Genomic DNA, 144,179 nt, shown 5'->3' on the forward strand with positions numbered 1-144,179 from the left:
CGGCTGTCCCAGTGCATCGTTCTGCTATTCTGGACTTGTTCACCTGTCCTGGGACTTTGCAGAAGGTTTTTGGCCTTCATTTGCCATCAGAGAGAGCTCAGGGTTTCCTTAGCATATTATACCAGCTCTCTGTGCTTCACCTGGCTTCAGGCTCCTGAGAACAGTGATTACCTGTTCCCTCTGGATCTTCTTCCTCGTATTCTCCAGCTATTTTCACCACGGACAGAAGGTTTTTTTGTGCCTTTGGCTTTTTCCCTTTTCCTAGTTATTTCGGGTCGGGGCCTCTGTTATGTTCACCTGGTATCCATGGGGACGCCACCCAGTCAGTTGGTTGTCGGTGCCCTTCCCAATGATTCCCTGGTCTGGTCTCTGTGTCGATGGGATTCCGCCTGGAAATGAAGACTATATTAAGACTGGGCGACCAAGGTAAGTTTTTCCCCACCTCCCTTGTGTGTCCAGCCCCTCCAGATTCTCTTCTCACCTGGTTGTCGGAATCGGTGGGCTCTCCCTCCTGCTCTCTGGGCAGGGGCGCGTTGTCTTTTGTGGGCGCCGGCGGTCCAGTTACTTCACTTATAGGAGGTTATAAATGTCAAAATTTTAACATAAACACTAGTCAGAAAATGAGGAAGGCCTGAGTAGCAACTCCAACACTGGAGTCTGCAACAGCAGAGTCACCCTCAAATACAAATACACATACAGGCCTTGGCCGTATAGATAGTGTGCAGGGGAAGCGGGTTTCCTACCTAGGAAATCTTTTCTTCCTTGAATGCAGTGTGTGACCAATATACATTTCATGTTATGGGTGTCTGGTTTCTGGTGTGTGACACAATGAATGAGACAGCCTTGCCTGAAACTGGTATGAATGCAGTGTGGTGTGCTGGAAGGCTTGGTACTTGCCCCAGTCCACATGCATTGTTGTGAGTGTCTGGGTGGAAGTGAGTGGCCTGAATGCACTGTGAGCCTGACTGGCTGCCTGCCTGCATGAATGACCTTCTGAATGATTGGCTGCCTAAGCTTGGCTCAGCAGTGTGAATGAGAGACAGAACAGTATATCTGGTGACCTCTCACTTACCAGAATTGTTCAGAAGCTGAAGTTGAAACTTGATGCTTAAACCTTGAAGCCTGGCTGGAAGAAGAAGGTTCTGCTGCTGCTTTCCTTCGATGCAATCCGAAAGCTGTTGTGTCTCCAAGAACTGATCCAAGAGTGGACCTGGCTAGGAGACCTCTTCCCGAGCTACGAGGGAACATCGTGCACCAGATCATCCTCATCAAGGCACCATGGTAGTCAGTCCCAAACAGCTGTCGACCAGAGACAGAGTCCGCTGAGAAACATAGAAGTAAGTGCCACCGTCGACCGAGGCTCGGAGGACCGATGTAACCTCATCGGCCGGACCCGCAAAGCTCCATTGCCTAAGACACTTTGAAATGAAGGACTCCCTTGCCATCATCGTCAACCGCTTTGTCCTGCCGGAGAAAGTCGAGGTCGCTGATGAACCAAGGAGAATCCACCAGTGGATTTCCTGCCACCCAAAGTCCATAAAGATGTTGATGAAGATCCGAAAGCCAGCCATGGTCGAGTCCCGAACGTTGACGCCAAACGCTGATGACCCAGTGCCCTTGCGTGGCCTACTTTCTTCATCCATCTGCTTTGCGACATCGAACTCTCATCATTGAGGTGCACAGCACACTGCATCTTCGCGGGATGTCCACAGCCGATCGTCGACGAGCACCGCAATGGCCGAAGCTGCAGCCTCGACAACATTGTTCACCATTTCTTCAAGGAATCTCGCCGACCTGTAGCTCCTGCTTTAAAGGGAGTCCACTCAAGAGGGTCCCCTCGATGAACTGTGGATGAACTCTGCTAAACTCAGGTACTCGGGAGGATAGCTCAGTGGCAAAAGGTCTCGTGTTGGAAGCAAGACGACATAGAGCAACACAGGTTCGATCCCCGGGTCCGCGCTTGGAAACCTCTGGGTATTAAGCGCTTTATAAATAACCTATCATATCATATCATACATTGAGGTAGTAGAACATTTTAGCAGGAAACAAGACTAAGTTAAACATATATGGACTGGGCTTGTTGATATACTTTATTTACAGGTTGCCCAGGTGGGGGGATCCTCATACAGAACGGTGTCTTTGGTAGGAACAAAATATTCTGCCATTTGTTTAACCCAACTTGTCTTCCTTCCCATGTCTAATGTTGATTCACTTTACTGTTTGATTTGTATGCTATTGAGAATGTCAGCAGTTGGTGCATTTTAAAGGAGTCAAGAGTTAACTGTGGTACCACATAGACATTGTACATATTTACCATATTAGTATTGCCAAAGCACAAAGTGTGTTATTGATTGTGTATATATTCTGAACCTTGTTTAGATAAAGAACTGTGTTACCACTTAACATAGTGTGTGGACATTCCTTTGTGGGGGGGTTTGATGACTACACTGTACTTACGAACCAGCCTACATCACCTCCTGAGAGTTTAAGCCTTGATTGCTCGACCTTCGTTATATAGAGAATCTTCACTGGGGTGCTCTGTGCTTCTTCTCTGCCATATAGATGGCAGGAGTACAGAAACCCCCCTCCAGTCTTTACAGCCACTGTGTTCAAGGATATCAAACTCTTTGTTCGGTCTTGCCCAATATGTTGTCAATGCAAATCCAACACCAGTAAACCGATTGGACTGTTGGAACAGAGCCTGACCCCCAACAGACCTTGGAGTCATATCTCCACTGATTTTGATGTGGATCTTTATCCCCTCAGGGGTGTACCACCATAATGGTGACTGTCCACTCGTTCAGCAAAATGGCTCATTTCATTCCTTTCCCGGGTGTAGCCACTGCTTCTGAAACTGCTGCTGTATTTTTTAGGGAGGTTTTCTGCTTACATGGGATTCCAGAATCTATAACATACAGTATTTTGGAAAACACTATGCAAGCTGGTTGGCATTGAGCTGGCCCTTTCATCGAGATACCATCTCCAGACCAACGGCCAGACCGAACGGTTGAATTACACAATAGAACAGTACCTCTGATGCTTTTATTTACCCACGTCAAGACAACTGGGTGGACCGACTACCAGGGGCAGACTTCTCATACAACAACTATCTACATACAGCCATCGGCATGAGTCCCTTGTACTGCTCCTATGGTCTCCATCCTCAGTCTCTTCCAAGCTCTGTTTTTCCAGCAACCTCTGTTCCCTCTATAGATAGTCTTTTGCAGAAGATCACACAAGCACACAAGGATGCCTACGAACACCTCGAGAAGAGAAGAGGGGAATACAAGAAGCATGCCGATATCCATAGAAGCTCTAAGGCTGATTGAGAAGTGGGTGCCAAGGTCTGGCTATCTACGAAATACCTGCCCATATCCGTCCGACCTTCCAAACTTTCTCCCAGATATATTGGACCCTTTGAGATTCTTTCTACGATTAACCCAGTGGCATTTTGACTGACACTACCTCAATCATTACACAGGCTTCATCCTGTATGTCATTCTTCTTTGCTGGCTCCTTTCTTTCCGGACCCGTATAACCGTAAAAGGAAGAAAGATCTGATACATATGCCCAAGGAACCTGAGAAGTATGATGTCTCCCGGATTTGTGAGTCTCACTACCACAAAGGAAGTCTACAATACCTTTTACAGTGGAAGGGATATCCTTTGTCTGAAAATTCCTGGGAACCTGTGTCACATATCAAGGCACCGTCTCTGCACCCCGGTAAACCTGGTATCACAAGAGATAAGAGGGGGCATACTGTCAACGGTCGCCCTTCCTGGAGACCGTGCCATTTAACGTTCCTTACCAATCTAGTCTATCTCAATATGGCCACCACCGTTGCCTTCACATTCAGACAGCAGAATCTGCTCCACGTGTTGTAGCTCAAGTTTTCTCTTTTTTGTTAAGACGCTGTGATTTATTGCTCGAGTGCCCTTCACTCTTTCCTTTCCAGTTTTTTTTCATTGCCTGTCCCTTGTTTGCTCTTTTTTCAAACTCAAGCCTTCTTCTGTTCGCTGCCTCCCTGGCTTTATCCGCACTTTTCTTTTTTCTCATTACTCCCTGTCTCTATGTTGTCTCTCCGGCTGTCCCAGTGCATCGTTCTGCTATTTTCGACTTGTTCACCTGTCCTGGGACTTTGCAGAAAGTTTTTGGCCTTCATTTGCCATCAGAGAGAGCTCATGGTTTCCTTAGCATATTATACCAGCTCTCTGTGCTTCACCTGGCGTCAGGCTCCTGAGAACAGTGATTACCTGTTCCCTCTGGATCTTCTTCCTCGTATTCTCCAGCTATTTTCACTACGGACAGAAGGTTTTTTTGTGCCTTTTGGCTTTTTCCCTTTTCCTAGTTATTTCGGGTCGGGGCCTCTGTTATGTTCACCTGGTATCCATGCGGACGCCACCCAGTCAGTTGGTTGTTGGTGCCCTTCCCAATGATTCCCTGGTGTGGTCTCTGTGTCGATGGGATTCCGCCTGGAAATGAAGACTATATTAGGACTGGGCGACCAAGGTAAGTTTTTCCCCACCTCCCTTGTGTGTCCAGCCCCTCCAGATTCTCTTCTCACCTGGTTGTCGGAATCAGTGGGCTCTCCCTCCTGCTCTCTGGGCAGGGGCGCGTTGTCTTTTGTGGGCGCCGGCGGTCCAGTTACTTCACTGACTGCTCCCTTGTCGTGTCTTTCAGGTAGGTCTTATTGCGATTGATGGCGTCGTAATTCTTGCATGCCTTTTCTCTGTTCTAAATGTCTCTTTTTTTATCTCCTTAGGAGCGCAGAGTGTCTTCTTGGAGAACTGGATATGCTGGTTCTCTGCCGGGAGATGATGGCGCGCTATAGCGCTACGATGAGGTAAGGAGGTGCTTTGCATAGCACAGCGATGTCTTGTCCTCTCTGACCTGTGCTTTTCTCTTTTCGTAGGTTGTGGTGAGTTCCCAGCGCAGATGGAGCTCCAGAGCTATGCCGGCCGAAAAGCAACCAACCAGGTAAGTCTTTAAGCGCTTTGTGGTTGGAATGTCTCCACTACCTCCTTTAATGATGTCTTCCTCCTTTTTTCAGGTCCTTCGATCCGGGCGGTGAACTCCACCAACAGAGCTGCTCAGGAGCTGCGAGCAGTGAAGGATGATGAATGCAGGTAAGATTCTGCTGCTAACAATGTTCTTGGTTTTCTGCAGGTCCGGAATTCACCAGGCTCGTGAGAAAGCTGGACACGGTGAGCGTCACGTTGCTAGAAGCAAAGTAACGGGAAGCATGTTGTCTTGTTCGGGTGTGGTTTAAATAGCCACTGTAAAGTAGTCCAGGTAAAGTAGTCCCTAGGCCACCACACCCAAAACACTAGACCACATAGCTTGGTTCTAGGAATCAAGCTATGTGGATGCCTCCATGTTGGCAGAAAGCCTAAATAAAGTAGTTCCTCAAGCAGATGTCGTTCCTTACTGATGTTCCTGGCGCCAAAGGCACCAGAACTGGCCCCAAGAGGGCCTGAGAAGTGGATGCAAGGCCTTATTAGTGATCCGAGACCTGATTCCACCTGGCCAATGGGCTTGCCAGTGGGGAGCAGGACTGAGGGTCGTGACAGCCTCTTGCCTTAGCTGTTGCTGCAGCAGGCATGGTGGCTTCTGCCCGAGATCAACCATATCTCTTAAAAGACAGACCATCCCGAAAAAAAGAATCCTCCCCACCTCCAAAAGAGTCATCTAGTTTCTCCTTCGACAAAGACTCGGGTGAGGAAGTGTTTGTTGCCAGTGAGAGCATCACCTGGACCTTGTAGCACCACAGAACATGGTACCCAGACAGATGACCCAAATAAACCCTGCATGGTCCGCATCAAACACAGTTTGCACCCCTTTGGCACTATCACTACACCCTCACCAGATCCTGAGAACTATACTGAACACTGGGTTGATTTGGCTGGGGATGGCGGTGTATATATATGACTTGCAGACCTGAAGAGTATGCCCAATCTGGAGCAAGTTTGTGCAGTGTGAAAAGAGCATGGGTTCCTAAGAAGGGATTGCAACCATATTTCGAAGCAGCACAGTTAGAAAGGGCACAGATACTGGAAGAGACTGATTATTGGGGGATAAACAGCGGCAACAATACGGGGGAATTAATTAATGTGGAATTAACAAAAGGGGGGAATGTTGGGAAGGAGACATGGTCTTCCCACCCCATAAGTGATTCTGAATGAGAAGCAAACTGTAAACCACACACCAAGGGAGCAGGGGGGAGGAGGGTGTAAACACGAGAGTGTATGATTGTGTAGTGTATGCATTAAGATCTATATAATAGGGGCGAGTGTAGACACTATTTTGGTTATTGGCAGCTATTTTTTGTAAATAGGCCCTAGCGCGGCGAAAGGCACCAAACGTGTTAATAAGAGATTTGCATGGCCCACATAGCCATTACCCCCACCACGAGTAAGCTTCAGTGAGTTACAAGCCTACCATTGTCTCAGAGGCTGTAGGCCTTCCCGGAAAGAATGTGCTCTGAAAGGCCACGAGAAGGGGGCAGAGCACATCCTGGCAGTTACCATTCCAGGATACAGATAGCATGACCCTCAGTACCAACACCCCACAGGTTAGAGTTACAGCCCTCCAATGATTTGATTGCAAGACCCCCACATACCATGATGCCAGCCAGGACACCGGCCATAAAGCTATAAGACTCCCAATCGATCAGAAAGCAAGGCTATCTTGCCTTCACAATTGGGTCACTTGGTTTGTGCTGCGAGGTGCCAGGGAGGGATGAAATAAGAGCTCAAAGAGAGGGTACAGAACCTTGAAGGCTGCTGGTGCATCCGGGAGCGAGTGAAATATGAAAGTTGGTATGATATTTGCTCTCCTCCTCGGTCCACCTGTGTCTGCCAGGTGCACCATTACAGTGATAGAGTAGTATTTTTGTTAAAAAATAAGTAATTGCTTGTTAGGCCTGTAGTATCGCGGATGACGAGCCCAGCAGCTCCCACGTGGACGGAGACGGTCAGGAAGGCCGGGACCAATGACCTAGTATCCCCAATGGACTGGGCCATCCATGTATAGAGTCACTCCAACCAGCCTCATGGGTTTTTACTGTATATGATGACGGCAGTGATGATGCCAGATGTCCTTTTAACTTGCTGCACATGCATTTGTATTGTGTAGAAATAAATACTTGTTATCCTTGCAAGCAGTGACTTGGGCCTTTTTCCCTTGCAGGTTGTATTTTTTCTGGAGTGAGCATGCAGGGGCATGCCTTCATTGTGCCTATATGATACTCTGGAGATTTTGTCTATATGACTGTAAAGCCTTTTTCCTGTAGTATTTCAAAACTGGTTATCCTGCCATCATGCTTCTGTACGTCTCACCCCCATACTAAAATGTAATCCTGGAAATAACGTATGCCTGTGATGTTCCCAAATAATTCTTACATGAGGCGCTGAGAAACCGCAGGTGCTGACACCAAAGCATAGGCATACAACAAATATATATATAGGTGCCAATAGGTACGAAAATTCTTAGCAGGTGTGTATGCGGGTGTCAAAACCATGACTCCTTATCCGTGGTAGCCAATAACCCCTTAATATTGGGCTTTGGATGCCTGTCTATCCATATATTAGCATTCCTTTGTTGGAAATCCACACATATTCTAAGACCACCATCATTATTTTGGGCAACGACAACAGGAAACAGCCACTCTGATTAATTCTATTTTCTATATGACACCTTCTCTGAGTTTGTCCAGTTCTGTATTAAGAGCCTTGCGGGCAAACACTGGTACATTCCTGACCTTATGCACCATGGGTATGGCCCCCCTTTTGAGTACAATTGTGTGTGTGTGTGTGTGTGTGTGTGTATCCCTTTACCGTCCCCAATGTATCCAGGAAAACTAAGAGTCTCTCTGCTGACATGCACTCTTTATCATTAGTATTATTATTCCCATTGCTCGCACACAAAAAAGGTACCTCCCTTCAAATTTAAATATCCAAAGCAGCTTGCTCCTCCCATCCTAAAACGCTGGTACCTTGTTAGCTACATACAACTTTCCTTCCGTGAAGCGTTGTTTGTATTGAATCCTCACCCACTCATAACCCAATACCTTGTCTAGAGGAGGTCCCAAGTACAGCCCGCACTCCAACCGTCCATTTTGAAGTACCAGGAATTTTCACGCCAAAATATGTGAAGTATGATGAGCAAATAAACCAACAGAGAGCCGCAGTGGGGCTCTGTCCAGTACCCATCAGAAGAACAACGCCTATTGAAGTACCAATACCAAAGAAACCATGGACAGTGAGGCACCCATTAAGAAAACCATATCAACAAATGAAACGAAATGAAGATCGTGTAAGTGTGGTCCCTGAAGAAGCCAAAAGGTCTTAATGGAAGAAAAATGGTGATGACACAAGAACCCGGACTGACTCACATATAGAAGATATGACGACCAGAGAATGACGTAAAGAGACGAAACGCCATGGACAAGGGGCACCGTGAACCTAAAGTGAAAGGGCGATGTCAAATGTAAGAAGCTTAAGCTGTAAGCATGACGAAGATGTTCAACCACTTCACGCATGTACATATGCTTGGAACCGCAAGAAAGCTAAGAAAATCGTGTGGCTTGCTATGCTTAGTAGAAAGATAGAGTGCGGCAAGCGCCACCTATACATATCTACCTCAAAAGAAGCACATTATATAAGTATACTTCCAATGTGCATAAGAAGCAGAATCAACCCAAAGGTTACTAAAGGCCACACGAGAAGAGCTTTATATTTAGCAAAATCAAGAAGAAAAGGCAGAAGCTAAACTCAGCAGAGGCAAATATTGCCAAAAAGCCAAGGTCATATCAGTTAAAATGGACGAACAGTAGCTACAATTAATTGAAGCAAAGAACAGAATATCCTGCTCAGAAAGGTCAAGATAAGAAACTGAAGGCAGGTGGTGGGTGAAACGAAAATCAAATATATGAATTACATGAAGAAGAGGCAAATTCACGGTGTCTGAATCCCGTGACCAGCTGTCATGCATGCTGGACATTTTACCTCTGGATCTGGAACTCCGCCTGTACGCAGAACGGGTTATGCTCATAGAACTGCTAGACCGTTTTATTCGAGATGGAGGTTGTTTGATGCATTACCAGGAAAATGACGTCTGCATTATTCATGTCGTTGAATTCACGTGATTCAGGATTGTCACGTGTTTTACGGCAGAACGTTTATAAGCAGCGTGGATACGTGGCTCGCTGCTTCTGATTGAACATTTTGGCGTCTTGGTAGCTGAACTTTTCATCTGCGTCCTCGCATCCCGTCAGTTGCTTCTTTGGCCTTCATCGACGTGTTCCTTCACACGCGATCTCCTGTATCTGCCTTCAGCAGATTTTGTGAGCGTGTCTTCTCACACGCCGGTTCCTGCTTCATTTGTATGCTGTTTTCCTGTCCGCGTGTAAGTTTCCGCTTTCAATCCCACGTGGACGCTGGAACTCTTCAAGCGCGGCTGTCCTGGCTGCGTGTACTTGGTTCGCGTGTAAAATCCCACGCGGACGCTGGAACTCTTCAAGCGTGGCTGTCCTGGCTGTGTGTACTTGGTTCGCGTGTAAAATCCCACGCGGACGCTGGAACTCTTCAAGCGCGGCTGTCCTGGCTGTGTGTACTTGGTTCGTGTGTAAAATCCCACGCGGACGCTGGAACTCTTCAAGCGCGGCTGTCCTGGCTGCGTGTATTTGGTTTGCGTGTAAAATCCCACGCGGATGTTGGAACTCTTCAAGCGCGGCTGTCCTGGCTGCATGTATTCGGTTCACGTGTAAAATCACACGCGGACGCTGGAACTCTTCAAGCGCGGCTGTGCTGGCTGCGTGTACTTGATTCGCGTGTAAAATCCCACGTGGACGCTGGAACTCTTCAAGCGCAGCTGTCCTGGCTGCGTGTACTTGGTTCACGTATAAAATCACACACAGACTCTGGAATTCTTCAAGTGCGGCTGTCCTAGCTGCATGTACTTGGTTCGCGTGTAAAATCACACGCAGACGCTGGAACTCTTCAAGCGTGGCTGTCCTGGCTGCGTGTACTTGTTCTGCGTGTATCCAGCATGCGGTTGATTTGAACCTGTGAAGAAATAACAGGTGGACTCATTCCAATTTGTTTTGTTCCTGGTGGGAAAGGAAGGTGTATCTAAAACTTTTATTTGAAGGTGTCTGTGCACAGAACTATGGAAGCTATCCTTTGGTGCACCATCCCGGTATCTAGCGAGAGCCTCGTGCCGTTCGGGATACGTCTCCCTTACTAACCTTCCCTCCTTTGTCGTTGGTTTTCTTTCCTGGATTTCTTCATTTGACTTTGGTGGATACTCCCGTTCTAAGCATACAGGTTAGTGTTGGAATTGCATTATTGTCATTCTATCAGAGAGGTTAGTTGAGATAGTTTCTCATTATGCTTTATTTTTCCTAGGCTGCCTTCCTATTACTCTGCCATGCCCTTTCCAGTGATCCTTCTCTCTGCCTGTTTTACCAGTCAGAGAGCTGTATCATTTGGAAGGTCTAAATTGACATCACTTCTATCAAATCGTGTGAATTCAAGGATCCGGAAGACCCCTATCAATTGTATCCTTTTTGGTTACCGTATCCTTTTCATAAGATACTTTGGGGATTTATGACAGAATCAGAAGCCATGGAGGGTACGGATCCTTTAACGGTTCTGACTCAATTAATCACAGATTTGAGAAATGAAATGATTACGGCACAGGACAAATTGCGTCATCGCATGGATGTTATGCAAGACGCTATTCGGACTGCTCCTCAGGGTACACTGGCTCCAGCTGCCATTGCATCCGGATCCGGTACCCCGGTACCACAACAGAAAAACCTTGAAGTGATTATGCCAACGCAGTTCCCTTTGGCTCCTCCAGAAAGGTTCACAGGAGATCCCAAAACCTATAGAACCTTTGTCAATCAGTGCCGACTCCATTTCCTGTGCCGGCCTATCTCATTTCCTGATTTAAATACAAAGGCGGCCTTCGTGCTTTCCCATTTGGGGGGCGCAGCTGCTGCTTGGGCTAATCCTTTATTGGAGACTAACAGTCCTTTGTTGTACGATTGTGACTAGCTTCTATCTGCCATGAGCAAGGTCTTTGATATGCGTTATTCTACTCAAGCCACAGATCTGGAATTGCTTAACTTACAACAAGGTAATCAAACACTATTAGCCTACATAGCCAGATTTAATCAATTAACCGCTGAGACCCAATGGCCTGAAGATAAGAAAACTGCGGTTTTTTACAAGGGTCTCTCAGAAGAACTAAAAGACGCCTTGTCTACGGTTCCTGTGGTCCCTGCGGGGTTCACAGAATTGCTCGATCTGATTCTACAAATCGATGCTCGAAGAAATGCTCGTAAAGGAGAGAGAAAACCATTCTTGCAAGCATCAGTTAGTTCTGAGGTACCAGCAGCCTCATCTAATGATCCTGAACCAATGCAAATAGGTGCTGTGAGAGGCTGATTATCTAATGCAGAAAGGGAAAACTGTAGAAAAAACAATCTTTGCATGTACTGTGGTTCATCTGAGCATTTACTGGTGGCATGTCCCAAAAAACCAGTTAAGCGTTCGGGAAATGCCAAAACTCGACACTAGAAGGAGTCCCTGTGTCGAGTGTTACATCGGACTCCCGTACCATTCCAGCTTATACACCTATAGCTGTGGAGGTGATGTTACATTTTGCTGATCAAGAGTTAGTTTCCAGGGCCATGGTTGATTCTGGAGCCACAAATAATTATATCGACATTACATATGCAAAAAAATGCTCTATTCCCTTGATAACCAAAAACAAACCTGAAACAGTGAGCACTGTGGATGGGTCAGTCTTGACTTCAGGTATGGTCACTCAGGAGACTGTACTTATTCGAATTACTTTATCAAATGGGCATTCAGAGGAAATGGTTTTTGATGTCATCGCAGCTCCTCATTACAAATTATTGCTTGGTCTTGCCTGGCTGACTCTTCATAATCCAACCATTGACTGGGTATCCTTCTGCCTATTGCAACGAACATTGCTTTACCAGTCAAGGGGTGTCATCCAAATCACATATTCTGGCCTCTATGGAGGGAGGTTTTTCTATCAATGTCGTACATCAGAGCAGTACACATATACCATGTGAATATACTGAATATGCAGATGTCTTTGACAAGGGCCAAGCAGAACAGCTGCCTCCTCATAGACAGTATGACTGTCCGATTGATCTAATTCCTGGGCTAAGATACCTACTGGTTGTGTGTATTCTTTAACTCCCAAAGAAGATGCTGTCTTAAAAGACTACATTGATAAGGCTCTTGATATGGGGTTCATACGGCCATCCCAATCGCCTGCTGCCTCTCCATTATTCTTTGTTCCTAAAAAAGAAGGAGACTTAAGGCCATGCATAGATTACAGGGCTCTTAACGACATCACCATAAAGAACCAATATCCATTACCCTTGATAAATGTTTTGTTAGATCAACTTGGCACTTCTGTGTATTTTTCTAAATTAGATTTACGGGGAGCATACAATCTGGTTCGCATCCGTGAAGACGATGAGTGCAAGACCACTTTCAAGACGCGGTACGGCCTATACGAATATCTGGTAATGCCTTTTGGTCTCTGTAACGCTCCAGCCCCGTTTATGTTCTTCATGAACGACATCTTCAGAGACATGATGGACCAGTACGTGGTGATATATTTGGATGATATATTGATATATTCATCATCCTTTTCAGAACATGTAAAACATGTGTCCGCTGTTCTACAAAGGCTCAGAGAGAACAAACTCTTTGTTAAAGCAGAGAAATGTGTCTTTCATACACAGGAAGTTGAATTTCTGGGTTATGATATCACCAACCACGGTGTCCGAATGAGCCGTTCCAAAGTGAAAGCTATATTGAATTGGCCTATTCCACATAATGTCAAGTCTCTACAGTCATTCCTAGGCTTTGCGAATTTCTATCGCAGATTTATCCGTTCCTTCTCCAAAATAGTGGCCCCATTGACAGCCTTGACTAGTTCTAAAGTACCATTCTGTTGGAATCCGAACGCCCAAAAATAATTTGAGACACTAAAGGAAACGTTTACCACTGCACCTGTACTCCAGCATCCCGACCCTGATTGTCAGTTTATTGTGGAGGCAGATTCTTCCAGTGTCGCTACAGGAGCAGTTCTTTCCCAAATCTGTGCAGAAACCAAAGAGGAGCATCCAGTTGCATTCTTTTCTCGTAAACTAACACCTTATGAACAGAACTATACCGTTACTGAACTGGAATTGCTTGCGATCAAGGATGCGTTTCGAGAATGGCGACATCATCTTCTTGGTGCCAAACATCAGGTGTTGGTGTATTCAGATCATCGGAATCTTCAGGCATTCGAAACTATGAAATGTCTTACTGCTCGCCAGGCTAGATTTCCAAATCACATATCGCCCTGCCAGACAACATGTCAAATCGGATGCTCTATTCCGCATCAGTGAGGAGGTGATGGAAGATCCTCCGGTTCAAAATACGTTGTTGGCAGATCATGTGATATGTAGTTGTTCTGCACAGTCTTCCCTCAAATCTGAATTACAGGAATGGGTGAAACAAAATCCAAGATTGGTTCAGGAGTTGAATCTAGATATCCACAACAATTTACCTTTCACACAAGGGGTGGCTCTTTTTGTTCCCTGTATTGGGTTACCAACAGCTGCGGTGCTGGCTGATTTATTTATCAGGCAAATCTTCCAGTTTTTTGGTCTACCTTCAGTGATAATTACTGACAGAGGCTCACAGTTTGCCTCCCGTTTTTGGAAAGCACTTACCTCGGCATTACTTATTGATGACAGGATGTCTAGTGCTTATCATCCCCAAACAGACGGACAGACTGAGAGGACCAATAGCACTATGGAACAATACCTGTGGTGTTTGTGTCTTCAGTTTCTGTCTGATTGGATCACGGTCCTGCCAGCGGCAGAATTTGCCTACAATAATTCCTACCATAGTGCCATAGGCACTTCACCTTTCTATGCTCCTCATTGGCAACACCCCAAATCCATTCCCTTGGATTCTGGTTTGTCTTTGGACACTCCTGCAGCCGTTCGTAATCTCAGTGATCTAAAGAGTATACAGGGGAAGGTAATTCAGCAGTTGGAGCGGGCTAAAAACGAGATAAGTACTATGCTGATACTCACAGAGAACCCGCACCGGTCTACAAAGCAGGCATGAGAGTATGGCTGTCTACTAAGAACTTGAAGATACGGGGAAAAAGAAACTGTTACCCAAGTACATAGGGCCATATGAGGTGCTCAAGGTGATTAAGCCGGCTGCTGCCTGCCTGGCATTGCCACAACGATGGCGAGTGCATCCAGTATTTCACGTCTCACTCATTAAACCATGCTATGATGCCACTAGATTGCCTATACGGCCTGTTGCTGTTTCTGTGAAAGGATCAGACGAATTTGAGGCACAAGAAATACTGGATATGAGATTACGTTTCGGGCAGACCTTATTATCTGGTGGACTGGAAAGGTTATGGCCCAGAAGACAGATCGTGGGAACCTCTTTCCAATATCCATGCTCCAGCTTTATTGAGAAAATTCCACTTGAAGAGGGGAGATGATGCTCCTTTGCGGGGTGGCACTGTCATGCATGCTGGACATTTTACCTCTGGATCTGGAACTCCGCCTGTACGCAGAACGGGTTATGCTCATAGAACTGCTAGACCGTTTTATTTGAGATCGAGGTTGTTTGATGTATTACCAGGAAAACGACATCTGCATTATTCACGTAGTTGAATTCACGTGATTCAGGATTGTCACGTGTTTTACGGCAGAACGTTTATAAGCAGCGTGGATACGTGGCTCGCTGCTTCTGATTGAACATTTTGGGGTCTTGGTAGCTGAACTTTTCATCTGCGTCCTCGCATCCCGTCAGTTGCTTCTTTGGCCTTCATCGACGTGTTCCTTCACACGCGATCTCCTGTATCTGCCTTCAGCAGATTTTGTGAGCGTGTCTTATCACACGCGGGTTCCTGTTTCACTTGTATGCTGTTTTCCTGTCCGCGTGTAAGTTTCCACTTTCAATCCCACACGGACGCTGGAACTCTTCAAGCGCGCTGTCCTGGCTCCGTGTACTTGATTCGTGTGTAAAATCCCACGCGGACGCTGGAACTCTTCAAGCGCGGCTGTCCTGGCTGCGTGTACTTGGTTTGTGTGTAAAATCCCACGCGGACGCTGGAACTCTTCAAGCGCGGCTGTCCTGGCTGCGTGTATTCGGTTCGCGTGTAAAATCCCACGCGGACGCCGGAACTCTTCAAGCGCGGCTCTCCTGGCTGCGTGTATTCGGTTCGCTTGTAAAATCACACGTGGATGCTGGAACTCTTCAAGCGTGGCTGTCCTGGCTGCGTGTACTTGGTCTGCGTGTATCCAGCACGTGGTTGATTTGAACCTGTGAGGAAATAACAGGTGGACTCATTCCAATTTGTTTTGTTCCTGGTGGCAAAGGAAGGTGTATTTACAACTTTTATTTGAAGGTTTCTGTGCACAGAACTATGGACACTATCCTGTGGTGCACCATCCCGGTATCTAGCGAGAGCCTCGTGCCGTTTGGGATGAGTCTCCCTTACTAACCTTCCCTCCTTTGTCGTTGGTTTTCTTTCCTGGATTTCTTCATTTGACTTTGGTGGATACTCCAGTTCTAAGCATACAGGTTAGTGTTGGAATTGGATTATTGCCATTCTATCAGAGAGGTTAGTTGAGATAGTTTCTCATTATGCTTTATTTTTCCTAGGCTGCCTTCCTATTGCTCTCCCATACCCTTTCCAGTGATCCTTCTCTCTGCCTGTTTTACCAGTCAGAGAGCAGTATCATTTGGAAGGTCTAAATTGACATCACTTCTATCAAATTGTGTGAATTCAAGGATCCGGAAGACCCCTATCAATTGTATCCTTTTTGGTTACCTTTTCATAAGATACTTTGGGTATTTATGACAGCAGCCAAGCGAGAAGAAGTGAGACTTTCACACCTACGCATGGCAGTGGGCCAGGCAAAGATATCAGAACTTTTCCAGACAGGAGATGCAGTCTCGAGGCCAACCACAGTGAAATAATTGACACATGGCCACTAAAGTGATGATTGATTGTAACAATAATTGGAGGAAGGCCGGCAGAGCTAGGGGGCACTCTGCACCTGGCCGACCATTCTGCATGCTGCTAAGCAAAGTGGAAAAGTATGAGTGGGGTTGGTGCCAACCCAATCATAATGGACCAAATAATCTAAGGTCCTATAGTTAGTAGAACCAATGGGACGTCGTACTTTTAGTGACGTCTACAGTAGCCATTTTAAAGGAAGTGTTCAGATGCCCCACATGACAGTGTTTATCCAATCTCCTTACTCCGTTACCATATACAGATATAGTACCTATATTAAAGTTACCTTTCTAGAACCAATAGAATTGCATGCAAACTTTTAAGCGTTAAACATCACTGATGATGAGTTTTCTGTACAAATGTTATGTTTTTATGAAGTTCGTTGGAGTTGTGAAGCGAGATCACGCATCCGATGATATTCATGAAACTCCCCGTTTTTTGTACTTGTCATTAAACTGACTCCCTTTGCCAAACCGTTGAGTTGTCATTATTGATTTGGTGTTGGAGTATTAATCGGCACCCCCATCCATCTCACGGGTGCTGCTATCTTATCTTAAAGTGCTATTGGGCAAACCCCAGCTCTATGGGCCGGTTGGGTGTCCCGGTGTACACTTGCTAGGAACTTGGCCATAAGCACTACTATTTATATCAGAAAACCTAACACATCCTTGCCATAACTTTTTGCATATAGTCGGGTGATATAGCATTACACAGCAACACTGAGTCAACTAACATTTCTAATTCTACTGCATTTATGGTCATGACATCCCACGACTATTCCTCCCACCCTAATTTTGTGACCCCTTCAACATTCTTGCCTTCACCTTCACTTTCTATCATTCTGACTCCAAACCTAGTTTTGGTGCTGTATTTTGTCCACCTTGGCATTTGCTGTCCTGCACATCCTGACAAAAACACTCCTGCCACTGCATCATCTACATTCAATTGCCATGGAAGGACATTGCTTGGCTCCAGCACTGTGAATGGCCCACCCACACTTATTACAGGAATGTTTTGACAAAGGCTGCCAATGTGGGTGTCTCTGACCCTTTCCCTATACGCTCCCTTCCCTTGGTTTCTCTCAGCAAGGTCTTGTTTCCACTTACCCATTTTTTGATGGAAACTATGGCCTGCACCTCATCACCAAATATGCTTGCTTCTCTCAGTTGCTTGCACAAGACTCCTCGATCGCTCTAGCCATTTCTAAAGCCTTATGTGGTGTGCGTTCTTTGTCCATCCATAACCACTCTCTGATCTTGGAATTGCATTTTCGCATCATGATTAGAATTACTGTCCCATTTCACTGCTGGACCCTTTGGGAAACGTCTTCGGTAAGGTGCTTCAACTGTTGTATTGAGCATCAGATAATTGAGCCGCATTACAAGTTGGGCAGTCTGGTAAAAAAGTGGCGGCAATACAGGATACCTCCACTTTTACTGGACCGGCAAACTATGCTTTAGGCAGAGCCCCCCAAAGGTGGGAAATTCACTAATGGCAACAGTCATATGGTAAGTAAGGCGCCAGAGAAACTGGCACCGATGTGCATTGGCCGGGCTCGAAAAAGAATTAGCAGGAACCCCGCCACTACGGCAACACAGCCACATCACAAGCCTCTCCTTTCCGGGAATACCGACCAAAAAAGGGCAGTAGCATAGGCAAACGCTGGGCGGCAAAACCCCCACTTGAAAGCATGCGGTAAATGGCAGGAAATGCATGCAGGTGTGGCGAGTGAGGCCAAATGTGCACCCAATGCATTGAGGTGCACCCAATGCAGCCTGGAAGAGGTGAAAAAGGCCACACCTTTAACACACACTTCCAAACACCACAATGCTGCCCCTGGCTGCAGTCAGCATTGACATACAGCTGCTCCAAGCCAACATAGTGCTGCAGTGGCTGGAGGATCAACAGAGGGCGCAAGAGGCAATGGACAGGAGGATGAGGATGAAGAATCAGAGGAGGAGGAGGCGCCATGCAAGGCATGCACCCATACCCCGTGTACGCCATGGAACCTCAGTGACATGCAAATACAAACCCTGTACCGCCTGGACAGGTAGAACATAGCATATGTCCTCAGTATGATCCAGTGATGCATCGAAAGCATGATTGGCATCCGCACAGCCATTCCACTGCTGGTGAAAGTAATGTTGGTCCTGCATTTTATAGCAATTGGCACCTTCCAGCATACCGTGAGTGCGGATTAGCGCAGCCAACATTTTCAAAAATATTGGTGGAGGTGCTGGACGCACTCCTGCTGCACGTGGGACAGCACATTGCACTCCCAACCAACCTGGCACAGGCGAATGCCACTAAGGCAAGGTTCTAGGCCATGGTTGCACCCATGCCCAGGAGGAAGTCTATAGGAACTGGAAGCAGTACCACTCACTGAACGTCCAGGTCACCTATGATGCTGACCTCACGATCACCCACTGCTGTGCTCGGTTCCCAGGATCAACACACAATGCCATGGTATTGCACAACAGCACTCTGCCAGCGTACACGGAGAGGCACAGAGTACAACGTACCTGGGCATTGGGTGAGTAGGAATCACAGTACACTGAGTCTGGATTTTGGGAGAGGGGTAGACACAATGGCAATGAGTGATACTGGCAACTCTCCCCCCCCCACACTAAACCCACAAGCACCCCCGAACATCAGTGGCTGTTGTCCACCGTCATGTGACATGACAAACAGAGCAGTAGTGAATGGCCAAACTGCTACCCAAGCAGCATAAAGACACACAGGACCACATGTACCACAATGCAACAGTGACAGACACATAAAGAGCATGGTCCATCAATGTGCCCCGGCTGGGTGCATAGGTGAGCCAAGAACATGTGCATGGGCGCCACAAAGTCCTACAATGAGCTCAACACATGCCACAACACACCCCTGTACCAATGGCAACTTACACATACAGTAGGGACACCCATCACATGATGAAACAAGTGAATGGGGGTTAATGCAAGGCACTGTGCGTCAACATGGGATGCTGAGCCACAGGCACACACAGTGCATGCACAACAACGCGTGCAAGCTAGAGCACCACAGCATGGCACAGCAAGCCCATCAAATGGGGCACACACAGTGTCACTCAGTGTTGGACATTTCCATTGAACAGAAGTGCAGCAACGTGGTGACTCCTCAGTAGGCAAAGACATCGCATGTTAGCAGATCAGTCCTGTGGTGTGTGCGCAACAGACAGGACCATTAACTGATGTGTGGATGACCCAATACCCATCCCAACCTCCTCACCTTTCTTTCCATCTTTATGGAACCCCATAACCTTTATAAATCTGATCTGTACTTTCTGCAGTAGGCCTTTGCTCGTATGTTATGGTGAAACTGACATGTCCTTCAGGCTGTCAGTACTGGAAAACATTGTTTCCCTTAGTCGTGTTACTATGTTACTACTTTTGGTTACTTTTGTATCACTTGTGGTTATTTATCATTGTGCACAGCAGCTCACACTGCAGTACAATGGGGTGCATTTTTGTTTTGCCCTAGACTAACACTTAGGATTTTTGGTTACTCTAGATGTGCGAAAAGGATAGGTTGGTGGCAGCAGTGACTTTCCCCCACTTTTTGGGCATTTCTGTTTTAGCTTTACTGCATTTACCGTGTTTGGCTACTGGCTGTGGCACTGGTCAAACATGGCCGTGTCACGAGATTTTCTGCCTGTTCTCTTGCCATCTTGTTCTTTAGCCTTCTTCCTGGCCTCAGAGGCCAGGTAAATCCTTATAAGGACTTCCAGTGCCCGGTAAAGCAGGAGCTTTTTGCAGGCTACTGGTGGGCTGCGTCAGTCTGAATCCAATTCTACAAGCTCGTATCAGTTTGTCCGAGTTGTATGCATGAATGTTCCCGCCAGTGGTTCTGATTGGACCACTGCTGGGGTGTGTATGTGTGGGCTAATCCTGCTATTGGCTAGTGGGAGTTTCAGCACTTACCTGGTTTTTAGGATATGTAGAGGACCCCTGCATCAATTCTTGAGTGATCCTGGCAAAACCTGAAGCAGCCAAGTATCCTATCCAGCTCTGAGACACGCAAAGAGACTTGAGACCCGACTGAAGGAGGCCTGGCAACCAACTTCTGCTGCTGTCCTGGAGGAGCCCTGTCTTGCTCTTGATCTTTAGTGATCCTGAGAAGGAGCTACTACCCTTAGAGTGGAGGGGGCCACCCATTCCCGAAGTCTGCTCTGTGCCCTGCCATAGGAAGCCTTCGGAAGTGTACTGGAACCGTCCTTGGGCTCACCAGCTTTGTTTTTGTGCTACTGTGCTGCCGACTTCACCGTACTGAGTTTCGGTCTGAAACTTGGGGGATCCTCAGCTGGCACTGCAAGTTCTGCGAAATGTCAGCATTCTAGCATCAACGGAACCGAGATAGAAGGGAAAGTCCGACCGTGGCTGCTGAGTCCTTTTGCGTCGCCGTGCACGGTGACCACTGTCCGAAAATTGCTTATCTGACCTGAGTCCAGTCCTGAGAGGGGTGCTGCATCGAGTGTTTCTGCATTCTTCGACCAATAGTCCTTGCAACAGTAAAAGACACCAACCGGAGATTAGCTTGAATAGTTCTGCGGCTTTCAGCAGGAAAAGAAACAACAGACATTCCTTTGTTCTGCAAAGTCTGGGGAAGAATCGGAGTAGGGGGGTAAGTTACAGAGTTTCTAACCTACCCCAATACTCCATTATAAGTAAATGGGCTTATAATAACACTCATTTCTAACACTTTTGGCTTTGCCATAGCTTGCTTGTGCAAGACATCTGACTGTTGGGGCTACTTTCAGGCATTAGTCTAACTTGAACCCTAACCCTAAGAACACTTCACTGGACCCCAGAGACCATCCCTGCATTTTTTCCTGCATCCTAAATTTTGTGGAACTGTATCTTGGACTATTTTAGATAGGGATCATCTCTGTGGACCTTTTTGTGCATAATACGTGTCTAATCTTTCCTTTGCAGGAGTTTCTGATTTGTATTATGCCTTATAACCAAGTGAATGTATATATGTATTTAGTTTGATAGTGCTGTGTGATACATCTACGTGCTTGTAGTCATTTTTCTATAGTGTGTTTTGGCCATAATTAAATAACTGTAGTTGTATACAGTCTCTCTAACTTTAATCTGTGATTCCCATTGTGTGACCTCATTGTGGACCCTTTTCAAGCTCACCCCCTGTGAAGAACTTAGCCTAGACCGCCTGTCACTTCTACCTAAACTGGTTTGGCTACAGCGTCTGAGAGTTTTTCCTGTCACAATATAGGTTGGCCTTCTATACATCGGTCCACCAGGCCAGAGTATAGAAAATCAGTCCTAACAAATTGGTGTAGAGCGGTGGGATGACCCTCTCCACATAACATCTGGGTGTTTTGTGAAAAGGATCTGTATTGGGTACCACAGTATAGATCACTGGTGGTGTGTAATACTTACACAGAACACTATAATTTTTGATTGCCTTGTAGATACAAGGCACCTACTGTACTAAATACAATGAAGACAATCACTTTCACCACTTTGAGTGCCTCAAAAGTGGATCAGTTGAGAAAGTTGTGTGCTGAGAAGGGCATGTCAGTCTCTGGCACAAAAGCTGAGTTAGTTGTCAAAATTCTGGACTTTGAGAGAAGCAAGATACAAGTCACCTACTGTACTAAATACAATGAAGACAATCACTTTCACCACTTTGAGTGCCTCAAAAGTGGATCAGTTGAGAAAGTTCTGGACGTTGAGAGAAGCAAGATACAAGTCACCTACCATACTAAATACAATGAAGACAATCACTTTCACCACTTTGAGTGCCTCAAAAGTGGATCAGTTGAGAAAGTTGTGTGCTGAGAAGGGCATGACAGTCTCTGGCACAAAAGCTGAGTTAGTTGTCAAAATGCTGGACTTTGAGAGAAGCAAGGATGTGCCTAAATGGACAAATGGTCTGGATAGTGGTTCTGGGGCTGTACCCAGCACCAGTCATGTAATTGCTGCCACTACAGTGGCTACTGTTGAGGATGAGAAGGAAGAAAGGGCATCTTCTAGACTTCTGGCTGAGACCTCCTCAAATGCGGAGACATTGTACAATTTGAAAAGAGACAACCTTATGCTCAAAGAGAAAGTTTTATTTTAAAATGTATTTATTGGGCATTAGCCAATATTTTTCTGGGACTTTCACGCATTTTTAACACAAAATAAAAAGAAAAAAAGAAAACAATTTAAAACTATTTACAACATAAGAAGAGAAAAAAATAAACAACACAATTACAACTATTAACAAATCGCAATTCTTAATTGCCATCCAGGTTTAAATCTCTTAATATTCGGACCACTTCTGTGGTCAAGAATATTTCATTACCAGATGATAATCTAAGCCAAAATTCATACATGCCTAACTACCAAACATCATGAACAAATCTTTTAAGACTGGCGACTCTCAAATCCCAGGTGCCTAAGCACCTACATAACAAATGCTTCATTGTTTGCTTTTCTTTAGCATCACATTTATCACAGCAATCATCAGAAAGGTCTTTATCTTTAACAGATTGAATTTCTAAAGTAGGGAGTATGTTCAATCTAAATCTAGGAAAGAGTTCCCTTGATCTCATGTCAAGGTATTTGGTCAGATAGGGAGGTAAAACCACCCTCTTTTTACCCATAGCGGAAAATTATATTGACAATTTAGCCCTCCTCATCTTTTCTCCTGTTTCTAGCCAATCCCAACTTTTCAACCGCTCTTTTACTTTTGTTGGATTTTGTACAAGGAGTTCTAATGTACAATCTGAGTTAATTTTTCAAGGAATCGATTATTATTACAATGCATTAGGAGGGACAAGACCTTGTACAGTACAGTGAGCCCTTTGGAGGAACCAAAAGTGACCTGTACAGGGAATTTTATTTATTTATTTCCATTTGTATAGCGCACTTGCAGCCCAGAGGCATTGAGGCGCTATTCCAGGAGATTCGTAAGAATTTTGATTTAGTGGTGACATGTGACCAAGGTGTTCTCTTAGTTACAGGTACATTGATAGTGGGTGACTTCGTATGGAGTTACAAGGGTTACATAAATCATTAGAGTTTACATAGCAGACTTTGTTTAGAATTATGCATCGCAGTCCTTATTACAATACAGATAGCGGACTCATCCAATTTAAACGTAAAGCTTGGTTTTGATTGCTTTGCGGAATGCTTGGTGGGACTCTATCGTTCGTAGGTGTGTGGGAAATCCTCTTCCACTTCCACTCAGCCACGATCTTAGGGAGGAGAGACCCAACTCATATCTGAGGGACACAATAGGAACACAGTTCAGGAGGGATAATGTTTTTTTCCAAAGCTTTGCCTCTATTATATCCCAATTCAAGTCCATCGAGAGTGAATTTGTATCCATATCGAACAGAATAACAGGAACTACCATTCCTAGATAGAATTTCAACAATGGTAATATTGAAAATGTACAGAACCTTGTTCTTATCCTTATCATCTGTGCCCCCAACTTGATAGTTTTTAAACTAATAATTTCAAGTAGATGGATTTTCGTTCGGTATGACTTAATTGTTGATCCCAAATAGATCAGCTAAGAGACAACATCAATTGGGAGGTGGTCCAGTTCCCATGAATAATTCTTTATTCTTCTGTTCAGATGTTTAAATATCAGAATCCTGGACTTTTTTGGATTTATCGTGAGATTCTTATTTCGGACATAAGCCAAGGCGGATAACAGACATTGGAGTCCGACCTGAGAGTGATCCAGTACCACCACATCGTCAACATATGTCAACCAATTGATTTTAATTGTGCCGATGCGTGGCGATACAAGACCACTCTCCTTTAGATGTTGATCGAGGTCAGCCATAAAGAGGATAAAAAGCAAAGGCGCTATTAAGAAGCCCTGGCAAACCCCTCTATCAGCCCTTATCGGTCCAAAGAGTAAGCCCGCCCTGGATAATCTAACTCTCATCTTGGTATTTTGATGTAATTCAATCATGATAGATAGTAGATTAGACGGAACTCCCCACGCATGCAATTTCCTCCACAAGAGACCCCTGTTAACAGTGTTGAAAGCTTGGGAAAGGTCAATTCAAGCCCCAAACAGAGGCAAGCCACCCTTGTGTCCAGAGTCCACATTCAGACTACTGAGAACCAAACCAAAAGGGAGGTGGATAGTCCTTTCCTGAAACCAGTTTGCTGTTTTGGTATGATTCCATTTAATTTAGCCCATTCCTCCAACTCCCTTAGTATTAGTCCAACAAAGATTTTACTGTCAGCATCTAGAAGCGAAATTGGTTGATAGTTAGATGCCAAGAGTCTGTCCCCTTTTTTATAGATCGGGATCATGATCAAATTTTCCACGATTCTGGGAGTTCTTTTAGCATGATTATTTTATCAAATAGCAGTTTGAGTACCTGAGCCCACAACGCTGAGTTCATTTTCAGGGTCGAGTTACTAAGGCCGTTAGGACTGGCTGCTCTAGAAGTGGAGGAATTCTTTATTGAAAGTTCTATGTCAGTGCTTGTATAGATTAAGGACCACTGAACATTTGCCTTTATTTCTGGGGCTGGAGAACCTATGGACCCATAAACCGGAGAGAAGTAGTCAACCCAGGTCTGTTCTTGTATAATGGCATCTTGATTGCACACCGCTGAATCTTGTTTAGCCCCCACAATAGCCCAGAAATGTCTTGAGTTTCTTTGATTTAGTAACCGGAGCATTCGTTCTCCATCATGTTGCAAGATGGATGACCTAAATAACCGAATCCAATTTCTGTACTGGTTTTTAATAAATCTGAGTGCTGACTCATAGGATTTTATATCAAGTTTTGCTTTTTTTAAAGCTGCTTTTTGATGTCTTATAGTTTTCTTTTGTTCCAGGATCTGGGCATTGAAAACATGTTTATGCAACAACTGGGGTTTCTGGATGTTCGACCTCTGAGTTTCCAGATCTAATAAAAGTAAATGGAAACTAGACGGTTCACAATAATCAGAGATTTGTTCCACAGACAGGTTAGCAACCATGTCTTTAAGTCTGCTAGTCAGTCTTCTACCCCCCCTGTCAAATTTCCTAATACGGTTACCTGCCATGTTAACAGATAATTTACACGAGTAGAGAGAGACAATTGAGGTATGATTGACATCCAGTGATAATTTGATCATTGCATGGTCATCAGCATTCCCTTCTTCCACCTGAAACATCACACAATTTTCAAATATTTTTCTGGAAGCAAAGAAATAGTCAAGTGTTGAAAAGGATGCTCCCCTACGCCAGGTAGGGAGACTCGGGCTATCACCCCTGACATTTCCATTGAACATCCATAAGTCCCAACCCTTCATGAAGTTAATCCAAGCAGATCCATTAGGTGTTTGATGTCGAGTCTTTCCTGAGTCTTGATCTTTTGTCATTAGACATTGTGAATTCAAGTCTCCCGTTACTATTAATTCATCCACAGGAAACTGAAATAATACATCAACTGGCAGATCAGATACATTTTGCAAAAAGACATGTAAAGACAACCACTGACAATTCCATTACAGATTTACGATAATCCAGCTCGAACCAGATTCGAGACCCTTATACTCTGCTCTTACTATCAAGATGCCTTGCATTTCATTTGATATCCTAGAAACATAAAAAGCATCATTTTTGCAGGCAATCATCAGACCCACTGAAGGTCTGCCTCCTTTACACCCAGAAGCCAGTTGCTGGAACGTAGAAAATGCATCTACCCCAATTGCACAGGTAAGCCAAGTTTCCTGAAACAAAATAAAATCAAACGACCCAAAGATATATGTTTTCCTCGGCTCCTGGGAGAAAGAGTTATAGCCTCTAGTGTTCCACGAGAATACCCTGAGATGGTCTTTTACTAGAGGCTCTGCTGTTGGATTCCCATTTTAAGGAGAACTTGAGGAACTATCTCTGGAACCATTTCCCATACGGCTGTTGTCGGGGACCAGTGCCATTTTTGCTAATTGCGCTTTGCTTACACAACTGGTTCCCTTGCAGCTGAGATTGTACATTAACTGAGGTGGGGCATAGATTTGATACCTTAAACCCCCTTTTTCCCCACGCCTCTATCTCCCCCATGATTGATTCCAGTCCGAGGTTTGACCTTAGCACCACTTCTGTTATGTTGGTATCTGCGGGAAAAGGGAATTTAACCACCTCAAGATCAGCTGTAGAGAAATATTTTAGGCCCGGGGCTAGCTTAATTTCGGAAAGAATCCTAGAGCGATTCAGGGGAACTCCAGTTTGAGTAGTGGGAAATGTTCTTGACACGTATACTTTTAGCTCTTTGGATTGTTTCATAATATTAGGTTTTTTGTTGAGAGTCTCAAAGTTTTGACATGGCGATGGTTGCACCGGAAAACAGTCTTTTGCACCTATCCCTTCCCTCAATCGTGGCGGGATTTGTGGGCTCGATAGTGCCAAGCCTTCTGGCTGGGTAGAAACCTCTGCTGCTGGCAACCCCACTCCTATAGCTGGGGTAGGTCTATTTCCCCCTTGACCTACCTCTGAGTCTTGTTTAGCTTTTAAAAAGGTAGGGGCTATTTTTATTGCAGGTTTCAGGGGTTTCGTTTTTTGCTTTGCTAGCATAAAAAATGGGGCAATTCTCTTTGGTGGTTCAGTTATGTTTGTTTGGCTACGCACTGTGGTTTTCCTTATTTCAGCCGCTGGAATCTCATTTATTGTCTTCATATCCTTTGCCTTAGGGATCTTCTTTCCTTTTGGCCCTTTTCCCTTTTTGGGGGCCTTTTCTTTATCTTCTCTTTCCTCCTCTCCTACCTTTGCTTTTACATTCTTCACAAAACAATTTGTATTAGTTGTCAAATGTTTTCTCTTACCTTTGGTCTGACAGCTCACCAGAGCTTTTGAATTTTTGGAACCTTCCTTTACCATTTTTTTCTTTTTCTTTTTAGCTTTACCTGACAATTTCTTTTTGACTTCCCCTTCCAAATCCTCAGCATTTGTGGGGACATTTCCTGGGAGCTCATGGTCAATATCCTTACAGGTGGCATCCAAGTCTATGACATGAGCCATCCACAAGAATTCCTCCATCACTGAAGCTGATAAAGGGGAGTCATCAAATGGTGGCTTCCCTCATTACCATTGGGAATGGGATTTAATCTCTCCACCAGAGCCCCTAGTTCAATTTTCAAATTTCCACACTGATCTGTAACTAGATCCAATTGGGCTGCTTGTTCATTGGAGGTGTTCCGGGATTCCTTTTGAATTTCTCCCAAACCTTCGTTAACTGCTGATTTCATTGCTGTCATCATGATATCATTCAGCTCAAGTTCCTTCGTTATTTCTAGCAATATGCCTCTGTGTTGCTGTACCTCTAGTTTAATGGTTTCAAAAAGCTTCACCAATGTGCTTAATACAAAATTCAGGGTGGTAATTGTTGGAGGGATCAATGTTGTATTTGATTCAGCCTGCACTTGTGGCTGCTTACATGGAGAAAGTTCAACCACCTTGGCGGACTCTAAAGGAGACTTCTCACACCCCAAGTCTTGATTCTGTTCTTCTGATATTTTATTCAATTCGTATGATGAATTCGGGGGTATTAACATTTCTATCTCCAGCAGATCTTCATCACGTGGTTTTATCATAATTGTAGGCATTTGAGGGTCTCTATTCTCGACTCGTTATTCGAAGGTCATACTAGGGAGCAATCAGAGGCAGTTGCTGTACCTAAAGAGAAATTAGTAAAAATAGCATTTTTCATCGTAGTCGTCCTTAATGTGTAGTCCAGATTAGAATGAAGTGAGTCTCGAATAAGATGGTTCACAGGAGTCGAGATTCCCACTTCCTGCCCTAAGAGGGCTTGCGGGTCCACAATAGAGTCCAAAAAGCCAGAGGTTGTTGGAATTTGATTATCAAAAGAAGACACTGGGCGGGGGGGCGAAATACTCCTCCCCCTTTTATATCGTTTTGAGAAATGTTTTACCTTCTGAGCTTATGTTCCGTTCTTTAAATGGACATTCATCAGTCTCTTTGGAGCATGTTTCATTTGCATTCAATGTACTCCGCAAATTGTACATTTTCAAGGTAGCTTCAAGAACCTAATAGACAGTCCGCAATCGGGTCAAAGTCTAAATAGCACACAGCCCCCGAAGTTTAGGATCAGTGGGAAAGAAATTTTAGTAGAGCAGAGATTTTTCCTTTGATCTTTCACATCGTTTAGCATTCAGGTCAAAGGCTTAATTGCCCGCTGTCCCCGAAGATTGACGTTGCTAATATGCTATATTTAAGAAACACCCAAGGTCTTTTCTTTTGTCACCAGCCAATAGAAACAAAAGTTTATAGTCCAAATTCTTAGTACTTCAGCTTTGCTAAACGTCGCAAGTCACACACTGCTACGGAGAAAGAAATGGAAGTCCGACCCGCCGTAAGTAAATAGAGTATTAAATAACTTTTTTCTTAACTGGAATAACAGTGGCGGAATATCGGCGCCCGGCCATGCACGGATTGCACAAACTGCAAAGACTGCCAACACTCGCCTCCACTCCGCTCCACTCCGTGGGTTGAAACAAGGTTTTTATGAGGTAGCTCCGCCTTGCTGGTGAAAGGGTGGAAAGACTGCTGGGAAAACACCATCCAGGAAAACAAAAAGGCAGACTGCGAAGCCTGCCTACACTCGCCTCCGCTCTGCGATGAAACACGGTTTTTATGAGGTAGCTCAGCCTTGGTGGTAAAAAGGTAGAAAGACTACTGGGAAAACACTGTCCAGGAAAACAAAAAGGCAGACTGCAAAGACTGCCTACACTCGCCTCCACTCCAAGAAAGAGCTTGAAATGGTCAAATTGGAAATTGAGAGGGTTGAAAGGCAGAAAGACAGGGATCACCAGCTGGAGCCTGCCAAGATTCAGGCTTCACAAGGTTCTTCCAGATGATCTGGAGATAGTTCTGGGTCCTCTTCACATCCTAGGTTTCCTAAAGTTTTCTTGAGTATGTATGAAGAGAAGAATGATATTGACTGGCTTGTAACTTTTGAGTATGCAGGTGAGGTACAAGGAGTGAGTGATGCTGACAGGATTGGATGGTTGATCAGCAGAGTGGTTGCTGTGCCATTATGAAAGTGTCAAAGGCTGATAAATTACACTTTTCAAAATTTAAACAATGTTTTATCCTCAAATTTGGGAAGACTCCTGCCCAATACTTGAGGAGGTTTAGAGAATACAAAAGAAAAGAATGTATGACATATGTAAGGTTTGTTGCTGATTCTTTGATGAACTTATGTGGCTGGATAGAAGGCTATCAAGTAACCACCTTTGAGGGCATGATCAATTTGGTCATGCTTGTGCATATTTTTTGCCTCTTATTCCCCAGAGCTTAAGCAGCATTTGGCTGACTCAAAGGAGTTAAATCCTAAGAGGCTAGCCATTGCTGCCGACTTATGGGTATCACATAGAGTGTCCCATAAGTACAAGCCTGCTTCAGGTAAACAGGAGGAGGGAAAGAAGCAGAAAGAGAAAGAGGGCAGGGTACTGATAAAACTATGTCCAAGAAGGCCCACAAAAGGTTTAATGAGGGTAAGTCATCAGAATCAGGTCAGGGTAGTTGGACTAGCCCTCCCAGGGATGTGAGTGGCTACTCTAAGCCTCCCTATGTGTCAAGTGCCAGTGGGACTTGTTACACTTGTGGAGCAAGTGACCTCATGAAGGGGGACCCTAAATGTAAGGGTGAAACCTTGGGGCCCACTCTGCCAGGCCTGCCTTCTTTCAGTATGAGGAATAAGAGATGGCAGATCTTGAGGTGGCCATCTCTTATTCCTTTTAGATTGCTTTGACTCAGAAGAAGAGTCTGAAGTTAGTCTAGATTCCTTGGAAACTAGTAGTGCTGGAGCATTGGCTCCTATTCCAATCCTCTTGCATAGTAATAATTCTTATGAGGATAGGGTTCAGCTAGGAGGTGTAACTACCTCTACTGTTAGGAACATTGGGCCCAGTCCTACTGAAATAGCTTCCTTCATGGTAAGACACCCACAGGGTCTTGCCAGAGTTCTGTGGGGGATAGTCAGTTGGCTGGTAGGCCCTCTCCTAATGTTCCAGTAGAACCTGTCATTCAAGCTGTGAATAGAGAAATGGTCAGTGCATCTGTCAATGTGAAGGGAGTGGTTCCTAGAAGAGTGCTGGGTGAGTTCAGCCTTCAAGACATAGGCCCTGATAGGCCCTCACCAGTCCCTTCAAGCACTAGGTCTCAAAATCAGGCTGTCTTAGCCGAGCCTAAGAGAAAGCCTAGGCCTAAAGGGAAACCCATGGCCAGTAGAGTCAGAAACAGAGGCAGAACGAAGGAGAATATTCCCCCTGCCTTAACTACAACTGATGTTGAGGTAGTTGGAAGTGTCCCCATTCCTAGTTTGGAAGAGGGACCCACGGAAAACCTTGAATCCAATGGGCCTCTTGAGCTGCCTAGTATACAGGCAGAGGAGAGTTCTAGGAGACCAAGAAGTATGGGCCAACAGAAAAGGAAATCATCATGGTTAGGCCTATGGAGAAAGGCCTGCTTCCAATAGGAGGCTTTCACCTCCAGTGAAGCAAAGAATTCAACAGGAAGGTGGGTTACTGTAATGTAAGCCCACAGAGCCCACCAGAGCACACCTTGAGAGGTCAGAGGTTACTCAGGTTGTGAGGCCCTTCCTCCTACAGTTGGTGTGTGACATTCCCCTGGTGATGCATCCTAGTGTCAGGATATATCACCTGTGTGGTATAACAGACATTTCTGCTGGCCCACGATGGGGTCTCAGAGGAAGACCAATGTAGGAGTCTCATTCTCTATCACCAGGTTGACAGGCGTGAGACAAGAATTCAGCAACTCCAGAGTTCACTTTTAGGAGTGAACTCCTTGCTATCCGAAACCAGGCCTTATTTTATTAGCCCTTTGACTTTGGAGACATCAGACAATAGGTTGCGAGTGGTGATTGCTGATCACAATCCCATATGCCGTTGTGCCAACCCACATGGAATGACTGCTAAGTCATTCATTGACACCCTACTGAATGACAGCTACAGGGGTAGCTACTCTGCTGTGCTCAGTAGTGGTCAGACCCAGTGGAAGGATGGTGAAGTGACCTGTCAAGTGTCAATGAGCTGTCACGCACAGGATGGTCTGAGAGAGAGATCTGTCAGATCTCTCAGGAGTTTGATTTGAGCTCTCAGTGAGCCCCATAGATGGAGGTGGGACCTTCTCCTGTCAAACTTGTTCAGTAAATCCCAGACCACCTGTCAGTGGTCTGGGCCTTGTCATGTTTCACAGCTTGGCAAGGTAAACTATTCTCAAGGCTTTGGTGAACCGGACAGGTTGCCATACAGTTTCCTGGGAATACTATGGACACTCTTCCTTTGTTCTGCCTTGTCTTGGTAAGAATCGGAGTACGGGGGTAAGTTACAGAATTTCTAACCTACCCCTATACTCCCATTATAAGTCAATGGGCTTATAATAAACCTTATTTCTAACACGTTTGGCTTTGCCATAACTTGCTTGTGCAAGACATCTGACTGTTGTGGCTACTTTTGGGCATTAGTCTAACTTGAACCCTAACCCTAAGAACCATTCACTGGACTCCAGAGACGCTACCTGCATTCCTTCCTGCATCGCATGTTCTGTGAAACTGTATCCTGAACTATTGAGCACAAGGCCCCAGGCAACTTGGGGCTGGACAATTTTATCACTCACCCTCCCCTGACAATCACCCCTCTGCCGCTGACGCAAGTGGCCTTTGGCCACATGGCACTCACAGGGCACCATGCCCCTGCCTACTCTACACCACCACCCCTTCGAATCTATATCCCAGCATTCACCATACGGTGCATGTGCATACCACACTTGTGTCCACCCCTGTCTAACACCCAGCCAGTGTCCCCCACTGTGGCACACATCAGCAACCAATCCTGTGCCCACATAAGCACTTGCACATCCCATCTGCCCTCCTCCCCTGTCACATGCACGTACCATTGCAACAACTGGAGGTCAGAATGCCACAAGGCCAAGTGGACCCACAAATGTACATGAACTCAACCATGGTGTGAGTACTGTGCACCTCCTGTCCATTCCCCATATGTTCGTGTTGGGCCTGCAAACACCATTCTGTTGTATCGGAGCGACATGGAAGCAACGTAGTACCGAGATAGCATGCCTGAAAGGAATGTACACCACTCATTCAATGACCCACATGCATACAGGTGTAACGTTACCGCTTATAGGCACTCTACTTACCATGACCATTGTCACAGTGCTTGAAAGGTACACTAATCCACTGTATCCACTGACATACCCTATGTCTGTCCCCTTTGCAGGTGACTCCGGATTTCCGCAGCTCCAATGGTTGATGACCCCCCTGAGGAATCCACAACCACCACAGGAGGTGGCATACAATTGTGCAGACGTTGGGACCAGGGTGGTAATTGAGCACAGATTTGGCATTTAGAATGCATGCTTCCGATGTCTACATCGTACTTGGGGAGCCCTCATGTACAAGCCAGACAATGTGGGCAAGATTGTGTTGGCATGCGGCATGTTGTACAACACATTTTTAAATTTCTTTTTTTATTGAATGTTCATTTAAAATCAGTTTTACATTTCCTTTCTTTGTTTTGTAAATTTCACTTCAGTGCCAGTTCAATTTAGTTCATTATTGAATTCCAGAATTGAATGACTCTGAAGATTAACGAATTGTCATTTCCTGCCAGTATTAAAGCCCAGCGTTGGTTAGGATGGTATTGGATTTCTGCATGATGATATGATATTTGGGGCCCAATTCATAGAATCCAGCGCAGAAGCAGCGCAAGTGCAAGTGCCATGCGCCGAGAAGGAGCGTGCGCCACACGTGCACCTGCTGTGGCGCAAACCAGCAATTGCGCAGCATGCGTATTTAGGGATTTCCCGAGGCATCAGTAGCCGTGGCGCAATGAGCAGCAAGCAACGCAAGTAATGCCCCCAACACGGCCCCTTGTTCAGGAAAAAGCCAGTGAAATGCCCAATACGGTGCAAGGCCCCGCACCATCCACGTGCCAGCACACAGCCCCCCCCTCATAATCGCGTGAAAAATCGGAGTGTACCCCGCTCTCACCAGCCAAATTGCGCAGAAAGGCTGAGCGTAGCCCAGTGAAATCGCGTACCCCGCTCGCAACAGCCAAATCGCGTGAAAAGGCCAGCGCGTACCCCAGCGAAATCGCGTACCCTGCTCGCACCAGCCAAATCACGTGGAAATGTCTGCGCGTACCCCAGCAAAATCGTGTACCCCGCTCACACCAGCCAAATCACGTGGAAAGGCGTGCGCGTACCCCAGCAAAATCACGTACCCCACTCGCACCTGTGAAATCGCGTGGAAAGGGCTGCACGTACCCCACGATACATGCACAACTCCCCTGGAAGCAGACACCTCCCCATGGGACAGCCAGATTTCAGCAGTGGACCATAGCCCGCAGCTAGCCCACACCACATGGGACCCCCATCACCTGTGACCATGCCCCGCAGGCAGCCCACACCACATGGGACCCCCATCACCTGTGACCATAACCCGCAGACAGCCCACATCACATGGGACTGCCCATCACCTGTGGCCATACCCCGCAGGCAGCCCACACCACATGGGACCCCCCATCACCTGTGACCATGCTTCGCAGGCAGCCCACATGGGACCATAGCCCGCAGGCAGCCCACACCACATGGGACTCCCCCATCACCAGTAACCATACCCACAGGCAGCCCACATGGGACCATAGCCCGCAGACAGCCCACACTACATGGGACCCCCCATCACCGGTGACCATACCCCGCAGGCAGCCCACATGGGACCATAGCCCGCAGGCAGGCCCGACTCGTCCCCTCACCCCCACCAGTGACGGCAACCTGCAGGCAGGTCCCGACTCATATACCCCCACCCCCACCAGTGACAGCAACCTGCAGGCAGGCCCCGACTCATGTCCCCCCACCAGTGACGGCAACATGCAGGCAGGCCCCGACTCATGTCCCCCCAACAGTGACGGCAACCTGCAGGCAGGCCCCCACTCATGTCCCCCCACCGGTGACAGCAACCTGCAGGCAGGCCCGACTCGTGTCCCCCCACCAGTGATGGCAACCTGCAAGCAGGCCCTGACTCATGTCCCCCACCAGTGACGGCAACCTGCAGGCAGGCCCCGAATCATGCCCCTCCCACACATTTGTCTACCATGCAATCATGTAGCATGTGTCTCATATGTGCACCTCAACATCCATTGGTCCTGCTCCCCCCATTACATGCCCCATGGCATGGGAATCACAAACTCACACATGCATGCATGTTTGCACACACATGAACAACATTGCTCATTAGCAGGGACACGTAATATAGTCATGGAAGATTGAAACATGCACCAACTCATTGAGAGCAGACACCACTTGGATTCAAACGTATATAAATGTATTAAATGAACATGTATTGAAATGACACACATAAAAAAAACAGTCAAATCATCATTATTAAAAATGAAAATAAAAGTACATTGCAGATAAAAAAAATGCGAGTGAAAAAATGAAAAACTCAAAAATCTGGTGCATATCCATTGTTGTATCTGAAATTCTAAACCCAAGTCATAATAAAACCATTGCTCCATGGTGAAAAAAAAATGATCCCGGGTCCATGATCCCAAAAAATGCCAGAACATCCTAAAAGTACTATAGAAAAATAACTATATACAAAATGCGGAGCAAAGTCCAGGAACTCCAAATAAAAATAAAATGAAACCTACTCTTAAAGAACTATATAAAAAAGGCAGCGGGCTAGTGCTACGACTCACCATTTCCCAGAAGAGTTTCAGCCAGGGCATCATTGAACTATGCGTCAATTTCCTTGAGACAGGCCTGTGCTCTCCCCTCGAGGGCCTGCAGGGACTCCATCATGCTCCTCTGAAACTCCCTGCGAGACTCCTCGAGGAACTCGGCCTGCCTCTCCGCCCGATGCAGAGTATTCTCCGCCCAGGCGATGGTGAGTTGTGCCCCCTGTGCCCGCTGGCTCATTCGCTCCAACACGGCATGCCAGACATAAGAGCAGGGTGCACACACCAACCACATGTCAACATGCGCATGCACTATGGTGGACAAGAACACATTAACACTTACCAGTCGACTCCAGACGGAGCACCAACTCCAAGATCTGGGGGTACAGCGCTGGGTAGAAACTCTCCAGGACCCTCCTCTCGTCGGTGGTCAAATGGCCGCGGTGCCTCGCTCGATCATCAACAGCCTTGAGGAGGCACTGGGCCTTGTTGTGGGTGCTGGACTTGAAGTCTTCCCAACGCTTGAGGACATGTTGGTAGTCGCTGGGTGCCACCCCCTCCGCGTTAATGGCACCCACTATGTCCTTCCAGATCTTCTTCCGTCCTTCATTGCCGACTTGCGATGGGCCGTGGAAGAGGGCATCATGATGCCCCAGGACTCCCTCCACCAGGATGCCAACTTCCCTGGCTGAGAAGCTGACAGCCCTCTGCCTCTCTCCCGGGGGGATGCCACTTGCCTCTGATGGTGTGGTGTCAGACATGGCAACCCCGAGGCAGGTGTGGGTGGGCAAGGAGGTCCTGGGGCTGGGCTGTGGAGCAGTGGTATGGCAGTCAGGAGTCTTCAGGATCAGCAGAGGTGGTCACAGCAACAGGATCACTGGCAATGGCTGATGAGCAGGCACCAAAATGCAGGGCACGTGGGCAGCAGGCACACAGAGTGGGCTGGCAGCAGCAGATGGCTCCTAGGAGGCAGCTCGGGGCAGTTGGAGGCAGGTAAATGGCCTTGTAGGCAGGAGCGTGGGTCTTCCGTGTTCTTTCACGTGGGCAGCCGGAAACACAGTGACTCAGCATGTGCGAAAACAGCGCGTTAGCATGTAATCAGAGGAAAGGCCCTAAGCGCCCAAGTTACGTGACGCGCACTGGACGTTGGCCGTTGCCGTTCAGTATGGGATAAAGGTGTGTGTAGGATTATAGTGCAATGTACGTGCTTTTCGTGGGGATGGATGCGTGAATTTAATATTTTTGTGGGTTCACACGCGATTACTTCACTACTTTGCCAGTGCGTACTTCTTGTTTCTTTTGGCGGGGCAGTTGCCTACGCGCACACGCGTGTGTGATTCTTTTCATACTACGAGGCAGACAGTGAGTCATGCATGCATGTGGTTGCCCCTGTGTGTCACGTACCACATTTTCGAGGTCATAGTACGTGTTCCTCGCGTATGCATTTTTGTGTTGCTGGGTCCCACAGCGTACTGCGGGATGTTTTTTACCCGCACGTCGGCTACTGAGAGGTCGCGCACACATTGATTTTTGTTTTTGGGGTGCCTGAGGGTTGCGCGACCCATTAGTTTTTCCCCAGGGGTCACAGAGAGCCTTGCTGGAGCACAGTGGTACGGTTTCTGTCACGTACCCTGCCCCCTCACTCCAATTGCCAAGGACAATTGTTGGCTGCACCTCCCATTGTGCTAGTCCATCAGTGCCATGACTGGGAGGGCAACTAGAGGGAAGGGAGGCAAAGTTGGGCAACCTGCCAGGATGGCCAAGGTGGGCGACGTGGCCAAGGTGGGTGACGTGGCCAGCGTGGCCAAGCTGGCCAAGGTGGTCCACGTGGGCAAGTTGTCCAGGCCCATGCAGGGATAGCTCTGCCCCCCGCCCAACCGGGGCAGGGAGATGCAGCTGCTGCCGACATCCCCAGCACCCTTGGTCCCAGACAAGCAGTGCCATCGGCTGTCCAGAGCAGCCAGGGTGTGGAAGCTGTAGGGGCAGCTGCAGCTACCACGACCCAGGCTCAGGGTCAGCCAGCCCGGACTGTAGTGGTCCCAGCCCAGGCACAGGGTGACTCAATGGCTGATTTTCCATGTCCCGAAGGCAAGGTCACGTGTGGTGAAGGGCCCTGGCAACAGCACCCAGCTACAGATACATGCAAGCCGATCTTCTGTACTAACATCAGTGGCTGATTCCATAGGCCAGTCCACCTGTACTCCAGCCCCTACTGATCAGGGCGATACAAGTCACTCAAGGTCTGCACCACCTCGCAAGAGGCAGAAGCGTGCTCCAGTGGTATAGGCTGGGACCCCAGACATGGCACAGCAATCCCACATGTCGAGAAAGATGAGTTTCTGTAATGAGGAACTGGACACGCTCGTGGACTACATGTTGGATCACGGCCGTGACATGCTGGTGCAGGCAGGGAGCACACATACGCCTGCTCAGCATATGGCCCACTGGCAGTGACTCTCGGACGGTATTAGCGCCTTGGGCTATGAGAGGCGCACAGCTGGTGATGTCGTGAAGCGCTGGAATGACCTCCGGCGCCGAGCAAAAGACTAGCTGGCTGCCAAGTTTGCGTCTACTCTGGTAACTGGTGGTGGGTCAGCACCAGGGGACGATGAACTCAATGGACATGAGGAGATCGCTAGTGATTTCATTGCAGTGGTGCAGGTGTAAGGTGTGGGAGACCTGCCAATGTATGAGGCAATGTCCGGTGAGTGGTGATGCGTGTGTGCCCAGGCCATGTGTATGTTGCTTGGGTGATGTGTTATGATTGTCTGCCAGTTCAGGCTACATTGACATGACTGCCATGTGTGACCCATCTGATGTTCGACTGATACTTGCCTGTTGTCATGCAGACTGCATACAAACAATGTGCTACATACAGAGGACATCCTCATCACCACACCTGCTCCCTCCTTCCATGACACTCTCTGTCCAGCCTCTCTTGGCCCTATTATTGCTCCAACCTGTGGTTGCGGATAGCCTGTGCTGATTTTCCACTCAACACTCGCCTTCTATGGTCACATGACTGACGTCTCTGTGAGGTCACCCTGCAAGCTGCTCCTCCTCAGATGCATTCTTCCTTTCTTCTCCATCCCCCAGCAGCTCACTGTCTCCAGAGGACTGGTAATTCCTATGGCGGACTACTGCAACAGGCTTTACCAGGATTTCTGAGATTCTACACTCTTCCCTCTGCAACTCTGCCAGACTGGACTGTGTGGCAAGTCCTTTGAGCTTCGTGCAAGGTATCTGCCCAGGACTGTGTTGATGGCACATGCTCACAGTTGCTATGATTGTTCATTCCTGAACCCTTTGCATTCTCAGCAAGTCCCTATTGGTCCTGGGCCAGCAATTCCTTCTACTCCATCTCGAGTATTTACTTCTTTCTCAGGGTCTTTCATCATCCCTTTCATGCTCTCTCAGGGCCAGTTGCTCCTCATGCAAATTAGTTTGTGGTTCTCGTCTGTGTTGAGCTGGGCCCTCCCTCTGGTACAGCCTCCCTGCCTCTATGTAACTGGAGGTGTAGCTTCTCTGGGTCTGGAGGCATATCTGATGCTTCCTCGTGTGTTGTGCTTTCTGTCCTCCTCTCCCCTGCTGTAGTCCCAGATGACTGAGACAATGCACTTGCCACCTCCCCACACTGTCTGCTACAACACGGTCTGACATGCATTGTACATGGCTCATGGACAGTAGTATTCAACTTCCATCTGAGGCTGGTTGACTATGCCAGTGGCATGCTTGTGTGTCATGCAGGTGCTATGTTCTATGCAGTACATGTGTTTTTTTGCCCTTTGACACACATCCATGTCTGCTTTCAGGCTCCCCTTCCATTTCATTGACACTGCGTGCTTGCCTCAGTTTGTGTCATGTGTGACATGGCAGGGTCATGTGTTGCCTGACAACATTGCAATGCCTATGTGTGTGGCCTATGCTATTAACATGTGTATTCATGTCTCTTTTTTGCATTTCTGCAGGTGATGAGGCAATGGATGCAGTGGAGGAGGAAGTAGAGAAGGAGGAGATGGTGGAGGAGGAGATGTACACTGAGCCCCAACCAGGCACCAGTGGAGGACGTTGTGTGGTAGCCCATGAGAATCCATTGGTGCTACAGACCATCCTGGCCAGGGGTGTCTCTCAGTCCACCTCTGAGTACGCCTATGCCTCTGGTGCTGAATCGGACATGCAACCCTCATTGCTGTCACAAGTTAGTGATTCTGCTGTGGATGCTGTTATGTCACAAACACCTGCAGGGGGGTAGACCCCTCGCAGGGGCAGTCAATGTTGTTATGTCCTTCTGTGGTGGTTACGGCTGCAGGGTCATGCTCCACATTATTGGCTGCTGTTCTTGGGGCAGCTGATCAAGGGAGGAATTCAGTCATGCAGCCACAGGCAGCACCAGCGCAGTAAGGGCCAGGTATGCTTGGGTCTAACGGGTGTGGGGTACGGCAATGCGGTGGGCGTGTGCCCCCGGGAAATACTGTGTGGTAGAAATCCATGTATACTATTGCAGAGCAACAGGGAGCATCATGTGAGATGTTGGCACAGGGCATGGATAGGGTGGCAAATTCCATGCTCCCCTCTGAAAGACAGATGGAGCTCCAGCAGCAGGCATTTCAGTCCACATGCTGCTCACACATGCTGGACATGTTGGCCAGCAACAGGGACCGACGTGCTGAACTGGGGGGCTCTGCGCACAGACATAGCTGCTGAGGCTGAGGCCCACAGGGCTGCCCTGAGGGAAGAGAATACCTCCCTCAGATCTACTCTGACTGCACTCGAGTTGGCATGCAGTAGACGGCCAGAACAGCAGATGGAGCAGGTGACACACAACGTCCTGTCGAACTCCGTGCAACCTGTGAGGTCTTTCAAGCGGAGATCTGTGCATCTGTGCATCATGTGAGGTGCTGCATGCGGACCTCCAGGCCATCATGATGCAGAATCAAACCTTTCAGGCCTGCATGCTCGCTGCCATTGAGGAGCAGATCAGGGCTATACGTGGTCAGACTCCCTTACCACATACACCCCCTAATGCCACACCAGAGGGTGATGAAAATATCGACAGCTCTCCCACTCTATGCCAGCTGTGCAGGCCATGAACCATGGAGGGCTTTTTTCTCAACATCCACACATGGGTGCCCCCCCACCCCCTGGCCCACCATGGCAATTGTTTCTAAAACTTTGTTTTTTTCTATTGTGCATTCAAGAATTCATGTGACAGTGTGTTGCTTTGTGTGGCATCCAAAGGCATCCACTGTGTGTTCTGGCTGTGCCCATAAAGGCTTGTCTCGTGTTGGTACACTCCTTGTTTGTGCCCTAGGGTCCAGACCCATATGCCACTCCTACTTCCCCTTTCCATGGGCTTGCAAGGATGGCAGCGTGTGAAAGTAACTTACACAGAGGCATTGGCATTCCATCAGTTCTGTGGTCTGCCTGAAGGCCGACCTGTGTATACACCCCTAGTGGGGCTTCATGATTGTTTGTCCAGTGCATGGTTATCATACCTTTTATTTTGGACATTGGTTAATGTGCATTTTTTCATGTTACATCTTCATGTATTTCCTTGACTGTCTCCATTATTGATGACCTTCCTGCTGTATGCTTTACCCTGCCCCCTTTAGCTAGCAGAGACACACTCAAGATAGAAGGGGTCCATGTGGTAGCTTTGTGCCTTTGAGGCACTTGCGCTATTGTGATTGGTCACTGTCTGACATTATCACTGTTGGGTCCTGTGTTTATGATATGTTATGCTGGAAGATGGATGTTCCTGTGTACTATATAATTTTGATGTGTAAGAGTGAGTTATTTCTGACCCAGTTCCATTTGTCGAACTGCACTTTGTGAAAGTAGCATTATGTGTTGGCCATTTATTTGTCAATTTTGACATTGCCTGACATGGCATGGTGTGGCAACCGGGTGACATGAAGTTTGAGAGTGTTTAGGTGACATTCCAGGATTTAGATGTGCTGTTTTCCATGGGGTTAGTGGCATACTACATCTTCAATGTGTGCCTTTTGTTCACACGGGTTTGGGTTAGTTCAAGTAGCTAGGGATGCACACAATGTAGCACTTCCAAGAACACATTCTCAGGGTGGTGAGGTTGGGACAGATGAATGTCCCTTTGTCATCATCGATTGTCACCTGGAATGTGCCAGGCCTGTGTGCACTCCGGGGGGGGGGGGTGGGATTTTAGGTGAACAATTGCACCACAAGCTGGGTACGGGCTGCCTCGCCACGTGCCCTTTCCCCTCCAATGCGCAGCGGGCGTGCATGTGGTTGGCGATCTGGGGGCACCACCATGTCCACTGGTACGCCATGCGGTACGCCATGCTGTGTTGCAACATTGTGACGGACACATGCTTGCACAATGATGCTGCACACTACTGGTGGTGCATATAGTAGCTGTCCACCGGAGTGGTCAAGGGAACGGAAGCGTGACTTTAGCACTCCGAATGTGCGCTCCACTAAGGCTCTAGTTGCAATATGGGCTGCGTCGTATCTTACCTGGGGTGGTATGGTGGGGTTCCATATTGGCGTCATCATGTACCTGCTCAGAGGGCATGCACTGTCCCCTGGGGAGGTGAGAATGGTTGTCATTAGTTGGCTTTGTCTATTTGTCTGTGTCACACATACATGCATGTGCACAGGTTTTTATACTCACCAATGAGCCATGTGTTGCCATGGCTCCCAGTTTCCAGGTCCCGGTGTAAGGGTGACATTCTGAATATGAAACTATCAAGGGTGGACCCTGGATAGTTGACATATACAGAGGTGATGATTCCCTTGGCATCACATACAACCTGCACGTTGATGGAATGCAGTGCTTGCGATTCCGATAGATGTGCTATGTGGCCCTAGGTGGACTTAGGGCCACATGTGTGCAATCAATGGCACCAAGCACTTTGGGAGGTGTGCCACACCATAAAAGCCCTGGACCACGGCCAGCCTTTCTGCGGGTGTTCTGGGCATGTATATGTGCCTGCGGATTGAGGGGCGTGCAGTCATGATTACCAACACCTGGTGTAGGCAGCGTGACTGCGTAGGCTGTGAGACACCCCAACTATGGTCTGCTGAAATAAACCAGTGGCCAAAAAATGCAGTACATTGAGCACCTTTTCCATGGGGCTCAGTGCTTGGGAGCACAGGGTGGGTGATGTGAGGTCATCCTCCCACTCAGTGACTAGGTCTAGGATGATATGATGTGGAAACCTATACCTGCCATAGACCTGGTCATCAGGCATCCCAAAAAGGCTGGTCCTGGGTAAAAGAAATGCAGGGCCTGGTTATCCTCCTCCTCCTCCTGCGGTGTCCCACGATCACTGCTGCGAGGAATGGTACATTCATCATAGCTGTATATGCGCATTTGTGTTTGTGCGCGCATTTTATGCATTGTTTTAGGTGGACAGTGACGCTTACGCCTGCTTTCGCTTGGCGGACATGTTTCCGTATTAGTGTGTCTTTTCCCGCACGCAGGAGAGCCCTGTTCAATTCCATGAATACGTGTTGGTAGCAGGCGTGTGTGCGTTGCGAGTATTTTACTGTGGTACTTCCCACGTAACCCCACATTTATGCTTTTTCCCCATTTCACGTGTTCTGCCCCCTTTTTAGGTGTGTGCGCTGGACAGTGTGCCCCTTCACTGGGCGTCTTGCGCAAGGCGTTCGTAATGTCGTAGTGACGTGTTGGACCCGCGCGGATTCAACGCAGGTCTCAGGTAAGCCACGCGCAATGTGTTCCATGAATCGGAAAACGGGCGCTTGCGTGCATTTTGCACGCATGCGCCATGTTTTCGGCACAGATTTATTCCATGAATCGGGCCCATCGTCTCTATCTGATTTTCTACTTTACAAAATCTACAAAAGGCATTGGATTCAGGCAGCTGTTTCGTCTTTGTCAGTATCTCTCTGGTCGGTAATATATTGAGATGCAGTCTCAGAAAGGTGTCTCTCATAGCTTGCTCCGGACATTTTTGAAGATACCGTGGGAGTTGGTTCAATGGTCGAACATCAATTTCATGTGTTAGTGACAGTTTGTACTGTGTATTTTGTTGGATCGTTCGACTCCAGTCGTTCCTTTGTAGTCTTTGTTTCGCTTTCTGCAGTCGATTTATTAACATGTCCATGGTGATATCGTTACGTTCTAGTATTTTCAGACAGGGATCCTTCCACAAGTTCAGAGCTGTGGCTTTTATTGTTATTTCCTTTTCGCGCAGTCTGTCGATAGATGGTATCTGATCTTGTACAAGGGTCTTTCGATATAGAGCTAAGGATATTCAGATTTTCTCTGATTCCAACGATTGCAGTGCCAGTTCATGACATATCCGTGGAGCCGGATATGCTGGTGGCAAAGACAGGATCCTCCTCCATATTAGCCCTTCTAGACATATCCACATATCCTGCGGTGCGTTTAGCATAGTTTCTAAGCCATATGTTAGGATAACCATGATCTTCTGTCTGTAAAATGCTATCAGTGGCTTTAGAGAGTAGTCACCATACTTGTGGAGCAATATTAATCCTTGCCGAGTGAGGGATAAGGCTTTTTCTTTCAGGCTTTCTACCCATTGTTTTTCATGTTTGAGACTGGTTTATCGTTACGCCTAGATATTTCATTGTAGTTACCACTTCCAATTTTTTTCCTTCAAGGAATATTGTTAAACGCTTTTGCTTCTGGTTCTGATTATGGGCCAGAGTCATGACTCGAGTTTTGCTGACATTTATTTTTAAGTCGTTAGCATCGATGTATGAAGAGAAATCGTTTCTTCTTTTTTGGAGTCCCACTTGCATTTTATCAACGATTACCAAGTCATCGGCATACAGTACATGTGCGATTTGAGTATTGTTAAGTATTGGCGGATTGACAGAGATGTTCTTTTGAGTTTCCAAAATATTTAAAATGTAGAGGCTGAAGAGGCCTGCTGCGAGAAGGCAGAACTGCTTCAGACCATTGGCTGTTAGAATTTCTTTAGATAGATGTCCAGCTTGTGAAAGTCTTATCTTGACAGACGTGTTGGTATAAAGAGCTTTTGTAGGCTGAAGTATATTCGTAGGGCAATTTCAATTTTCAAGTTTCTTCCATAGCTTGCTTCTACTGATGGCATCGAGCCAATTTCAAAGTCGATGAATGCTGCATGGGTGACCGATCTGTCTTTAAATGCTTCTAGGTTTAGGAAAATGCTTCTAGGTTTAGGAGATTTAACAGTAATAGACTGATATTTGTTCCCACGTTTTTAACAAATCCCGTTTGTCTCGGATCAAACCTTCCCGCCGATTTTACCCATGTTACAAGTTTCTGTAAACACATATGCATTTGGCGCAATGTACCCCTGCCCACAGATGTGCACATGCCCCCCCTGAGGATGATGAAGGTGTGCCTGCGGATCGCACACATGCGCAACTGTACATTAAGATGCCAGGGTGGGTTGCATTACACATCAGGATCTGATAGAACTTTTTCTTATGCTGCCTGCCATTTACATGGGCAATGCTATCTTCACTGTTCATTGAACACAATAAATGCATGCACACAATGATTGATTTCCATTCAAGGTTGAAGGTGTGAATTTTCTTTTCATGATGTGAAGTGCCATTCTGGATATACATGTAGTGTACATCCCATCCCAACACCCACCCCAAATACATCCTGCCCACTCAATATCCACCAAAACACCCTACCCACTCGAAATTCCCATAAGCAGCCTACCCACACAAAATCCCCCCAAGCCCCCTACCCACTGAACAACCCGAGAAGTATGCTTCAGTGTCACCACTATGTCCATGCATTACTTCCGGGCACATTTGGCCTTGGGGTCTGACTCCTGGAGTCTTGTGCTGAGGAGGTGGATAGACCTTCGCCTTGGTGTGCGTTCTAGTGAGCCTGCTCTGTAATGTCAACTTCATGGCCTGTGTTAGGGCCTCTGTTGCGGCAGATGAGGCCTCTGTGTGCTCAGGCACTCTCTGACCAAGTGTCACAATGGCAGATGTTGCACGTCCTAGGACGTGTGCCATGTGGCGGGTGCTCACCTGTATGGTTTGCGGATTTCACGCATATCTGTGAGTTGCTCATCAGCCATTGTGTGTATGTCCACCTGCTGGCGCTTGATCTGGTCTAGCCGTGCCCTTATTGCGCGCAGGTTACCATCTGGCAGTGGTCACAGGCTGTGTGGCTGGACTGAATCCAGGTGTGGTATCTCCCTCCTTTTGTTCAAAGGACTCCATGGCCACTTCCTGTTCACCATTTGAGTCAGACTCCTCGGCAATCTCCACATGCAGCATTTGTCTGTGGCCAAGGCGCAGGGGGGTGCTGGTGCGTGCACAGGCTCTGTCCTGCTTCACATGTGCACTGTCGCTGTCAGACACCAGTGTGTGCAGGTGGCATAGGTGGTGGCTAGGTTGACACTGCCACAAGTGGTGGAGGCTGGGCTGACACTACCTGCGGTGGTGGTAGCTGGGGTGACAATGCCACAGGTGGGCGAGGCTGGGCTGACACTGCCACAGGTGGTGGAGGCTGTGCTGACACTACCTGGGGTGGTGGTGGCTGGGCTGACACTGCCACAGGTGGTGGAGGTGTTAGGCAGAATCACATGCAGTACCCTTTGGGTATGCCGCTCATTCTATCCCGTCTGCTGTTCATGAGAGGGCTGGAGCCCTGCTCTTCCAAGACTGCAGGAGCAGTCCCCTTCATAGCAGCCCTCCCCTGCATGACCCACGGTACGTGCTGTAAGGGTGCAACCCACAGCACAATCATTGCATGCATATTACCGTGTATATTAACCCTGGATGCCTGAGCCGCGAGCTGACTATTGAAATCAGCTGTTTTTCACCGAAGCGTGCATCACCTGCCTGACCACAAAATGGCCAGCGCAATGCGGGACGGAACCGAGGCTCCCCTCGGTTACTAGGCAACTGTGTGCCTTATCCAGCAACACCCGCCTCCGGTAGGCGGAAGCCCGTGCTTGCAGAAGAAGGCCTGAGGAATACGGCGTTCTTTCTGTTTGCTGTCTGCCGCTCATTCTATCCCATCTGCTGTTCGTGAGAGGGCTGGAGCCCTGCTCTTCCAAGACTGCAGGAGCAGTCCCCTTCATAGCAGCCCTCCCCTGTATGACCCACGGTACGTGGTGCAAGGGTGCAACCCACAGCACAATCATTGCGTGCATATTACTGTGCATATTACCCCTGGATCCCTGAGCTGCACGCTGACTTTTGAAATCAGCTGTTTTTCACCAAAGCGTGCATCACCTGCCTGACCACAAAATGCCCGGCGTGATGCGTGACGAAACTGAGGCTGCACTCGGTTACTAGGCAACTGTGTGCCTTATTCAGCAACACCCACCTCTGGTAGGCAAAAGCCGGTCCTTGCGGAAAAAGGCTTGAGGAATAAGGCGTTCTTCCTGTTCGCCGCCTGCCGCTCATTCTATCTCGTCTGCTGTTCGTGAGATTGTTGGAGCCCTGCTCTTCCAAGAATGCAGGAGCAATCCCCTTCATAGCAGCCCTCCCCTGTATGACCCACGGTACGTGGTGCAAGGGTGCAACCCACAGCACAATCATTGCGTGCATATTACCGTGTATATTACCCCTGGATGCCTGAGCTGCAAGCTGACTATTGAAATTGTGCTGTTTTTCACAGAAGCGCGCATCGCCTGCCTGACCACAAAGTGGCCGGCGAGATGCGGGAAGAAACCGAGGCTCCCCTCGGTTACTAGCCAACTGTGTGCCTTATCCAGCAACACCAGCTTCTGGTAGGCGGAAGTCGGTCCTTTGCGGAAGAAGGCCTGGGGAATAAGGCGTTCTTCCTGTTTGCCGTCTGCCGCTCATTCTAGCCCGTCTGCTGTTCGTGAGAGGGCTGGAGCCCTGCTCTTCCAAGACTGCAGGAGCAGTCCCCTTCATAGCAGCCCTCCCCTGCATGACCCACGGTACATGGTGCAACCCACAGCACAATCATTGCGTGCATATTACCGTGTATATTACCCCATGCTGCGAGCTGACTATTGAAATCAGCTGTTTTTCACTGAAGCGTGCATCACCTGCCTGACCACAAAATGGCCGGCGTGATGCGGGACGAAACCGAAGCTCCCCTCGGTTAGTAGGCAACTGTGTGCCTTATCCAGCAACACCCGCCTCCAGTAGGCGGAAGCCGGTCCTTGCAGAAGAAGGCCTGAGGAATAAGGCGTTCTTCCTGTTTGCCGTCTGTTCACCATTGTGCGCCTCTGAGCCGCCACATTAAGGTACTTACATCAGCCCCCACCCATTTACTGGGAAAAAAAACTACAGGCTACTCTGGCATACCTACACACTTTTTACCTTCCATTCGAGCTTGAAACTGGGACACTTGTCCATAAGAAATAGCCTATTGTACAATCTTGTCTACCTCTGCATTCTACTATGGCGGTGTAACGTTAGTATGCAATGCTGGTAAGCCTATGGGATATCCACATCCCAACGTATGCTACAACTATGCAATTGCCATTTACTTTACCTCAGTCACCAGCCTACTATTATCACCGCATATAATGACATCTACTATAATGCTAATGCGTTTACTATTGAAATGACGGTCGCTACAACCCCGGTATCGACAAGCTTGGAATACAGCTCTATTCTGGAATACACCTTATGCATGTTTAGCTCCTCTGCTAATCTCAAATGCTACATTTAATCTGTGACCAACTGCATGATGATTAATTGTACACTGCCACTCTATAAGACTGCGCCAGTGTTTAAAAATATTCCTATTGCCACCAGTTATTACTGGGCTATACCTAAGCAGTGCTTGCTCTACTTTACCATTATCTAAATGCGCATACCCTTCGGGCACAGCTATATGTTTTACATCCATAGAAATCCAGATGCTAATACATGATTGCACCTACTTGTCGGTGACCTTCTGGGCTGCCTCTCCTTAAGTGGGCCTAACTGGACACTCTTGCCGTATACATTGGCACCATTAGCAATCCTAGTTGTTCTAGCTATTCTTACCTGCAACATGCATCACACATTTTCTAGACATGTTAAGGCTTAGCACCTGATTGCGTTATTAATGTGTCCATCCTACTGAGCCTTGCCAATTGTTTACCTTTGTGTTGCCAATACTTTATTGTTATACTTGCCCTGCTGACTCTCTGCTTAATTTGCCTCAAGACATTATGTACCTCCCCTCGTCAATCCGAGTTTACCTGGCTACATTCATTAACCTAACAGTACTTCTTATTACGGTATGGTCTACTACCACCACCGCCTATATCACCATGTCCCCTAAATTGCCTCCAGTGAATGTAGAAATACCTACAGTGCTATCTATCACAAAAACCCCATGTAACACAGCACAGAAAAATCTTAGACTCCGTGCACGATTGCCTAAAATATTCGAACCCCTCAGTAAATATAATATCAATTTAGACCATACTCGCCCAAAAGCACATCACATAACGGTGACCACCCCACCACCCAATTTCAAGATTCACTCTAAAAGTAGTAAGACTACCACCAATTTACATGACCACCTAAACTTGCTCCAAATACCACACTCAGAACCTGACCTTAAAGGTGCCCTAATAAATGCTAGATCCCTAGTTGCCCATGCAACAGTAATAGCAGAGATTATCTTGGCAAATGACTACGATTTCATTGCCATCACAGAATCCTGGCTACATGATGCAGCAGGCCCTGCACTGACTCTAGCAGTCCCTGATAACTATATAACATCCTTAGAGCAGACAGACCAGAATCACATGGTGGAGGAATAGCGATCATCGCCAAAACAAATCTCTCTATGAGAAGAACCTCCACGCCCAATTTTAAATCTTGTGAGTCACTATCTATTAAACTACCTACCGCCAACTCCCAAACGTTAAATATCCATCTCCTTTATAGACCACCAGGCCCTATCGGCACCTTCAATGAAGACATTCCCACAATCTTTCGGAGAATTTAAAAAACTCTTCACAAACCTTACTGCTAGGAGATTTTAACCTAGGGTTTGATGATATTAATGACCACCAGGCTACTTCTGTAGCTAATATCCTGACAGAATTGGGCTTCACACAGAGAGTGAACACACCTACGCATATCAAAGGGTCGAACTCTCGATTGGATAGCCAACCACAATTGTAACCTCTCCATCTCATCCATCTCCCCACAAATATCGACTGAACACTACTTTATCTCCTTTACTCTAAATACTAAAAGACCTACTGCCCCAACACCACCTCCCGCCCTCTCTACATTACCCAGACACAAGAAAAATATTACAGTTGACAACCTTCTACCCCATATCCTACCTAATCTCAATTCTCTACCAGACCGCGCAGACCCAGGTCTATTATTGAAAGAATATAATAGTAAACCTAAAAATCATCTCAATACCTGGTTCACACCCCATCTAAAAAACCTAAGATTACAGAAAAGAAGATGTGAAATGGCTTGGAAACTACATCCCACAACAGAAAATAAAACTAATCTAATAAATATTTCAACTCAATACAAAAAGGACATCCTCATGGCTAAACAAGAATCCTAAAACAACAGAATCACACAAGCCAACTCCAGCATGAAGGAGCTCTTCACCATTCTAAAATAATTAGAAACTCCTATTATAGCACAGGATGATTCTATCAAAGGTAAAACCTGGTGCACGGACATCCAGCTCACACTAGTCAACAAAGTCACCAATCTCCAAAACAAAATAGCTCAAAAGAAAGCCTTATTATCAGCTCAGACGCCTAATAAAATACTGATGCCCAAGACTAAAGATTATACTCAATTTAGGTTCTCATTATACTCATTTACCAAGGTCTCAATTATTGAGGTAGAGAAAACGATTCTTGCGCTTAAACTATCTAATTGCAAAGGTGACCAATGCCCAGCTCAGTTGATCAAGGACGCTGCCAGAGATCTAGCTCCATTCATCACCAAACTCATCAATGCCTCCTTCACCACTGGCACCATCCCACGCAATCTAAATTAATCTTGGGTACTCCCAATTCTGAAAAAACAAACACTAGACCCCAACATACCCACCATCTACAGGCCTATCACCACTGTGCCATTTCTCTGAAAAATCCTAGATAAGGTAGCATACTCCCAAATTCAAAATTTCCTAGAGCTAACCTACTCCTAGGCTCATGCCAATCTGGTTTCCGGCCACAAAATGGCACAGAAACAGCATTTATTGATTTGAAGGCCCAAATAGACTCACTAAGAGATGAGGGGAAACTAGCACTTCTCCTCCTACTAGACCTCTCAGCTGCTTTTGACTTGGTGGACCACAAAGTCTTATGCAGCCACCTAGACTCAGCAGCCCACTTCTCAAAAGAAGCTATAGTCTGGATACAGTCTTTCCTCAGTGACAGGACTATGAGGGTCTTCTCCCCATCAGCTGCAGCAGACCCCATACCTATTACGTGTGGAGTACCCCAGGGATCATGTGTCTCGCCAACGCTCTATAACATCTTCACCAAGTCACTCTTTGATGATCTTGACCATCTGGGTATCACCTATACCAATTATGCAGACGATACCCAGATTCTCTTACCACTCACTGGGGATTATGAGGAGGATTTGGCTATGGTGAACAGAGTCTATAGCATCGTCCAGGCATGGATGGCCAATCATGGCTTGTGCCTAAACGATGACAAAACAGAGCTCATCATCCTGGGTACCGCATCTCACATTATCAAACTTAGCCCCAATTACTCATTGTTCATTATCGATGGGAACATTATCAATGTCGCCAGAGAAGTAAAAACCCTAGGTTTTTACTTAGACTCAACCTTATCATTTACCAAATAGGTAAACCCACTGGCTTCTTCTACAGAATACACATGCAAATTAATATGAGCTGGGAAACAATTCCTGTCAGTTGATAGTTGCATGATCCTATCCAGAGCTCTCATCCTATCAAAACTTGATTATTGTAATGCCCTTTACATAGGGGCCAATAAACAAACTATCAATAGAATACAGGTGCTCCAAAACAATGGGCTTAGAGCTGCCTTAAGCATTCCTAGAAGAGTACACATATCTGAAATAAGAAGGAAACATAAATGGTTATCCACCCAAGAAAAAATCCATCTCAAAACGGCTTCCCTCATCCACAAATGCTTAAACAAAAAAGCCCCTCGCTACCTAACAGATCGATTTGTCAGAAAATCTTCAATCAAGAATAGCCAACTCCAACTGTCTTCAAGTGCCACGCTTCAAACTATCCACCATTGGAGGCTCTAGCTTCCCAGTTAGGGCAGCACAACTGTGGAACTCACTAGCACATACACTCAGATCAGACCAAACCTTCATCAAATTCAGGCAGAATATAATCAAATGGCTCATAAGGAAAGAAAAGTAACTTATATCCTCCTATTGCATTTATATCGGCCCTGCTTGCATGTATCTCGACATCCTCTAATGTACTCTGGATAAAGTTATGTTAGTATGCTAATGTTTGCTAAATATGACGTGTTATCAACATATGTATGTCCTCACTACTTGCTCTGTTCCTCAACCTCTGTAACTCCGAGGAAAACAGTTTTATCTATGATCCGTGACCTCTGTAACTAAGCTGTACATATTCTTATCACCTGCGCCCTGATACCCTTGGGTCCGGCACGCATAACAAATAAATAAACAAACAAACGAACTACAAGCAATTAAGACTACAAGTGTCAGTACAATTTCACCTTTGGTACAAGCCTGTACTACACAGTTATGTGGTAGCAGTGGCTGAGCAGCCAGACTTATCTCAAGAGTTGAGTGAGCAGTAGAACAAGTTACACATAGGACCAACAAATACAGTGCTTCAAATATACACTTACTCAAGGTTTCTTGGTAAAAGAATATACATTTATTTACACAGTCAGTTTGAAAACATTACACTAGCAAGAGCAGCTCAATATCAGACACTAATACACTACAAATACACAACCAATAAGTTACTGAACGAGTTTAGCTACCCTGAAGTGGGAGCAAAATGGCACTTCAGATACTTTAAAAAGGGGTAAAAAGACAAGGTTATAAGAATAGACAGCCCAAATACTTTCATAGGTAGGGCAAAAGGTTTCAGTAAACTACAACCAGCAATTCAGTTCATAGGCCTGGGCCAAAGTCAATGGTTCCGAGACTTTGTATAGGCTAGCACAGTTCTGGTAGTAAACGGTTAAGTCTTTGCCACAGAGTTTAGAAGAATTTGGCTAGGCGAAAAGTTTGACGAATGTTTAGGGAAGTGTAACGCTCACCTGGCTCCCACGGAGGAGCTGGTCTGGTCTGGGTTGCTGTGGCCTCTTCAAGCGTGATGCGCAGAATTCAGACCACCGATTTGAACAGGACCCCCAAATCTTGCTTGTCTGGCCCGTAGGAATATCCTTCTGCAGATGAGAAAGGGGATTAACTGTCTGCTGAATAGTGTGCTTGCTCTCCCCTTTACCCCTTCGTTCTTCTCTGACTTCCTCCAAAACCCCCGGTTTAAGCTCACCTTATGGTTTGGAAGGATGAACTCTCCATCCTGCTTCTGGTGCAGGGGCGCGCGTTCGTCCAGTTACTTCACTGGTTTTCAGAATGGCGCTGGCACATCCACTTGACTTTTCTGAGCTATACGCCGTAAGTATGAAGATGCAAAAGTTCAAGTGTGAGCCTCCTTTTATGTTGTTTTTTCTGTCCTTTATTTCAGGTGCAGAACAAAGGCGATGCGTTGAGGGGTTAAATTGCCGGTGGTAAAATCAGGTGAGTTAGTGATGAGGGCGACCCCTCTAAATGTCTTTATAATTCCCCAGCAATGTCTTTTGTCCTTTCCCCATAGGGGCCGGGGTGCGGTACCTGCCAAAGATGCGGCGCCGACCCGAGATGTGCAATGGTTCACCAAGAAAAGCCGGTAAGTAATATGGCTGAAAATTCGGCTTTCCTCTTGTGTTCCCTTGCTCACCTTTTGTCTCTTCTTCTCTGCCCTAGGTGCAGAGATGTGGGGACCGGTGCTGAGAGCCGCGATGGAGCCGGGCGGCGTCTCGGGAACAGGTGAGTGGAGCACGGCACTGCAGCGAGCAACGCAGTGCTTTTAAATGGAAGTCTTCCTTCAGGAATGCTGGCGTGAAGATTCCGGGTGCAGGTAAGAAGGTTGAATAAGTTCTTGGTTTTTGCCTTTCTCTTCTCTTATTCCCTTACAGGTGTTCCAGGTTCGAGGCAGGCGTGGCTGGAGTCCAGGTGCAGGAGCAGACACGGTGAGCGTTCAGCTGCTGGGATGCAGAACAACGCGAAGCACGTGTGGCTGTCCGGGCGTGGCTTAAATAGCTTTGGAAGAAGTTCCAGGTGAGTATTCTTCCACAGCCCCACCCAGGTAACAAAATAGTTCCTTCAGAAAAATAGTCCCTCCTAAACCTCATTTGGCTTGGTTCTTCATGCAGCATGGTCTGCATCAGGAGAGTGTGCAGCATGGTCTGCTTCAGGTAAGTGCACCAAACACTTCCCCTTATGAGCCTGGCGCCAATGGCGCCAGGACAAAGTCCAAAGAGCCCCTATTAAGGGCCGCTGGGCTTTTACCCGGGGGCGTGATGCCTGCTCCCGGGGGTACTTGGCCTGGCCTGGTGCTTCGGGGGTAGGCATCATGACAGCACTCCCCCCCCAAGGCCCCTCCCAAGGTCGTTTCCCCAGGAGGTTTCGGTTTGTTTGGGAAATTCCGATGGAACCTTTTTACTAGCCGAGGTGCATGTACGTGGTCGCTGGGTTCCCAAGATCTTTCCTGAGGCCCGTACCGCTTCCAATCAATTAAATAGAAAAGTTTTGATTTTGAGATCTTAGAGTACAAAATGTTCTTCACCTCAAATTCAGGCTCCCCATCTATCTGGATTGGTTCTGGTGGCTTTATTAATCTGGCTCCTGGTTGCACTGGTTTCAAAAGCGACACATGAAAAACGGGGTGAATCCGCATGTTAGCTGGTAGATCTAGCTTGACTGCCACTGGGTTAATTATAGCTTTGATCGAGTAAGGGCCTAAATACCTTGGATTAAAAGTCAGAGGTCCCTTGAGGGATAAGTGTTTGGTAGCCAACCATACTTGATCCCCTATTTGGTATGGAGGCGCCTCCTTTCGATGCAGATCCGCATTCTTTTTGTATTTCCCTTTCGCATGTTGTAAGTGTGCAGTAGCATCCTTGAAGGCTTGAGTAATCGTAGAATGCAGATGGTCCACTGCGGGCATTTCGAGGCTCAAAGGTGAGTCCAAGTCTGAAGTACGAGGGTGATGTCCATATAGGGTATAAAAGGGGCTCTGACCAGTTCCAGAGTGTATCGAGTTATTGTATGCATATTCAGCCACCCATAAAATATCCTTCCAATTACCCTCCGATTGGTGCAACATACATCGTAGATATTGTTCAAGGGTCTGGTTCGTTCTCTCCGTCTGACCATCGGTCTGTGGGTGGTGGCTGGTTGAGAGTCTTACGTCGATTTGTGCCAGTTGACAACACTTTTTCCAAAAATGAGAAATAAACTGGCTTCCCCCATCGGAGATTAGGATGGACGGGAATCCATGCAGACGGATGATATTTTCGAGGAATTCCTTGGCAAGAACAAAAGCTGAAGGTAACCCTTTCAACGGAATAAAATGGGCCATCTTGGAAAATAAATCCACCACAACCAGGATAGTATTGTATCCTTTACAAGAGGGCAGGTCCGTGATAAAATCTAGTGACAAGGTGTGCCAAGGTGCTAGTGGAATGTCTAAGGGTTGAAGAAGACCGGCGGGTTTTGTTTTTTGACCTTTGTTTTGGGCGCAAACTCCACAGGACATCACAAAAGATTTAATATCCTTTCGCCAGGACGGCCACCAGAATTGTCGTTTAATTTTTTCCTCTGTTTTGGCAATGCCAGGATGTCCTTCCATCAGAGTATCGTGATGACGGGAAATAACCAGTTCTTGCAATTCCTTTTCTGGCAAAAATAAATGTCCTTGGAAGTAAGGTAAGCCATCGTTGATTGAAAAGGCAGACCCCCTTTTGATCCAATCCTGCAGGGCTGAAGAGTCCAGGAATAGTTTTACCCGTGCTTGAATGTCTTCAAGGGTTTGTAAAGTGGTTATCCCCAAGATTCTTTGTTTGGGAATTATCGGCACAGGTTCTGAGTTTGTGTCCATTTCTCCCATTCCAATTCGAGATAGCGCGTCCGCTTTGCCATTCTTACAGCCGGGACGGTAGGTGATTACAAAATCGAACTCCGCAAAGAATAAAGCCCATCGGAGCTGTCGTGAAGACTGAGCCTTGGCAGTTTTTAAATATTGTAAATTTCGGTGATCAGTGATCACGGTGATGGTATGCCTGGCGCCAAGAAGATAATGCCGTCAAGCCTTAAAGGCGGACTTAATGGCTAATAATTCCTTATCGGTGATTGCATAATTTATCTCCGGCGGCGAGAACTTTCTGGACCAAAATGCTACGGGGTGCAATTGGTTGGTTTTGGGGTCTCCCTGAGACAGGACAGCTCCCATGGCTAAGCTGGATGCGTCGGTTTTGACTATATATGGGAGATCAGGACGCGGGTGTTTCAAAATAGGTGCGGACGTAAATTTAGCTTTTAATTCCTGAAAGGCCTGTTCAGCTTCCTCGGTCCATTCAAAATGTTTATTCTTCCGCAAGAGTGCAGTGATGGCTTGCACCACCCGTGAAAATTCCGGGATAAACCTGCGATAAAAATTGGCAAAACCAAGCATGCTTTGGACACCTTTCACCGATCTAGTTGATGGCCATTTGAGGATGGCATCCACTTTCCGTGAGTCCATTCGGACCCCTTTAGGTGTCAGGATGAATCCAAGAAACTCAACCTCGGTGGTATGGAAAACGCATTTTTCCAGCTTTGCAAACAGTTTGTGCTGCCGCAATTTCTCAAGGACGGCCCTGACATGTTTTCTTTGATCAGATTCCGAAGAGGAGTACACCAGAATGTCATGGATATACACAACAACACAGACATCGATGAGTTCCCGAAGGACATCATTCATGAAGAATTGGAAGGCAGCAGGCGCGTTGCACAACCCGAAAGGCATCACCTGGTATTCGAATAGTCCATATTTTGTACGGAAGGCCGTTTTCCATTCGTCGCCTTCTTTTACTCGTACCAGATGATAAGCCCCCCGGAGATCTAACTTGGTGTATATGCAAGCGTCCTTCACCTGGTCAAGGAGTTCAGGGATCAAAGGCAGAGGGTAACGATTTTTAACAGTTATCTGGTTCAATGCGCGGTAATCGATACAAGTTCTAAGGTCGCCTTCTTTTTTTGGCACGAAGAACAAAGCCGAGGATGCCAGAGACTTTGACGGGCGAATAAAACCATTGGCTAGGTATTGATCTAAATATTGTCTCAAATGCAGATTCTCTGGCTCAGTAAGGGCATAAATCCTGCTACAAGGGGGTTGTGCACCGGGCACCAGATCGATTTGGCAATCGTACGATCTGTGAGGAGGTAACGTGTTGGCCTGTTCCTTTTGGAAGACGTCCTGAAAGTCTTGGTATTCCGGAGGTAGTTGCATGGAGACAGAGGTTACTGATGCTAGACTGATCTTCAGATTTTCTGGGTAGCAGGTTCGTGCACACTCCGGAAAGGTTATTCTCTTCGCTCGCCAATCAATTCGAGGATTATGTGTCTCTAAACAAGGGATTCCGAGAATAACCTGAAACTGTGGAGCCTTGATTACATCAAACACAACTGCCTCCCGATGGCCGTCCGGACCTACAAGTGTCACCTCAGCTGTGGAATGTGTTACCGGTCCCGAGGCAATTTCAGTTCCATCAACTGTGGTGATGACATCTTTGCTGGTTTTAGGAGGCAGGGGAAGATTAATCCTGGCGACCAATTCACGATCCACGTAGTTTCCTATAGCCCCACTATCGATGTATGCCTTTATTGCATGCAACCGCTTAGGCTGTTCCGGATCTATGAGGACCATTGGCACAGTGAAATGCGAGGTCTGAGAGTTCGTTTTCAAGCTCGGCAAGCAGACCCCTACGCTTGTCGGGCAGGGTCGTTTCCCGATACAGAGGTTTCATGTATTTTATCAGCGGCTCCTACCACCTGCCTGGGCTGCCTTGCCGGGCAATCTCGTAGAAAGTGTCCAGAGGATCCACAATAAAGACATACGTGCATCTGCCGTCTTCTTTCACGTTCCTTTTGCGTTAAAGGTCCTTTAACTCCTCCGATTTGCATTGGCTCAGAGGCTTCAGCCCCCTTGAGGTTAGCGTGGGTCTTGACTAACACCCGGGTCTCAAACTTGGACCGATCTGCTTTTCTGTTTTGCAGTCTGTGATCCAATTGGACCACTAAGTCTATATATTCCGAGCATTCTTGGGGTGGATTTACAACCTGGGCCAGGACATCTTTAAGTTCTCCGCGTAGACCTCGATAAAATAACGTGATTCTTTTATCCTCTGGCCACCCAGTTTCCACAATTAGTGTATTAAAGGTTGCAATGTAGGAAAGGAGGTCTTGATTGCCCTGTCGCAGAGATAGAAGTTCGCCATCTAGAGCCTGCCCCTGGGAGTGACGAGCAAATAACCTTTCCATGCTTGCTTGAAATCCTTGAAAATCATGAAGAATCGGGTCATCTTGAGTTACCAGTGGAACTGACCAATCGGCAGCACTGCCGCTGAGATATGACAATACAAAGGCTACCTTGGTCTGGTCATTAGGGAAGTCCCCAGGTCTGCACAGGAAATGCAAATGACACTGATTCATGAATACGGCGAATCGTTTGGGGTCCCCAGCAAAGCGTTCGGGTGGGGCCAGCGGCATGTTTCCAGGTAGATTAATCTGCACCGGGTTACTGGAAAGCACAGCAGCAGGGTTCCCTCCGGAACCGGGTAAAGGAGTTTTTCCAGCTTGACCTTGCAAAAGCTGTCTAGCCAGGTCATCAGCTCTTTCCTTTGTTACAATCACTTCCCTCCTGAGAGCATTAGTCTCTTGACGAGCGGCGTGTACTTCGGCCCGTAATTCCCCCAGTAGTTGGGCCAACTGGTCAGTCTCGGATGTTTCCATAGCGCCTGGGTGGGAATTTGTAGGAGGGCTTCGCGTTCTGTAACACTCACCTGGCTCCCACGGAGGAGCTGGTCTGCTCTGGGTTGCTGTGGCCTCTTCAAGCGTGATGCGCAGAATTCGGACCACCTATTTGAACAGGACCCCCAAATCTTGCTTGTCTGGCCCGCAGGAATATCCTTCTGCAGATGAGAAAGGGTATTAACTGTCTGCTGAATAGTGTGCTTGCTCCCCCCTTTCCCCTTTCGTTCTTCTCTGACTTCCTCCAAAACCCCTGGTTTAAGCTCACCTTATGGTTTGGAAGGATGAACTCTCCATCCTGCTTCTGGTGCAGGGGCGCGCGTTCGTCCAGTTACTTCACTGGTTTTCAGAATGGCGCTGGCACATCCACTTGACTTTTCTGAGCGATACGCCGTAATTATGAAGATGCAAAAGTTCAAGTGTGAGCCTCCATTTATGTTGTTTTTTCTGTCCTTTATTTCAGGTGCAGAACAAAGGCGATGCGTTGAGGGGTTAAATTGCCGGTGGTAAAATCAGGTGAGTTAGTGATGAGGGCGACCCCTCTAAATGTCTTTATAATTCCCCAGTAATGTCTTTTGTCCTTTCCCCATAGGGGCCGGGGTGCGGTACCTGCCAAAGATGCGGCGCCGACCCGAGATGTGGAATGGTTCACCAAGAAAAGCCGGTAAGTAATATGGCTGAAAATTCGGCTTTCCTCTTGTGTTCCCTTGCTCACCTTTTGTCTCTTCTTCTCTCCCCTAGGTGCAGAGATGTGGCGACCGGTGCTGAGAGCCGCGATGGTGCCGGGCGGCGTCTCGGGAACAGGTGAGTGGAGCGCGGCGCTGCAGCGAGCAACGCGGTGCTTTTAAATGGAAGTCTTCCTTCAGGAATGCTGGCGTGAAGATTCCGGATGCAGGTAAGAAGGTTGAATAAGTTCTTGGTTTTCGCCTTTCTCTTCTCTTATTCCCTTACAGGTGTTCCAGGTTTGAGGCTGGCGTGGCTGGAGTCCAGGTGCAGGAGCAGACACGGTGAACGTTCAGTTGCTGGGATGCAGAACAACGCGAAGCACGTGTGGCTGTCTGGGCGTGGCTTAAATAGCTTTGGAAGAAGTTCCAGGTGAGTATTCTTCCACAGCCCCACCCAAGTAACAAAATAGTTCCTTCAGAAAAATAGTCCCTCCTAAGCCTCATTTGGCTTGGTTCTTCATGCAGCATGGTCTGCATCAGGTGAGTGTGCAGCATGGTCTGCTTCAGGTAAGTGCACCAAACACTTCTCCTTATGAGCCTGGCGCCTAGGGCGCCAGGACTGATGTCCAACATGAGCCTGGCGCCAACGGCGCCAGGACAGAGTCCAAAGAGCCCCTATTAAGGGCCGCTGGGCTTTTACCCGGGGGCGTGATGCCTGCTCCCGGGGGTAATGGGCCTGGCCTGGTGCTCCGGGGGTAGGCATCATGACAGGAAGGACAAGCCTTCGCGATGGCCGAAAAGATTTCCGGACTGCATTTGCACAGTACCTTTGTATGGAAGAAGAGCTGTAGCTGAGGCAGTTGTTCCTGGCAGTTTGAGCAGATTTCGCTGTTCCTGAGCTTCAGTCGTGGGGACAAGAAGGAGGACGTCCGGAGGTTTCTACACTGCCCAGGGATGAGGCCACAAGCTTAGCAAAATGTCGGTTTAAGGTGTGAGTGCCTTAAAGTCCACAAACTGGTATCCGTCCCACTGGCTATCTGGTTTTCTACAGCACTCTGCAGAAAATTCGACCAGGAGGGGACGGTGTCCAGCGGCTTACGAGTTGGTTGTTCCCACCAAACTCAGGGGAAGAAGTTAACCTTGAAGGGCTTCTCTGTCGATGAAGTTTCAGGCAATTCGGAACTGCAGCAGGGCTTCACCGGTTGTCCAGGAGTTGCAGCAGTCCTCTTCCTTCAGCTCGTCTTCGGTTCTTTCTTTCCAGTGGTTGACTCTGCTTTCCAAGTCCCAGAGACCTGCTTTTAAACAGTTTCCCCCATTCATTCCAGCCTGGCTGTCATTCACACAGCAGGGTGGCTGTCCTTGCCGGACAGCAAGCCAGCCAATCACATCAGAGTGCATTCAGGTCTCCTAGGAGACTAAGCACAGGGAGTTTCGGGCACCTCCCTCACATCCTGTCCACCCCAGACTCTCAGGCCCCAGAGGAGGGCTTCAGCACTGAAGCCCAACAAAGGCCATCGAATAAAGGGACCAAACCTGGTTTGGCGCGCAGAGACAAACACAAGAAGGACCTTTCCTAAAAGAAATGACAAAAAAAGATTACTGGAGTCTGTTTTAACAGATAGGTCTTGGGTGCCATATTGAAAAACATGGCTGACCCGATTTTTAGCTACTGTTGTTCGCGGTCGGGAAAAATCATGGTAGTTTGATCTCAACCACTGCCACCAGCCATTTAAAGTAGAAAAGGGTAACATTTGACTGTTACATGAGTGTTTTGACTCAGGGGATGCTAGGCAACCCCTCCAGCACTCTATAGGAAGATAGTGTGTGCTGGGTCTGTAAATTTAAAGAGATTAGTAAAGTCAATTTAACTTTACATGCTCTGGGAGACAGTAGTCAGTCCCAGAGAAGGTATTTAAACCTTGGGAAGTCTGAAAGACATCCCTGTGCCACTGCACTGAAGGTGCTGTGTGGCACACAGAAAAAGATGATGCCTATGGAGTTTTTTAAAACTCCATAACCAAAGAACACAAAAGTAAAACACATTGAAAATGAAAAGTTCAAAGTCCCAAAATATAGCAAAAGAGCTGGAGGGCTCTAAGGTAGAGGGAATTAAGCACCTGGGTGAGAATTCTCCCTACAGGAGGCTGTGCTGACACTGCCTGGGGTGGTGGTGGCTGGGTACCTGCAGCTGTTCCCACTGGTGGCTGTGCTGGTCTCGCTGCACTGCCATGCTGCATTCTGTGGCCTGCAATGTATCTGGCCAATGTAGGTCTGGTGCCTATCCTGGTGGGTGCATGCGATGGTCCTGACTCGTCGCTGTCCATGAAGTGGGTTCCTGTTGGGGAGACGAGATGTGCTGTCAGCTCTTTGCCACACATGTCTACAGTCATGCATTCTACACATTCCATGAAGTGTGGGCCATAGAGTTATTGGCGACATGTGTCTCACGTGGGTTGTGTTGCTTAGGTGTATGACCTTGCAGGGGTGGGGTTCATGGAAGGGGGTTGGGAGGTACATGCAGGATGTGTGCAATGTGCATGCCTTTGCGTGTGTCGGCCTGGTACAGCCATCAAAGGGTGGACAGTGCGTTGCATGCCATGGGTCAGACCACTTTGCTTGCCCATTGCTCTGCGCCCTGATGGTGGAGACATGCAAGGGGGGTGGAGCTGCACATGTGCATGCACTTGTACTTACAGTTTCTCCTTGTGTCCCTGCTCCAGCCTCAGCGTCTCCAATGCCCTCAATCCTCTCCATGTGCAGGATGCTGCTCAGACGCTCCTCCCACGGCATGAGTTGTAGGGGATCCACGGTGCCTCGCCTGTGGCTGCGCACTCCCTCCTGTGCTTTGCAATTGCTGAGCTGACCTTGGACTTGAGGTCGTCCCACCTCTTGCAGCAATCCTTTCTTGTTCGGGGGACGGTCCCGATAGCTGTGATGTTGGCCACCACTTCACCCAATATGCCGCTCTTCCTCTGGCAGCTTGTCTTGCACTGCCTTGCTCCAAACAGCTCCTCAGCATACTACAGCACAGTATCCACTAGGGCTATCAATTCTGCATCTGCAAACATTGGTGTCGGTCCTTGCCTGGGTTGCTGTGCTCCTGTGACATGTTTTTGTGGTGTTTCAGGCCTGGATGGCTGTGGATTGCAGTGGGCTGAGGTGGATTATGGTTTTTGTAATGGCTGGTGGCCTACTTCCGGTTTCCGGTGCATTTTGGGTTCCAGCACCGGTATTACCGCCATTCCGCTGTTAGTGCCTTTTTTCGGGCAGATCCGATAAGGATGCCATTTCTTGGCTGCTAATGCCAGATGTTTTCTCCGTTTATCCCTTGATACTGGCAATCCGGTATTGCTGCTTCCGGCATGGGTTTGTGCGTGCGCCCGTCTAATCGTAGTTTGGCGGGATTTCTGCTGCACGCCCAACCAGAGATTCTAATACCGGATTGCTGGTATTAACTGATTTTTTACCTGATTACTCTGAATGAGGCCCATTGTCTCCTCTTTAGGCTGGATTCAGGAGAGGAATGTGTACACCAGATCAGATCCATCACTTACTGCTAAGACTGTATATATTTTGTCTGTTCAATGATACCAATTTATAGAGTTTATTGATTTACAAACTGAATTTGATACTGTAATGTATGCAGAACTTTGGGGAAGACTTGGACAGTTAAAGATTCCACCTGCTCTTGTCTCACCTACTAGGTCGTTATACAGTAATGATTTAGCATTTGTGCAAGGCGTGCCCATCCAGTTGCCGAGGCCCACTTTTAATGAAGAGGTTGGGGTGCGCCAGGCCTGTGTTCTGGCTCCTTTACCCTTCTCATTTATCATTAACAATATTGTGGATAGCATCTCAGAATAAGAGGCCGGTGCCCCAAGTTTAGGTGGGAAGAAAATTGCCACTCTATTTTATACGGATGACGCAATTTTACTATCAATAACCCCAGCAGGTTTGGAAAAATAATTATCCCTTTTTAACAACATAGCTAAGGAGGAAGATCTTAAAGTAAATATTGCTGTCACCCACCGAATTACAGAATCGATCGCATCTTGGGCTCAACCCTCGTTGCCTTGGAGCCCAGGCACATTCTCTGCTAAAGGGTGCTTACAATTCATGAGTCCTGCATTAGCAAGGTGTGCATTAGCGAGGGTGGTCTTTCTAGAAGCTCTTTGTTGAACATGTTATGTTATGTTATGTTAAAGGATATTTATACCGTGCACTGTCACCACCGGAGTGGGCCCCTGGTGCTTTGGCGGATCTCTGAAAAGCAAGAGGGTAGGGTGAGTTAGTAGGGCTGAGCGGGAGAAAGAGCAAGAGAGCTCTGATGTGCTGCTGGCAGCTTCTGTTCGGTTTACACCGTTCTCTGAGCTTAGGTGCGTTTTTCGGTTGGTAGCCTTTGTGTGCTGTTATGCGAGGCTATGTGTGGTTTGTTTTGTTGCGTTAGAGACCCATCTAAATAGACACGAGGAGGGCGTTCACACTGTTGCTTAAAATGGGACTAGGCATGGCCACTTAATGCATTGACCCACAAATAGAATAGGGAGCCTAATGTTGCTACTGGACATTACCGGAGGAAACGTTAGCACACTTCATTTCTTTTGTTTTTTGTACAAATTATTAAGATCACACTGGTTGAAATGCCCGTTGAGAGCAAAAGGCATCAGGAATTTATTGGAGGCACCAATACTTTGTAAATCATTGACTGATTCAGGTAATGAAACCTCTGTTGCTCAACATAGGCCAGTTACCTGGAAGTAAATATTAAGTTGCATGCATGTATGCAAAAACAAATGTGGTTCTAGAACGTGATCACTTCTTTTGCAAAACAACCTGAACTGTATGTTGTACCGTGATTGCCTGTGTGCCCTTCAGGGCAGGGTCCTGACACGCGGACGCAGCGTTTCATTGTAAAATGTCTGCGAGGCAGAATTTAAAATTCCAGAATAAACTCATAAATACACATCAAAACACTAATAGAATGTTAAGAAAATAGTAGTCAAATTAAATTCAGATATGAAGTGCAAAGCACATATTACAAAGAGACAAGTTCTGATGCAGCATCATGAATAGGCATAATACATGGAACTGTGCCTGGGTTGTATTCAGAGAACACTAAAACAGGTATTCTTAGGGCTGTCGTTTTTAGACCAAGGATAATAGGTTGATTTGTAGGGTGTTGGGAAAAGGTTATTTTCCTTTCCCTACGGGAGCAGAGGGGGGGGGGCAGAGACATGGTGATAGACCATTAGGGTATTCGGTCACATGGGGTCTTCCGCATGGGAAAATGGGGGATACCATGTATCATACATTGAAGTTTTTCCAGAACGTTTTTCCAGATTTCACAAAGATGTCTCATAAGGGGTCTCGTCTTCTCCCCCTCCAGATATGGGTAATCATATGTCCTCTCCAGGTATGTCTCTGAATATTCTCTGTCCTTCGGGGCCAATGCAATTTAAAGAGCTGCCTTCTTTTGATCATCTGCATATGATGCACCAACCACAGCTCTGAGGTATATTTTGGAGGAATACACCCACAAATCCCACATAATGTGTGGCTCTCCAGTGCATGCCAGCAAACATGGGGGTTGCATTAGTGGAATGCATGGCAACTTGCCATTCATTATTGTGTATTTGTTGTTTTGAGGAGAAGCGGCTTGGTTTACCTGCTTTGCAGATCTTGCCATCCCTTATCTACATGCACTTAATTGTTAATTTCTTGTCAGCTCTGGTATGTAAAATGTTTTCCTTTATAGCTGCTGGCTTGTACAGCAGACTTGCATGTTATGCAAAAGGTGCTTTCCTCTAGCGCTACTAGCACATGTAGCCACATGCATGTTGTGAGGTCCCTTTAACCCGGCACGCACAATGTGTCACATGCTCGGGAATGTCGAACGATTTATGCAGGGTCCTCCTTCCCCCCTTTTTACGTGAATAGTTGGCTGGGACTATTTTTTATTTTATTTTTATTTTTCTACGCTGCGTTCAGGTTTTTGTTTTTTTCTTCACTGCTTACGAGTGGCGCATGTTAGGGAGAATTCTCATTCTATGGCTAATTTCCCTATAGAGTCCCACAGTAGCTTTGCTGGATTTGAAGGGTTTGTTTCTTTTTCCTGCTAAGAGTGAGACTCTTTTTCTCACTCTTAGGCATTTTTGCTATGTGTGTTCTAGGCTATTATGGATTTTCTCACCCCCATTGGAACCATCTTTATTCACATGTGTTAGACAGCACCCTCCGTGCAGTGATACAGGGGTGTCGTAGCGACCCCCAAACATAGACTCCATACCCTAGGGCTGACTACTGTCTCCCAGGACATGTAAAGTCCGAATTGACTTTACTAGTCAATTTTTATGAACTAAACCCGTACAACCCATCTTACTATGGAAGTACTGGAAAGGGTTAATAGTTTTTCCCTTATGTTAATTTTCGAGGGGGTACCGTACAGTCCCTCGCTCAAAAAGTTCTGGCTGGTGGCAGTGGTTACTACCATAAATATTCGACCGTGAATATTTTTCTATGGGATTTTCCCATTGTTCAAGGCTACCACATTTTCTGACAGCCTCTAACATACCTCTGGTGCATTTGAATATTTACTCTGCTCCGGTAGGTTTTATTTGCCAGATGTTTAATATAACTTCTTTCTCATGTCTTTCTCTAAACTCCTAACCCAGGTCGGGGATCCTTTGTTCGTTCGTTTGGCGGGCTTCTGCTTAGAAGCCCTCCTTTCGGCGCCACTGAGCCTGGGGTGGGTCCATTGTGTGGGAGGGGGAGTAGGACCCCTGGACAGGGTTGCCTCCTCAACCCATGTCGCACTCTATCCTGATAGGCTGAGGGTCTCCCGCCTAGATGACCACTCCACTGTGTGAGCAACAGCTAGGCTGTATGAATGGGGATCTTTTTGCATAAAAGTAGGGACCTGAGGACTGGAAGAGCAAGACGTTCCCACTGGAACTAAGAAGCCGAAGAGGAGAGAAGCCAAAGACATCTGCAACGACTGAACCACCGGTGAAGCCCTGCTGCAGCGTCTCACCACTTTTCTCCACACGACGAGAAAAGATCTTCATCTGCAAGAGCATTCTTCCCTTGAGCTGGTGGGGCCAACCAGTTTGCCAATCGCCTTCCCTGACCTGCCTTGGTCGAATCTCCCGTACCCTGTACTCAGAGGCCGGATAGCCAGGCACCAGTCCACCCGGACCGCGATTTAAACGAGCGTATCTTTTATTCGTCGGGCAGCACTGCCGCTGGTTTCATCCCTGGGTAGTGCAGTCACTCGAACCTTCCTCCACGACGAGAGCCTCTCTTCTTCTACTGGATCCCCCGAACTGCAGGAACTACCAGGAACAACCGCCACCGCAGGAGCCACTTCTTCATTTTAAAAGTACATTGTTCTGCCAGACCGCCCTTTCTTCGCGGTAGCGCTAAAGGTGTTTTAAATCTTTTACCTACCTGTTGGGTTGGCCGACCCTCTCTCTTAACATTGTCTTTCACTGTCTGCATCCACCTTTTCAAAATCGTTAACCAAAGATTTGACTGCAGCTACAAGAACATTTTGCTCCTGGGCCCTTGCCCTGTACCACTGACTCTGGCACAGGCTTACTGACTCAGGCTACATTTGTTAGACCTGCCTTCTTTAGATTGATTCTCAACTAGACTTGTGTTGATGCACCTACGACTTATAACTACCCTTTTCTTCCCCTTTCTAAACCTTGTGAAATGTCATTTTTCTCAGTTTTCATTTAAGTATTGCCTATACTGATGCACTGTCTTGCTTAATCTGGTTCACAAACTTATGGGAAGTGTTGCAGGGTGTGTAAGAAACTATTTCTATATAACTTATGCTTTCCCTCCCTTGTGAGAAATTGTTAGAGTATCCCTTGTGTGTGGTTTTCACAGTGCCGTTTTGCTCAGTATTCACTCTGGTTCACTTGGTCTACAATTTAACTAGGGAGTGTGTATATTTTTCCTTAACTTAATTTAACTTGATTGATAACTGTGATAAATGTGTTTTACTAGAAGTGTATAAAATAACTATATATCTACTTTTGAATACAAAGCTTTGGTCAGTGTTTCCTTGTGCCATAGTATTGTAGGCCTATTGTGTAAACCCTGAATACTGCTCATCTCCCTCTTAAAATACGTCTGACTGCTCAGCCACAGCTACCAACTAAATCTTTGTGGTACAAACTGATACTAAAGGGGATGTATTGCTCTCGCCTGTAGTCTTAATGTTCTGTAGTGCTCCCTAAGGGAACTGCACAGGATTCTGCCTAACAGCACATGGAACCCACTGACGCGGGAGCCCTGATTGCGAGCCAGGAATCCTGTTCACTTTTATGCAGCACACAATGGTGCTTTGCCTCTCCTCCGTGCGGCCTGGCCCGTTGCTTCTCTTTTCCTCCACTTCTTATTACTGCCTCCAACACTGGAGTCGGGGTTCCTTAGCACCGGGATGATGCTTACCCCTGCACTGTTTTACCATCACCACCTAAGTATGGGTCCTGTGCTGGGCACCATTTTACTTTGTGTGCTATGTTGCCTTTGCCCGTTCAACTGGACTTCACCATATCATTTCAGACAGTTATGCCAGTGTCACATACAGATCTTGCAGATTGCAGTAGGTCTGTGCTGCCATGGGGTGCCTCATGGGCATCACTCATCACCAGTGAAGTGACCATATTGACACTCTGGTAAGGTTAACAAGTTTATTTGTGCACCCCACGACCATCAAGTCAGCTGCCAACTGTCACCAGCAGAATGTTGACCAGTGATGACCGCTGGTACTACATGAAGCTAATGACCTCATAATCGTGCAAATACTGTTAAAACATTCTAACTTCTCTAGCTTGGGGTCTTGCATGGATTCACATGCTCATGAATATTCCCTGTCGACAGGCTGGGAATCCTCAGTATAAATGCAAGCTTAAAGCTAAAACTGCTTGTCTCTCATGTAGCCTACCAGTGTCCTTTGGGTCATTCTGCCCCAGTCAATGACATTCGTCCTCCTAACCGCCACCCCTGGTGGCCATCTTCAGATTTTACAGCACTTTTCTACTGTTGGGAGTCCTCATGCGTCGCTCCTCGAAAATCGTTTGTTTTTTGCTGCTTTTGAAGAAATTCAACCATCTCTCCATCGTCCACTATCACTGTGTCTACCGGCAGCTGGGATCAGTTGTCAGCGAAGATCTTCAGTCCATCGTCAGATCTGTAGCTCGTGGCACCACAGGATCAGGCTTGGGCCTTATTCCGAAAACCATGACGGATGCCATAAAGAAAACCCTTTTCAGGCCCTGTGAAAGCTCTGGCCTGAAGAATATCTTTATTGAGGATTTGGCACCTTAAGTGCATTTACTGTCTTCATCTCATCCATGACGTGGATGGCTGTTCAATTTGTCAATCCTTTCATCGAAGACACGGAAGGACCGCCATCAGAGGTTGGGGGTGTGGATCAAGGAGGAGAAGGCATCTGATGAGGCCTCCACAGCGTAGTCATGCCTCTTCCAGGGCCGGCAGGTCCACAGTGCGTATTCTCTCTAGTAAGAAGAGTTTGAGGCCCTTTGAGCATGCTCCCTCGACGAAGATCCAAAAGAAGGCAAAATCTCATGCTCCATCACCTTCCTCGTCGATGGTCTCCACGGGTGCAAAATCGCTGATCTTGTCGGCCAAGCACAGGTTGTCAAAGACCAAGTCAGATAAGGACCCGTCTTTGGTTCTACCGTCATCGACACAAGCCTCTTCCACAACTTCTTCCATCAAGACCATCGCCCTGGCGACCAACCGCCCTGTCGACGAGGCCTACCTGCAAAATCAAGTCTTCCTTCGACAGCTGCTACACCAAGAGGTTTGTCAATTACCTTCACCTTTACCTTTGCAACAGTCACAAGCCCAGGGTCTCTCTGCCTCCTAGATCTCCGTCAGCACCTATTCCTGCTCCGGAGGCTCCAGTTGTTGCCTCTTTCCCGAGGGGCTATGTTTTGAGACATGCCTCCAGCTCTGGATTTACTGCCTAGGCCCACCAAGGCTGTACCACTCTTTACCCTGGCTCCTCTGGGTTCCCTCAGAAGGTCACCAGCAATCTACACCAGTGCTGAAGAGAACCCACCTGAAGGTTTTTATTCCGTTCAGGGAGAAGGCCAAGGGGAACCCAACCCCACTCTGCCTATGCCTCATCAGGGGTCACAGACCCATGGGCCTTCCCAGCCGTTTAGCCCTCCATGGGGCTCAGGCCCAGTTCCTGCACCTGTTGTACCTGCTGTGCCTGCTCCTGCACCAAGAGATATTTCCTTGGACATAATAACCACCTTACACACTCTGGTGGTTAAAATATAGTAGCGACTGCCCACTGCTCCTGTCCTTGCTCCAGCAAGGAGTCCACCAAGGGGTTCTCGATAACTGACACCTTCTCATAAGGCCCCTGCTATGCCACAGCTAGTGCTAGGGGCTCTGCCCCCTGTGGTGGAGTAACTTGTTCAAACGGACACCGACACTACCAGTACTCACACGGATGAGTTTGATTATCATGTTCATGCATATGGGGAACCTCCGGATCTCGATGCGCCCACCAGGGCCTCTCCCCTGGATGAGATTGGTCCTTTCCACTCTCTCATTTTGAAGGCTGCCAACCTGGCACCAGAAGAGAAGACAAAGGAGGGTTTATTTTTTGAATGGGGGGACTCCTCCAAGAAGACCATCGTCTCGGTTCCTTTGTTGGATGGCATTTGGGAGGATAGCGTGGTGGTCATAAAGGCTCCTAATACCAAGCCTGCTGAGCATGACCGGCTGGATAAGAAGTATTGGGTTCTGGACCCTGACTCCGTGGTCCTGCCCGCTGCCAGATAGAAGTCCTCTAACCCCTCTTCGTCGTCCATGGTGACACCGAACCTGGAGGTAAGAAGATAGATGCTGCAGGGAAGCGCACCATCACCACAGCAGCTTCAGCCATCAAGGCCACCAACTCTAATGCCATCCTGTGAAGGTATGACAGGGAACTATGGTGCAAGCTGGGGCCCATCTTCGAGTTCCTCCCTGACGATAAGGCCGAAGCCTTGGTCCTGTTCCAGGAGGGGAAAGTGGCTTCCGACCACGGCATCACTGTTGCCCTTCTGCCAAATGGGGAATGGCGTGGTCCTCCGGCACCAAGGTTGGCTCAACGGCACGAACCTCTGCACTGATGTGCAGACCAAGGTCCTCGACATGCCGTTCGATGGAGACAACCTGTTCGGTAAAGCTGTCGATGACACTCTCCAGGCCATTTAAACTGACATGAAGATGGCGCATTCTCTGGGAACCCTACAACAGAGGAGGCCATCCTTTTGTTCCCCTAAGTAGAGAGTCTCCAGGTCTTGAAAGAGTTTCACCACCCCCTATTGCCAGCCCTCCCACTCCACCACTCAGGAGTCTTATAGGGTACGCTTTCAGGCCTACGGCAGTGACACCCAGCATCCTCGCCCCTCATCCAGGACGCAGACACCAAAGTAGGCCTGAACCGGCCCAGGACCCATGCCCCCGCTTTTGCACCCAGTAGGAGGCCGGCTATCAAACTTGGTCGATCAGTGGAGAAAGATCTCCACAGACAAATGGGTGGTGGACGTTCTTCAGCAGGGGCACACTTTAAAATTTCAAGACAAGTGCCCCTGCATTGCTCCTGTCGCCCAACTTGAGTTATACAGGGTGCTGTTTCTGCAGGAGGTTTGAGCCGTACTATCTAAGAGGGCAATAGAACTGGTCCCTCAGCGCCTCTGGGCATCTGTAGTGTACTCCAGATACTTTCGGGTAAGGAAGAAGTCAGGAGAGTGGTGACCAATCCTAGACTTGCGGCGCCTCAACAAGTTTCTCAAGTCCCAAAAGTTCTATTTAGTCACGTTGCAGCACTTCCTCAACCTGCTGGAGGAAGGGGATTTTCTGGCAACTCTCAACTTGGAGGACATATACTTCCACATCTCCATTCATTGCAAGCACCAGATGTTCCTGTATTTTGTCATTCAGGGGCAAAACTACCAGTTCAAAGTACTTCCTTTCGGCCTGAAATCGGCCCCAATGGTGTCCACGAGATGTTTGGCCCCCGTGGTGGCGCATCTGCACTGTGAAGAATTCCACGTCTACCCTTATCTGGATGATTGGCTCATCCGGTCCAGGGCTCGGAAAATGTCCTCGCCCATTCGCATAGTTGAAAAGATTGTATTAAGGATGAGTACCATTTTTATGGTATTCACCCCCTGCTGGCGAGTGAAAGGAAACTGACTGTTTAGGCTGGGGACACCACCCCCAGATCAAGAAGTGTACACTGCAGAGAAATGTGCACTCTGCGACTACAGTAGCTGGCTGTAGCGCGATCTGAATAAAATAAATAATTGGATCCTCTCCGGCCTTGCATTATTGCTACATGCTATTGCTTCTTATCTCCTATAGTCTTTGAGATATTCCCAGACCTTTGTAACCATTGGAACATGTGTTATTCATACTTCCTATCAGGATTCCTAGACACCCAGATGATTAAGGTAAATCTCTCTTCTATCCCTTATCCAGTCTATGACACTCCAACAAATATGTCTAAAATAATTAAGTACTAAGGAGATTCACTTCTTTATAGGTGATCCACTGAAAGGGACTCTGAATTAACTGCTGACATCACAGCATTAGAGACAACCTTGGTGCTACATAGCAGGTAGGAAATGCTATAGTGTATGGCAGATTTAATCACAGACGAACAGTTGTGTATTTTTGAACCTTTTTTATTCAGAGAACTTTGATTTCTCTTATAGATATCCTGTTAAACAGCTACATTGAAGATTAGAAAAGAAGAAGCTCTATGGACCTGAATAGACTTTTGAGAAACCCTAATACCCACTCCTGATGAAGGGATTTTTTCCCGAAACACGTAGAGTGTTATGAATGTCATGTATGATTACCTGTGAAAAATAACAGATATCTACACATTTGTATAAATTACGATGTATGCTAATACGTGAAATTGTACGACCACAAAAAGAATAATATTTGTGAATAAACAAATATCTGGTTTTTAGAATTATTAGTGAAGACAATTTGCTTGTAACATTGATATAATACAAAATATAGCTACCTGGGGATGCATTCCCATTTATTTCTACCTTGTGTATAGACCTAATATTCATTACATTAGTAAAACAATCAACACTGGAGTTATCCCTTTTTATAAAAAGAAATTTCCTTAACATATTGGGCCTCATGACGACCCAGGCGGTAAGTTACCGCCTGGGTCGTACCTTTACCATCATGGCGTAAACTGCGTTTACGCCATGGTGGTTGGCGGACTTACCGCCCCATTCCGAGTTTGGCGGGGCGGTAAGTCCCCAATCCCCATTTACCCTTCCCCATTCCCATTTTTGCCCCATAGGGCATAATGGGAGTGGGGAAGGCGTTAATTACGCCACCGTAAATTACGGTGGCGTAATTTACTCCATGGTCCCTTAGCGCCATGGATTTTAACACCCTCCATGGCGCTAAGGGACCTCGTACTCAGGCGGTAAGGGTCGGCGCTGTTTACGCCGCCGTAAACCCCTTACCGCCTGAGTCGTAATGAGGCCCATTGTCTTACATTTTTACATAGAATCTTTGTCTGAAAAAAATATATCTTTTGACTGTCTATTGGCAGTAACCTTGAGTGTGCAGGTGGTGCGGGGGTCCACAACTTGTGGATACCCTCCCTTGTTCAGTTTTCCCAAACTCACAACCTAGTGTCAGGGTTGTGTCTCTCTCCTCTGCACCTCATTATCAACCTAAAGACTATTAAATAGGTTCTTTCCTGAACTAGTTAGGTGTGCAAACGTGTTCATTTCTCTCCTGTTACATACGCAAATAGGGCAGTGTTTCCTAGTTTGTCCAAGTAGCAGACATTAGTTACATTCTATTGGCTGCTAGTTAGCCAATACAATTTAATATGAATGGGAGTGGATGGGCAGGCCAGAGCCTGCGGCTTGTCCACTGCAGCACATGGAAGCCAACTGCCAGGAAGCCCTTTCTGAGACAGGGTGCGGGACACTCGGGACATGGTGCACCACACAGTAGAATGGTACTGGAGATTGTGAGAATGAAGCAGAGCCGACTGAGCACGAGAATCAGGGCTTGAGAGGCAGATGATCCACTCACTGTTGTGACTGACAGTGAGCGACAGGATTCGGCAGGACGAGTTACTCTGAGATAATGTCAGTATATCACTCTGTAGTAGTGGTTGGGACATTATCTTCTAGTGGGCGCCATGCAGAGGGTTGCACTCAGCGCTGTGAAATCTGTGTGGTGTGTGGGTCTTGAAAAACAAAGTATACACATGAAGGTCAAGCAGTTTGACCTGCATAGTGTGTATAGTTTGTTTCAGGTTTGCAGTACATTTACATAAATTCCCATCCTCACTGCTCTACTTGCTGAAATGGTCTTGTTCTTCTGTCTGTTGTTTCCCATCCCCACGTCACATGCCCATGTATACCCTTTTGGGCAATTGGAGAAATACACACACATCTTGGGGATGGAGTAGGGCACCTTATTGCGCACACATCGGTAACAAATCAGCATTTCAGAAACCCTGTTTGTGGCATCTGTTTAAGGAGTGGGTGGGTCAAAGGGGGAGAGGCTGGGACAGTAAAGTCCTACCTCTTCACTAGTCACTGAAACAGTGAGTGACTAGTGAAGAAGTAAAACTTTACTGTTACCGACGGTGATATTGCCTCTGAACCACTGACGGTGATATTGCCTCTGAACCACTGACGGTGATATTGCCTCTGAACCACTGACGGTGATATTGCCTCTGAACCCATGGGAAAAGCATTTTACAAACTGACAGTGTCTGAGTCATGCAGCACAATGCCACCAACATCAGGAGGAACATTTCAGCTCTTGTATTTGTTATTGTTTTCCAGCATTGCCTAGAAAACCTAGATTTGTGTCACTGAATGATTATTTCCAACGTGTTTAAGTCATTTAATGCCCCTGTGCAAAGAGACCAAATTAATATTTGTCTCTTTGCACATTGGCTTGCCCAACGTGTGAACCTCTACCTCTTCTAATTAAATGTGGCAGTTCTCTGTAACATTGCCATTTGTCGCGTGGCACGTGCAACAGGTCACCCCACCGGCTGCACACATACTCTGCATGTGTCGGTTTCTGTTTCCAAGGTGTGGCTCAGGAATGTTATTAGTTGTCTGCAGTTTAGTGAAGGTGGGTGGGAAAGTCACTGTCTTGGAGCTCCATTTTCTCTCAGCACTTCAAAAGGTAATGCCCCACTCCCACCGCACCAGTGGGGACCCATTGGGGGTCATCACGAGTTGGGCGGTAACCCTTAAATCCGGCGGAAACGGTTTTAGCGCCACCAATACCACTCAGCCGGATCACGACTGTAAATCCTGCCTGCGCTAATACAGCCAACGGTAGTACAGCGGGCTGAAATAGTGTTAAGATAGATTTCTGAACTCTGACTTGGTGGGCAGAGGTTCAGAAGGCCAGCCTAGTTTCCTGGAACAGGGTAACCTTCTGGACAAGCCAGGCCAATCAAGGTAGTAATGGCGGCGGTCAAGACCAGGTGTCACGAGGGGTGAGGGTGACTGAAAGACCTCAATGAGCACACAGAGCAAAGGACACTTACAAATCACTCCCAGTCAGGTGTAGATATATAAAAAATACAAATACATTTATTTCAAGGCCTTTGAGTTTCAACACACAAATCAAATCACAGTAATACTTTTGAGCCAACACAATCCTATCTAAACACATATATACAAGACCAATGGGGTCTAAAGTGTTAATGCACGAAATGGGTCCACAATCTAAAAGAGGAAGGAAACAGGCAGTGCAAATAGTCTTTAGTCCCTTCTGCATCCAACACACTCCTAATTAAGAGGCAGTCCAATCCCTAAGAAGAGTGAAGTCTATTGCTCATATGTACTTGCACTGCTGGCGCACGCGGTATTTCAAATGGGCCAAACGGGGTCTCTTCAAGGGTCTGTAGCAGCTCAGGAAGGTGGGTGAGGGGATGAAGAATAGGTTCCCACTATTCGAGGAGGGCCTCCACTTGAGGGCAGAGTCGATTCCAAGAGTTGGGAATAGTTCACTAGTTCGCACTAGCATTGGAAAGGAGAGGAGCTCTCAGTGGCCACTCGTGCATAAAAATGGATGGAGGTGCTAGGGGCCACCAGTTAGAGTTGTGATTACTCATCAACCCCCGACGCACTCCGGACCAAACTTCGGACAGTCGAGTCCACTTCCGTTGCAGGTTCAAGTGTGGCAATTTGGCGGCTCTATGGCTTTCAGCAGCGAAAATACAGCAGTGATTCCCAAACGGGACAGTGGCGATTTCTCCGCTCCTGGTGGATGGATCAGGCCAGTTTCACTGCAGCAGGTGTCAGGGGCAAGAGGGGCACAAATGCAGCGGACCTGCAAAGTTTGTCTCCACGGCTGGGCGACACGCTAACCGTGCATACGCCGGTTTGGGCGCACTCCCTTTACTCCAGACCTGGGAAAGCCAAGTGTATGAAATTCGGTGTGAGAGTGCCGTGAACAGAGAACTAGCAACCTACCAAGTTTCAAGGGCCTCCTCAAAACGGCGGCGGTATCAGGGCAAAGAGTCTGCGTAAGCTGGTCAGCCCACTGGTTGGCCCAGGGACACTTCCGAGAAATCTTACTTGCAGGGTTTGATGTAGGTGCCGAGCATAGTTGGTCCCACTATTCCAATGGGTCGAAGCATCTTCGCAGTCCTTCTAGGATGATCAGTTGCAGAGGGGTCCCACAGGACGACAGCGGGCCCAGGGTGCCAAACCTTCCAGCGGGTCACCAGTGGTTCCTCTACTCAGCTTCTTAGTTTCAGGATACTTGGATCCTATCCTTCGTTCAGTGAGAACTCCAGAGATCGACATGGTATGGGTGTTTGGGGCCTTCTCTTATTTAGAATCTCCTTTGCGCCAAAACGAAGAGGACCCAATGGGAGATCTGCTCACATACAGGCATACCATACGTGGACCAATCACGGACCACCGTGGTCCCAGGCATTCACAGCACTCCAGACTCTCTGGCACCCAGGATATGTATTGGAACCAGACGTTCCAGCCCACATCCTGGAAGCACACACACAAGGCATGCAGAAGCCCGTGAAAGCTTGGCACTTCGCGGGAATATGCATGCCGAAATATGGACCGACCCGGGTCGGCTCGACCTGGGGAAGGTGAAGGGGCAAGATGGCCAAAGGACAAGACAAAGAACCTCGTGACATGGCCATTTTGGAGCCAGGCCACCTATTTGTGCCAAACGCGGTAATCGCGGTTTACCTGACAGGAAAGGGTTAAAAATGTGCGAAATGATGAGCTGCCACTAGCCCTGTCCAAGGCACATCGGCACCTCTCCTAATAAATCCTTTGAGAGTATCAAGGACCTTTGATAATGACTAATAGACCCAAGTGCACTGTACTGCAAGGTACTTTGTACACTTGTTACATGTTGCAGAAAGTTGCAACATTGGAAAGGACTAAGGGAAACAAAGTCTCCCAGTACTGACTGTCTTAAAAGGAAATGTCAGATTCCCCATAATAAGTGAGCAAAAAGTCCAGAGGAGGGCAGCAGAAGGCTGGGCTCCTCTGGTAAAGTCAGACTATGGTGTTTAACATGAGCAGAAAGTTGGGGGGTACACAACTGGAGGGAAAATTACAGATAAATGGGAATCTTTCCTAACATATAGTATCATGTTCAGGTTGGTTAAACATTCTGGACAACCCATCAGCATTGCTATGTTGGACACCTGGCCTATGCTCAATAGTGAAGTCAAAGCCTTGCAGACTTATTGATTGACCACCTGAACAACTTTGGATTCTCTCCCTTCATGTTCATTAGCCACTTTAAGGGCTTATGGTCAGTTTGCACAGTAAAGTGGGCCCCACAGAGGTAGGGCCTCAGCTTCCTTAGGGGCCACACAACAGAGAATCATTATTTCTCAACTGTGGACCATCTGAGCTCTCTGTCCTTAAGCTGGCGACTAATAAAGCCAATATGGTGTTCCTTACCCTTCTCATCTACTTGCGATAGTACAGCTCCTATCCCAGTGTCAGAGGCATCTGTCTGCACAATAAAAGGTCTGTGGTAATCAGGGGCCCTGAGAATAGGGGCCTGACACAAGGAGTCTTGTAAGCCATTGAAGGCCTTCCCACACTCTTCAGACCGAGTTACCTTCTTAGATTTCTTAGGAGTTGTGGGAGCAGTCAGAGGGGCAGCTCTGGTGCCATAGTCTGCCATGAAATTCCTGTAGTACCAAGTGAGTCCTAAAAAGGCCCTCACTTGGGTCTGAGTAGTGGGGGTAGGCCAGTCTTGTACTGCTTCTACTTTACTGGGTAGATGCTGTATCCTCCCTCCACCTACTTCATGTCCAAGGTAGACCACTGATCCTTTTCCAATCTGGCACTTACTGGCCTTGATGGTCAAGTGGGCCTTCTGAAGAGCCTACAACACAATCTTGAGGTGCTTCACATGGTCCTCCCAGGTAGCACTGAAAACTGCTATATCATCCAGATAAGCTAGACAGAATTCATCCAACTCATTAAGGACATGATTCACAAGCCTCTGAAAAGTGGCAGGGGCATTCTTCAACCCAAAAGGCATTACCCTGAACTGGTAAAGACCCTCTGGTGTTGAGAAAGCTCTCTTCTCCTTGGGATGTTCTGCAAGAGCTATTTGCCAATAGGCTGCTGTGAGGTCAAATGTGCTGAGGTATTTGGAAGCACCCAGAGTATCCACCAGCTCATCTGTTCTAGGCAAGGGGTGGGCATCTGTCCTGGTGACAGCATTCAGAGCACTGTAATCCACACAGAAACTCAACTCAGAGGTACCTGCCTTTGGAACCAAAACCGCAGGGCTGGACCAAGGACTACAAGAGGGTTCAATCACCCCAAGATCCAACATTTTGTTGACCTCTGTCTTAATGTAAGACCTTACTTTATCCGACATTCTGTATCCCCTACTTTTGGTAGGTACACTGTCTCCTGTGTAAATGTCATGTTTTCACCAAGGTGTCAAACCAGGACACTGTGAGAACAAGGGGGGAAAATTGCCTCAGCAAACTTTTCACCTCTGCTTGTTGATCAGCAGTCACGCGAGGGAACACTTGGACACCCTCAATGGAGCTGTCTGAAGGACTGCCCTGGAACAGGTCAGGGGGAAGTTCTGACTACTCTTCCTCAACATCTGAAGCCAATAGCAGTGTTGTGATTTCAACTCTTGGGATGAAAGCCTTCAGCCTATTTACATGGAACACTTTTGGAGCCTGACCAGCCCTTCCAAGATCCACTAAATAGTTGACCTCACCCAGTGACTCCACCACTCTGTAAAGGCCTGACCATTTGCCCTGTAAAGCCCTAGGCCTTATAGTATTCATGATCAGGATTTGCTGACCAGTGTGAAATTGATGAGGGAAGCCTTCTGGTCATACCAATGTTTCACCAGTGCTTGCCATGCCTTCAGTTTCTTACTAGCCGGACCCATCAGGAGTACCATCCTTTTTCTGAGCCCTAACACATATTCTACTACATTGGTAGTAAATGGGGGAGTGGGCATCTCCCATCCCTCCTTGACTATGGCTAACGGTCCCCTCATAGGGTGACCAAATAGAAGCTCGAAGAGGCTGAAGCCAACACCCTCCTGCGGCACCTCTCTGTAGGCAAACAGTAAGCATGGTAACAGAAGATCCCGTTTTCTTCTTTGGGCTTCTTACAGAGCTCCAATCATGCTTTTAAAAGTTCTGTTAAACCTTTCAACTAGACCATTGGTTTGTGGGTGATATGCGGATGAAAACGTATAGGTGACACCATATTCCTTCCACATGGCCTGCATATACTTTCACATAAAGTTGCTGCCCCTATCAGAGACAACTTCTTTAGGGAAGCCAGCCCTAGTAAATATGGCAAGTAAAGACTTTGCAACTGACTTGGCAGTCACAGGGCCTCATTACACGGACGGCGGTAACCATGGTGCTTTTAGCGCCATGGTTGCCGCCGGTATTTTACCGATTCCGCCTTGGTGAATGGGGGAATTACCACCCCATTCCAAGGTTGGCGGGGCGGTAATTCCCCATTCACCAAGGCCCTTCCCCATTCCCATTTGAGCCCCCATAGGGCTCAATGGGAATGGGGAAGGAGCAAATAACGGTACCGCTATTGGCGGTACCGTTATTTGCCCTGAAGTCCCTCAGCAGGTCCCTTCCTTAACGTGTGGTCTGGCCACACGTTAAGGACGGGACCCGCTGAGGGACCTCGTAGTATGGAGCTAAGGGAGTACTGCCACCTGTGCCCTTACCGGTACCGGTAATCCCTTAGCGCCATCCGTGTAATGAGGCCCACAGTCTTTAATGGAATGGCCTCGGGATACCTGGTAGCATGGTCAACCAGTACCAGGATAAACCTATTGCCTGAGATGTTTGGGGGACAGGGGGATCAACAATGGCAATCCCTACCCAATCGAATGGTACCTCCACAACTGGGAGTGGTACCAGTGGAGCTTGGATTGTTGTGCCACTCTTACCAGATAACTGGCAGGAGGCACAACTCCTGCAGTGACTTTCTACTTGCACCCCCATCTTGGGCCAGTAGAAATGCATGAATACCTTTGCTTGGTGCTCTTGATACCAAGGTGACCAGCAAGGGGCACTTCATGCACCAGCTGCAGGGGGAAGGGTCTTACAGCAAGGGGAACCACCAACCTCCCATGAGTGTCCCATCCAAAACAGAACTCTGGTTACAGTAAGCCTCCCTATGTCAACAGACCCAGTATATCTTGTGTGGCTTGTGGAGCCAGTGACCATTTGAAGGGGGGCCCCAGATGCAATGTCAAAACCTTGGGGGTCCACTCTGCTAATCTGGCCTTCTCCTCCTATGAGGAAGAAGAGATTAAAGGGGCATCCTTCTCCTCAGATTCCTTCCCCAGTGGGATAGATTCTGAGGTTGTTTTAGTTTCCCTGGGTTCCTGGGAGCCTAAAGTCTCAGAGGCTTAAGCTAGGATTCCGGATAGTACCAAGCACTACTTTAACGACTGTGTGCTGATCAATGGAGTAGATACTCCTGCTCTTAGGGCTAGTGAGTGCAGCAGAACTGTAGTGGATTCTACCTTGATAGACCCAGAGGAAGCTGTCAAAGCTCCTCTGATCCCCACTAAGTTGGCTGATGGCCAACCTCTCAAGTTCCCAGTTATACCTGTAAATCTTACCATCAATGGTACAGTAGTCAGGATTCCAGAGAGCATTCAGAGCGATGTCCCAGGAAAGGTCTTGCTGGGAAATGATCTCAGAGCTTTAGGGCTTGTGGGAGATACAGCAGAAAGACCATGTACAAGGTCACAAACAAGGGCAGCCCTGGCCAAGACCACTGCCATACCAAAGGAGTCAAGAAAGACAAAAGAGTACATTCCCTCCTAACTCACCTCTCACTGAGGTGGAGGTAGTTGGCCAAACACCTGGACCTGACTAGGTAGAGGTGTTACCTGAAGTATTTGATCCAAGTGACCACCCTGAACTAAAGACCTGTTAGTAGAAGGTGGTCCTGACAGGGATGAATTCAGTAAGGGCCAACATGAGTGCCCATCTCTGAAAGGCCTAAGGAGACGGGCCTGCTTCCAGCTTGAGGGTGAACCTCCTGGGAAGCATAGGATTTATTGGGAAGGTGGGCTCCTCTACAGTGAGCCTACAGAGTCTAGAGAAGGAGACCATGGTGTACAAATATACACAATGACAAAACGTATATTAGTTTAAGTAGATCCTCTGTCTATTTGCGTCAGTTACTATTAGTAGGGAACAAATGAATGAGCATGATATGGGTTTCTTTTTGGATCTTTATCCACAAAATTTGGCGTTATGATATGACTGACTTGATTACCTTTGTAATAATATAAAAGATACTCTGCATTGAGATGATTTGTTCTAATGTGGATTTATTTGAATGTTATGTTTTTCAGAGATTGTTTGAAAAGTTTGAAAATTTTGAAAATTATGAAAATTGTCCCTGAAGAAGTGAACCAATTCACGAAACGCGTTGGGCTCCTAAATAAATCATTGGATTTAAACTAATATACGTTTTGTCATTGTGTATATTTGTACATATATGCAATTGAACAATTATTATTGATCATTCTACTGTTAATCTCAATCTAATATATTATCCAATCTTCTATTTAATTGAAAACATTAATAATAGGACTCATCATTGAGCCACCCATAGAGTGCAGTGTACCTGAGTTCCCAGATTTGGGAACTCGATTTTTGTTTTATGTCTTTGCAGCCCATATGCCAGGGCTGTCATCTTTCTCCTCCGCACCTTAAAATGCATTATTCCCTTGTATAAAATCTACTTACTATACACACACAAATCAGGTGTGTCGATTGATCTACTCATATTGTTGGGATAAAGAATAGGTTCCCAGTATTCGAGGAGGGCCTCCACTTGAGGGCAGAGTCGATTCCAAGAGTTGGGAATAGTTTGCTAGTTCACCCTTGCAGTGGAAAGGAGAGGGGCCCTCAGGGGCCACTCATGCGTAAAAATGGATGGAGGCACTAGGGGCCGACAGTTAAGGTTGCAATTACTCACCGACCCCCGGCGCACTCCGGACCAAACTTCGGCAGTCGAGTCCACTTTGATTGCAGGTTCCAGTGTGGTAATTTGGCGGCTCTGCGGCTTTCAGCGACGAAAATACAGCAATGATTCCCAAACGGGACAGTGATGATTTCTCTGCTCCTGGTGGATGGATGAAGCCAGTTTCACTGTAGCAGGCTTCAGGGGCAAGAGGGGCACAAATGCAGCGCACCTGCAAAGTTCGTCACCACGACTGGGCGACACGGTAACCACGTATAGTCTGGTTTGTGCACACTTATTTTACTCCAGATCTGGGAATGCCAAGTATACGAAATTTGGTGTGAGAGTGCCGTGAACACAGAGCTAGTGACCTACTAAGTTTTGAGGGCCTCCTCAAAACAGCGGCGGTATCAGGGCAAAGTGTCTACGTAAGCTGGTCAGCCCACTGGTTGGCCCAGGGACACTTCCGAGAGAGCTTATCTGCAGAGTTTGATGAAGGTGCCGAGCATAGTTGGTCCCACTATTCCAATGGGTCGAAGCATCTTCACACATCTTCTAGGATGATCAGATGCAGAGGGGTCCCACGGGACGACAGTGGGGTCAGGGTCCCAAACCTTCCAGCGGGTCACCAGTGGTTCCTCGACTCGGCTTCTTAGTTTCATGATACTTGTATCCTATCCTTCGTTCAGTGAGAACTCCAGAGATCAACATGGTATGGGTATTTGGGGTCTTCTCTTGTCCAGAATCTCCTTCGTGCCAAAACGAAGAGTACCCAATGGGAGATCTGCTCACATAAAGGCATACCATATGTGGACCAGCCACAGACCACGGTGATCTCAGGCATTCACAGCACTCCAGACTCTCTGGCACCCAGATGTGAATTGGAACCAGACGTTCCAGCCCACATCCTGGAGGCACACACACTGTTAAGAATACCAATCGGGTGTCACACACCGAACCAGGACACTTGGTTTTATCCTGTGATGTGGCGCTCAATAGGAATGCTTTTTCTTTAATTTCAATGAATTCAAATTGAGCCAATACCCGCCCTGTCTCACACCCCCTTTTACAAATACCCCGGGTCAAAATGGACCATGAACCAGGCCGGTTGGTGAAAATATAATATTTAATTTAGAATTCACAAAAATCACACACATTTTAATATTGGACAGCAATCACCAATGGGGTGATAATTACAATGAAAATGGAAGCAATGCACTTGGTTAAACCTCTACTAGAACATATACAAAAAGCACAATTGAATAGGAGCACTTTTTGAATTAGGGTAGATAGCACTTAAGTTAAGGCCCCCCTGCAAGGTTCCCTCAACCCACACATAATCAAATTCGAGTGGATAGAAAGAAGCAGCAGGTAGTCAGGGATAAGAGGCAGCAAACAGAATCAAAATCCGACCTTATCACACAAAATAAAACAGATTTTATCACACACATTTTAATATTGGGCAGCAATCACCAATGGGGTAATAATTACAATGGAAATGGAAGCAATGCACTTGGTTAACCCTCTACTAGAACGTATACAAAGCACAATTGAATAGGAGCACTTTTTGAAATAGGATAGATAGCACCCAAGTTAAGGTTTCCCCCTGCAATGTTCCCTCAACCCACAAAATAAAATGGATTTTAAACCCTTTGCAAAGGCATAAAATGACACTCGGATTTTGACAAATAATTAATTATATGTGTGTTTAAATAATGATATACATATGTTTTATCACAGTATTAGGGATGTTAGCTCACTATCAACCATAAGGTAAGGTATCACAAAAGCATACAGTAACAAAGCAGATTGAAATGGAAAACCCAGTGCAGCCGAATTCACACATGGAAAAGTTGATTTTTTTCTAGTTTGCAGTTTAAATGTAAAAACGGGTTTTTCAAAGAACGGGTGAAAAACACTGTATTGGAATGCGGTTCTTGGGGAGGGTGATAAATGCACAGCCCAGGGACAATATAGAGGTGAAAGGAAGGCTATAGGTAGTGAATTGAGAGAGATTTGGAAGGTAGAATGAGGTTCATTTTTTGGAAACTAGAGCAGTTAAAAAGAGAAAATCAGTTTTGAAATGAAAGGCAAATTTTACTTGAACTAGATTATTAAGACTATATTGTTAAAGAAGGACACAGTAAGATCCAAGGTTGATTTGCGACATCAACCCTGTCAACCCAGCGTTCAACTTTATGTGGAAATTAGTTTGATTACTCAAATATGACTAAGGGCTTATAATCTACACAAGATAGAATTAATAGAGAGATGGTGCTAGCACTTAGAAAGTCAAGGACAGGGTGCACAGAGAATTCTAACAGTTTCAACACGTTTACCAGGGTATGGATAGGATTGCTTAGAGAGTGGAATAAAGACAATAGGGTCAAGATGGGGTAGACTATGTGTGATGGGATGTGGATACTCACAGTCCGCTCTTAAATTTGGGATTAGGCACAGTCAACCGGATTCTGAACTCCAGTGCTCGGGTCACCGGACAGCAGACTCTCCTGGCAAAAGACAGCTGGGCAAAGGTCTGGTCACAGCACAGCGACACCTCAGCGGGGTGGAGTGGGTTAGCAGGGCAAGTAGTTAGTGGTCAAAAAGCTGGTCTGGTTTCAGGATGCTTCCCAAAAGAACCCCACAGCTTTCCCTTTGGTTATTGGGATTTTTAGATCTGGGGTCTCTGGATTGAGGCCTGGCTGGGATGGTCAGCAATGCTTTGGCCTTGCAGTGAAATCTGGAATCAGCTATGCGTTGGCCTTTGCAGGGGGATCTGGAATCTGGCAAGATGAATGTGGAAAATCAGGAACGCAGGAGCAGGAAATTCAGGAAAGAGTGTCTCTAGAGTCCTGTCAGCCACCCGTTATATAAAGCATATTGACATCATAGAACTATACGGTGGGGCAGGCTTAGCTAAGCACACCTCTAAACCACTGGATTGGTCAGGGGTGATAGTAGCCGCCTTGCTCTCAGCTGGTTGGATTTCAAGGGCATGATGCCAGATTTATGATGTGAGTTTTACAATGTCCAGCCCCTCCCACAGTTACTTTAGCTAAAATCCAGTTTTGACATAAATGACACATTTGTACAACGGTAGCATTTTACCAATTTACATAAACAGGTTACATATTTTATGCAGCACATGCCAGTCCAACTCTGCAGTCTGTAAGACATTGGGCCTCATTACGAGTCCGGCAGTAACCGAGGCGGTAAAACCGCCTGGTTACCGCCGGACTCGTATTACCATTCTGCCTCCATGATTCCCGGAATTACCGGGGCATTACAACCCCGGTTTTCCGGGAATCACGGAGGCGGAATGGTGTTAATCCCCATTCCCATTGAGTCCTATTGGACTCAATGGGAATGGGGATCATGGAAACACCGGCGGCATCTCGTAATGCTGCCGGTGTTTCCTCGTCCGCCTGCAGGCAGGCGGTGTTAAACCCGCCAGGTCAAACCTGGCGGGAACATCACCTCCCGCCTGCAGGAGTCGGGATCAGGCAAAGGTGGCGGCGGGGTTACCGCCACCGTTATTTCCGGACCGCCTGATTTGTAATGAGGCCCATTGTTTTGCCCTTCTAATCATTTTTTGTCATTTTTAGTGTGAAATATTTGTCCTAAAATTCTATAACTTTATACATGTGTGTGGATTATCATTGAGCATGTCAGCATTGAAATTTGCATTGGCATCAGGTATACTTTCTGTAGAATACCCAATTCTAAGCCATTTCTATTCCCCAGGTGGCAGTGAAGGCTACAATGTCTTAAATGAAAACCCACGAAATTACATTAAAGCTGTTAATTTTTTTACATTTCTGCAAAGTCCAGTTGCAAAGATAAAAGTCTGAAAAGTTTCTTAATAAAATAACTGTTTAAGCCAAATTGTCAGCATTATCCTCCAAATATGGTCATGCCTTTCCAGGCCACCCCCTTAAGTCCAGGGTTGTCTTGGAGTTTTTCTTTGAAGCTTCTTGTAGAAGTCACAGGGAGATGTGATTTTCTTTTTCACATCTTCGTGTCCCTGAATTTCTATTGTAAGAGGCCTCTGCCCAGACGAAAGTCTGATGAGTAGGTGAACTTTCTTTGTCTTGGTCAGTCAGTTTTCCAACCTATTAATTATCAGCCAAGTGTCCTGGAAGTTTATGGTGGTTCCTTTTGGGGGAAGCCTTAGTTTAGCCAGCAGGAAAACCTGTTCTGGAGCTTGCAAAATCCAGCCATTGCAGTTTAATTCCTTTTATTTTCCTATATTTTGTCCTGAGTCAAAACAAACCTGTAGGATAAAACATCCCCTATATGTTTCACAACAACAAACCCCTTTACATTGATAGGCACGGACACGTTTTTATTCAACTTGGTACTTTTTAAAACAGGCATTTTTTCTGGTTTGTAAAAGCCAATTTTTACATGTGTGAAGCCAGCTGGCATTTTCGGTTTGTCTCTTCCCTCTGAATTTCCACATTGTTTTGTAGCCATAGTTAGTTTCTTGTACGCAGCAATTTGTTTAAAACACATATTCACTGAAATTGACATGGGCTCAGAGCCAGGGCCTCTTTAACGCATTGATGTTTGATATTTTGCATCCCAAAAGTAAAGAGTTTCCCATGTGGCTGAAGTAAAGCTTCTTTTGCAGTGGCGGCTGCTATTATAGGGCGGCCGGGCGCCGCCCCCCCAGAAAAGAAAGAGAAAAGAAAGAGGAAGCTAAAAGAGATTCAATCAGAGAACTTCTCTGATTGAATCTCTTTTTTAGCTTGCATTTCCTTTGCCAACAGCCGGGGGCGCTGTGGCAAGGCAACACCTGAAGGGCTGGGCCCGGCTGCTTACACAGCAGGGCGCGTCCCGTTTTACTCTAATTTCTTTAATAGTAGAATGCGTGGAGCTCGTAGCTCCACGCACTCTTCGTAAACCCCTTTAATTAGAAGGCTGGCGGGGCGCTTCAGGGGTGGCCCCGCCGCCAGTCTAAAATGTGCGCAAACAGCGCACTAGGTCAGTCCCTCCCCTGCATGGACACAGTAATGTCATTGGCTGTTTGCCAGCCAATGACAACCCTTGCATTGGCTGGCAAACAGCCAATGACATTACTGTATCTATGCAGATCTCGTGCTGGTGCAGGGCGTGTGGGTGCGCTTGCGCCACCTTCACACTCTCCCCTGGATTCTTTGGAGTCAGACGAGTAACGATGCGAGCTCAGCTGCCCCTGACCCCTGAAGACCACCAGAGACAGCCTGGACCACGACGCAACGAGTTGCCGGTGGGTAAGTACCAGGTGGTCCTGTCCCAGATGTTGTTCTGTTTTCTTTTGGGCCTGGGGTCGGGGACGTGGTCCACGGCCACAGTCAGCAACACTGAAAGACGTGTAGGCCAGGGCCTACGGCTTTCAGTGTTGCTCACTGACTGTGACTGGGCCCGGTCTTGGTGGTAGCGGGCCCGGGCCTGCCTACCCCCAAGGTGGGGGCCAAGGCAGGGGCTGCCTGGCCTGGGCCTTTCTTTCCCCCGGTCCGTGGATCAAGGCCCTAGAGCCTTGGGCCACGGACAGCAAGGCAAGGCCCAGGCAGGCGTGCTGCTGCTGCCGGGCAGTGCCCGTGTAGAATCTTCAACATCCAATGTGCCGTTTTATATTTTCGGCATTTTTCGACAAAAATGCTGAAAATATAAAACGGCACAAGTAGAGCCCTGGGCTGCTGCTGCCTCAGGTGACGCAACAAGAGCGGGCAGGGCTTTAATGAGGCACACGCCCAACTAGTCCGGGCTTCTGCGGTGTGATTGCGGGAATCAGTATTCCCGCAATCCCGCATCCAGTCCCACACAAACAGTGTAGAAAAAAGAAAAAAAGAAAAGAAAAAAAAATAATAATTTGGCTACAAGTGTTTGACAGTTAAAAGGGGCTTCTTGGTTATGTCACGTGTAACCCAGGTTCTCTGAATGGCATGTTATGACTCTAGTCAGTCTAGTGATGACAACAGTGTGTGCAATGGGCAAGAATTTGGCACGATGTATTGGGAGAGCTTAACTGGCAGCGTGATGTGTGTGTGTAAACTCAGCCCTGATGCAGAGTTACAGATGCATACAGCGCCGCTTCCTTCCTTCCGCTCACCTCTTAGCGCTATGGCCAGGCTTCAAGTGAAGGCATATTGCAGCTGTGCGATAGTTCGCGTGCACTCGCCGCCTCGAGATTTCTGTGAAGGCGCAGAGTCAGTGTGCGACTGCAGCTCTTTCAGCGGCACGCCGAGCCTGTAGATGTCACAAGCAGGGGTGGGGGCTGCAGCCAGACCGGTGCTCCAGGAGCTTGTGATTCACAAGTAACTTCTGAAAAGGCAATAGGCAGGGTCTGACAGCAGGCGTGAGGATGGGCTGTTGAGTCGATTGCCTTCATGACAATTGTGTTCCTTCGTAAATGGATCTGAGTGCAGTGCACCATTTTCCATCAAGTTGTTCGCTTCGCCTGATACTGGAATTCACTGGTGACAGCACTGCCTGGTACAGATTTGGCTTGCTCGCCCTCTGTGCGAGTCGAAGGTTGTTGTTGGTGCAGTACAATTGCTGGCTTAACTTACTAGCGCACATACCACATCATGCGTTGGATTTGAAATGGGGGGAAAAAAAAACTCCTGGCAAAGAGCGTGATGGCGATCTGCTCTTAAAAACGGGACCAGCACATTATGGGACAGAAAACAGTCATAGCGATTGTTCAATCAAACCAACCCGATTACAAACCCCTTCGCTCGCTCCAACTACTAAGTTCACCTGCATGTGACGGGGAGCGGCTAATCATTAAACAGAGCATGTTCACCAAGTAGCAGCAGTATTTCTGCATAAACTCTCAACCAACTTGAGAAGTGGGCTAATTACAAGTTAACCTTCAAGCAGTGGGGTGAAAACTACTGCTTAGCGGTGGTAGTTAAAGCAAGGCCTGGGCCCACCTGCAACAGACACTGGGATCACAGCAAAATCATGTGTTTATAAATTCCCAAAAATATTATAATGAACAGAGGGCAAGGGTGAGTGTGCTACTCCGTAAACCCATGCGCATGTCGCTGGGGTATGGCTGCTGAAACAGCATTCACTGAAATCTTAAGATACGGCAGGGTGTTGTGGTTGTACACAAATCCACACGGCCGGGCTTTTTATTTTATTATTATTATTAGGAGGTGAATGGACACTAATCATTTAAAATCATATTGCTCGTATGATCATATCCACTGAGAGTGCTCAATCTGTGCTCAAACTCTAATGTTCAAGACCCATCATTTTCAGAACTGAACTGGCCTGATAGCCACGCAACGAAACGGCTAGTTCTTACCAACAGGGCACCCAGAGAAACCATTTGTACTGTTATGTGAGCTCAAAGGAAGGAGGGAAACTCATTTTGCCGCTATTGGTATGTGTGTGATACTCAAGGGCAATTGAAAATATCAATGCCCGACTGCCGTGCTGTTTATTGCAATCTGGCAATTTGCGTCTGTGAAGCCTGCTACTTTAAATAGCATTGGGTTTGCACATGAACATGCTTTTAGACAGGTGGACCCTGTGTGTATGTTACTATTTTCTTCTATGGCTTATATACTTTAAATCAGGATGATAGTTTGATGAAAATGTAAAGAAATAAAAATCATAGGAACACATTTAAAACAGTGTTTTTTTTTTAAGGAAGTGTGACATTTCAATTTTAAACGTGGATTTAATAAATGAAGCAAGCATTCGGCTTTGTTTGGCTTCAGCCGTATGATTGACACACTGTTAGATATTCGTCGGAATACTACATTTGCTTCTTGATACACATAAAATAGGTAATAATAATCCCAGCAGCCAGCAAAAGTTATGCATTACACCATAGTACCAGTTATTCTCAATACAAGCTGCTGTAAAATACACCATCACACTTGCACACGTAAGAATAGTGTACCACCATTAATATGTAAAACCGAATGCTTTTTTCATATTTCGGTGGGTTTTTTGGACAGTAAATTGAACATTTTGTAGGCCGTTTTTCCAAACATTTCGTGGCGGGAGAGCCCCCCCCTGCTCCCTCCTTGGGGGGGGTGGGCTTGGGCGCTTTGCGCGCTCGCTACTAAATTCACCCTTGCAAATTTACGCCCCACCAGCTTTAAAACTCACCAGCCGCCACTGTTCTTTTGATTCCTTCCGAACTGAACAACGGCCTACATTTCGGGGATACTGCTCTTGTCTCTTGGAGCACAATGTGAATGTGAATGGCATGGCAGAGTCTCCTTAATAAAATAGTATGATGAGGAATCAGAGGAAAAAGCATCAGAGCGGCATCATTTTTAATGTAAATATTTCTCTTTTTCAATGGGAACTGTGGGTTTGCAGCAAAGCAGCGCTGCTTTTTCACTCCCCTTCTTTGGCACATGTAAGAACACAATGTGCACCCGGTTCAAACTCGCCCATTTTGTGTTTGGCAAGATGGTGCAGCCATCCTTTTGTCGCTGCAAGGTGCAGTTTTGATGCAATGGTGCTTCAAGGAGCCAGCGCAGCCATTTTGCTGTTGACTGCCAAAGCGCAGCTTGGTTACGGAGAAGAATTCTGTTGATTGTGTCAATGTAGCCCACAACAAAAGGCATGCAAAAGCCTGTAAAAGCTTGGCGCTTTTTGGGAAAATGCATGCCCAAATAAGGACTGACCCGGGTCGGTTTGACCTGGAGAAGGTGAAGGGGCAAGATGGCCAAAGGACAGGACAAAGAACCTCGTGGCCTGGCCATTTTGGAGCCAGGCCACCTATTCGTGCCAAACGTGGTAATCGCGGTTTACCTGGCAGGAAAGGGTTAAAAATATGCTAAATGATAAGCTGCCATCCGCCCTGTCCAAAGCACATCGGCAGTTCTCCTAAAAAATCCTTCGAGAGTATCTAGGGCCTTTGGAAATGACTAATAGGCCACTGGAAGGTACTGTCATGATGCCTGCCCCTGGGAAGACAGACCAGGCCCAGCAACCCCGGAAGCAGGCATCATGCCATTTGGAGCATGCCCAAAAACCCCAGTTAGGGGCTGTTTGGGTGCAGTCCTGGCGCCTATGGCGCCAGGCTCATAAGGATAAAGTCAGTCCTGGCGCCATGGGCGCCATGCTCATTTCAGAAAACGTACCTAATGCAGACCATGCTGCATAATCACCTGGTGCAGACCATGCTGCACGAAGCCACAAGCCAAATGGGGCTTAGGAGGGACTATTTACCTAAGGGACTACTTTTTTCTCCGGTGGGGGCTGTGGAAGAATACTTACCTGGAACTTCTTCCTAGGCTATTTAAACCACGCCCGGACAGCCACACGTGCTTCACGTTATTCTGCATTCAGCAGCGTAACGCTCACCGTGCCTCCAGCATCTTCCAGTCTTCAGCCACGCCTGCTTCAGTCCTGGACCACCTGGAAACGAAAAGAAAGAAGGAGAAGAGGTTCAAACTTGAAACCTTACCTGAATTCTTGATCCATCGCGCCGTCGATCTTGAAGAAGGAGTCATCGCACGCACATCGTCACGCACCTCGCAGCACCGCACTGTACTCACCATCCAGTGCAGTTTTTCTTCACTCCATCGCAGACTCTGCATTTCCAAACCGCTCTCCGATATCTAAGGGGACAAGAAAAGCCAGGTGAGTACGGGAATGCAAAAGGGCAATACAAGCTACCCCCAAAGACTTACCGGATTACCACGGGGGGTAATCACTTCATCTCGGGTCGGCGCATTTAACTCTGCATCACCGCCGCACCCCGGCCCCTAAGGGGAAACCACTGGACATTACAAGCTACCCCCCCAAAGACTTACCTGATTTACCGCAGGGGGAACTCACCTCATATCGGGTCGGCGCAGTTAACTCTGCATCATCGCCGTACCCCGGCCCCTAAGGGGAAAACCACTGTAGACTTACCTGACTCTCACCAACCGCCCTTTGGACTCTTCTTGGTGGTTAAGTTGGCAACCTACAAGGAATCGGAAAGAGTGAAGATCAGACATTTGAACTCTTACAAACTATTGGATCCTAGAGTCAATACTGGAACTCACCAATTCCTCCACGCCAGTGAAGTAACTGGTCATCTACGCGCCCCTGCGCTCGATGCAGGATGGAGAGCCCACCTTTCTAAATCATCAGGTGAGAACAAGAGGGAACATCGGGAGTGGTCAGTGGGCAGACAACGGGAGTGGAAGGTGGGTTAACGCTCGAATTACAGGAGGTTAATTCCCTTTCTCCTTTGCAGAAAGATATTCATACGAGCCGACAAACGAAGTAAGTGGGGGTGTCCAGTCAGTCATCTCGGCTCTACGTGGCACCAGGCTGGTCCAGATCGACGTCCCCGTGGGAACCAGGTGAGCGTAACAGAACGCGAAGCCTACCCACAAATACCCACCTGGCGTCATGGAGACCTCGGAAACGGATCAGTTGGCCCAATTATTAGGGGAATTAAGGGCCGAAGTGCATTCCGCCCATCAAGAAACTAATGCCCTCAGGAAAGAACTGATAGTATCAAAAGAACAAACCAATGATTTGGCCAGACAACTATTGCAAAGCCAGGCTGGACAAATACCTCTACCAGGACTTGGGGCAAGTCCAGCTCCTGTACCACTGAGTAACCCGGTGCAGATAAATCTACCTGGAGCCGTTCCCTTGGCTCCGCCTGAACGCTTTGCCGGAGACCCAAAAAGGTTTGCTATATTCATGAATCAATGCCGCTTGCACTTTTTATGTAGACCTGGAGCCTTCCCGAACGATCAGGCCAAGGTGGCCTTTGTGCTGTCATATCTCAGCGGCAGTGCGGCGGATTGGTCCATTCCACTAGTCAATCAGGATGACCCGATTCTTTCAGATGTCCAGGGTTTTCGAACAAGTATGGAAAGACTATTCGCCCGACACTCCCAAGGACAGGCTTTGGATAACGAACTTTTATCCTTACGGCAAGGCAATCAGGATCTTTTATCTTACATTGCAACCTTTAACAGATTAGTAGTGGAAACCGAATGGCCTGAAGCCAAGCAAATCACATTATTCCATCGAGGGCTTCGAGGAGAACTCAAAGATGGTTTAGCCCAAATAGTGAGCCCGCCTCAGGACTATGCTGAATATATAGATTTAGTGGTCCAGTTGGATCACAGACTTCAAACCAGAAAGGCTGACCAAACCAAGTTTGAGAATAGGGTGTTGATTAAAACCCACGTAAGCTCCAAGGGAGTAGATGCCCCGAACCTATGCAACTTGGGGGGGTTAGAGGACCCCTAACGCAGAAGGAAAGAGAAAGAAGACGACAACTGCAATTATGTCTCTATTGCGGAGCTACCGGTCATTTCCTTCGGAACTGCCCAGTAAAACCACCCAAGAAAACTATAGGAGCAGCAGACGAAAGCCATTTAGAACCTGACTCGGGAAACGATCAAGCCCGGCAAGTGTAGAGGTCCGCTTGCCGAGCCTAAAGAAGGACACTCTGACCTCGCATTTCACCATACCCATGGTCCTTGTAGATCCAGAGCAACCATCACGCATGCATGCGGTAAAGGCATACGTTGATAGTGGAGCCATAGGTAACTATTTGGACTGTGAATTGGCTTCCAGGATGAATCTATCTCTCACCCGAAAGACCACTGCCGATGTCGTCACCACAGTGGATGGAACGGAAATTGTCTCTAGGCCCGTAACTCATTCCACTGCAGAAATGACATTGCTGGGTCAATATGGGCACCGAGAGGTTATTGTGTTTGATTTGATCAAGGCCCCACAGTTCCAACTAATATTGGGAATACCTTGGTTAGAAAAACATAATCCCTGCATTGATTGGCGAGAGAAGAGACTAACCTTCCCAGAATGTGCTCACACCTGCTACCCTAAGAAAACTCAAAACTGAGTCCTGGCCCCAGTAATCCCAGCTGCCACGCAATTACCTTCTGAATACCAAGACTTTCAGGATGTCTTCCAAAAGGAACAGGCAAACACTTTACCACCTCACAGATCGTATTATTGTCAAATAGATCTTGTACCGGGAGCACAACCACCTTGCAGCAGAATCTATGCCCTTACAGAACCCGAAAACCTCCACTTGCGTCAGTACCTTGACCAGTACCTTGTTAATGGTTTCATTTGCCCGTCCAAGTCCCCTGCATCTTCAGCTTTGTTCTTCGTACCAAAAAAGGAAGGCGACCTTAGAACATGCATAGACTACCGCGCTCTGAATCAGATAACCATCAAGAATCGATACCCAGTGCCTTTGATACCTGAACTACTAGACCAGGTGAAGGACGCTTGTATATACACTAAACTAGACCTTCGGGGGGCATATCATCTGGTACGTGTCAAAGAGGGCGATGAATGAAGACTGCTTTTCGCACCAAGTGCGGATTATTTGAGTACCAGGTGATGCCTTTCGGACTATGCAATGCACCAGCAGCCTTCCAATTCTTCATGAATGATGTCCTCCGAGAGCTCATCGATGTTTGTGTGGTCGGTTACATCGACGATACCTTAGTATACTCCTTATCAGAATCTGATCATGTAAAACACGTCCGAGCAGTCCTAGAGAAGTTACGCCAGCATAAACTATATGCTAAACTGGAAAAGTGCGTCTTTCACACTACGGAAGTGGAATTCCTTGGATTTATTCTGACCCCGAGAGGAATCAGGATGGATACACGTAAGGTGGACGCAAATTCTTAATTGGCCTTCGCCAACTTCAGTCAAAGGCGTCCAAAGCATGCTTGGCTTTGCCAATTTCTACCGCAGGTTTATCCCGGACTTCTCACACATTGTGCATCCCATTACAACACTGTTGCGAAAGAATAAACGCTTTGTGTGGACAGAGGAAGCCGAAAACGCCTTCCAAGTGTTAAAAGGAAAATTCACATCTGCCCCTGTATTAAGACACCCGTGCCCGGAGCTTCCATACATAGTGGAAACGGATGCATCCAGTTCAGCCATGGGAGCAGTGCTCTCCCAAAGGGATCCCGAAACTAACCAGCTTCATCCAGTGGCATTCTGGTCAAGGAAGTTTTCGGCTCCCGAATTAAACTATGCCATTACCGACAAGGAGCTATTATCCATCAAGTCCGCCTTCAAGGCTTGGCGGCACTATGTGCTGGGTGCTAGACATACCATCACGGTCGTCACCGATCACCGAAACTTGCAATACCTAAAGACAGCTAAGGCCCAATCTTCGCGCCAACTACATTGGGCATTATCCTTCGCTGAGTTTGATTTTGTAATAACCTATCGACCAGGTTGTAAAAATGGTAAAGCAGACGCCTTGACCCGAATTGGAATGGGAGAAACAGAAATAGCCTTTGAACCAGTACCCATAATTCTCGAACAAAGGATCCTTGGCCTGACGTCCATACATTCACTGGAGGACATTCAAGAAAAGATCCACCAGCTCTTTGATTCAGTTGCCTTACAGGACTGGGCCAAGAAAGGTCCAGAGTATTCTGTCACCGATGATTTACCTTATTACCAAGACCGGCTATTTCTACCACAAAAGGAACTACAAGAACTTGTCATTTCCTGATACCATGATACCTTACTGGAAGGACATCCTGGTATTGCAAAAACTGAAGCCAAAATTAAGAAACAATTCTGGTGGCCCACCTGGCGCAAAGACATTAAATTGTTTGTTATGTCTTGTGGCATTTGCGCCCAAAATAAAAGTCAAAAGAAAAGACCCGCTGGACTATTACAACCTTTGGATATCCCACCCACTCCTTGGCATACCTTGTCATTAGACTTTATAACAGATCTTCCCCCGTGCAATGGCTTTAACACCATTTTAGTTATTGTAGACCTTTTTTCCAAAATGGCTCACTTTATTCCTTTAAAAGGGATACCTTCAGCTTTAGTCCTGGCCAAAGAGTTCCTTGAAAACATTGTTCGCCTACACGGCTTTCCATCTGTGTTGATTTCGGACCGGGGCAGTCAATTCATTTTGCATTTTTGGAAGAAATGTTGTCAATTGGCGCAGATAGATGTTAGGCTTTCCACCAGTCACCACCCTCAGACCGACGGTCAAACAGAGAGGACCAACCAGACTCTTGAGCAGTACTTGCGTTGTATGCTACATCAGTCTGAGGGTACTTGGAAAGACATTCTTTGGATTGCCGAGTATGCGTACAATAATTCCGTACACTCGGGAACCGGACAAAGTCCTTTTTTTACCATCTATGGACACCATCCTCGAACCTCGGACCTTGTTTCGCCCCAACACTTGGAGATGCCTGCGGTGGACCATCTCCACACTGTTATTACACAATCCTTTAAGGAAGCAACTGCACATTTGCGAAAGGCTAAGGAAAAATACAAGAAAGATGCGGATCTGCACAGGAGTGAAGCACTGCAATACCAGATAGGGGACCAAGTATGGTTGGCCACAAAGCACATCCCACTCAAGGGAACACGGACCTTTAACCCTAGGTATTTAGGACCTTACTCCATCGAGGCCATCATTAACCCGGTGGCTGTCAAGTTGGACCTACCTGCTCATATGCGGATTCATCCCGTTTTTCACGTATTCTTTTTGAAGCCAGTACAACCAGGAACAAGACTAACCAAACCTCCGGACCCCATCCTCATAGACGGAGAGCCCGAATTTGAGGTTAAGAGCATCTTGGACTCAAAAAAAGTGAGATCAAAAATCTTTTATCTAATCGACTAGAAAGGCTACGGTCCTCAGGAAAGGTCTTGGGATCCTAGTGACCACGTGCATGCACCTCAATTAGTGAAGAGGTTCCACCGAGAATTTCCTAACAAACCAAGGCCAGAGGGAAGAACGACTTTAGGAGGGGCCTTGAGGGGGAGTGCTGTCATGATGCCTGCCCCCGGGAAGCCAGACCAGGCCCAGCAACCCCGGAAGCAGGCATCATGCCATTTGGAGCATGCCCAAAAACCCCAGTTAGGGGCTGTTTGGGTGCAGTCCTGGCGCCTATGGAGCCAGGCTCATAAGGATAAAGTCAGTCCTGGCGCCATGGGCGCCAGGCTCATTTCAGAAAACTTACCTAATGCAGACCATGCTGCATACTCACCTGGTGCAGACCATGCTGCACAAAGCCACAAGCCAAATGGGGCTTAGGAGGGACTATTTACCTAAGGGACTACTTTTTTCTCGGGTGAGGGCTGTGGAAGAATACTTACCTGGAACTTCTTCCTAGGCTATTTAAACCACGCCCGGACAGCCACACGTGCTTCGCGTTATTCTGCATTCAGCAGCGTAACGCTCACTGTGCCTCCAGCATCTTCCAGTCTTCAGCCACGCCCGCTTCAGTCCTGGACCACCTGGAAACGAAAAGAAAGAAGGAGAAGAGGTTCAAACTTGAAACCTTACCTGAATTCTTGATCCATCGCGCCGTCGTCTTGAAGAAGGAGTCATCGCACGCGCATCGCCACGCACCTCGCAGCGCCACGCTGTACTCACCATCCAGTGCAGCTTTTCCTCACTCCATCGCAGACTCTGAATTTCCAAACCGCTCTCCGATATCTAAGGGGACAAGAAAAGCCAGGTGAGTACGGGAATGCAAAAGGGCAATACAAGCTACCCCCAAAGACTTACCGGATTACCACGGGGGGTACTCACCTCATCTCGGGTCGGCGAAGTTAACTCTGCATCACCGCCGCACCCCGGCCCCTAAGGGGAAACCATTGGACATTACAAGCTACCCCCCAAAGACTTATCTGATTTACCGCAGGGAGAACTCACCTCATATCGGGTCGGCGCAGTTAACTCTGCATCATCGCCGTACCCCGGCCCCTTAGGGGAAAACCACTATAGACTTACCTGACTCTCACCAACTGCCCTTTGGACTCTTCGTGGTGGTTCAGTTGGCAACCTACAAGGAATCGGAAAGAGTGAAGATCAGACATTTGAACTCTTACAAACTATTGGATCCTAGAGTCAATACTGGAACTCACCAATTCCTCCACGCCAGTGAAGTAACTGGTCATCTACGCGCCCCTGCGCTCGATGCAGGATGGAGAGCCCATCTTTCTAAACCATCAGGTGAGAACAAGAGGGAACATCGGGAGTGGTCAGAGGGCAGACAACGTGAGTGGAAGGTGGGTTAACGCTGACATTAAGGGAGGTTAATTCCCTTTCTCCTTTGCAGAAAGATATTCATACGAGCCGACAAACGAAGTAAGTGGGGGTGTCCAGTCAGTCATCTCGGCTCTACGTGGCACCAGGCCGGTCCAGATCGACGTCCCCGTGGGAACCAGGTGAGCGTAACAGGTACTTGGTTACATGTTGCAGAAAAGTTGCAACATTGGAAAGGACTAAGGGAAACCAAGTCTCCCAGTACTGACTGTCTTAAGGGCATGTCAGTTTCCCCATAAAAAGTGAGCGAAAAGCCCAGAAGAGTGCAGCAGAAGGCTGGGCTCCTCTGGTAAAGTCAGACTATGGTGTTTAACATCAGCAAAACATTGGGGGCTACACAACTGGAGGGAAAATTACACATAAATGGGAATCTTTCCTAACAAATAGCACCACCTGTAATAGCGCCGGCACCCAAATGCGCTATTACAGAGCCATCACAAGTCCGACATTGATGCTCTTAGCGCCAGAAAACCGGTGGGAAAACCGCCAAAAAATACCCCTGGCCAAATGCTAGAGGTAAAAGAACACATGAGACAGCAATAAGGACCCACTTGAAAACAATGCACACCAGAGGCCTACAGAAGACCCACCCATGCACAACACACCCTTCCCAATACCCTTTCAACACCAGGAGCAGGGAGGAGACAACAATAAGGGCCCAGGTGAAAACAATGCACACGACAGGCCTACAGAAGACCCACCCATGCACAACACACCCTTCCCAATACCCTTTCAACACCAGGAGCAGGGAGGAGACAACAATAAGGGCCCAGGTGAAAACAATGCACACGACAGGCCTACAGAAGACCAACCCATGCACAGCACACCCTTCCCAACACCATTTCGCCATCAGGAGCAGGGAGGAGACAGCAATACGGGCCCAGGGGAAAACAATGCACACCAGAGGCCTACAAAAGACCCACCCATGCACAACACATCCTTCCCAACACCGTGTTGCCATTTGGTGCCGGGAGCCTTGATGTGCATATATACTTGCTGCGCCTGGAGCTACAGAGACCTGCCAACCAACCCAGGACCCTGGGAGCACAGGTGTTACGCTCACCTGGCTCCCACAGAGGCGTTGATCGGAACTGGACAGCTGCGGTCTCCACCAATGTGACGCGTAGGGCCGAGATGACGGACTGGACTGGCCCACCTAGCTTCGTTTGCTTGGTACCGTAGGAATATTCTTCTGCAAATGGAGAAAGAGAATTAACCACCCGTGGAGTTGAGCGTAAATCGCCCTACCCCCGCTGTTCTCCCCACAGATCACCTTTGATGTCCCCTCTTATAGTCTCACCTGATGGTTTGAAAAGATGAGCTCTCCATCCTGCATTGAGCGCAGGGGCGCATTGATAACCAGTTGCTTCACTGGCTCGAAGGAATTGGTGAGTTCCAGAACAATATTGACTCTCAGATTCCCGGCAAGATGCCGTAAGTATAAAGTTTGTAAGAGTTCAAATGCCTGACTTTCACTATTGTCTGATTTCTTGCAGGTTGCAGCTTGATCCTAATGAAGAGTTCCTCGTGGCAACCGGTAGTATTCTGGTAAGGATTTGTATTTTCCAACACAGTTCGATAAAATAATGTCAATATGTAACCTGTTGCTTTCTCCCTTATTCAGGCGCTGAGAGAAAGTATGAAGTCTTGGGGAATAATACCTCCGGCGGTAAAATCAGGTAAGTGTATTGTGGTGAGGAGGGTTCCCCTTGTTAGTCCCTTTGTTTCACCTTGGTGTCCTTTTGTTTCCCCTTAGGGGCCGGGGTTCGGCGAAGATGCAGTGGAAGCTGCGCCAACCCGTGAAGAGGAATAGTACCCCCGGTGGTAAAATCAGGTAAGTCTATGGGAGGGTAGCTAATATTCCTCTGTGTATTCCCTTGGCTCACCTTGCTGTTCTTGTCTTCTCCTTAGGTGCCGGAGTGCGGCGGGAACATACAGGAGGATGCGGTAGAATGTGAAGATGCTGCGAAGGCCGGTGAGGTCAGCACGGCGCTGCAGCAGGCGAGGCGATGCGCATAAAATAACTTCTTTCTTCCAGCTCGAAGGTGCGATGGATCGGGAATTCAGGTAAGGATTAAAGGTATTGCTCTTGTTCTAACCTTTTCTCCTTCTTTCTCCCTTTTTCTAGGAGCTCCAAACTCGAGGCGGGCGTGGCAGAAGGCTGGATGCAGACTTGCAGGAACGGTGAGCGTTACACTGCTGGATGCAGAATAACACGAAGCGTGTGCTGCTCTTCGGGCGTGGTTTAAATAGCCTCCAAAGTAGTCCCAGGTAAGTATTCCTCCCCAGCCCCGCCCGAGTAAAAAATAGTCCCTAAGTAAAGTAGTCCCTTCCAAGCCTCTTTTGGCTTGGAGCTCTTGCAGCATGGTCTGCATCAGGTAAGTTTGCAGCATGGTCTGCATCAGGTGAGTTTTAATCTATGAGCCTGGCGCCATAGGCGCCAGGACTGGACCCAAATGACCCCTAGCAGGGGTTGTAGGGCTTGCTTAGGATAACTTGCTGCCTGCTTCCGGGGTTGCTGGACGTGGTCTGGGTCCCCGGGGGTAGGCATCATGACAGCACTCCCCCCCAAGGCCCCTTCTAAAGTCGTTCTTCCCTGTGGTTTCGGTTTGTCTGGGAAATTTCGGTGGAATTTTTTCACCAATCGGGGTGCATGAACATGGTCACTAGGTTCCCATGACCTTTCCTGTGGTCCGTAACCTTTCCAGTCGATTAAATAAAAGAGTTTTGACTTTATCAGCTTGGAGTCCAGGATGTTCTTAACTTCAAATTCGGGTTCTCCGTCTACAAGGATAGGGTCTGGTGGCTTGGTTAGTCTTGTCCCTGGTTGCACTGGTTTCAAAAGTGACACATGAAAGACGGGGTGAATTTGCATATTAGCAGGTAAGTCTAACTTGACAGCCACCGGGTTGATAATGGCCTTAATAGAGTAAGGTCCCAAATATCTGGGGTTAAAGGTCTGTGTTCCCTTTAGAGGTATATGTTTGTGGCTAACTATACTTGGTCCCCTATCTGGTATTGTGGAGTATCACTTCTATGACGATCAGCATCTTTCTTGTATTTTTCTTTCGCCTGTTTTAAATGTGTAGTTGCTTCCTTAAAAGCTTGTGTAATCGTAGCGTGCAGATGGTCCACTGCGGGCATTTCTAAGTGTTGGGGTGAGTCAAGGTCTGAGGTTCGAGGATGGTGCCCATATAAGGTATAAAAGGGGCTTTGTCCAGTTCCAGAGTGTACTAAATTATTGTATGCATATTTGGCGATCCAAAGAATGTCTTTCCAATTACTCTCAGTCTGATGTAACATACAACGCAGGTATTGTTCGAGAGTCTGGTTGGTCCTCTCCGTTTGAACATCGGTCTGGGGGTGGTGACTGGTCGATAACCTCACATCGATTTGCGCCAATTGACAGAATTTTTTTCCAAAAATGTGAAATGAATTGACTGCCCCGGTCAGAGACCAATATGGACGGAAATCCGTTTATGCGAACAATGTTTTCGAGGAACTCCTTGGACAGGATTGAAGCTGAAGGTAATCCCTTTAAAGGAATAAGGTGGGCCATCTTGGAAAAAAGATCCACAATAACTAGAATGGTGTTAAATCCATTGCATGGGGGTAGATCAGTAATAAAGTCTAACGATAAGGTGTGCCATGGTGTAGGCGGAATGTCTAAAGGTTGTAAGAGTCCAGCTGGTTTTCTCTTTTGACTTTTGTTTTGGGCGCAAATGCCACAAGACATCACAAATTATTTAATATCCTTTCGCCAGGTGGGCCATCAGAATTGTCTTTTAATTTTAGCTTCAGTTTTTGCAATACCTGGGTGCCCCTCCATTAGGGTATCATGATAACGGGAAATGACTAGCTCTTGTAGTTCCTTCTGTGGCAGAAATAGCCGTCCTTGGTAATAAGGCAGATCATTGGTGACAGAGTAGTCCAGCCCTTTTTTTACCCAGTCCTGCAGGGCTGTAGGATCAAAGAGTTGCTGGATCTTTACCCGAATGTCCTCTAGTGTCTGTAGAGTAGTCATGCCAAGAATTCTTTGTTCGGAAATTATAGGTACTGGTTCTGGGTTCACTTCTGCCTCTCCCATCCCTATTCGGGATAAGGCGTCTGCTTTACCATTCTTACAACCTGGTCGATAGGCTATTACGAAATCGAACTCAGCAAAGAAGAATGCCCATCGGAGTTGATGTGACGATTGGGCCTTGGCTGTCTTTAAATACTGTAAGTTCCGGTGATCGGTGATCACAGTAATGGTATGCCTGGCACCGAGAAGATAGTGCCGCCAAGCCTTGAAGGCAGATTTAATGGCTAATAACTCCGTGTCGGTAACCGCATAGTTTAACTCAGGTGCCGAGAACTTTCTGGACCAAAATGCTACTGGATGAAGCTGGCCAGTTTCAGGGTCCTTTTGAGACAGGACAGCTCACATGGCTAGACTGGATGCATCAGTTTCCACTATGTATGGAAGTTCAGGGCACGGGTGCTTTAATACAGGTGCAGACGTGAATTTCGCTTTCAGCTCTTGGAAGGCATTTTCAGCTTCTTCAGTCCACATTAAGCGTTTATTTTTTCGCAAGAGTGCTGTGATGGGATGTACAACATGTGAAAAATCCGGGATGAATCTGCGGAAGAAATTGGCAAAGCCGAGCATGCTTTGTACTCCTTTAACTGAACTTGGTGATGGCCAGTTAAGGATTGTGTCCACCTTTCGTGAGTCCATTTGGACTCCCTTTAGGGTCAGGATAAACACAAGGAATTCAACTTCTGTGGCATAAAAAATGCATTTTTCAAGTTTTGCATAATTTGTGCTGGTGCAATTTTTCAAGGACTGCTCGGACGTGCTTCACATGGTCAGAATCTGAAGAGGAGTATACTAGAATATCATCGATATATACGACAACACAAACGTCAATCAGTTCACAAAGGACATCGTTCATGAAGTATTGGAAGGCTGCTGGTGCATTGCACAACCTGAAAGGCATCATCTGGTATTCGAATAACCCATACTTAGTGCGGAAAGCACTCTTCCATTCGTCACCTTCTTTTACACGTACCAGATGGTATGCCCCCTGGAGATCTAATTTAGTGTATATACAAGCGTCCTTCACTTGGTCTAGTAGTTCAGGGATCAGAGGCAATGGGTATCGGTTCTTACCAGTTATCTGGTTCAACGCGCGGTAGTCTATGCACGTTCTGAGGTCCCCTTCCTTTTTGGGCACGAAGAACAAAGCTGAAGATGCAGGGGAATTGGATGGGCGAATAAAGCCATTGTCAAGGTACTGGTCTAAGTATTGTTTTAGGTGAAGGTTCTCAGGTTCCGTAAGGGCATAGATCCTGCTACAAGGGGGTTGTGCACCTGGTATGAGATCGATTTGACAATCGTATGATCTGTGAGGAGGTAAGGTGTTTGCCTGTTCTTTTTGGAAGACATCCTGGAATTCTTGGTATTCTGGAGGTAGTTGCATGACTGCTGTGGTTACTGTGGCCAGGCCTGCGTTCTGACTTTTCTTTGGGTAACAGGTTTGTGCACAATCCGGGAAGGTTATTCTCTTCTCTCGCCAATCAATACAAGGATTATGTGTTTACAACCAAGGTATCCCCAGTATTATCTGGAACTGTGGGGCTTTGATTAGATCAAACACAATAGTCTCTCGATGCCCATCCTGACCCAATAGTGTCATCTTTGCGGTGGAATGCGTTACAGGCCCAGAGGCAATTTCAGTTCCATCAACTGTGGGGATGACATCTGAGGTGGGTTTTCGGCAGAGAGGTAGATTCATCCTGGAAGCCAATTCATAGTCCACATAGTTTCCTATGGCCTTGCTATAAATGTATGCCCTTACTGCGTGCATACGCGATGGCTGCCCTGGATCTACGAGGACCATTGGTATGATGAAATGCGAGGTCTGAGTATCCTTCTTCAAGCTCGGCAAGCGGACCTCTATGCTTGTCGGGCGGGGTCGTTCCCTGAGTCTGACTCCATATGGCTTTTATCAGCAGCTCCTACCACCTTCTTGGGTGGTTTTACAGGGCAATCCCATAGAAAATGCCCAGAAGTCCCACAATATAGACACAATTGCATTTGCCATCTCCTTTCTCTTTCCTTCTGGGTTAAGGATCCTTTAACCCCTCCGATTTGCATGGGTTCTGAAGCATCTGCTCCTTTGGGGTTAGCATGGTTTTTGACCAACACCTGATTCTCAAACTTGGCTCGATCAGCCTTTCTGTGCTGAAGTCTGTGATCTAACTGGACCACTAAGTCTATATATTCAGCGCAGTCTTGAGGTGGGTTCACGACTTGAGCCAAGACATCCATGAGTTCTCCTCGAAGCCCTCGATGAAATAACGTGACTCGTTTTACCTCAGGCCATCCAGTTTCCACTATCAACCTACTAAAGGTTGCGATGTAGGTTAGAAGGTCCTGGTTACCCTGTCGTAGGGACAAAAGTTCATTATCCAGGGCCTGTCTTTGGGAGTGCCGGGCAAATAGTCTTTCCATGCTCGTTTGAAAGCCCTGAAAATCCCGAAGAATTGGGTCATCATGAGTAACTAGTGGAATTGACCAATCAGCTGCACTGCCACTGAGATATGACAATACAAAGGCTACCTTGGCTTGATCGTTTGGGAAGGCTCCAGGTCTGCATAAAAGGTGCAAGCGGCATTGGTTCACAAACACGGCGAACCTTTTAGGATCTCCTCTCCAGCAAAGCGTTCGGGTGGAGCTAATGGAATATTTCCTGGTAGGTTTATTTGCACAGGGTTACTCGATAACACAGGAGCTGGATTTCCCCCGGAACCAAGTAGGGGTGCTTGTCCAGCCTGGCTTTGCAATAGTTGCATAGCAAGGTCATCAGTTCGCTCCTTTGACAAAATCAGTTCTCTCCTAAGAGCATTGGTTTCTTGACGGGCGGAATGCACTTCAGCCCTCAGTTCCCCTAGTAATTGGGCCAATTGGTCAGTCTCTGAGGTATCCATAACGCCCGGGTGGGAATATGTGGGTAGGCTTCGCGTACTGTTACGCTCACCTGGCTCCCACAGAGGCGTCAATCGGAACTGGACAGCTGCGGTCTCCACCAATGTGACGCGTAGGGCCGAGATGACGGACTGGACTGGCCCACCTAGCTTCATTTGCTTGGCCCGTAGGAATATTCTTCTGCAAATGGAGAAAGGGAATTAACCACCCGTGGAGTTGAGCGTAAATCCCCCTACCCCCGCTGTTCTCAACACAGATCACCTTTAATGTCACCTCTTATAGTCTCACCTGATGGTTTGAAAAGATGAGCTCTCCATCCTGCATTGAGCGCAGGGGCGCGTTGATAACCAGTTGCTTCACTGGCTCGAAGGAATTGGTGAGTTCAAATGCCTGACTTTCACTCTTGTCCGATTTCTTGCAGGTTGCAGCTTGATCCTAATGAAGAGTTCCTCGTGGCAACCGGTAGTATTCTGGTAAGGATTTGTATTTTCCAACACAGTTCGATAAAATAATGTCAATATGTAACCTGTTGCTTTCTCCCTTATTCAGGCGCTGAGAGAAAGTATGAAGTCTTGGGGAATAATACCTCCGGTGGTAAAATCAGGTAAGTCTATTGTGGTGAGGAGGGTTCCCCTTGTTAGTCCCTTTGTTTCACCTTGCTGTCCTTTTGTTTCCCCTTAGGGGCCGGGGTTCAGCGAAGATGCAGTGGAAGCTGCGCCGATCCGTGAAGAGGAATAGTACCCCCGGTGGTAAAATCAGGTAAGTCTCTGGGAGGGTAGCTAATATTCCTCCGATTATTCCCTTGGCTCACCTTGCTGTTCTTGTCTTCTCCTTAGGTGCCGGAGTGCGGCGGGAACATACAGGAGGTTGCGGTGGAATGTGAAGATGCTGCGAAGGCCGGTGAGTTCAGCGCGGCGCTGCAGCAGGCGAGGCGATGCGCATAAAATAACTTCTTTCTTCCAGCTCGAAGGCGCGATGGATCGGGAATTCAGGTAAGGATTAAAGGTATTGCTCTTGTTCTAACCTTTTCTCCTTCTTTCTCCCTTTTTCTAGGAGCTCCAAACTCGAGGCGGGCGCGGCAGAAGGCTGGATGCAGACTTGCAGGCACAGTGAGCGTTACGCTGCTGGATGCAGAATAACGCGAAGCGTGTGCTGCTCTTCGGGCGTGGTTTAAATAGCCTCCAAAGTAGTCCCAGGTAAGTATTCCTCCCCAGCCCCGCCCAAGTAAAAAATAATCCCTAAGTAAAGTAGTCCCTTCCAAGCCTCTTTTGGCTTGGAGCTCTTGCAGCATGGTCTGCATCAGGTAAGTTTTCAGCATGGTCTGCATCAGGTGAGTTTTAATCTATGAGCCTGGCGCCTATGTGGCCAGGACTGACTCTCCATATGAGCCTGGCACCATAGGCACCAGGACTGGACCCAAATAGCCCCTAGCAGGGGTTGTTGGGCTTGCTTAGGATAACTTGATGCCTGCTCCGGGGTTGCTGGATGTGGTCTGGGTCCCCGGGGGTAGGCATCATGACAACAGGGGCTGGTGGGGATGAGGAGAAGGAGGAGGAGGAGAAGGAGACCAGCACCAGCAAGGCAGCCAGCCATCCCCAGAGTCAGGCCCCCACCCTGGTCCCTGACTGATGGGCAGCTGGTGAGTGAGTACAGGCTGGACAGGGCAACCATCACCCAGTTGCTGGACACAATCCAGGCTGAAATAGGCAGCCATACAGCCATCAGCACTGCTGTGCCCCCACTTGTGAAGCTTGTGTCCATTCTACAGTACCTTGGGACTGGCAGCTTCCAACACACTGTTACCATGATGCATGGTATGGCCCAGTCCACCTTCAGTGCCGTGCTGGGACAGGTGCTGGATGCAATGCTGCTCCATGTCAATATGCACATTGCATTGCCAGCCACACAGGCAAAGGTCAAATAGCTCAAGGCACAGTTCCATGCCATTGCCCAAGTCCCCAACATCATAGCAGCCCTAGACTGCACACATGTAGCACTAGTAGCACCCCGGGAACATGAGGCAGTCGACATGAACCGTAAGAATTAGCATTCCATGAACGTGCCGATGACATGTAGCCCCGACATAACCTTCATCCACTGCTGCTCCCGCTACCCAGGATCCACCCACAACTCCATCCATGGTCCTGCGCAACAGTACCATGCCAGCCTACATGGAGAGGCACTGTGGCCAATACACATGGATGTTGGGTGAGTACACATGTATACTGAAATGCATGCAAAATTGCACCTGTTGGGTGGTGGGGGAATTAACACAGGAGAATCTGTGCATGACAGAGACACAGGCAGCACTATCACAACACCATTTCCATGCATGTACCTTGCACGAGAACCCTTGCACATGTTCTACACAGCAGAACACACCCATGGCAAACACTTTTGAAAGCAGTCACATATGGAAGCCCAACTACCACAAATCATCTTGTGTGTGTCGCATTGCGGCTACTCACCCTGACACAGAAGAGACATCCCACCCTGGCCCCCAGACAGGCATGCCAATATAGTCCTAATGTAGGCACATCCACAAAACCACCATACACAAGTAGTTGGAGTCACGACAATGACCACAGCACATGGCCTAACAAAATGTTGCCTGAACATGCAGATATAAGGGTACCCTCATCCAGAAATAAGGGACAGAGTACTGTGGCATTTAGACACAGGGGTGGTGCATACAGTAAGTACTCCATTGATTGAATACTGTCCTTGCACAGCACACACTACAATGAAAGCATGTATATGAAAAGTAGCGTACGTGTACTACATGAGTGTGACACACATAAGCATTAACTTGCTAATTGATACACTGCTACATGTAAACCTCAGCCCATGCATGTCCTGGAAGGTGAAGGATGTATGACAACATTGCACTGAGATAGCATGGACCTTTTCAATGCATACTTCATTCTGCTGCCATTGTCACTGATGTCTGCGCCTTATACAGCCACTGAACCAACCTTGGCCTAATGTCTGCATTTTCTCCCCTGCAGGTGATTCAGGATACCCTCAGTACACATGGCTCATGACCCCTGTGCGTGATCCACACACTCCAGCTGAGCTGGCATACAACATTGACCATGGGTGTACACGCATCTGTGTGGAAATGGCATTTGGATTGCTGAAGGCATGCTTCCGGTGCCTAGACCGTACGGGAGGGGCATTGATGTATGCACCAGAGAAAGTTGGCAAAATGGTACTTACCTGTGCCATGCTGCACAACATTTGCTGTCGCAGGCATGTGCCACTGCTCCCGATGCTGATGGCCAGCCACCTGGGGATGGGAGTGATGATGAAAATGTGCTCGAAGCAAGGGCACATGCACACAGGGACGGGGTGATGGAGGGGAGGTTGGACAGGAAGGCCTTGATTGACAATTATTTTTGATCTGGTGGATGGGTACATTTAACACATATCACTTGTAAAATAAAGAGCACTTTAACACAATCATGAATGTCCATGCTTTGTATGCATAATGAACAGGATTTATTATTAGTTAAACAATCCCCCTTCCCCCTGTGAACTCCCCAGCACCCAATCCCCCCTCCCTCCTGTGAACGCCCCAGCACCCAATCCCCCCTGTGAACTCCCCAGCACACAATCCCCTCTCCCCCCTGTGAATATCCCCAGCACCCAATCCCCCCTCCCCCTGTGAACTCTCCAGAACACAATCCACCCTCCCTCCTGTGAACTCTCCAGAACACAATCCACCCTCCCTCCTGTGAACTCCCCAGCACACACTCCGCCCTCCCCCCTGTGAACTCCCCAGCACACAATCCCCCTTGCCCCCTGTGAACTGCCCAGCACATAATCCACCCTCCCCCTTCCCTCTGTGAACTCCCCAAAAAACAGTGCATGTGCCCAGGGCACGGCACAACTGTGCTATGGCCATCTAGGATCCCTCTGGTGAGTGGTGTGGGAGATTGTGCAGGGAACAGCGCCTGGGCGAAGCCTCCAGGGATACCTCTGTGGGTGTTGTAGAGGTAGATAAAAAAGCTCCTGAGGACTGCAGCTGTTGGTGGAGCAGATTTTTTGCCTCCCGCTTCTGCTCAGCATATGCATATTGGCACTCACACAGCTTGCGTACTCTTTGTCGAAATCCTGTCAGGGCCACTGTACAGCCCTCCACCACTCTACAGGTGCGCGCATTATCACGTGCCATGGTCTTGGCAGCATTGCGTATGGCACTGCTTATTGCGTTGATGTGGCGTTTGTGCTCAACAGACATGACCTCAATTCTCAGCTGTCGAGCCTCCATCACATCCACCCAATTACAGCAGATACCGTGGCGATGGGTCTGTCAGGTGTGCTATTGATTGGACTGACAGGTCTGCATGGTGCAGCAGGGGAGCTGTTGGGGGACATGGCAGCATCTATGATGGGGCTGCTAAAGTTGGAGGGGGTGCCTTCACGGGAACCATAGGAAGGCATGTCCACATCAGGCACAGGTGTGCGGGCACGACGTACACGCACAGGTACATGGGGAGTGTGTGCTTCCACTGACACCTGCTCCGGGATCCCTTGGGGTGTGCCCATCTCATGTGTGGCACTGTGGCTGGGTGAGGACACCAGTGCAGTGTGTCGTAACGCAATAGTTGTGTGGCCCTCATCCGAGTTAGACCCACTGGTGGCTCCCTCCACATCCTGAATGCCCGTGGTGGCTCCCAGCGTTTGTAGTGGTGATGCCCTGCGGCCTTGTGGACGTTGCGACGGTCTGAGTGTGCTCCGGTGGGGTGACCTAGGATGTGTCCTGCGTCTTTGCTCCTCATGCCGGTCCCTGTGCGGAGGGCGGGGTGGTGGTGCTGGTTGATGCACGTCAGGACCTGCGGCTGGATGTGGATGCTTGTACACTATCATCATGCGATGATCGCTGCGTGCCTGGAGTACATAGGGTGTTGTATGAGTTGAGGGCAGCTTACATTTGTATCATGCATTTCATGCCTTACAGTGGTTTAGGGCACCATTTTCATTATGCTTGCCCATTGCATATTAAGCAGTCCCGATGTTGTGATTGGTGGAACGTGCTACAGGTGAGAGACACTGCTTGGACATGTTGGTGTGACATCTTCAGATGTCTGTTGTGAATGCACAGCTCCATTGTTGCTGTGCCGGGGTGGGGGGTTGATACACACCCACACATCACGTTGATGTGCCATGCCCAGGAATGCCTTTCCCTTGGGGCTTAGGTTGATACTTTTTCAATACTTAGGGTACCAGGGCGTGCTAGGGTACAGTGGTACAAATGGGCACTAATGGGTGGCTGCGGTGCATCACACACAGTGCAAACACATACTGGGATTGGAGGGGTTGGCCTGGCATTATTATGCAGTTTTCAGGTGGGGGGTGTACTCACCTGAAGCCTCCCGGGTACCGGTGCCTGCCTCCACTCTACTGATTCCCTCAATTGTGCCCATGTCAATCAGGGTGGTCATCTGCTCCTCCCAGGATGTTAACTTGGGTGGTGGTGGGCCAGGAGACCACGGACACGGACCCGCAAGTCATTCAGCCACTTGCTGCAATCCTCCCCATCCCTAGGCACACGTCCCACCGCTGACCCCTTCTGGCTCACTTGTTGTTAGGCGATCCTCTGCACACCGATCCACTGCACACCAGAACACTGCTCACATTTCCACAACACCTCCCTCCAGGGTTCGAGGCTCATGTGATTCGGTTTTCCCAAAGGACCGGAAGCTCCGTACCAGGTATGATTTACGGGCTCGATTGCAACCCTTCCTGCACTGGCAGTTGCCATGGAGAACTTACAGCAGAAGAGGCGGCGTTACATCGCCACGCTGATCGTTCACTTGCTCACGTGATCCAGAGTGGCGTTCCTCACGTGACCTTGGTGGACGTCACATGACCCCGAAACGCTCAGTATATAAGGCTTGAGAGACGGAACACTCATTGCTTCTCAGCTGTCTTCAGACCCTGTTTGGCGTTACGTTTTGCTTTGCTCTCCTGTTTACCCTGATCTCGGAACTCTATCTTGGACTCCTTCGGATTACCCCTTTGTACCTTTGCTTGGAACTGTTTACCTGTTGCTGGATTTTGGACACGACCCTGACTTGCCTTTGGATCATCCCTTGATACTTTGTTGAACTTTTACGCCATTTCCCTTTTTGGGATTCAAGTCACACCTTCAGTCCTACAGGTGGTCTATCCTGCATCCACAATTGTCTGTGGTCCTCATGTTCTCGGGACCGCCTCATCTGAGTCTCGAACCTCCCTCCTAGGTTTACTGGGTTTTCCAAACACCGGATAGGTAAGGATATTCAGACCCTTTGGTTATTGTGATTATATACTGTAATTGCCTTGTACTTAACCTCGCTCTTTTTGACAGCAGCATTGGTGTTCCAGAGGTTCCGTGGATCCGGGAAGTAACATCTCCCACCTGTGGCCCCAAAGGTCGCACAGCGGGTTTCTTTTAGTTCCCCTGTGCGTCACTTGAGGACAGAGGTATCAACGGTCTACACAACACTCAAGTCAGAACAGACTGAGAAGCCATATAGTCGTGTTAGACAATGCAGGGGTCCACGGAAGAACCCATAGCTGCTTTAGTGCAGACGATTACAGTATTAAGGGCAGGTCCCGGGAGGATAGCTCAGCGGCAGCGTGCGCGTCTTGGAAGCAAGACGACACGAAGCAGCAACAGGTTCGATCCCCGGGTCCGCGCTTAGAAACCTCCGGGTGTTTAAGCGCGTTATAAATACGTAACTAAGACAAAAAAACACAATTACGCAACTAAGAAAAAACAAACAATTCCTGTAACAGCGCCTCGATGCCTGCGGGCTATGTGAGCGCTTTATAAATGTAAATAAATAAATATGGCCGCCGCTAACACAGTGATTCACCAGAGGTTAGATTCTATACAGAGTGTTCAGCATTCTCTCCCTGCAGACCCTGAGTTCGGGGATGCTAGCACTTCAACCACACCGCCTCCGTTGGCAAGTACCCCAACTCCAGCTCCGGTGGTCCTTCCAACCCCTTCCCCTTTGGCTGCTCCTGAACGTTATCAAGGCGATCCCAAGAAGTTCAGGACTTTCATCAATCAGTGCAAATTACATTTCTTGTGCAGACCTCTGGCATTTCCTAATACCACCGCCAAAGCCGCTTTTGCCCTTTCCCATCTGGCCGGGACAGCTGCCGCTTGGGCTAACCCTTTATTGGAGAACAATAGACCGGTTCTTTATGATTTTGATTTGTTAGTTCTAGAAATATCTCGAGTCTTTGATACCAGACACAAGGCACAGTCTAGAGATTTGGAGTTGTTAGAACTAACCCAGGGCAGAGGGACTTTGATAGATTACATCACCCGGTTCAATCAATTGGTTGCCGAGACATCATGGCCAGAAAGCAAGCGGGCAGTTATCTTTTACAGGGGGTTGAATAACGCAATGAAAGATGCTTTAGCAGTGATACCTTCCATGCCCACTCAGTATCAGGAACTAGTGGATCTTGCCCTGCAGGTAGATGCACGGCGATCAGAGCGCAGAGCTGAGTTGGGGGTTTCTTCCCACCCTACAGTTGTCAGTACCCCTGCTTCCAGCACTGAAGAACCTATGCAAGTAGGAGGTTTACGTAGCCCTATTACACCATCTGAGAGAGAACGTAGAAGGGTGGATAATGCATGCTTTTATTGTGGCACCATGGGACATTATGTGAAGGAATGTCCTCGACGTCCCAAGAAGAGTCAGGTTTTTCAGACAGCTCGACCTTAGATCCGGAGACCAGGTCGAGTGTTCAGTCTTCATCTCCGGGTACCCCTCTTGCCTTTGCTCGTGTCCAGCCCATCTTTGTACAGGCCACTCTTTGTCCCTCTACAGGTATTTCTCTTGCAGTCACGATCATCATTGACTCAGATGCCACTGGGAACTACATAGACATTGCGTTTGCCCATTCCCTCAATCTACCTTTAGTGGTAAAAACCCGACCTGAACCTGTTCAGGCCGTAGATGGCACTGCACTAGTCTCTGGTCCTGTTAGACACCAAACTGCACCTCTATTGTTGACCATACAAGACATTCACACAGAGACGTTAAGTTTTGACTTGATTACCACACCTCAATTCGGTATCATATTAGGAATACCATGGTTACGTGAACACAATCCTCTGATTAATTGGCAATCAGGCACGGTGCTCTTCGAGTCTGAGATTTGTCAGAACTATTGTCTCCCAACCCATCAAGCAACCGATACTCCTTCTCGGGCCTTGGGAGCCTTAGCTCAACTCACGCTGAATGATGATGGATCAGAGGTTGTGAATTCCCATACCGTTGGGGGGGTGGTGTCAGGGATTCCATCTGAGTATAAAGCATTCAAATCAGTTTTCGATCGCGGTTCTTCCGAGGTACTTCCTCCACACAGACCATATGACTGCCCAATTGAATTAATCCCTGATTCCACCATTCCTTCGGGCAGGATTTATTCCTTGTCTCCCTCGGAAGAACAAGCATTGAAACAGTATGTACAGAACGCCCTACGATTAGGACACATCCGCCCCTCTACTTCACCAGCTGCAAGCCCTATATTTTTTGTACCTAAGAAAGAGGGGGATTTATGTCCCTGTGTGGATTATCGGCGTCTTAATGCTATCACGAAAAAGGACAGATATCCAATTCCGTTAATCACACCCCTTCTGGACCACTTATCTCATGCTTCTGTTTTCACCAAGCTGGATCTTCACGGCGCATACAATCTAGTGCGCGTTCGCGAAGGCGATGAGTGGAAAACTGCTTTTTGTACCCGTTACGGCTTGTATAAATATCTAGTCATGCCCTTCGGCCTATGTAACGCCCCGGCAACATTCCAGCGTTTTATGAATGACATATTCAGGGACATTCTGGACGTATACATGGTTGTTTATTTGGACGACATCTTGATCTTTTCACGGAATCTTGATGACCATGTAAAGCATGTCCGAGAAGTATTATCCCGTCTGAGGGAACATTCCCTATTTGCCAAACCCGAGAAATGTCAGTTCCATAAAACGTCTGTTTCTGGGATTCCACATTACCCCTGGGGCATTATCCATGAACGAATCCAAGGTTAAAGCAGTCCTAGATTGGCCAGTTCCTCAAACACTCAAGTCCTTGCAGGCCTTTTTGGGTTTCGCCAACTTTTATAGGCGTTTTATTTCCTCCTTTTCCACAATTGTTGCCCCACTCACGGCTCTGACCAGCCCTCAGGTACCCTATCGATGGCAGAGGGAACATCAGGAATCTTTTGAGGCTTTGAAAACCGCTTTCACTACCGCACCGGTGCTCCAGCACCCCAATCCCGATCTTCCGTTCATAGTTGAGGCGGATGCCTCTTCTTTTGCTCTTGGTGCGGTATTGTCTCAGACATGTCCTACAACAGGCAAATTGCACCCGGTGGCATACCATTCCCGTAAGTTCTCCAATACTGAGACCCATTATACCGTAACGGAGAAGGAACTCCTGGCTGTCATGGACGCCTTTCGTGTCTGGCGCCATCATCTTCTGGGGGCTAAGCATCCAATCACTGTATACTCAGATCATCGAAATCTACAGGATCTGGCCTCATTGAAGTGCATCAATAGCAGACAGGTCCGGTGGCATCTTTTCTTTTCCTCTTTTGATTTCCATATTATGCATCGTCCTGGAACCTCACATGGAAAAGCGGACGCCTTGTCACGTTCCCCGAGTGGGGTCGAGTTGCCAACCTTCCCTGACACTGTTCTCGGAAAGAGTCATGTGATTTGTCTCTGCACTCCCTCTTTATCATTGTTAGATTCTGTACGAGCTTGGACTAGTAATCATTCCAACCAATTGCGGGATTGGGACCCCGTTTATTCTGATGGTTTGCCTTTCGTGCATGAACGTCTGTTTCTTCCCACACCTGACACTCGTAACTTGGCCCTTGAGTGGTCTCATGATGCTCCCTTCAATGCCCATCCCGGTCAAGAGCGCACTTTGGATCTCCTAAAGCGCTGGTGTTGGTGGCCCTATATGAAGCGCGATGTGGAATGCTATGTCAATTCATGCGCTGTTTGTGCTCAGGCTAAACATCGAAGAGGACGACCGGTTGGGCTGCTGCTTCCGCTTCTGGTACCTCCAAGACCTTGGCATACACTGACAATGGATTTCGTTACCAATCTCCCCAAGGTACAAGGTTTTGACACCATCTGGGTGGTGGTGGACACGTTCACAAAAATGGCTCGTTTTGTTCCTTGTAAGGGTATTCCTTCGGCCCCGGTCTTGGCAGACTTGTTTTTTGAACATGTGTTCGTGTTATTTGGACTCCCTTCGGTCATTGTATCCGATCGAGGGTCACAGTTCACCTCTCGTTTTTGGAGGTCATTGACTAAATTACTGGGCATCGATACCAGGTATTCTTCGGCCTATCATCCTGAGACTGATGGGCAGACCGAAAGGACGAATCAATCTATGGAGCAGTATCTTGGGTGTCTTATATTGCAACAGCAGACCTCCTGGTTGACCGCTTTACGTCTTGCTGAGTTCGCATACAATAACGCGGCTCATTCTGCTACAGCTTTTTCTCCATTCTACGCCCTCTACGGTCAACACCCCAAGGTCTTGCTTGTCCCTGATGCTTCTGTTTCTTCGAATCCTGTGGCCACGGCTTGTCTTAGGGATCTGTCTGCTGTTCATGCTAGTACTGTGGTCCATCTTACTGAAGCTAAGGCTTCGATGAAGGCTCGTGTTGACGGCAAGCGTCTGGCTGCTCCTCCCCTGGTGTTGGGTTCTAGGGTGTGGTTGTCTTCACGTCACCTTCGCCTAGTGGGTTGCCGGAAACTGCTACCTCGTTTCGTTGGCCCGTATGTGATCTCTCAGGTTGTGAATCCAGTGGCTTTTCGTCTAGTTCCCCCAGGTTCTTGGCATATCCATCCTGTATTTCATGTCTCTCTCCTCAAGCCTTGCCCTGATTCTTCCCGCCTCCGGGCCCCTGTTGCTCCGGTGTCCCTGGCTTCTCCTGATGTTTTTGAAGTGTCGGCCATTTTGGGTTCCCTTTGGTTTAGGGGTAGGCTCCAGTAGTTAGTGGATTGGAAGGGCTACGGACCGGAGGAGCGTTCTTGGGTTTCCGCTTTGGATCTTGACGCTCCTCGGTTGGTAGCACGCTTCCATAGGGATCACTCGTCCTGCCCACGGGGTCGTGGGCCGTTAGGGGGGGGCTATGTTAGGCGATCCTCTGCACACCGATCCACTGCAAACCAGAACACTGCTCACATTTCCACAACACCTTCCTCCAGGGTTCGAGGCTCATGTGATTCGGTTTTCCCAAAGGACCGAAAGCTCCGTACCAGGTATGATTTCCGGGCTCGATTGCAACCCTTCCTGCGCTGGCAGTTGCCATGGAGAACTTACAGCAGAAGAGGCGGCGTTACATCTCCACGCCGATCGTTCACTTGCTCACGTGATCCAGAGTGGCGTTCCTCACGTGACCTTGGTGGACGTCACATGACCCCGAAACGCTCAGTATATAAGGCTTGAGAGACGGAACACTCATTGCTTCTCAGCTGTCTTCAGACCCTGTTTGGCGTTACGTTTTGCTTTGCTCTCCTGTTTACCCTGATCTCGGAACTCTATCTTGGACTCCTTCGGATTACCCCTTTGTACCTTTGCTTGGAACTGTTTACCTGTTGCTGGATTTTGGACACGACCCTGACTTGCCTTTGGATCATCCCTTGATACTTTGTTGAACTTTTACGCCATTTCCCTTTTTGGGATTCAAGTCACGCCTTCAGTCCTACAGGTGGGCTATCCTGCATCCACAATTGTCTGTGGTCCTCATGTTCTCGGGACCGCCTCATCTGAGTCTCGAACCTCCCTCCTAGGTTTCCTGGGTTTTCCAAACACCGGATAGGTAAGGATATTCAGACCCTTTGGTTATTGTGATTGTATACTGTAATTGCCTTGTACTTAACCTCGCTCTTTTTGACAGCAGCATTGGTGTTCCAGAGGTTCCGTGGATCCGGGAAGTAACATCTCCCACCTGTGGCCCCAAAGGTCGCACAGCGGGTTTCTTTTAGTTCCCCTGTGCGTCACTTGAGGACGGAGGTATCAACGGTCTACACGACACTCAAGTCAGAAAACTTGTCTCCAAATCTGTGCTCACTGCTGTGCACTTGCCTTGCGCTGCTGGGGGCCATGTAGCTCTTCTTGATGTCCCAAAACCTCCTCAACAAGTATGGCAAGCTCCTGGTCTGTGAAATTGGGTTTTCGCACCCTGTCCAAGGCTGACTTGCCCCTGGTACATTCCTGTGACATTTTCCAAGCTTTGGAGGAGTGGATGGCTACAAAGGGTGCGATTTTCAGCGGATTGTGATTTCCAAGATGGCCACCGCCTTATTTCCCATTCCGGCGGTCACACGTCAGCTCAAAGGCAGCGCAATGTGCGCTGGATTTACGGGTTCATCGCCACTTTTTCCGCTGGGCGCTATTTGCGTTAACGCCATGTCCGTGTGCACGCCGACTCATGATCTGGCATTGTATCCGCCAGACATTGTGGCATTAGCGCAAATAACGCTCGACGGAAAATACGCCGGAATACCGCCCAACTCGTGATGCCCATTATCTTTTGAATCATGGAGTGAGTGACGCGAGAAGAACTTCACATTTACTGTTATACGAATACAGAAATCCAAGGTTGGTGGTGTGCTGTCTCAGAGTGGTATTCTTTGCAGAACCATGCAATGCACACCAGTAAAGAGCCATCAAGGTCAGCTATTTTCTTTGCATCAAAGCACATGTGGTTCACTGCATGATATTTTGCAGAGAGGTGCATGAGGATGTGTTGCATGTGGCTAGGATGAAAAACCGTGCCACACAATAGGCAATCTTCCTTCTAAAATGAGAATATATTATCGAGCAGTTGCTCTTTTTCACATAGCATGGCAGATGGAGGGCATATGGTTTGGGACTTAATTTCTTAGATGTAAGCAATTGCATTCTCCAATGTCCTGACTTTATGTACACAAGATATTCAGGAATGCACATTCAAATGCATACTGCAAGCTTAAAACAAACTAAATACAATACCCAATTAATACAAGCTGTTGAATCTGCATATTATGTACAGTTTGTTTTTCGAGACCCACACAACAGAGAGTACAATAAAGATGTATTGCACTTGTAAAATTCTACATTTCATACTGGTCAGCAAGAGGATTCCACATCTCCAAGATGTTATGCACCCTCCAGCCTTTCCTTTCAAGTTTCCCATTAACCTGTGACACAGACACCCTTTTGCACCCATGGATACAATCAGCAAGTCCTTTCATATGAGTAGAAGGGGATAACTTAATTGCTAAATGGTGTGATTCTATAACCGGAACAAATCTAAAGATTACTTGAGTACCTCTGAGATTCACTGGAGCACATTTTTGTGAATAGAATTGGCATGTCAGCATCTCAGAGATGCTTTAGCCATCTCCATGTTTGCTCCAGTTTTCGGCATTGTGAATCAGATATAAGGGAGTTGGTGCAAATCGAAGATGCTCACAGGCATCTCTTTTGCTCCAATGAAAATCTTTGAGCATCAGGTGCAAAGAGGTTTGACTCCTGTTAGGAAAGATTTTCCTTAGGTGCAATTTTCAATCCATTTATGGACCTCCCAAACTTTTTGCTTTTGTTTGACTTACCTAACCTGACTTTTTCTAGTCTTTTTTTAGTTGTAAATCATCAATGCTTGATATATTCAAGAAGCATGCTGCAGTCAGCGCGGCTAACCCCCCCACGCAGCAGGCCTCTGAGCCAAGAGCAGCGCTCGGTATACCCAACCCCTCTAGTGCCATGGTACCGACAATGTTGGCGCCGATAAATCTTTCGACACCGAAAGAGATCCAATGGAAGCCGATCAACACTGTGCATCCAAGGATGTCGACGCTACAGCATGTCAATCTCGATCAACATCCACCATATCGGCGCCTAGGGGCAAGTCCTTGATGTTGATGTCGACGGTGGTCGAGAAAACATTCACCCCGCAAACTTGGTCCCAATTTTTTCGATACTATGACAGGTATCTTCAGTGATATAGTATACTGAAAAGCAGGAAGTCCCCACACTCTGGAACAGGAGATTACCACATCATTATAAACTGAAAGGAGATCCAGAGGGCATGGTTTTGTAAATCCGTATAAAAAATCTTTAGTTGGAATGATACAATAATTATGAATGAAAATCAATCATGAATAAATCATAGACAAGGACAGCAATTAGATTGCAGGTACAATCACATCTATAAAACTATTTGGGGGGGGACACCTCCCTCAAACAAGGCTATGGTGCCTTAGGGGATTCCTGAGGGTTTAGGATCAGGAGGGAGGAAGTGGAACTGGCAATAAGTTCAAAAGGGGTAAAGCCCCAAGCCCCAACGGGTTAGCAATCAACTTTTTTTTATACTTTCGTGGGGTTGCTTACCCCTAAATTGATGGAGCTCTTTCGAAGGTATATTTACAGAGAGCACCTACAGGGAATATTTTATGAGTCAATGATACATGTGATACAGAAGCCGGGGAGGGATCCCATGCTAGTAAAGAACTACAGGCCAATTTCCTTGATCAATAGGGAAGTGAAAAAATATTTGCCACAGTGTTGGACCTAACACTCAAACCAGGCTTACCGGTGTTGATCCATAAAGATCAGTCTGGGTTCATAAAAGGGAGGCTATTGGGAGCGAATACTCACTTGCTGTATTCTATACTGGATTTGGCAAAGTTTGCAGATAAACCCTTGGGGGGGGGCATTACGCTAGATGCCGAAAAGGCCGTTGACAGGGTGGGGAGGACTTTTTTAATGGAATCCCTGAGGTGGCATGGGCTGGATCCTCGTTGTATCACGCTGATGGGCTCCTTGTATTGGCATCCCAGTTCAGCAGTATATGTTAATGGCCGGATGCCGTTGTTCTTCCCCCTCAAATGGGGTACAAAGCAGTGCTACTCACTATTGCGCTTCTTATTCGTGCTCTCAATGGAGACCATGTTGCAGCGCATTAGGGCCTGGGAGGCCATTCGAGGAGTGGGGACCAGAGAGGTGGAGGTTAATGTGTCGGCATATGCTGACGATATTCTGACCTTGATAGAAGATCCATAGGAGTCCTTACCCCCATTTCTGCAGGAAATCAGGCAATACACTGAGGTCTCGGGGAAGAAATCCGAAATTATGCCCTTCAACTCTATGTGCATACAGTCTCGTTGTGCAGAGGCAGGATTTGTGTGGAAACCAGGCGGGGCTAAGTGTTTGGGTATCAAATTCCAGGGGCAGATGGGGAGCACAGTAAAGGCGAACTCGGAGGAGGTTCTGTCCAAGGTAGTGGCCCTTCTCTCGAAATGGTCCCCCTCCGCTTGGCATGGTGGGTGAGATGGAAAAAGTTAAAATGTCCGTAGCCCTGGTGACCCTTTATGCCCTCTCAATGTTGCTGGTAAGGTGTCCGCTGGTCCTCTTTAAGACCCTCAATAAAATGCTGTCCAAATTTCTCTGGGGGAAGGCGAATCCTAGAATCCTGTTGCAACGACTGGCTTTGCATCCAGAGCAAGGAGGAGGGTGAAGTTCCCACACTTACAGAGATACCTTAGTGCATTTATTATAAAACAGGGACACCATCGTTCTTGGAGACACCCCATTGGTTTACACCTCTCACTGGCTCGATTTAGAGTCAGCCCTGGCAGAACCTATGGGGCTAGGGAGATTTTCTGGCTTGGAGGGAAGAAAGGGCTTTTGGGGTGCTCAGTCATTAAGGCTACCAGGGAGGCAATGAGGGCATGGTTTGAAGGGGCTGTTTCGGGGAGAGGAGTTGAGGGGCCTAGACCACTGTGGTACAACAAGGACAGCCGGGTGTGGGGGGGGGCAGCATATTGACTGGAGTGGCACACTGCAGGGTTTATGTACATGAACCAAATATGGGCAGAGGAAGACGTTCTCTTGTATTAAGTGCTGAGATACTAGTTCGGATTGAAGGCAGGAGAGTTTTTGCGATATAGGCAATTGGTGGCTTAGGGTTCAGGCGGGCTGGGGACAGGCTCTAGGTGAGAGGGGGGAGTGTCGGGATACCCCCAACCGCTGCCATGGTATACCGGACAATGTCGTCTCGGGAGGGAGGGTAAGCTAGCGGGAGGGTAGAGGGGGTTTGGGAGAGGGCGTGTGGACAGTTGGAGTGACATATGAATGAAAATGAGGCAGGTGTCTTGGTCGGCCTCGTTCACTCAGACCCTGTTTATGATCTACAATAGAGCACTGTTTACCCCATAAACACTGGGAGGAGGGCAGCGGAGGGAGCAGGGTTGGGCATGTTGGTCATGTAAAGAGACAGAGGGCACGTTAAAGCATGTGCTGTTTGAATGTAGGTGCATTGCCGGATTCTTGGGGCTGGTGTGGCAGTAGATACTGCAGATGTGTGGGTTACCGCTGCCTTTGTCCGTGGCTTCTATATTCTGTGGTAGTGTGGACTCGGGATTCCTGGGGGAGGTGGCCCAAGGGCGGTTATTGTACATGCTTACTGCCATTGCTCTCAAGCACATTACAACCAACTGGAAGTCCTTGAACTCTGTCCAAAAGGGGCTGGTGGAACTTGGTGGCGTGCACCTACTGGATGGAATCCTTTCTGCCACTGAAGGAATGGGGTAAGGAGCAGGAGAGGGAGGCGTGGGCTCTTCTCAAAGTCTTCTTGGGGGTTACCAAACTGGGCCACTGACGCATTGATGCCACAAGGGAAGACTACAATGAGTGATTGTATCAGGTCTACATTTCCTCATAGGTATCCTTTTATTCTTTTATTGTCCTAGTCTTCTGTTTCTCACTCCTCTGTTCTCTTTACGCACCTCCTCTCCTCTTTTCCTCTTTTTATCTGTACTTTCCTCCTCCTCTATATATAAGTAGAGGCATTGTCAGGGGAGGCGAGGTTTAGTCAGATTTTGTGGGTTAACTAAATGAATTGTTAATGTATTGTTAATGAATTGTTAATGAACTGTTCATGGATTGTTGTCTGGGATGGATTAGGCATTAACTTCATGTGCTGTAAAGGCCTTCTTGTGTACGGTGTTTTGTACGCCTCTTTTATGACTATGAATTGGTGATTGACATGTCTGTATGATTTTGGCCATTCCTCTGAATACAAATTTTGAAATAATAGAAAAAAAAGATTATGGAAAAAGAAGCTACCTTTCAATTGTCACATTTCTTGGAAAAGGGGTTCTATTTAGTCCTTGCACAATCAGGCTTTCGCCCTATGCATAGCACAGAAGCTACTGTCCACTGCCTTCGGGAGAAACTCCTGGAACTTGGATATATGGCAATCCTGCAGCCTTGGTTTTATTAGACCTCTCTGCAGCATTTGACACTGTGAACCATGACATTTCTATTCAACGCCTAAACACAGTGATGAATATCAAAGGTTCACTGCTGCTTTGGTTGGAGTCCTTTTTGAAAAATAGGAAACCGAGTAAAAATGGGAAATGTTGTCTATACCTATAACAGTCTTTCCTGTTGATTACCCCAGGGCTCAGCACTGTCCTCCCTGCCTTTTAATGTGTACATGTTCCATTTGGCCCTCGTGATAGGGAAATATGGGTTGCGTGTCAATTATATGCAGACGACATAGAGATTCCGATTAATCTGCAAGCAGGACCTAACAGAGGCTGAGAGGTAACAGAGTGCTTAGAAGCTATACAGCGCTGGATGCGGGACAACTGTCTACGACTAAACCAAGATAAGACTGAGGTTCTCCTGCTAGGCGATGATACAGACTTAGTGGTTCTATTTCCATGGCCTACCCTCTTCGGGAGTCCACCATCACCAGTGAAGGTGGTCCGAAATGTAGGTGTGCCAATTGATGGACAACTGACTTTTGCACCACAGGTAGATGTTGTAGTTAAAGCAGCTCACTTTCATCTATATAATATCTATAGATGCAGGCATTTTCTTGATGTAGACCATCTGAAAGCCTTATTACAGGCAGTAGCTCTTCCTAGATTGCCGTACTGCGTATCAATTAATCTTGGTATCTCCAAACATTGGACACCAAATTACAAGCGGTACAAAATAGAGCAATCCGTTCCCTCTTTGGTATGAAATAATATGACCATATTTATCAGGGGTCAAAGAGCTTGGTTGGGTACAGATTGAGGATATGGTCAAGAAACGGGTGCTCATGGTAATCTGGAAAATAGTGACTGGAACTGCACATGAATATCTTATATGAGGAAAGCCTATCAACCAATTCGTACACTCAGATCAAGTGCAGAAAATGTGCGTGTGGTAGGAAAACTGAACAAACATCTTTCTGTGCTAAGAGTTTGGCATTACTCAGCTGTAGTTTGTCGAATAACTTACCAATTAACATCAGGAATAGCACAACACACAATACTTTCCAACATCGCTTGAAACAATATCTCAGGTCCTTTACAGGACCATAAAGACTGCATTTTATGGGGTAACATCTGCCTGATTTTGCAGTTTTTCTGTTATTTATATTGTTTGTTGTTAGTACTCTCTTTTAAAATTTCTGGCGCCTTGAAACTAGTTTTAATGGTAAATGCTTTCGCGCTTGATAAACTACTACTACTGCATATATTGTGGGCTTAGTATCAAGGAAGTGACATACAGTGACAGTGTTGTTGACATTTATTGTGCCAGCATCATGACTGTGATTTACAGTGCCACAGGCACGCAGGCTGAGAGGACACATAATCTGTATAACGTGGGATGTTTTTCGTTGTGGAACTGTGCTGATTGAACAGAGCGTAATAAAAAAACTGTCTTTTATTGCTCTACAGTCATGTGCTGTCATAGGCAGATTGGAATGTAAAGCACTCAGTCACTGTTCTGTTATTTTTTTTTACGGGCTGTGGTGTAAGGTACTGTAAATTGTCCTGAGATAGTTCAGACACGGTGTGAACAGAGGTGATTTTGTGTTGCAGGGATCATAGTTGTTGGAAGCTAATTAGCTTACAGCTTCTAAGGGCCTGGTTAATTTTACACCAACAACCTACATTTGATTAACCAGGTGCCTCCATACAAGCATACCAATGTGAGATTTAAAAAAAACACTAGAAGAGATCTAGGATACATTTAAAGCTTAAGCGATCATATGTAATGGACAAAATAAAAATCTATGTGTGCAGCATGCTCCTCCCCAGTGCCCGCTCCTGCTTGTGGGATGATGCTTGATAGCAAAGAGCAACTTATAGCTCCATATCATAAATTACATCTTTATTTCAAACCCTGTTGTCCTTGATGGAATCCTGATGAGGCAACTCAGTGGTTTCATGTGCCTACTGAAGAGATATGTATGTAGTGTGATGAGTCACATGATCTTGTCACTTCTTCCAGAGGGGAGTCCTTACTTGAGAGGCTAGGGATATGAGCCTGCTACTTGATATTCCCCCCTAGGAATGGCAGAAGTGGGACCTCACACGTAGAGACCCCCCTCTTGGGGACAAGCTCTCCCGTTCCATCAAAGGAACTCCCTAACCCCCGTCATATGAGTCCCTCATACCAATGGGCACAGACAAATCAGCCGGAACAAACCAATGCTTGCTATTGTAATGTTTATCACAACAAACACCTTGAAGCCAAGTATCCTGAGGAGAAGAAGAGTAAAGAAGGCATTAAGGGCCTCATTACGAGGAGGACGGTAAAGGGTTAATGGCGCCAGTAAAGGTGCTGGTGCCGTTAACCCCGTATTGCCCTATTAAGAGGTCCCCTAGCGGGACCCGCTCTGGACGTCTGGTTTTACCAGACGTCCTTTGCGGGTCCTGCAAGGGGACAAGCATGCTAACAACGGGCCCGTTATTAACGGGCCCGTTGTTAGCATCATCCCCATTCCCATTGAGCCCTATGGGGCTCAAGTGGGAATGGGGATTAATTTTTACCGGGTCCATGGAATGGGCAATTACCGGGTCCGCCAAGGTTGGCATGACCTGGTAATTGCCCATTCCATGGACCCGGTCAATATTAATTAACGGCGGCAGCCGTGCCCTTAATAAGGGCACGGCTACCACCAGGGCCCTACTGCGGCCCAAAGATTACTAAATCGTTGGAAGCCAACCATACTGAGAAGCATCCCTGAAGGTATGGAGGGTAGGACACGGTAATGCGAATGGAGCAGTGGCTGCCTGCCTTACTCAACATTGACTTTTCACCACCCCTGGAGATTCAAAGGACCCACACAGTGCGCCCAAGGGAACACAAGCTAGGGTCTGCCCCATGACCGATTATAGCATGTCTGCTTCGTCACCCTCAGGTTCTGCAGATTCTGGGCAAAGTAAAACAGGCGAGAGGGAAGTTGCATGTGCAGTACCACCCAATAACCATAGGGCAGGATTTCTGGAGACATATGATGACAAAAATTAGGGTGTTTTTGGACTTTCTACCGTAGCTGTGGAGGAGAGATCTCAGATTTGGACTTTACCCTCCGGCGAGGATACAGATTTCGAATGCACAAGGGTTACCCAAATTCTTCCATGACCCGAGGGACTTGGAGGGATATCTGAAGGCATCTCGAAGTGATCAGGTGGGTTAGGGCATTGAAATAGGTTACTCTCCCAACATCACAGGCCCTCCCGGGGCAGGGCAAAGTCAGCCATCTGATCTGGAGAAGGCATCAGGAGCAGCGTCACGCCACGCCCAGTTTAAGTTTCAGAAGAATCTGCCCTATATGGCCAGGTCGGGGTCCCCGGCTGCAGCCCTCAAGGTGAATTGATGTAATTGGGTTGCAAAGGGCGGCAGGGCTGGGGGTGTAAACTGTGACAGTTATGGTGTAATGTTACTGGAGTCTACATAGCTGGTGCGGGGGGCAATGCTTTCCCCAATATTACTTTTTTCCCTGCCAAGGCCCGATGTTTAGGGTGTGGGCAGGGATGGTCTGTTTCATCGGCTCAGTGTATCCTCTGGATCCCAGGGAAGGGGAACCAATGGGGACGACAGTAATGGGAGGAGTGAGCCCTTGGGAGGAGTGGGCTGTGCCGACACTGGTTCTTGCTACTGTTAAGCTTTGTAATTTCTCCCTTTCATTTTTCCTTTGCTTGGATGCCTGGGGACATACTGGCAGTGAGATTGAGAATGGGCATACACTTGGGGAGGGGTCTTATGGGAGGTGGGGGGCAAATGGAGGACTCCTACTGGAGAGAATATTGGACCTCACTCCGGGGAGTAGGGTCTGTCGGAGCGGGCTGGCAGCATACAGGGTGTACGAGGAGGTATGGTGAAGTTTCTATTGTGGAATGTAAATGGCCTGCGCTCTCCGATTAAGAGACAGAAAGTGTTGACACCTAAACGGAGGTTAGTGGCTCAAGTTGCCCTCATAGAAGAAACACACCTCTCAAGGTAAGGGTTAATATGTTGAAGAAGCAGTGGGTCAGGCGGGTGGTGGCATCAGTGGGGCATAAAAGGGGGTCACAATATTGATACATAAAAACTGTCAGTTCTATTTGGTGGGGTGGCAGGCGGATGTGGAGAGGAGGTGATTGATTGTGGACCGTAAGCTACAGTGAACCCCGCTAATCCTTGTGAGAGTATAAGGGCCGAAACAGCAAGATAGGGGTTTTGGGACATCTTTAGCCTGAGACTGCAGCGGGTGCAAAGGGAATCATTCATTTTGGGAGGGGACTGCAACCTGCCTCTGGATCTGGTGCTGGATAGGGAATCCCACTGCCCGATGGGCCAAACCAAGATGCACAGAGCGTTTGAGAGGTTGGTGGTGGACAATGAGTTAGCAGATGTGTGGAGGGTGTGTAACCCTGAGGCCTAAGAATTCACCTTTTTCTCCCGCCCCTATGGGTCACATTCCAAGATTGATTATATCTTTATGAGTAAAGGCCTCCTGTAGCGGGTACAGGGCAGAGACATTTCCCCAATCCTTATCTCGGACCATGCCATGATGCTCGCAGAGTGTGAGTGGGAGCTCGGCTGAGGGGTAACAGATGGTGGTTGAATGTGGATCTCCTGGTTTGCCCGGAATTTTTGTCCAGTCGGTAGAATTCTTTATGGAAGAGTTTTTCTGTCAGAATGCAACACATGACTTATCGGCAGGGTTGGTTTGGGACGCTTACAAGGCCAGACTCCGGGGGCACATAATTGGGTATGTTGCATGACTAAATAAAGTGGTGAAGGCTACAGCCTGTAAGGCACTCCGGGTGATAAAAAAGAAAGGAGGTGGAATACATCAGATCCCCAACCCAGGACAGACTGGTAGTCTTTATGCACAATACATTTTAATACAATAAGCAGTACTTCAATAAGCTGGCTGGGACATTGCTCCAATACAACTCTAAATTCTGCGTGGGGGGAATAAGTCGGGGAAGCTCTTAGTGAACTATTTGAAGGCAAGGCTGTAGAATAATCGGGTGGTTGCAGTGGTGGTGGCTAATGGGATAGTTATAGATGACAAGGGGTTTACCAGGAGTTTGTGTTGTGGGGTTGCTCACCCCTTGGTTGATGGAGCTCATTCAAAGGTATATTAATGGGCAGCACCAACAGGGGACGTTTTATGAGGCAATGATACATGTGATACAGAAGCCGGGGAGGGATCGCATGCTAGTAAAGAACTACAGGTCAATTTCCTTGATCAGTGTTGGCCCTAAGACTTGAACAAGTCTTACCGGTGTTGATCCATAAAAATCAGTCCGGGTTCATGAAAGAGGGGCTATCAGGAGTGAATACTCGCTTGCTCTATTCTATAATGGACTAGGAAAAGTTTGCAGAAAAACCCTGGGGGGGGCATTATGCTGGATGCCGAAAAGGCCTTTGACAGGGTGGGGTGGCCTTTTTTAATGGAATCCCTGAGGTGGCATGGGCTGGACCCTCGTTTTATCACACTGGTGGGCTCCTTGTATTGGCACCCCAGTTCAGCAGTATATGTTAATGGCCGGATGCCGTTGTTCTTCCCACTCAAACGGGGGACAAAGCAGGGCTGCCCATTATCGCCCCTCTTATTCGTGCTCTCATTAGAGAGCATGTTGAAGTGCATTAGGGCTCGGGAGGCCATTCGAGGAGTGGGGGCCAGAGAGTTGGAGGTTAAGGTTGCAGTGTACGCTGGCAATATTCTGAACTTGATGCAAGATCCACAGGAGTCCTTACCCCCCTTTCTGCAGGAAATCGGGCAATACTCAGAGGTCTCGGGGAAGAAATCAGAAATCATGCCCTTGAACTCTCTGTGCCTACAGTCTCATTGTGCAGAGGCAGGGTTTGTGTGGAAACCCGGCGGGGTCAAGTATTTGGGTATCAAATTACGGGGGCAGATAAGGAGCACAGTAAAGGCGAACACAGAAGAGGTTCTGTCCAAGGTAGGGGCCCTTCTCTCGAAATAGTCCCCCTGAAGCTTGTCATGGTGGGGTAGGATGGAAACAGTTAAACTGTCCGTAGCCCAGTTGATCCTTTATGCCTTCTCGATGTTGCTGGTAAGGTGTCTGCCGTTCTTCTTTAAGACCCTCAATAAAATGCTGTCCAAATTTCTCTGGGGGAAGGCGACACCTAGAATCCCGTTGCAATGATGGGCTTTGCATCCAGAGCAAGGAGGGGGGGGGTGAAGTTCCCACACTTTCAGAGATACCTTAGTGTGTTTATTATAAAACAGAGACGGCGTGGTTCTTGGAGATCCCCCATTGGTTTACACCTCGCTGGCTTCAGTTAGAGTCAGCCCTTGCAGAACTTATGGGGCTAGGGAGATTTTGTGGCTTGGAGGGAAGAAAGGGCTGTTGGGGTGCTGAGTCATTGGGACTACCAAGGAGGCAATGAGGACATGGTTTGAAGGGGCTGTTTCGGGGTGAGGAGTTGAGGGGATTAGACCGCTGTGGTACAACGAGGACATCCGGGTGGGGGGAGGGAGGCAGTGTATTGACTGGAGTGGCACGCTGCGGGGTTGATGTACATGAACCAAATATGGGAATGGGAGGGCATTCTTTTGTATTAAGTGCTGAGAGACCAGTATTGAAGGCAGGAGAGTTTTTGCGATATAGGCAATTGGTGGCTGTAGGGCTCAGGCGCGCTGGTGACAGGCACTAGGTGAGAGGGGAGAGTGTCAGGATACCCCCAACCGCTGCCATGGTATACGGGACGATGTTGTCTCGGGAGGGAGTGTGAGCTAGCAGGAGGGTAGAGGGAATTTGGGAGAGGGCGTTTGGTGGGGAATTTCCGGTGGACAGTTGGTGTGACATATGGATGAAAATGAGGCAGGTGTCTAGGTCGGCCTCGTTCACTCAGACCCTGTTTATGATCTACAATAGAGCACATTTTACCACATCAAAACTGGGAGAAGGGCAGGGGAGGGAGCAATAATATAGGAGCACTGCCAAATTTTGGGGGTTGGTGTGGCCCCAGATACTGCAGATGTGTGGGGTACCGCTGCCTTTGTCCCTGGCTTCTATATTCTGTGGTAGTGTGGACCCTGAATTCCTGGGGGAGGTGGCCCAAGAGCGGTTATTGGAAATGTTTACTGCCATTGCTCTCAAGCACATTACAACCAACTGGAAGTCCTTGAACTCTCTTTCCAAAAAGGGTTGGTGGAAGTTGGTGGCGTGCACCCACTGGATGGAATCCTTTCTGCTACTGAAGGAGCGGGGTGAGGAGCAGTAGACAGAGACTTGGACCCTTCTCAAAGTCTTCTTTGGGGTTACCAAACTGGGCCACTGACGCATTGATGCCACAAGGGAAGACTACAATGAGTGATTGTATCAGGTCTACATTTCCTCATAGGTATCCTTTTATTCTTTTATTGTCCTAGTCTTCTGTTTCTCACTCCTCTGTTCTCTTTACGCACCTCCTCTCCTCTTTTCCTCTTTTTATCTGTACTTTCCTCCTCCTCTATATATAAGTAGAGGCATTGTCAGGGGAGGCGAGGTTTAGTCAGATTTTGTGGATTAACTAAATGAATTGTTAATGTATTGTTAATGAATTGTTAATGAACTGTTCATGGATTGTTGTCTGGGATGGATTAGGCATTAACTTCATGTGCTGTAAAGGCCTTCATGTGTACGGTGTTTTGTACGCCTCTTTTATGACTATGAATTGGTGATTGACATGTCTGTATGATTTTGGCCATTCCTCTGAATACAAATTTTGAAATAATAGAAAAAAAAAGATTATGGAAAAAGAAGCTACCTTTCAATTGTCACATTTCTTGGAAAAGGGGTTCTATTTAGCCCTTGCACAATCGGGCTTTCGCCCTATGCATAGCACAGAAGCTACTGTCCACTGCCTTCCGGAGAAACTCCTGGAACTTGGATATATGGCAATCCTGCAGCCTTGGTTTTATTAGACCTCTCTGCAGAATTTGAAACTGTGAACCATGACATTTCTATTCAACGCCTAAACACAGTGATGAATATCAAAGGTTCACTGCTGCTTTGGTTGGAGTCCTTTTTGAAAAATAGGAAACCGAGTAAAAATGGGAAATGTTGTCTATACCTATAACAGTCTTTCCTGTTGATTACCCCAGGGCTCAGCACTGTCCTCTCTGCCTTTTAATGTGTACATGTTCCATTTGGCCCTCGTGATAGGGAAATATGGGTTGCGTGTCAATTATATGCAGACGACATAGAGATTCCGATTAATCTGCAAGCAGGACCTAACAGAGGCTGAGAGGTAACAGAGTGCTTAGAAGCTATACAGCGCTGGATGCGGGACAACTGTCTACGACTAAACCAAGATAAGACTGAGGTTCTCCTGCTAGGCGATGATACAGACTTAGTGGTTCTATTTCCATGGCCTACCCTCTTCGGGAGTCCACCATCACCAGTGAAGGTGGTCCGAAATGTAGGTGTGCCAATTGATGGACAACTGACTTTTGCACCACAGGTAGATGTTGTAGTTAAAGCAGCTCACTTTCATCTATATAATATCTATAGATGCAGGCATTTTCTTGATGTAGACCATCTGAAAGCCTTATTACAGGCAGTAGCTCTTCCTAGATTGCCGTACTGCGTATCAATTAATCTTGGTATCTCCAAACATTGGACACCAAATTACAAGCGGTACAAAATAGAGCAATCCGTTCCCTCTTTGGTATGAAATAATATGACCATATTTATCAGGGGTCAAAGAGCTTGGTTGGGTACAGATTGAGGATATGGTCAAGAAACGGGTGCTCATGGTAATCTGGAAAATAGTGACTGGAACTGCACATGAATATCTTATATGAGGAAAGCCTATCAACCAATTCGTACACTCAGATCAAGTGCAGAAAATGTGCGTGTGGTAGGAAAACTGAACAAACATCTTTCTGTGCTAAGAGTTTGGCATTACTCAGCTGTAGTTTGTCGAATAACTTACCAATTAACATCAGGAATAGCACAACACACAATACTTTCCAACATCGCTTGAAACAATATCTCAGGTCCTTTACAGGACCATAAAGACTGCATTTTATGGGGTAACATCTGCCTGATTTTGCAGTTTTTCTGTTATTTACATTGTTTGTTGTTAGTACTCTCTTTTAAAATTTCTGGCGCCTTGAAACTAGTTTTAATGGTAAATGCTTTTGCGCTTGATAAACTACTAGTACTGCATATATTGTGGGCTTAGTATCAAGGAAGTGACATACAGTGGCCGTGTTGTTGACAGGTATTGTGCCAGCATCATGACTGTGATTTAGTGCCACAGGCACGCAGGCTGAGAGGACACATAATCTGTATAACGTGGGATGTTTTTCGTTGTGGAACTGTGCTGATTGAACAGAGCGTAATAAAAAACTGTCTTTTATTGCTCTACAGTCATGTGCTGTCATAGGCAGATTGGAATGTAAAGCACTCAGTCACTGTTCTGTTATTTTTTTTTACGGGCTGTGGTGTAAGGTACTGTAAATTGTCCTGAGATAGTTCAGACAGGGTGTGAACAGAGGTGATTTTGTGTTGCAGCGATCATAGTTGTTGGAAGCTAATTAGCTTACAGCTTCTAAGGGCCTGGGTAATTTTACACCAACAACCTACATTTGATTAACCAGGTGCCTCCATACAAGCATACCAATGTGAGATTTAAAAAAAACACTAGAAGAGATCTAGGATACATTTAAAGCTTAAGCGATCATATGTAATGGACAAAATAAAAATCTATGTGTGCAGCATGCTCCTCCCCAGTGCCCGCTCCTGCTTGTGGGATGATGCTTGATAGCAAAGAGCAACTTATAGCTCCATATCATAAATTACATCTTTATTTCAAACCCTGTTGTCCTTGATGGAATCCTGATGAGGTAACTCAGTGGTTTCATGTGCCTACTGAAGAGATATGTATGTAGTGTGATGAGTCACATGATCTTGTCACTTCTTCCAGAGGGGAGTCCTTACTTGAGAGGCTAGGGATATGAGCCTGCTACTTGATATTCCCCCCTAGGAATGGCAGAAGTGGGACCTCACACGTAGAGACCCCCCTCTTGGGGACAAGCTCTCCCGTTCCATCAAACGAACTCCCTAACCCCCTGTCATATGAGTCCCTCATACCAATGGGCACAGACAAATCAGCCGGAACAAACCAATGCTTGCTATTGTAATGTTTATCACAACAAACACCTTGAAGCCAAGTATCCTGAGGAGAAGAAGAGTAAAGAAGGCATTAAGGGCCTCATTACGAGGAGGACGGTAAAGGGTTAATGGCGCCAGTAAAGGTGCTGGTGCCGTTAACCCCGTATTGCCCTATTAAGAGGTCCCCTAGCGGGACCCGCTCTGGACGTCTGGTTTTACCAGACGTCCTTTGCGGGTCCTGCAAGGGGACAAGCATGCTAACAACGGGCCCGTTATTAACGGGCCCGTTGTTAGCATCATCCCCATTCCCATTGAGCCCTATGGGGCTCAAGTGGGAATGGGGATTAATTTTTACCGGGTCCATGGAATGGGCAATTACCGGGTCCGCCAAGGTTGGCATGACCTGGTAATTGCCCATTCCATGGACCCGGTCAATATTAATTAACAGCGGCAGCCGTGCCCTTAATAAGGGCACGGCTACCACCAGGGCCCTACTGCGGCCCAAAGATTACTAAATCGTTGGAAGCCAACCATACTGAGAAGCATCCCTGAAGGTATGGAGGGTAGGACACGGTAATGCGAATGGAGCAGTGGCTGCCTGCCTTACTCAACATTGACTTTTCACCACCCCTGGAGATTCAAAGGACCCACACAGTGCGCCCAAGGGAACACAAGCTAGGGTCTGCCCCATGACCGATTATAGCATGTCTGCTTCGTCACCCTCAGGTTCTGCAGATTCTGGGCAAAGTAAAACAGGCGAGAGGGAAGTTCCATGTGCAGTACCACCCAATAACCATAGGGCAGGATTTCTCGAGACATATGATGACAAAAATTAGGGTGTTTTTGGACTTTCTACCGTAGCTGTGGAGGAGAGATCTCAGATTTGGACTTTACCCTCCGGCGAGGATACAGATTTCGAATGCACAAGGGTTACCCAAATTCTTCCATGACCCGAGGGACTTGGAGGGATATCTGAAGGCATCTCGAAGTGATCAGGTGGGTTAGGGCATTGAAATAGGTTACTCTCCCAACATCACAGGCCCTCCCGGGGCAGGGCAAAGTCAGCCATCTGATCTGGAGAAGGCATCAGGAGCAGCGTCACGCCACGCCCAGTTTAAGTTTCAGAAGAATCTGCCCTATATGGCCAGGTCAGGGTCCCCGGCTGCAGCCCTCAAGGTGAATTGATGTAATTGGGTTGCAAAGGGCGGCAGGGCTGGGGGTGTAAGCTGTGACAGTTATGGTGTAATGTTACTGGAGTCTATATAGCTGGTGCGGGGGGCAATGCTTTCCCCAATATTACTTTTTTCCCTGCCAAGGCCCGATGTTTAGGGTGTGGGCAGGGATGGTCTGTTTCATCGGCTCAGTGTATCCCCTGGATCCCAGGGAAGGGGAACCAATGGGGACGACAGTAATGGGAGGAGTGAGCCCTTGGGAGGAGTGGGCTGTGCCGACACTGGTTCTTGCTACTGTTAAGCTTTGTAATTTCTCCCTTTTCATTTTTCCTTTGCTTGGATGCCTGGGGACATACTGGCAGTGAGATTGAGAATGGGCATACACTTGGGGAGGGGTCTTATGGGAGGTGGGGGGCAAATGGAGGACTCCTACTGGAGAGAATATTGGACCTCACTCCGGGGAGTAGGGTCTGTCGGAGCAGGCTGGTAGCATACAGGGTGTACGAGGAGGTATGGTGAAGTATCTATTGTGGAATGTAAATGGCCTGCGCTCTCCGATTAAGAGACAGAAAGTGTTGACACCTAAACGGAGGTTAGTGGCTCAAGTTGCCCTCATAGAAGAAACACACCTCTCAAGGTAAGGGTTAATATGTTGAAGAAGCAGTGGGTCAGGCGGGTGGTGGCATCAGTGTCTGTGGGGCATAAAAGGGGGTCACAATATTGATACATAAAAACTGTCAGTTCCATTTGGTGGGGTGGCAGGCGGATGTGGAGAGGAGGTGATTGATTGTGGACCGTAAGCTACAGTGAACCCCGCTAATCCTTGTGAGAGTATAAGGGCCGAAACAGCAAGATAGGGGTTTTGGGACATCTTTAGCCTGAGACTGCAGCGGGTGCAAAGGGAATCATTCATTTTGGGAGGGGACTGCAACCTGCCTCTGGATCTGGTGCTGGATAGGGAATCCCACTGCCCGATGGGCCAAACCAAGATGCACAGAGCGTTTGAGAGGTTGGTGGTGGACAATGAGTTAGCAGATGTGTGGAGGGTGTGTAACCCTGAGGCCTAAGAATTCACCTTTTTCTCCCGCCCCTATGGGTCACATTCCAAGATTGATTATATCTTTATGAGTAAAGGCCTCCTGTAGCGGGTACAGGGCAGAGACATTTCCCCAATCCTTATCTCGGACCATGCCATGATGCTCGCAGAGTGTGAGTGGGAGCTCGGCTGAGGGGTAACAGATGGTGGTTGAATGTGGATCTCCTGGTTTGCCCGGAATTTTTGTCCAGTCGGTAGAATTCTTTATGGAAGAGTTTTTCTGTCAGAATGCAACACACGACTTATCGGCAGGGTTGGTTTGGGACGCTTACAAGGCCAGACTCCGGGGGCACATAATTGGGTATGTTGCATGACTAAATAAAGTGGTGAAGGCTACAGCCTGTAAGGCACTCCGGGTGATAAAAAAGAAAGGAGGTGGAATACATCAGATCCCCAACCCAGGACAGACTGGTAGTCTTTATGCACAATACATTTTAATACAATAAGCAGTACTTCAATAAGCTGGCTGGGACATTGCTCCAATACAACTCTAAATTCTGCGTGGGGGGAATAAGTCGGGGAAGCTCTTAGTGAACTATTTGAAGGCAAGGCTGTAGAATAATCGGGTGGTTGCAGTGGTGGTGGCTAATGGGATAGTTATAGATGACAAGGGGTTTACCAGGAGTTTGTGTTGTGGGGTTGCTCACCCCTTGGTTGATGGAGCTCATTCATAGGTATATTAATGGGCAGCACCAACAGGGGACGTTTTATGAGGCAATGATACATGTGATACAGAAGCCGGGGAGGGATCGCATGCTAGTAAAGAACTACAGGTCAATTTCCTTGATCAGTGTTGGCCCTAAGACTTGAACAAGTCTTACCGGTGTTGATCCATAAAAATCAGTCCGGGTTCATGAAAGAGAGGCTATCGGGAGTGAATACTCGCTTGCTCTATTCTATAATGGACTAGGAAAAGTTTGCAGAAAAACCCTGGGGGGGCCATTATGCTGGATGCCGAAAAGGCCTTTGACAGGGTGGGGTGGCCTTTTTTAATGGAATCCCTGAGGTGGCATGGGCTGGACCCTCGTTTTATCACACTGGTGGGCTCCTTGTATTGGCACCCCAGTTCAGCAGTATATGTTAATGGCCGGATGCCGTTGTTCTTCCCACTCAAACGGGGGACAAAGCAGGGCTGCCCACTATCGCCCCTCTTATTCGTGCTCTCATTAGAGAGCATGTTGAAGTGCATTAGGGCTCGGGAGGCCATTCGAGGAGTGGGGGCCAGAGAGTTGGAGGTTAAGGTTGCAGTGTACGCTGGCAATATTCTGAACTTGATGCAAGATCCACAGGAGTCCTTACCCCCCTTTCTGCAGGAAATCGGGCAATACTCAGAGGTCTCGGGGAAGAAATCAGAAATCATGCCCTTGAACTCTCTGTGCCTACAGTCTCATTGTGCAGAGGCAGGGTTTGTGTGGAAACCCGGCGGGGTCAAGTATTTGGGTATCAAAATACGGGGGCAGATAAGGAGCACAGTAAAGGTGAACACAGAAGAGGTTCTGTCCAAGGTAGGGGCCCTTCTCTCGAAATAGTCCCCCTCCGCTTGTCATGGTGGGGTAGGATGGAAACAGTTAAACTGTCCGTAGCCCAGTTGATCCTTTATGCCTTCTCGATGTTGCTCGTAAGGTGTCTGCCGTTCTTCTTTAAGACCCTCAATAAAATGCTGTCCAAATTTCTCTGGGGGAAGGCGACACCTAGAATCCCGTTGCAATGATGGGCTTTGCATCCAGAGCAAGGAGGGGGGGGGGTGAAGTTCCCACACTTTCAAAGATACCTTAGTGTGTTTATTATAAAACAGAGACGGCGTGGTTCTTGGAGATCCCCCATTGGTTTACACCTCGCTGGCTTCAGTTAGAGTCAGCCCTTGCAGAACTTATGGGGCTAGGGAGATTTTGTGGCTTGGAGGGAAGAAAGGGCTGTTGGGGTGCTGAGTCATTGGGACTACCAAGGAGGCAATGAGGACATGGTTTGAAGGGGCTGTTTCGGGGTGAGGAGTTGAGGGGATTAGACCGCTGTGGTACAACGAGGACATCCGGGTGGGGGGAGGGAGGCAGTGTATTGACTGGAGTGGCACGCTGAGGGGTTGATGTACATGAACCAAATATGGGAATGGGAGGGCATTCTTTTGTATTAAGTGCTGAGAGACCAGTATTGAAGGCAGGAGAGTTTTTGCGATATAGGCAATTGGTGGCTGTAGGGCTTAGGCGCGCTGGGGACAGGCACTAGGTGAGAGGGGAGAGTGTCAGGATACCCCCAACCGCTGCCATGGTATACGGGACGATGTTGTCTCGGGAGGGAGTGTGAGCTAGCAGGAGGGTAGAGGGAATTTGGGAGAGGGCGTTTGGTGGGGAATTTCCGGTGGACAGTTGGTGTGACATATGGATGAAAATGAGGCAGGTGTCTAGGTCGGCCTCGTTCACTCAGACCCTGTTTATGATCTACAATAGAGCACATTTTACCACATCAAAACTGGGAGAAGGGCAGGGGAGGGAGCAATAATATAGGAGCACTGCCAAATTTTGGGGGGTGGTGTGGCCCCAGATACTGCAGATGTGTGGGGTACCGCTGCCTTTGTCCCTGGCTTCTATATTCTGTGGTAGTGTGGACCCTGAATTGCTGGGGGAGGTGGCCCAAGAGCGGTTATTGGAAATGTTTACTGCCATTGCTCTCAAGCACATTACAACCAACTGGAAGTCCTTGAACTCTCTGTCCAAAAGGGGTTGGTGGAAGTTGGTGGCGTGCACCCACTGGATGGAATCCTTTCTGCTACTGAAGGAGCGGGGTGAGGAGCAGTAGACGGAGACTTGGACCCTTCTCAAAGTCTTCTTTGGGGTTACCAAACTGGGCCACTGACGCATTGATGCCACAAGGGAAGACTACAATGAGTGATTGTATCAGGTCTACATTTCCTCATAGGTATCCTTTTATTCTTTTATTCTCCTAGTCTTCTGTTTCTCAGTCCTCTGTTCTCTTTACTCGCCCCCTCTCTCCTCTTTTCCTCTTTTCTCTGTACATTCCTCCTTCTCCTCTATATATAAGTAGAGGGATTGTCAAGGGAGGCGAGGTTTAGTCAGATTTAGTGGGTTAGCTAAATTAATTGCTAATGCACCGTTAATGAATTGTTAATGAACTGTTCATGGATTGTTGTCTGGGATGAATTAGGCATTAACTTCATGTGCTGTAAAGGCCTTCATGTGTACGGTGTTTTGTACGCCTCTTTTATGACTATGAATTGGTGATTGACATGTCTGTATGATTTTGGCCATTCCTCTGAATACAAATGTTGAAATAATAGAACAAAAGAAGATTATGGAAAAAGAAGCTACCTTTCAATTGTCAAATATCTTGGAAAAGGGGTTCTATTTAGCCCTTGCCCAATCAGGCTTTCACTTATGCATAGCACAGAAGCTACTGTACACTGCCTTTGGGAGAAACTACTGGAACGTGGATATATGGCAATCCAGCAGCCTTGGTTTTATTAGACCTCTCTGCAGCATTTGACCCTGTGAACCACTGCATGTTTATTCAACACCTAAACACAGTGATGAATATCAAAGGTTCACTGCTGCTTTGGTTGGAGTCCTTTTTGAAAAATAGGAAACCGAGTAAAAATGGGAAATGTTGTCTCTACCTATAACAATCTTTCCTGTTGATAACCCCAGGGCTCAGCACTGTCCCCCCCTGCCTTTTAATGTGTACATGTTCCCTTTGGCCTCCGTGATAGAGAAGTATGGGTTTGTGTGTCAATTATATGCAGATGACATAGAGATTCCGATTGATCTGCATGCTGGACCTAACAGAGGCTGAGAGGTAACAGAGTGCTTAGAAGCTATAGAGCGCTGGATGCGGGACAATTGTCTAAGACTAAACTGAGATAAGACAGAGCTTCCATTTCCATGGCCTACTCTCTTTGGGAGTCCACCTTTACCAGTGAAGGTGGTCCGAAATGTAGGTGTGCTATTTGATAGTCAATTGACTTTTTTGCACCTCAGGTAGATGTTGTAGTTAAAGCAGCTCACTTTCATCTATATAATATCAATAGATGCAGGCATTCTCCTAATGTAGACCACCTGAAAACCTTATTACAGTCAGTAGCTCTTTCTAAATTGCAGTGCTGCTTATCAATTTATAAGCATTTATTTGGCATCTCTAAACATTGAACACCAAATTACAAGCGGTACAAAATAGAGCAATCCGTTCCCTCTTTGGTATGAAAAAATATGACCATATTTCTCAGGGGGCAAAGAGCTTGATTGGGTACAGATTGAGGATATGGTCAAGAAACGGGTGCTCATGGTAATCTGGAAAATAGTGACTGGAACTGCACCTGAATATCTTATATGAGGAAAGCCTATTCGTACACTATGATCAAGTGCAGAAAATGCGCTTGTGGTAGGAAAACTGAACAAACATCCTTCTGTGGTAAGAGTTTGGCATTACTCAGCTGTAGTTTGTCGAATAACTTACCAATTAACATCAGGAATAGCACAAAACACAATACTTTCCAACATCGCTTGAAACAATATCTCAGGTCCTTTACAGGACCATAAAGACTGCATTTTATGGGGTAACATCTGCCTGATTTTGCAGTTTTTCTGTTATTTACATTGTTTGTTGTTAGTACTCTCTTTTAAAATTTCTGGCGCCTTGAAACTAGTTTTAATGGTAAATGCTTTTGCGCTTGATAAACTACTAGTACTGCATATATTGTGGGCTTAGTATCAAGGAAGTGACATACAGTGGCCGTGTTGTTGACAGGTATTGTGCCAGCATCATGACTGTGATTTACAGTGCCACAGGCACGCAGGCTGAGAGGACACATAATCTGTATAACGTGGGGTATATTTCTCGTTGTGAAACTGTGCTGATTAAACAGAGCGTACTAGAAAACGGTCTTTTATTGCTCTACTGTCATGTGCTGTCGCAGGCAGATTGGAATGTAAAGCACCCAGTCACTGTTCTGTTAATATGTTTTACAGGCTGTGGTGTAAGGTACTGTAAATTGACCTGAGATAGTCCAGACAAACTGTGAACAGAGGTGATTTTGTGTTGCAGGGATCAAAGTTGCTGGAAGCTAATTAGTTTACAGCTTCTAAGGGCCTGGTTAATTTGTTTACACCAACAACCTACATTTGATTACCTAGGTGGCTCCATACATACATACCAATGTGTGATAAAAAAAACATTAGAAGAGATCTAGGATATATTTAAAGCTTAAGCGATCATATTTAATGGACAAAATAAAAACTAAGATGTGCAGCATGCTCCTCCCCAGTGCCCGCTCCTGCTTGTGGCATAATGCCTGATAGCAAAGAGCAACCTTTAGCTCCAGATCACAAATTACATCTCTATTTCAAACCCTATTGTTGTCCTGGATGGAATCCTGATGAGGTTACTCAGGGGTTTCATGTGCCTACTGAAGAGATATGTATGTTGCATGACGAATTACAGGATCTTGTCACTTCTTGCCAGAGGTGAGCCCTTCCTTGTGAGGCTAGGGATTTGATCCTGCTACTTGATATTCCCTCTAGCCAAATATACTGAGGAGAAGAAGAGTAAAGAAGGCATAAATATTACTATTTGGTTAGAAGCCAACCATACTGAGATGAAGAAGAACAAACAAGTAATGTAGAGTGCTGTAGAGAAAGGAACAAAGGACTATGGTCCTACGCTGGGGAGGACCCAGCTACTGCAAGTTAAAAGGGACAAAGGACTATGTTCCGAGGCACCTGAAGCCAGGCAGTTTCAACATGCAAGGAAGAAGAAGCTGCTGAAACCCAGGGGATCTTCAGTCAAGAGGATTTGGCCAACCGGCAAGAGAAGAAAGTACAGAGAGGGCAGGAAGACGTGCTGTGCATGCTCGAGGTTAGAAGAAGCAGTGGCATGATCCAGGAGAGGACGATCGTGTTGTCCTTGAACTACGCCGAGGCCAGTTCTCCTCTTCTTAGGGTTGGACTTGAAAGTTAGGGAATGAACTCTGAAGGATTAACTATTACCATTTGTATACTAAACTTAACCCGTTCTTTAAGGTTGTAGTTTATAACTAAATCGCACTAGGAAATGTAATGTATATATACTGTATAGATTAAGGATTTGTGTGATATCTGTCTTTCTCCTTGCTAAAGTTACTTGTGTCTATTTGGTCAGGCCGACAATAAATGTATAGATATTTTTCATATACACCTGTCCTGAGACTTACTCTTGACCGCCTGCTAAGCTACCTAGATTAGTATGGCTTGTCCAGAAGGTTCCCCTGTTTCACTAAACCGTGGGTGGCCTCCTAAATGTCTGCCCACCAGGTCAGAGTTTAGAAATCCATTTTAACAACAAGTAATACACAACAATGAATGGCACCCCTTCCCTTCGTATCAGAAGCAAGACGACACGGAGCACCACAAGTTCGATCCCCAGGTCCGCGCTTAGAAACCTCTGGGTATTAATTAACCTCTGGCTTAGAAATCTCTGGGAAAGTAATACCTCTGGGTATTAAGCGTGTTATAAATAACCTATCATATCATATCATATCACAGGGAGGAGGGGGTGATCTAGGTGGAAGCCTAGAGAGAACCAGCAACAATGCCACAGTTACCGGAATGCAAAAACACACTGATTCGACTTTTCTAGATGGGGGAAAAAAGGCAGGTTTTTGAGCACAGCACAATACAACACACCCAGATTCGACTTTCCTAGAAGGGGAAAAAGTCAGGTTTTTGAGCACAGCACAATACAACACACCCAGATTCGACTTTTCTAGAAGGGAAAAAGGCTACGTATTTGAGCACAGCACAATCCAACACACCCAGATTTGTCTTTCCTAGAAGGGGAAAAAGGCTATGTTTTTGAACACAGCACAATACAACACACCCAGATTCGCCGTATTTGATCAATCACAGCAGGTCGACGGCTGCAGGCTATGTGCGCACCATGGCAGACACCGACAGATACTACTGGAGCTGTCCTTAGGCTCTGGTCCTTGGCCAAGGAGGCTGCCATGGCACGGGGTACCTTGGGTGGCCGATTTAAAGGGTCTGCCAACCAATGGAAGCACGGTAGGGTGGGAGTGAGGGGGAAGGGCCAACAAACAAGGAAGCAATTGCACAAGAAAGGGGGGCGGGCACACACGTTCTGCGGTGCGAGAATACAACTTTTACAAATGCACAACTTACTGTGCCACGGAGCACCTGTCCTCACTCCAGCACCAGAGAAGTTGACGTTGGCGTTGACTGATGATGGTGGGGATGTCCTGTGGGGACAGAGGGAGAAAACACATGTCGGTGCATGCTTACCTATTGTATGAGCAGGGGTTTGGGCCCTGGGTCCTCCTGGCCCGAACAGGCCGAAGCAGGAATTGCCCTTTTCTTCGTCTGCCCTTTGCTATGGACGCCCAGGTGAGAGATGCCCTTGATCTAAGAGTTAAGAGCAGATAAGAAGAGGCAGGGCTAAGAAGGTGGGTGGTGCTTAGGCCAGGTGACCTAGATCCACTTGCACCTGCTCACCAACTGCAAAGGAAAAAAAGGCTACTTAAGTAGGCAAAAAGAGTAGCAACACGAAGGCACCAACAGTTTAAAGTTTGCTGATCAAATATGTGGGTGTGCCTGTAACATGTTAGTGCAGTAGTCAAAGGTGGCTCAGATCAGTGCTCCAATCATTTCGGTTCTCTGTGGGGTGGCTCCAATTATATTTTTCAGGAGGTAGACCTGGACGTTGGCCTTTTTTACATTGTACCAACACAAGGTTGAAGGAGAGGGTGATGTAAAAAATTACCTCAAGTTATTTACTATATGGGAGAGGCTGGGATGATAAATGCTGAGTACCATGGGAAGGTTAGGGAGGAGCCCAAATTGAGGATGATTGTGCTACCTTCAGCTCTATCCTCATTGAGTTGGATACACCTCTCTGACATACATTCCAAAATATGATTGGATTGCAGGTTGGGATAGTGCTCAATTGAGCAGGTTCTGCACCAAAATATATGATGATCTGGACTCCAATGGCGTAGCATTCAAAAGTAAATGTCCGTATAGTGGGTAGAGCAGCAATTATAGATAGGCACTGAATAGCCACAGGGATATTACTGAGCTTTGGGAGTGGAGCAGGAAGGAGACGGGATCAAAGATAAATTAATCCAGTTTAATTATTGAAACCAGCTTAGGACATGATCCCTATATTGGAGTGCATTTGGAGGCGGTTGAACTGGATATCATTGTAGACTGTGCCCCATATGCTGCAGATATATAGAATAATATTGAATAGTATCAGTACAGTTGGGTGCTTGTCATCAATAATTTGGAACAAGATCTCTCTGATGTGCACTAGAGCTATCTCTGTGCTCCTTGAAGGCCTGTAGTCTAGACAACGTTCATGTACCAGCTGAGAGCCTTAAGTGTATTTCTTAATTTGTGAGCTCCCCACTTTCTCTATTCTTTATTAATGTAATTTGTAACAGCTAATGAAACTGACAGACAATCAAGGCCACTTTGAAGAGGCCACTTTTGCTCACAACAGGATTCAGATACTGGCCATTTATATCTGATTGCCTAGAATTCATGCACACTGTCTAGAGCAGAAAGGAATTAAACCATCACTGATCATAAGCTCCTAGCGATTAAAGTTAGCACTGATGAATGTGGACACTATTAGTTAGGGGCTAGGCACACCATAACAGTCCTTACCAACCACCACAATTAAGCACAGCACAAACCCTAACTCCATGAAAACTGTGGTGGTAATTTTTCTTTTTTCATTTTGACCGTATAGTCAATTACATAGTTGGAATATCAAACCGCAAGACTTTCACTCTGTCCCACTATCCAGAACAATTGGAGAGGGAATCTGCATAATCTGCACCAAAACACTTGATTTCACCCACATGGGTCTGATGAGCAAGCAGTCAAGTGGAATCATTAATCAATATTCTAATACAGGGACTGTCCACTAAACAACTTACCATCTGGGTGAAAGCTAAACCCAGCCACACTGTATCAAACGCTGTTCCGTATACCAGGTCAGCAATGTATCTCTCTAACTGCACAGAGAACCTAGCCAGGGTTGGATTGGCCCCCTCGGCCTTTCGGCCCGTGGCCGGGCCGAAATCGTCCCTGGAGAGTGGGGGCCGATTTGTGGCTATGTCTGGGCTGGTTTGGAGAAAAAAACAATTGAAAAAATATATATTTCTTTTTTCAAAAAGCCTACTTAGATCTATAAATGAGTACCAACACAGGTTGGGTGATAGTGTATGCATATTTGTTCTATAAAAAAGAGCTTACATGTAAGTGTTATACAATAACATATTATCATTTGGCCTTGGACGTCTGTTTGAATTCACAGTAATTTAGTGTACTTAGGAACAATGCTATTTGATGACACTTCCTGTTTTGTCAATGGGTGAAAGGTCGTGTTTCATCGTTTCCCGGGATGTCACTTTGAGGTTGGGTCAAATGACATCCCTTCCGGTGATGTCATCAGAGGTCAAGGGAGGCGAGGGGTGGGCCACTTTTTGGAGGCGAGGGGTGGGCCACTTTCTTTTTGGTTGACTAGGCCTATTTCTTTTCCCAGTCCGAACCTGAACCTAGCAAAGTCTTGAACAAATGATTCCATAATGAAAGGTCATGAAAGAACTACAACAGCAATGCTATTTTTGGTTGCCCACTTTCACCAAATCACCAGATTTTTATTTTCAGATTATAAGAGTGGCTATGGGTGCAGACTTTGCACCTTATTTAGCCAATCTTTGAAGAGAACTACATCTATGAAGAAAATAATCCCTTCTTTCACAAAAATCATTCATGCAATGCGTGGGTTTGTTGACAACATTATTTTGATTTAGCATGGTACTAAATGGGAATTAATTTAATTCCATGATTTGTTAAGTAATCCGAACATAAACCTTATTTTCACTATGAAGTCTGATCAAAAACAATTACCATTTTTGATATTATGATAAAAATGGGAATGGTAAATTATTTACCACTCTTTACCATAAATAATAGACATACGTTGCTGGAATTCTCAATCAAGCACCCTCAAACGCTAAGAGAAAATATTCCCTTTGGGCAATTTTTGAAATTCCATTGTAACTGCAAGGACAGGTCTGATTACTTTAAGGAAACATATGGTCTAAGTTAAAGCAAGGACATCCTGATATATTACTCTGACAATCTTTAAAATGGGCTTGGCACAGAGAGAGGACTGATTTACTCAGGCCTAGTAGTATAGATATAGAGATAAATAACAAAATATTGTTTGGTGACTCCTTTCAACAAATACTGCGCTTTGAAACACAATTTACCTGCTGTATGAGCGACTTACAAATGCACAATAAATAAATAAAATAAATACATTGTTCGACTATCAGGAAGTTGATAGTTAAAAACTGTCCACTTTGAGAAT

At 47.3% G+C, this 144,179-nt stretch overlaps 1 long non-coding RNA gene across 1 annotated transcript; it reads left to right on the top strand.

Annotated features, from left to right (window-relative positions):
* Positions 1–46,445: 46,445 nt before the first annotated feature.
* Positions 46,446–107,548, top strand: LOC138528999 (uncharacterized). The gene is made up of 2 exons (XR_011284369.1): positions 46,446–47,031; positions 107,095–107,548. It is a non-coding gene; the product is annotated as an uncharacterized lncRNA (long non-coding RNA).
* The last annotated feature ends 36,631 nt before the right edge of the window (positions 107,549–144,179 follow it).

This window comes from Ambystoma mexicanum, chromosome 1q, assembly GCF_040938575.1.
Source record: "Ambystoma mexicanum isolate Mex_15411 chromosome 1q, UKY_AmexF1_1, whole genome shotgun sequence".
NCBI lineage: Eukaryota > Metazoa > Chordata > Amphibia > Caudata > Ambystomatidae > Ambystoma > Ambystoma mexicanum.